We start from the raw sequence: 144,179 nt of genomic DNA, 5'->3' as shown, positions 1-144,179 counted from the left end.
GCTAAGTTCTAATGTAGTGGCATGTGATATTATACAAGGATTATTGATTCCTGCTATTGCTGTTTCCCCACACCAGCCCCTATTTGGGGAGGTTCAACATGAGTCACGTAGCCCTACCCTATCCCATCCACCTCGTCTCCTCTAACCCTCCTCAGAGTGAGTTTTCATGCTTTCAACACACACCTAGGACAGTAAAGAGCACTGATCCTGGAGTCATAGGAGCAGGGTTCCGATTCCCAGCTGACAGTGCCTACACGATGTTGGGTAACACACACAAGATCCCTAAGCCTCAGTTCCTTTCTCTGTAAAACAATGGGGTTGGACTAGATAGCTTCTGAGCCTTCTAGCACTGGATCTGATGACTTTGCCATAGACAATGAGAATTACAGAGGCATGAACTATTTGTAATCATCACAAATACCTAGAGTCCCCATTTTATGAACGGCTTGGGTTTCTAAAGCTAGATTATAATTCAGTTGTTTGGAATCATATTTTCTCTTAGGAACAATGCTATACATAGTGAGCTGGTTCCTAGGCCAGGCCATTTTGTAACCCAAAATGAAATATTTAGCCAACACAAAACATTTCCTTTTAACTGAGAAAATAAATTCTGAGTTCCAATTCACATTTCTGGGAACATGTTGCCCCTGCTGCAGTCCCAGCAAGAGCAAGCACTCCATCATCCCTCCTGCCCTGGAAGTAGGACTAAGGACTCCCCCAGTTCCTTTCCTGTGGAGGAGGTGAGGACAGTGATTCCTAAGATTCCAACAGTGATTCTGACAGGTAGAGGAGGGAGAAAGGATTGGGGCAGCTGGAATGGGATAGGGGATTCCCCTAATTTAGCAACTCCTGAGATAGATAGATAGATAGATAGATAGATAGATAGATAGATAGATAGACAGACAGACAGACAGATAGATGGATAGGAGATTCTTCAATTCCTTAATGGTCCCATAAGTCTTTGAGACCAGAGAGGTTCTGCCTATTGGAGGTGAGTGTAGGCAAATAGGCATATAGCTTAAAGTGAAGACTTCTGAGAGAGGGGTTATATAGGAAACCTGGAACTCTGGGATGAAGGAGAAGACAATGGGAAAATGGTGTGACATGCCCTATAGGAAACATTGAAATTTCTCCTCCCTTGGTGTCAATGTCAGATATTGGATATTGGTGTAATTGAAGGAGGTTAAATTGTTCTTGCTGACTCTTGGCTTGTGACCTGTTTTATTCATCTTCTGGTCCACTAGGATCTCAACCCATCAGCCACTGGGGCAGTAGAGGTAGACTTCTGATCTCTTAGCCAATTGGGAGGCCAATGGCATGCTTAGCCAAACATTAAAATATATGATTTTGGGGGGACGGATGAGAGATAAACTAGCAATCCACCTTGTCTTTTTTCCTTACAGTCTAGAGAAGAGTAAGTAGAAGAGCCAGGAATGGGCTGAACTTGAAACTGTTCATTTTTGGAAGTTTGGAGCAGGAAGTAGGGGAAGTGCTGGCGGCTTGGCTTGAGCTGCTGGCATTGAGAACATTTGCAGTTAATGTATTTTCCTGATCTTGTCTTGCTTTTATATTTCTTTCTTTTTAAAATTTTTTAACATTTTTATTTAAAGTTTTGAGTTCCAGATTCTATCCCTCCCTCCCCTTCTTCCAGTCATATATAGTTTATATATGTCCTGCTTTTATTTTTCAAGTAAATTATCCATTTTCAACACGGTGTGGTGTCATGTTGGCAACAAAATGGCTTGGTATTTTGAGAAAGGAATTAAGAAGGTTTAGGAACCTATGAGCATTAGTTTAAGGAGACTGAACCTAGACTGGGCAAGTTTGGAGGAAACCAGAGGGTACTAGATACAGCTCGTTAGGCACAGATCTGGCGTTTCTGTCTCAGGCACTGCCTTTACACAGGACAAATAGACTATATATGTATATTTATTGATAAGAGTATGTGATCCAAAAAACTTAGAGACCACTAATCTAGAGTATTTTTTTCTCCTCTATCAACAAGCCTACTTCTCTATCTAGGTATAATATTGTTAGCATATAAGGTCCCAAGAGGTATGGGTTCTTGGCTTTCTTCTACATAAAAAATTTTGCCGGGTTCCCTGAGGATCTCTTCCCATGCTCTAATTTTCATTTTTCCCAAATAAACCCTATTGTCTTTTTAATTCTTCTCTTGGCTACTCCTCCTTCCCTTCAGCCCCAGGAAGAGTCACCCACCTGCTCCTCTGTCCTGGTTTCCCAATCTGTCCTACACAAGAGCTAGGGACTGTTAAAGTCATTGAAGGCAGCCACATGTGAGTGGTAGGTCACCAAGCCCAGATGAATTTCTTTCAAGCACTTTTGAATGAAATTTCTTGGCCACTGTGAGTGATATTTAAGGAACTCCAGCAACTGGAAAAGATGTCACAGGGATAGAGACACACAGATTTGTCCTGGTTTCTTGATAAGGAAAAGAAGGTACATCCTTCATACTACAGGCCTGCAAGCTAGATGTTAATTCCTGGAAAAGTCCAAGAAGAGATCACTGAAAGGATGTTTTGTGCACATCTGAAAAAGGCCATTGAGAGATCAGTTTCTTTGGATTGTGGGATCACAAGCAAGGGGCTCAATGAATTAAGAGGAAGCAAAAGCAGTGAGTGTAGACTCTTTCAGAGTGACCTGCACACAACAAAAGTCTTTCCACCGCAACTACCACATAAAGACAAAGACAGGTAAGATATGTGGTCAGGTCAGAACCAGCTCACACAGTTTACTACATTTTCAGTATGATCATCTATATGGCAGAAATGGGCAAATACTACAAATTTAAGTCATTGTTTTGTTCATTGCCTACACTTTAAAAAGTAATGGAGAAAATGTTAATAATGCAAATTAAACTTTAAAGTGTGTCTCACATACCATTGTTTCTTCTGGAGAGCCAGTTGTTACACATTTACCAGCACATCCTAGGTAAGACCCTCAAATCTTGGGAACAGAAAATCAGAGATTCCTAGGTGCTAGATCTGAAAAGGGACACCTACTGTTTATCAACCCTCTATAGATGAGAAACTGATACTCCAAGAGGTAAAGGGAGTAGTCCTAGGTCACACAAGGGGAAGTGATGGAGCAAGGATTTGAATTAAGGTCTTCTGACTTCCAGTCCAGTGCTCTTAAAATCACTTTCTAGATCAGGGGTGGGGAACCTGCGGCCTGGAGGCCATGTATTGGCCTTTTAGGTTCTTGGGTGTGGTTTTTTTGACTGAGTCCAAGTTTTATGGAGCAAATCCTTTTATTAAGAGAATTTGTTCTGTCATGAGGACCTAGAGGGCCACATGTGGCCTCAAGGCCTCAGGTTCCCCACCCCTGTTCTAGACCACGACCTATTCAAATAGTTTTAAGAAAAAACTTGTTCTGGGGATTAGATGGTTTAGTCCCTGCTTTCTCATGGAAAAACTAAGAGGAGGTGAGTTTTTCAAGATTAAGTCTAACATAAAGACATCTATTATTGCTCCCCTCCACTTTTTTCTTCTGCTTCACCTTTTTTCCAAAGGTTCCCAAAAGGCTGATGAATGATTTTCCCAAAAATCACTTTTTAGGAATGAAATGTCTCCCTGCAGTGGCTGCTACCTAAGTCCTGATGCCCAGGGCTGAAGTGCAAGAACCAATAAAGGAAACTGAGCATAAGTCATATCACTTGTCCCAGGAAAGGGAATGAATGAAGACATGCAACATGCTCCCCACCGTCATCATTTCTCTACTGGAATTCAAGAACTTGTGGGTCTCAGCCCCCTTATCTCCTACACTTTCTTCCCAGGAAATTGCCACAGCAACAGATTAGCAAATTCTTCCAGAATGAAGCAAGCAAAAATTACTCATTACTCTAGGTATGAGGATAATTGGTGGTGTCTCTGGAGGACTGCTTGTCTAGTTTGTAAGGCATTCTTTTGAGTACTGTCTAGCAGCAACCCAAATTGTCCAGCCTCTGTGTGCTGGAGGCCAATTAATTCCTAAGCCAGAAGAATCATCACTACTTCCTTCATTCTCTCTCTAGGCCCTATACACTCCATGGTTTGGCAGAAAGAATTCTGGACTTGGAATCAAGAAGATCTGGGTTCAAATCCTACCTCTGACACTAGTTGTGGGACCATGTACAAATCACTTAACCTCTCTGAGCCTTAGTTTCCCCATTTGTAAAATGATATTAATTACAGTTTTGGTCCTTACTGCATAGGATCATTATGAGACTGAAAGACAATAATGTATATAAAGTGCCATGCAAATTATCAACAGTATTTTGTGAACTATTTATGTCACAGGTTTCTTGGAAGAAAAACACTTTTGAAATGATAAAGCATGAAATAAACATGAGTTTTTCCTAATACACAATTTTTCTGATGCTCCTTAGGCTTTTACTTGCTTTTGGGAACTTCTGGGATATTGGAAGACAAAAATTCACCACTCAAAGGTCTGATTTAATAAGCATCAATCAATTTACATTTCCTAGTCCATAGGCATCAAACGGATCAAGGTGTGATCTTAGCCTGATCCTGCCCCATCCTAGACTAATCTGGTCTGCTCAGCTCAGCTTCCCTCCTAATGGAGACTCCAGGTTCCCCTTCCTCATGGGGATGGTGAAGAAGCTCCCAGTTTCAGATACGGCTTCCATGGTGATTGTTGTTCAGTTGTTTCAGTCGTGTCTGACTCTTTGTGATCCCTTTTGGCCAGGGGTGTAGGGGTGTGGGTGAGGGTTGGCAGAGATCCTGGAGTGGTTTGCCATTTCCTTCTCCAGATCATTTTACAGATGAAGAAACTGAGGCAAACAAGGCTAAGTGACTTGCCCTGGGTCACACAGCCAGTAAGTGTCTGAGGCCAGATATGAATTCATGAAATGAGTCTTCCTGATGTCAAGCCCAGTGTTTTAGCCACTGAGTGGCTTCCGCATTACCTTTGTTATTTTGGATTCCTGAAAATCTTTGTTTTCTTTTTTTTTGGTCTCCCAGTAGTCTAACATACACAATCACAAAATTTTAGAGGTGGAAGAGAGCTGAGAGACCATCTAACCTTAAATGAACAAGAATGCCCTCTATTATTTCTTTATTAAGGCAGATAGGTGATGCAGTGGATAAAATATTGGACCTAGAGTCAAAAAGTACTGAGTTCAAATCCATCCTCAGATATTTATTAGCTGTGTGACCCTAGACAATTCACTTAACCTCTCTAAGCCTCAGTTCTTTCATTTGTAAAATGGGGATAATAACAGCACCTACCTCCCAAAGTTGTTGTGAGGATCAAATGAGATAATATTTGTCAAGTACTTTGTAACTATTAATATAAGTGCTATTATTTTACTCAGACTTGGCATGAAGACCTCCAGTAGGGTGAAACCCACAACCTTCAGAAGCAGGCCACTTTTTCCACAATTCTAATTATTATTAATTTTTTTTTCTTATATAACACTGGAATTTGCTTTTCTGACACTTTTGCCATTATTCCTAGTTCTGTCCTCTGGGACCAAGAAAAATAAGTCAAATCCTCATTCCATACAACAGTTCTTAATTACTTGGAGATATAATAATAATAACAACAACAATAGTAGCTAGCATGCATATGGAGGTTTAAGGTTTACCAAGTACTTTACAAATGTTACTTCAGTTTATCCTCACAACAACCCTGCAAGATAGCTGCTATTTTTATCATCCTCATTTTACAGATGAGGAAACTGAGGTAGACAGAGATTAAGTGACTTTCCCAGGGTTGGATAATTAATGTCTCCATTTGAACTCAGGTCTTTCTGACTCCAGGTCAGCCACTCTAACACCTAGCTGCCCAATTAGTAGTGTATTGTATATGATAAAGCTATAATATCAATAATATTATATTTTTAAAAAGAAAAAAAATCAGCAGACTGATCAATACACCAAAAACATCTAAAAATACGTGTAATTTGGAACCACTTTCAAATCTTCCTAACCATATCTTTCTCACATTACTCCATGTTGACTATACAGATATTAGAGAAATCACTGAAAATCTCTTGTCGTAATCCACTAAAGCATTCTCCTGATCTGCCAGTCCAGTAATGCTATCAGAAAAAGAAATGAAATGAGTCTGACATAACCTGTTGCTGATGAAACCATGCTGACTCTTTGCTATCAGAATTGCCCTTTCTAAATGCTCATGAACCATCCCTTTAAGAATATGGTTCAGTATTTTTCCAAAAATCGCATGATCTTAGAATGGAAAGATACCTCTCGGAGCCCATTTAGTCTAACCCATCCAACAATCCATTTATATCCTTCATTTTCCCTTTTTTTTTTTTTTTTGGAAAGTTGAGACATTTTTCCTTCTTCAGTACTAAGACACTACTTCTTCTCAATGATTTTTCAGAGTTCGTTGACAGCAGCTCACTACTCACATTTGTCAACTCAGGATACAGTTCACCCAGGCCTGCTGACTTCAACTCATTGAATAATTTTCTGGGTCATCAATAAATGGTAGGTATCTTAGGTTTCAATTGTTTACTATTTTTGTTTTATCTTTCCTATCCCAAAAATAATTATTCTAGAAAAAAGAACAGAAACAAAACAAGAGTTGAATGGTACTATTCTTTATCCCACCATCCCAAGAAGTAATTCTATCCTTTCTTTGATCTTCTTAATCCCAATATAGTTTAAAAAAAAAGAAAGAAAATCATTTGCTGTGCATAAAATTCGTCTCTAGCCTCAGTTCCTTCTGAAATTTAGCCTTCCTAATAGCATTTTTCAGAGGACCATTACATGATTTTAAAATTTTATCCTCATATATCTTGCCCTTGCTTCCATATTTTGTACATATCTCTTAAAATCTCCATTAACTGAGGCAGTCACTGCTTATTTCTTTTGTCAATTATACTTTTTCTTCATCTTTGACCTCTGGCCAGTTTTACCTGCAGAATTTTAATCCATGTTCCTACCTATCCTTTCTCTGAGTTCTTTGAAATCTGTCTTCCCCAAATCCGCCTAGTTTACCCCCACCTAATTTATCATAAATTCCATAGCATAGGCACAGTCATTCACTTTCAATGTTATCGTTCCTTTGCTTAGCAGTTGGAGAGCATGAAACATTTCATTAAGGAGCATAAATTTTTTAGAGGCAAACGTTTAATGAATACTCAATCATAAAAGGCATTATTTTTATTCATCAAGCTAAAAGAAACTAAAGAAACTTAAACATTTCCTAAATTAACAACTAAGCTCTCTTTCTAAAGTATAAATTTTGCAAGTAGCCCCTTTTAATCAAATTTTCCCCCATTACCCTGCCCCCCAAAAAAAAACCACAGAACAACCTTCTCTAGCCTCATCTTCTTGGCCAAAACCAAACATCTTTCTAATTAAACCCTGCTTCCCTAGCCCTAAATTTTTTTACCACGATAGGCCAGTAGCAGAGTTTAAGGACCAGTGACCAGAGGTACATTCTTTTGAAATTTAACCCTCTCTCTCTGGGTTGTTATAAAGATCAAACATGGTGACAGAAATGACTATTAACAACCAGTTATGGGGGAGACCCACGCTTTTTCTCCGTCCTATTTCTTTGTTCAAAAGCCAGCCTTTGAAGGATATTACTGACCTCTGCCAAAAATTTACCCACCTACACCATCTTATCTAAGGTGAATTCCTGCCAATTGTGTTTCACTCAAGTGAGTTTGGGTGGAGGTAGATCCTTTGGGGGAAAGTAGGTCTAGATCAGAGGTTACCAAACTTGTTTGGTGTACCACCCCTTTTTCAAAAAAAAAAAAATTACTCAGCACCCCCCTGGAAATCTACTTTCTTTAACCCTTTAACTGTTTTTTTTAAATGTTCATCATTTCAAAATATATATAATTTTTGAATGATGTACCTTAAATTTAATAATTTATGTAAATTTATGGGTTTTTTCCCTGCATTGAAATTTTGATGATGCAATATTGCGTCATGGAACCACATAGTATTGTATTGTAAACAAGTCATAACATGCACATAGTCCTGCCAATACATGCTGGACTTCCCAAAAATGCATGACATGCTAGCCTGCCAACACTTGCTTGTTAAGACCTGTGTGGACTCAACCACTGGATGGTTATAACTTGCATTTTGTGTGTTTATTTGAAAAATTATGTAATCACTATGACTTTAACTCTGTTACACAACAGATGAAACATGTATGAAGTTTTTCAAAAAAAGTGCTCTTCTCTTCTTTCCTTATGCTTCCACAGCCCCCTTATTTTTATTCAATGCCCCCAATTGCACCAAAGGCTACTACCACCCTCCCTGGATCATTCCCCCAGGCTCACCTGGGGGCCATATCACCCACTTTGAGAACCTATGGCTAGATTGCCCAAGGCTGAAGGTGGTTTGAGTGTAGAGGAAGTCCCTGCCCTAGAGTGACATGATGTCTCTCCTTCAGCTCCTCATTGAAGTGAGCCCACTTCTCAATGTAATATTCATTCTCTTGTTGATCATTAACCAATCAGGGTTAATTGCTACCTTCAGGAACACCCACTCTTCCAAGGGCATATAAACTATAAGCCCACCACCGTGAGGTGTCTTTGGCATTCAACAGTGCCACTGGCCTATTTTATTAATAAAATGGTAGTATTATTAATAAAATTATTAATTACCCATAAATTATTTCTCTCAAACTTTTTAAATGTCACAAGGGCCATATAATGTAAAGCACTTTGCAACCTTAAAGTGCTATATAAAATGAAGGCAAAAGGAAAGGATGAGATGGATAGATAGTATCATGGAAACAATGAACATGAACTTGGACAGACTTGGAGAGATAGTGGAAGAAGAAGGGCCTGGTATACTTTGATCTATGGGGTGATGAAGAGTTGGACACAACTGAACAACATAAATGCTTGCTAGCTCTTATAATTTGCTTCCTTCCCTGAATTTACCAGTGCCTGAGGGCTATGGCCTAAGTCATGAAAAACAAAGTGACAATAGGAGTCACAGAGAGAGAAAAAATGTCTTCCCCAAATCTGGGTTTAAAAAAAAATGAGGAATTCTTAATCTAGGGTCTGTGAACTTTTTTTAATTAAAAAAATATGTTGATAACTGTATTATAAAAGAATTGGTTTCCTTCACAATCCTATGTGTTTTACTTTAGATGCATTTAAAACATTATTCTTGTGAAAGATAGGCTTTACTAGATTGCCAGAGGGGTCCATGACACACACACAAAAATGTGAAGAACCTCTAATCTTGCTGATTTCCTGGCTGTAGGAAGGAGCAGGGGCCTCCTGCGAGTGGGAAGGAGAAGGACAGATGGCTCACCTGACCCCAACATGGTCTAGGCTCTGTCCCAAATGATGCCAGAGCAAGAGAGAGCAAGGCAAAGCGAGTTTGGAAGAGGGCTCTAGAAGGTCCCACCTGCAGGATGATCAAGAGACTGAACAGGCTTCCTTCTTCTTCCAGAGCCTGAGCCTGGGGGGAAACAGGAAAGCCAAGTTAATCTGAAGTAGAAGAAAGAAGCAGGAATCATGCTGGCAGCGGCGACAATGACCAAGGGCCACCAGGAAAGCTGCCCTTGCTGTAGCCCTTCCCTGGAGGCAGATCAGACACACCAGAGGAGCGAGAGGGCTGTGACTGAGTACTCCTGGCTATGCCAGTGTCCTTTCACCATAGATTTCACTCAGCTTGAGCTCTAAATCTGCTTGTGGTCCCCAGGGATAATCTTCTTTTCTTTTTTTTTTCTATGTGGGAACTACAAGAGAATTAAAAAAAATGCTGTTTCAGATAAAAAGACAAAAACCCAAAAGTGATTAGTGACTGAACATCATTGCCCCAGAAAACTGGTATGGCTATGGGGAACTGTGGTGGGGCTCAGGACCTGGAGTCCCCCAGGGGGCCATATCACCTACTTTGGAACCTATGGCTAGATTGCCCAAGGCTGAAGGTGGTTTGAGTGTAGAGGAAGTCTCTGTCCTAGAGTGACCTGATGTCACTCCTTCAGCTCCTCAGAGTCCCAAAGCACTCATTCTTGCACACAAGCTCTCTGCTACTCTAGGCTCACACATAAACCTGGGCCTCCCAAGCTCCCAACACGCACTCAGCTTCCAACACCAGATTGAGACCACACACACACACACACACACACACACACACACACACACACACACACTCCTCTCCTGTGCCCTGACTCCTTAAATATGCCGCTGCTGCCTTTCTCCCTCTCACTCTGCACCAGCTCCCATATTAAGAAGCTCCTGTCTACTGCCTAGAGAAGCCTCCTGACTTCTCTAACACCAGCATCAAGGATGCTTCCTAAATAGCCTGAAGGATAATTAGCAGCTTTGACTAACTGTGTGCAAACACTGCCTCCCACACACAGCTGTTTGTCTTTCACTGGCATTCCCAAGCTCAAGCACTCTAAGGTGGAATAGTCACTATATCTACACTTGCAACCAATGTCTCTGTATTGGTCAGCATCAGGTCCAGAAGAGTAGCTCCCCTGGTTGCTTCCTCCACCTTCTGAAGAATTCAGTCATCATTGAGGTAAGCCAAAAGTGTATCAGCTGTATCAGAGTCCCAAGAGACATCTGAATAGGTGAAGACCGCCATCACTACTCTCTCAAGACTTCATTTCAGGATTATGATCTGTTTCCCAACCTCACCATATACTTTTCCTTTCTGGAGTAGCAACTTTCTGCTATAATTGGCTTCTTTCTCTCTTCACTTATTTTTCACCCAAACTCGTTCACTGCTTCAGTTTCTGCATTTCCTCAAGTGCACATTTCTTCCTGAGGCCACTCTAACTTCCCATTTTTAAAAATCTGGTCTTTTTTAATAAGTATAGCTTTCCATAGTCATTATCTCATCTACCAAGTCTCAATAGTACCTTTGAGACTGAATTTACCCCTTGCATTAAGATCTCTGGTTACTTTGTTATTACCTCAGTTTTGCTTATTTGTGTATGAACACCAGAGGCTATATGTTTTTTTATTATCTTCTTAGATATTCTTTCTTCTTATTACTGGACTTCTCCACTGATAGATATTTTTCTTCCTGTATTTTACCTGTTGCTCTCTGGGGTATCTGGCTTGAAAGATATATGTGGGTATTTTCCCCCTTCCTCTATTATGAATTTCAAGTCCTCTTGATCATATCAGATAATTAGTAATAATTCATAATAAGTTCATAATATTCCCCAGTGTGATTTTTTTCTAAGCATTGCTCTATGTCCCTCAATCATCTCCAATGGTTCTCTGTTACCTCTAGAATAAAATAGAAACTCCTCTGGTATCTAAAGTCCTTCATAAACTAGCCCTTTTCTGCTTTTCCAGTCTTTTTTTTTTCCCATTATCCCCCTCCACATACTCTACAGTCTCCATGACTGTGCACTGGCTGTCCCCCATGCTGGACATCTTCTTCTTTCCTGGCATCCTCTAGGATCCTTGAATTCCTTTAAGATCCATGCTAATTCAATCATCAACAAGATTTTCTAGGTGCCCTCCACTGCACTAACCAAAGGTTACCTTCCATTAATTCTATAATAATCTTGCATTAATTTTATTGATCCATTTCTTTGTCCTGTTGTCCACCCCATTCATATACAAGGTCCTTGAAGGCAGGAATAGTTTTTCCTTTAACATAGTGTCTGGAACATAAGAATTAAATTGTTGTTGTTTGGCTTTCATTTTTTGAAAATCACTAACAACATCACCTGGTGATGTCTTGATTTGCACATGAATTGAGTTAAGGTGAGGCAGAGTCCTCTGAAGTCATTAACCTCACTCTTTTCCAGAATTATCAGAGTTTAGTGGCCAGACAAATGTCAGGACAACTGGCAATGGCCAGATGCAGTGGGTGGCATGGGTGTCTTCAACATCTCACCAAGCTCTAAGTGCTCTGAAGCTCCTGCTTCAGATGCCTTCCTTGCAATTGGACCAAATAGTCCTCATCCACCCATTTCACCATTTCATCTTTACATGCTTAGGGTAGGCACCCCCCTAACTCACCAACAGGTCTGAGGCCTGTGAATTATCCCAATATGGTTTAGCCCATCTGCCAAGACAGTTTTACCAGGGTCTGGCAGGTGTGTATGATACAGCTTCTTGGAGGCACAGATGAGAGTTGGGGGCAAGTAGACTCCAAAGGTGATCAGCAGCCATAAAAAGGGCTTGGCAAGCCCTAAAACCAGAAGTGCTAGGCTTCCCTGAACACCTCATGTACCCCACAAGAGCTTAATAAATGCTAAATGACGATAGCTTCTACTTCTGGGAGCCAAGACAGCAGAGTAAAAAGGTAGTCGCTCTCACCCTCCCCTATCAACCTCTGAAAACCAAGAAAATATCAACCTTGAAAAAAAAAAACCCTGGAACAGCTGAACTAGAAGAAAGATGGGGAACAGCAGTGCAGCAGCCCAGCAAATGAGTCTCCAAGTGCCTCAGCAAAAATAAGGGAAGCAGCACCTCAAAGGGACCCAGGCAGATAGGCACCCTGCAGCATTCATCTGAAAGGAGCTGAAGAAAACAACCTAGAGTCTTCCTAAAATCCCAGCCTTGCTGATTCCAACCCAACAGAAGGTAAGCTGTCAGAATCCTACAGCCTCCAACTGTCAACCAGGAGGAGATCCTGAAGCCTAGGTGGTAGAGCAGGCAAACACCAACACCTGGACCTCTGAGTGCCTCAGTGAGGGCAGGGGAACTGGTGGAAACCAGCTCAGAAAACAAAGAGGTCCCTCAGCACTCTACCACAAAAGAATCTCCCAGTGCATTAGCAGAAACAAGGGAGGCAGCACTGCAAGGGGGCCCAGGCAGATAAACACCCTGCAGCACCCATCTAAAAGGAGCTGAAGAAAGCTAAAGGAAAGGAAAAGCAGGCAACCTAGAATTGCCTGAAAGTTCCAGCCTTGCTGATTCTAGTCTAACATGGGGTAAGCTGCCAAAACCCTATAGCCTGCAATTGCCAACATAAGAGGCCCCAGTAAACAAAGTCAATGACCAAGACCTAGGCTCCCAACACAAGAAGCTTGAGTCATTGCCCTCTGTTCCCCAGCAGGAGAGCTCAATCTCTTTAATGGCCAGGTAATAAAGAAACCATGAGTAAAAAGAAAGGTGCCATAGATTCATATTATGAGAAGAGTGGAGATCAAAACAGAAATTCTGAAGAGGACAACATTGTCAACAAACCCACATCTGCAACATCAAAAGGGAATATGAACTGGTCTGAAGCCCAAAAAGCCTTCTTAAAAGAGCTCAAGAAGGATTTTCAAAGTCTGATGAGAGAAGTAGAAGAGTCCTTAAAAAATACAATTGGCCAACTGGAAAAAAAAGTGCATGGAAGAAATAAAGTCCCTAAAAAACACAATTGGCAAACTGGAAAAAAAGTAAACTGAAGAAAACAAATCCCTTAAAAATACAATTGGCCAATTGAAGAAGGAAGTACAAAAACTAACAGAAGAAAACAATCTGTTAAAAACTAGAATTGGACAAATGGAAACTAATGACTCTATGAGAGAGCAAGAATCAGTCAAACAGAAAAAAAATATGAAAAAATGGATGCAAACATAAAATACCTCATTGGTAAAACAACCGACCTGGAAAATTGATCCAGGAGAGACAATTTAAAAATCATTGGACTACCTGAAAATCATGATGAAAAAAGAGCCTGGACAGTATCTTTCAGGAAATCATAAAGGAAAACTGCCCTGAAGTCCTAGAACCAGAAGGTAAAATAACCATAGAAAGAATATACCGCTCACCACCTGAAAGAGATCCCAAATTGACAACACCAAGGAACATTATAGCAAAATTCCAAAATTACCAGATGAAAGAGAAGGTGCTTCAAGCAGCCAGAAAGAAACAATTTAAATATCATGGAACCGCAGTCAGGATTACATAGGACCTTGCAGCTTCTACATTAAAAGACAGCAGGTCGTGGAATATGATATTCCGTAAGGCAAAGGAGCTGGGATTGCAGCTAAGGATCAACTACTCAGCAAAAATGAGCATGATTTTTCAAGGGAGGAGATGGATATTCAACAAAATAGGGGACTTCCAGACCTTCCTGATAAAAAGGCCAGAGTTCAACAAAAAATTTGATCTTCAAGTACAAGATTCAAGAAAGATATAAAAAGGTAAATGGGACAGAAAGATACAAAATGTTGCTAATAAAGGCGCACTGTTTACATCCCTACAAGGGAAGATGACACTTGTAACTCTTGAGAACTGTATTGTTATTATACCATGTTAAAGGATATACATATATATACATATATACATAAATATACATATTAGTTGACTTTGATGTAATGATAAAAAAAAATCTAATCAAGTGGGTTAAATGCATCCAAGTAAGTGGATTAGTCTGATATTAGAAAATGTACTGAGAAAGGAGGAGGCAGACAATGGTAAATTACATTACAGGAAAAGACAGAAAATCCTATTACAGCAGAGGGAAAGAAGGGAGGGGGGTGAGCATTGTTTGAACCTTACTCTCATCAGATTTAGCTCAAGAAGGGAATAACATAATCAGTTAGGTATAGAAATCTAACTTGTCTTATAGGCAGTAGGAAGGAAAAGGGGAAAGAAAAGAGAGGGGCGATAGAACGGAGGGAAGAAGCAGTAACTGCAAAGGGGAAGAAAAGGGAAAGGGGTAATAGAAGGGAGGAGAAACTGAAGGAGGTGGTGGTGGTCAAAAGCAAAACACTAGTGGGGGGGGAAAGGAGAAAGAAAAGCATAAACGGGGGGAAAAAGGATGGAGAAAAAGACACAGATAGTAATCATAACTATGAATGTAAATTTTTTGTTTCTCTTCTGTTGAGTTTTGTTTCCTCTTTCTGATGGTTCCTCCTATTGGTTTTAATTTTTACTTACAATTTCACTAATGTGAAAATATGTTTAATAGGAATGTAAATGTATAGCCTATATTAGATTGTGCACTGTCTTGGGGAGGGTGGTGGGGAGGAAGGGGGAGAAAATTTTTAAACTCAAAAGCATATGGAAGTGATTGTTGATAAATCAAAATAAATTAATAAAATTTTTAAAAAAGAAAAGGAAAAAAATGCTAAATGACTAATGGTTCCTTTTTTGATCCCTTATCAGTTATATGGGATTATGCTTCCCATTCTTACTCCTGCTTTATTGCTCAAGGACCTATCCAGAGTATCAAAGAATAGAGATGGAAATGATCTTAGAGGTCACCCTAGTCCATCCTCCTACCCCAACATGGATCCTTTCTACAATAATGGTAATATTCAATAATAAGCATTCACATTTATGTCTCACTTTAATGTTACAAAGTGTTTTCCTCAAAGCAGCCCTGTAATGCAGTTTGTGTGAGTGTTATCATCTCCATTAGAAAGATGAGAGAGTTAAAGCACAGACATGCCTGTCAGATTGTCATTCCGTCTATTTGAGTAGTCCCAGTGATAGAGAGCTCATCTCCTCCTGAGTCAGTTCACTTTATTCTTGAACAGGTCTAATTGTTAGAAAATTCTTCCTTATTTTGTGCAGAAATCTGTCTCATAGCATCTTCTGTCCACTGGATAGAAGTTCTCATCTCTGAAGCAAAACAGAATAAATTTAATCCCACCCCCACATGACAGGTCTTCAAATATTTAAAGAGAGAGATTCTCTCCCCTAAGTCGTTTTTTCACCAGGCTAAACATAACCAGTTTCTTCAACTGGACCTACAGCAGCAGCAGCAGCAGCAGCAGTTTGTATATCTTCCTATATAAAGATAGAGCAAATAGATCTATAGACAGATAGATAGATAGATAGATAGATAGATAGATAGATAGATAGATGGATGGATGGATAGATAGATGGGTGGATAGATAGATAGATATTTCTTTAACATTTGTGAAGCATTTTTTACCAGTGATCAGACTTATACACATTTCAAAGGGCAAAACTAGGACCAATGTATGAAAGTTAAAAAGAGCAGAATTTAGGTTTAGTGAAAGGAAAGTTTTGCCTACAAGTAAAAGTATCCCAAAGTCCAGTGGGTTGCCTCAGGGTCTTCTGGTTTCCCCTTCCCAGAGATTTTCAAACAGAAGCTGGATGACCACTATAAAGTGCAGGCTTTAGAGAGAATTCTTGTTTGGGTAAAAAGAAGCCACCTTAGCCTCTGAAATCCCTTCCATCTCTGAGATTTGGTGATGTTAGACCTCTTTATTCTAATCCCTTTTATCCTGGATATTCCTTCATTTGTCAATGTGCCTCTTACAAATGATTTCTTGACACCTCTCTAGATTCTTTGCAGAAGTGGAGTGGGGAACAATGCAAATAATATCAGACTTTTTTTGATATGTTAATTAGTTTAGCTCCAACTGATTCTCTCTCCCTCTTCCCCTCCCCTTTATTCTTTATTATAAGGGGTGGCTCTCTGGTCAGTGAAAGGATGAAGGATGTTTTAGGAAATGTGGGTTATATAAAAACAGAAGATAAAAAAATAACATTTTTAAAAAGTATGCCTTCTATTGGACACAATATCCAGAGTAGCTTCATAGGAGAACAAATTTAGAACTGGAAATAATGATAGAAGTCATTGAGGTCAAACCCCTCAGCTAAGTGGTGCAGCAGATAGAGTGTTGGACCTGGAGTAAGGAAGACCTCAGTTCAAGTCTACTCTAAGGCTCTTACTAGCTGTATGACTCTCTCTAAACCTCAGTTTTGTCATCTGTAAAATGGGGATAATATTAGCACCTACCTCCCAAAGTTGTTGTGAGGATCAAATCAGATAATATTTGTAAAGTCCTTAGCATAGTGTCTAGCAACGTAGCATGTATTTCAGGAATGCTTGTTTTCCTTCCCCCCCACCCCCCTTTACAAATGAGGAAAACAAAGTACAAAGAAGTTAAGTGACCTGTCCGGGGTCATGCAGGGCAAGTCTGAGGCAGAATATGATCCCAGGTCTTTCTGACTCCAAATACAGTCAGGGCTTATCTATTGTACCAAGCTGGCTCTCACTATATCATGTTCCAAAAGAAAAAAAAAAGGCAAAGCACTCAGCTGCCATGGGATAGCTAACCCAGGAGACAACATTCCATGGTTGGGTTCTCATATTTGCAATGAAATCAAGCTTTCTGACTGCTCTCCAACTTCATTGAAGCTGGATTCTCCCGAGAGCCAACTTGTCAACTCTTCTAGATCACTTAGAATCTTCAGTGGTGTTTCTAACTCCCTGGTTTTCTTCCAGCTTGCTGGGGTCTTGAGTAGCCAAATTCAAAATCTGGGACAGGGGAGAGCTGGAAAATAGCTTGAGTACTCCATTTACCTTTCAAAGGTTGGAATGAAGCAAATACACTTCTTTGTCCCCTTCCATCTTTGACAAAACTAACTTGGAACCATTCTAAAAAAGTGGGATCTGCACACCCAGGAGGATCTCCATTATGGCAGCTATTTTTAGATTCATTGAATATTAGAATAAGATCTTTCAAGCTTAAGAGTCTGCTTCTGTGATATAATTTTACCCACAAGGAAACAGTACGGAAGAGATCAAATGACTTGCCTCAGTGTCACACAACTAGATCTCCTGACTCCTACTGCATAATTCTATTCCATATCTGGCAAATGTTATTTATAGTAGATTTTCTACTGAGGTTTATGGTATTTTATTTTCTTAAAATAGCACACATATTACAACCGATCAACTGGTGTAGCACAGAGCAAGTTACAGAGCTGGGTCCGTCTCTGAGCAAGATGACGTGGCCGATATTGTTCCGTGCTGGCAAGGGGCTGGCTACAAAATGATAGGAAACAGCAACTTTGGCTATGACTGGTGTTAGCCTCTCTCTCAGTCCTGGGACCTTTGGGAGGAAGGAGCTGTGCAGAGAATTGGCCCTTTGTTCCTTTATCTGTTATATGGGGAAAATAACATCAGATTTAGGACATTTAATTAAATGCTAAAAATTGGAGGCAAATTAATTAAACTGTAACTCAAAAACCCTTCTCCCACAAACATTTCCTAAAACAGGGTAGTCTAGGCAGCATTAATTGTTACAATTAATTAGGCATTAAACTGATAACGGATACAGCTGCTAACAATTAACAGCTAATTGCATCAAGCACTTTAACCATTTCGCAAAAGAAATGAAAATTGGAAGGAAAAAGGGAGGGGATAGGGGAAGAAGAAAAGAGGAAGAAAAGCATCTGCTTTATAAATGAATGGGGACAGCGAGGTGGCACTGTGGATAGGGCCCTGGGTCCTGGGTTTACGAAGCCTCCTCCTATGGAGTTCAAATCTGGCCTCTGACACTTAGCAGCTGTGTCACCCTGAGCAAGTCACTCAATGCTGTTTGCCTCATGTGTAAAATGAGCCAGAAAAGGAAATGTCAAACCACTCTAGTATCTTTGCCAAAAACAAACCCCAAAAGGGGTTGAGAAGAGTTAAACATGACTGAAAAATGACCAAACAACAACTATAAATGAGTGAGCTGCAGTTAACTCAGAATGAAGTCTTACTCCTCCAGAGCCCTGGAGGAAGTTTAATGTAATATATTGATCTAAGTACAGGCTGCCTTTTCCCACTATAGCCAACTTCTATAAAATCGGAATGCAGCCTATAATCTTCATTGTGTGTACACACACACACACACACACACACACACACACACACACACACACACACACATACACATTTCCTTTTCACATGGTCTCACTGAGGTGTACAATGAATGACCTAAAAGTAACCTCAGCCTCAGTCCCAGGGTTGAGCTGACTTGGACCCCATGAGTCTGGGTAAATGTTCTCCTTAGTGGTCTCAGAATAACACCAATATCTGCAATTTTACCTATGCTTTTATTTTTAAAGAGCTTTTAGCTATCGTGCCTTACTATATCCTCTGTAGGAGGAAAAGGAAAGATGATCCACCACCTTCTAGAGACAAATTTAGGTCCAGATTAGGCCTCCCAAACTATTTCTGATGTCTCCCTAACTGCTGGTCACATAAATCTCCAACTCCCTGACTTTGTATTCTAAATGCCACATCCTCAAACCTACTGTCTTCCCCCACCCCCCACCCCCCAATCCAGTTCCATCATCCCAGGGATAGTACAGTGTTATTAGGGTAGTTCTTCATCAGAAAAGAAGTTGATGGGAAATGTAGTTTTCCTAGTTTGAAGCAGGGACTGAAGGGATCATAGGAAGCAGAAGCCTTAAGGGAAAGAAAGGGATAACCTGGGGACTTTTGCTCTTCAGGGAAAGGAAAGAAGGCTAGTGTGCCAGTGGTAAGCTGACGGCAAGGAAAGATGCTAGTAATCCAAATGAATATAAACATGAGCCTTTAGAGCCTTGTCTGGATTCTTAACCCACTTAAGGAGAGATCTGCTTGCACATAATTAGCTGTTTGCCTTAATGTACCTGTTGGATATAGTGAAGTTATCCTCTCTCCACTCCCTCCTCTGCCTCATCACAAACTAGCCAACTTTCAATACTACCCTCAAGAGTTTTCTACTCTATTTAAACCTTGTTAATTTGCAGGCTTTATTTCCAGATAAAGATAAAGTGGTTTTTGTTTTATTCCGACTGTTTGCTATAGAGGCCCATACAAGGGAGGAAACCATCAAAGGGGAACCAGAGATGAATTGCCTTAGGCTTACCCACAAGCCTTTATTGAAGCTCTCCCTCTCCAGAGAGACAAAAGGAGCCTTCATTAGACATAGGTTTCAGGCAATGTAGCAACTAGTATAAAGCACTAGGGCTGGGCCTCAAAAACTAACTTTCCAGGTGATTCCATGAGGGCAGAGAGTGCCTCCACCGAACTCTCCCTCCTGGACCAGCTGTCTAACCTCCAGACACTTCACCCTCCATCTGTGTCCCATGACTCTCATGCCCCTCTTCCAGGAACACTTTTTACTTGGGTGAAAGAGGCTACATACACCCCTATCAAACCACCTGGCCTGGAGACCTATACCCTATGGAATGTCTGGGGTCAGCACAGGCTGGTAGCTTGCTGCTGGTAGCACTGGCCATTGCCTTCCCCCTCCCTGTAATAAACTCAGCTTTAACCCTCTACCCAGTCACTAATCTCTACCCTACATGTCCACTGTGGCTTTTGAGAAACTTCCTCTGTTGTAGTATAGAGAAAAGGTCACTTGGCTAAGAGTTAAAGGGGTACATGAGTTAGAATCCTGGCTCTGCCATGTATTTACCTTTGTGACCTGAAGCAAGTTGACTTACCTATCTGGACTTCACCACCTTTTTTGTAAAATGTGTGTGTGTGTGTGTGTGTGTGTGTGTGTGTGTGTGTGTGTGTGTGTGTGTGTACATGTGGGGGGAAGGCTGGACTACCTGAGGGAGGAAGGGAGGAAGGGTAGGAGAAAGCATTTATGTTGTGCCTATATGTGCTATGAACTGTGCACTTTACAATTATCATCTCATTTGATCCTCACAACAACCCTGGAAGACAGTGCTATTATTATCCCTGTTTTGTTGTTGTTATTGTTGTTGTTGAGTTGTTTCAGTTGTATCTGACTCTCTGTGGCCCCATTTGGGATTTTCTTGGCAAAGACAACTGGAGTGGTTTGCCATTTCCTTCTCCAGTTTATTTTACACATGCGGAAACTGAGGCAAACAGGGTTAAGTGATTTGCCCAGGGTCACAGATCTAGTCAATTTCTGAGGTCAGATTTGAACTCAGGTCCTCCTGACTCCCTGTCCAGAGCCATGATCTCCAAGGTATCTTCTGGTACTAACCCCATGGTCCCTATGATCTTGATCTCCTCGCTGATTCATTCAATCTTTTAACACACAAGGAAGTCTCAACATTCTTCTAAAGACACCACCTCTCTTAGCCCACAGTCTGAGGCTGGCTTCCCCTCTCATCCATCCCCCACCCTCCCCACATATATAGGACCAGCAGGAGAAAAGGGACAATCCGTATTCCCCACAGACACTTTCAAACCCTCTCTCCACTACACTCATTCCGCCGCCCTCTCTCCTCCTTTAAAAATGGCTCTCTCCCCTGCTGCTGTCATCTCTGGAAGCCCCGGTCATTTCCATTCTTCTCCCAGTAAATTCAATGTCCGACTCAAGGACTTCTTCTTCACCCAGACCCCTGCTACCTCTGAATACTTTGGCCTCCCAGTTGTGCAACCTCATGATGTACATGCACTGCATCGAATCTACCTCTACCACACCCAGGAGCAGTCATCTCTTAACACATCTTCACACACTCCGCCCCCACCACCTCCCAACACATACACTCAGCTGAAGTTATTTCAAAATATCTCCTTATGACCGAGTTGTAGTTGTAAAGGAAAAAGCCAGGGTGAAGGTTAACATATCCCCTGGGCTGCATGAGGTAATATCTTGAAGTGGGGGATGTTTGTCTACAATGCCTTTAAGTTTCTCCTTTCTTATTTTTCTCTTCTTTTGGGGATTTCCCAACCCAAGCACCAGGAACTGGCCCTCCCTTTTCTCAAGCTCATTTGTCAGAGAAAAGCTTCCCATCAAACAGTTTCATGCCAATGAGTCAGGGACTTACAAATAGTTCTGGGATATGCAACATTATTTTTTAAAGGACCATAGGGAGAAGTTAAAGGAATGAATTGCTAATGATGAAATTAGGGACACTATCAATGAGCCACAGGGTACAGAATTTAGGATGGGGAGGGGGTCTTCTCCTCACCCTGTAAAACTCAATCAGGGTAAAGCTGGCCCTGCACACAAATCCACATATAGTACATATGCATGAATACATACACATTCACATGTAGGAATACAGACATGCCATTACATGTGTGTAGCCTACAAGTTTACTACACAATATGCTTGCATGTTCCTCCTTTCCATCTCCTATTCCCTCTACTCATGATTTTCTCTTCAGAACATTTCCTAGCAGCCAAATACAGCTACTGCTAATGAATATTAATGACTTTAACATCTTGTGGTGATGAGACCCTGCACTTTTCCTTCTCTTCTGGTTGCTAGGGAACTGCAAGAGGCAGCCCCAGGCTCTGGGACCCAGACCCATTAACTGCAGGGCAGAGCTAAATCCCAAATCAGAAGGACTCAATTAATGGAAGGCGTGGATGTTGAGGATGTATGGGGGAGGGAAGGTTAAGATAAAGGAGGGGGGGGAATGGAAGTCTTGCCAAATACATGAGAATAGATTAAAGAGGCCATCCGGGCCCCTAGCAGTAGAGGGGGGCATGGTTATAGCACGGGCTGCACTGCCACCCCAATCCCACTTGGCTTTTGATGCCAGCATCCCCTCCTGACTGTCCCTTTCTTCCCCCAATCAGAGTGGAACAGCCGCCTGTTTGTCCCAGAGTCATAGAACAGGCCTGTCTACAGCTCCAGTGAAGAACTGACAGAGTGAGTGTGGTATTTAGATGTAATTGCCCATAAACTGTGAACATCATCTCCCATCATTCCGATTCTCATTTTGGATGCAAATAAGCTGGCGGATGAGCCTGGCACAGGCTCGATTTCCATGTTTCACCTAACTGTGCTAGTGACTTTGTCTCCTCTCCTTCCTTCTCTCACCTTCTCCTCACTCTTCTTTTCTTTTTTTCTATTTCTTCCCTTTTCTCCATTCTGCTCTCTTTTCTCTCCACCCCTCTCTACCCCTCTTCCTTACCTTCCCCTCTCCATCTTTACCCCCTCTTACCATTCTTACCCCCTTGCCTCCCTTCCTTCCCCCTTCACTCTTCCTTTCCTTCCTTTTCTTCCATTCTCCTCTTCATTGTCCCCACCCTCCCTTGTGTTCACCCTATTCTTTCCTTTCCCTGTCTTTCTATGCTCTCCTTTCTTCCCTCCTATTCTTCCCTTTCCTCCTGGTTTTTCTACCCAGAGCTAACCCAAAGTTGATGCTTTGAGCAAGCAGCCTCCCCCCAAAAGCTCTTCAGTCAACTTCATCATTAATGATGCAAAAATAATATAAGAAGTAATTAAGATAGAATTAGTTAAGCTCCTTGGACATTGGTCCAGTCGGGGAGACCCCAGGATGCAATGAGGTCACTGTTGGAGAGACCAACACCTAATGAAGGGAATCCAAGCTGGGGAGGACCTCACCTGTCTAAAGCTGTACCATATGGAAGCTTCCCAATTTAACTAATTATTCTTGTTAACTAGGTGCTAATCTCAGTTGTTTCACACTGCTGAAGGAGTGAAAGGGCTGTCAAAATGTAAATATAATAAGTTTTTAAATTGTACAGTCTTTTGAAATTATTTTAAATTGCCGTATTCTCTAGATTTCAGTACCCTGGGAAAAGCCCTGATTGCCCCCACCCTAGTTATAGCCATATTTCACCCACTGTTTTATTTACCCCTCTTTTTGTACCTCTGCTTCCTCTCCTTTATCCTCCTTTCTTCTCTTCTCCTCTTCTTCCTCGCTCACCTTCTTTTCCTTTCTTCTCCCTTCCCTTCAATTCTCTCCTTCATATCGCTTTTATTTTCTCCCCTTTTCCCTTATCTTCCTCCACTGCCATCCTCTGGGTCCTAGGATAGAAATATCTCGGTCATTTTGACTAAGCAGTTTCTAACCCCTGCAATGAAACCATGAGCAGGTGGGTCATCATTCATTACTTTTGGAGTAACTGTCAGAAGTTAAAGTAGGATCTCCCAAAATCTTCACTGCAGACATAGAGAAGGATCCCATAGCAAAAACCTGGGAGCTGACTTAGAAGAAGAGATTGCAGGATCTTGGACTCTCCCAGTGAATTCCGGAGTGGATAAACTAGAAATTCTTGGGACTCGACCCAGACACAAAGAAATGTAACAAGCTCATCTAAGTGACCCCCATGTATTTACACTCTGTCCTAAGTGTTATGGGGACACCAAAGTGCACATTGTGGTGGCCTGGAGGGTGCAGCCAAGTAAGTGTCCACTTAAAAGGCCTGACCCGGTGATGTCCAAAGAGCATCCCTGATTTGATAACAAATACTAGGCCAAATAAGTCGTCTGTGCTAACTGCAAACCGCACAGCATGAGACAGGCAGGCAGGGCCCAGATGAGATTAAAGGCTGCTCCAGCTCCCTCCCCTCACTTCCTTTTGATGTCTCAGAGATCAGAGATTAGAACTGAAGGTTGTCTGTCTGCTATGCCAGACAATTCAGTCAATTCAGGGAATCACAATTCAATGAATCATTCCAACATTGTGAAGAGAAAAATAGCCAGGTGACTGAATTTTTCCCTTTTCAAACCTTTGTTTGGGCTTTGTGGAGAAACAGCCATGATGTCAGACTATTCTTGGGCAAAAAAGGAACTTGAAGAGACTGTCTTACCTCTCCTCCCTGCCCTTCCCCCCACCCCCACCTTCATAAGCCACTTTAGCTAGGCAGGAAAACATTTGCTCTCTGTAGTCATATAAAAAGGCCATTCTGGGAGTCAGGAGGACTTTCTGATGCATGAATGATGAGCTCTAGACTTCCTTTCCCCAGGACTTTGTGTTAGTATATTGGAATTAGAAAGAAGTGGGTTCAAATTCTGCCTCAGACACTTACTAGCCACATGACCCTAGGCAAAGTCAAATAACCTCTCTTAGCCTCAGCTTCATCATCTGCGAAATGGGTATATTAACAGTACTTATCTCACAAAGTGATTCTGAGAATCAAATTAAATGCTGCTCGGCACAGTAGAATGAGTGCTTGGAGTCACAGGACAAAAAATCAAATCTCAGCCCTCTCACCTATTATCTTTGTGCCCTTTGATAAGTCATACCTAAGCCAACCAACCTTTTTTTTTCTTTTCTAGCTCCTTATATGAATCAGCACCCAGGCTTCCAGAGTCCATGACTTCAGTCCCTGAGGGAGTTAATCTGGGCTGCTTTGGTACTTCTACTCTAGGAACGAGCATCTCATCTACTGAGTGAGGCCGTACTCACCCAACCCAGTCTCCAATCAGAGAATGAATGGTTTGACCCCCTCCAACAGTACACTCCAACCACCTTACCATTCGACCTTGCTTTGGGGCAAATAAACCTCACCACCTCCACCTCCAGCTCTGGGCACAGTAACCAAATCAATATTACCATTACTTTTGGAAAGGGCATTTTTTTTTATATGGCTATACATTGTTTTGATTTCTTCATTGGAAAACTGCCTTGGGGAATGGCTGAACAAGTTACGATCTATGATTGTGATGGAATCCTACTGTGCTATAAGAAATGATGAGCTCAATGATCTTAGAAAAGCATGGAAAGACTTACACAAAATAATGAAGAGTAAAATGAGCAGAACCAAGAGAACATTGTATACAGTAACAGCAATATTGTTTTAAGAACAACTTTGAGTAAGTCATTTTGACTATCATAAATAATCCAAATTAACTATAAAGGACATATGAAGAAAGATGCTTTCTGCATCCAGAGGAGGAACTGATAAATAGAAGTATGTATGGAATAATATTACATATTTATACACCTATTTGTGTCTAATGACAGCCATCTCTAGGGCAGGAAGGGGGAAGGGAAGAAAAAAAGAAAAAAAGAACTTTACATGATAACTTTATTATATATTTAAAAGGAGTAGCAATTTGAACATAACAGATTTGTAGTTTCATGTGCAATCATCTTTTTTATTATACTATGTTATGTAAATGCTTGCTTTATTCCATAAATTAAAAATAAAATAAATAACGTGAACAAAAAATTTAAAAAAAAGGAAAGGTCAGGTCTGCTCTATGGATCAACTCATCATTCCTGAAATTTCCTAGAATGAAGTTCCCTTCCCTGGCTGTAGGTATTGCCTCCTCCCACTAGAATGTAAGCTTCTTTGAGATCAAAAACTGTCTCATTGTCTTTTCTATTTGTATCTGTAGTGTTCAGCATAGTACCTGGAACATAGTGAAGGCTTAATAATGTACTTTTTTTTAAAAAGTCACTTATTCATTCTTAATTTCTTTGAGCCTCAGTTTCCATTTCTGCAAAATGAAGGAGGTTGAATTATAGGGCATATAAAGTCTCTTTTAAGTCTAATATCTAAAAGAATGCAGAGGCAGTGTGGTCTAATATGTTGTGATTTTTTTTAAATTATCTCTCCTTTATTTTGGTTTTTTAATTTAAATTTATTTATTTTTAGTTTTCAACATTCACTTCCATAAAATTTTGAGTTTTAAATTTCCTTCCCCTCCCATTTCTTCCCTCTCCCCTTACCCTCCGATGACATACAATCTGATATAGGCTCTACATATACATATACATATACATATACATATACATATACATATACATATACATATACATATACATTCATGTTAAGCATATTTTCCCATTAGTCATGATGTAAAGAACAATTAGAACTAATGGGAGGAACCATGAGAATGGAGCAATAAAACAAAACAACGTAGGAAAAGGAGAGCAAATAGTATGATTCCATCTGTATTCAGATTCCATATTTCTTTCTCTGGGTGTGGATAGCAATTTCCATCATGAATCTTTTGGAGTTGTCTTAGATTCTTATGTTGCTGTGAAGAGCCAAGTCTATCAAAGTCAGTCATCCCAGAATGTGGCTATTACTGTATACAACGTTCTCCTGGTTATGCTCATTTTACTCTGAATCAGTTCATTTCAGTCTTGCCAAGTTTGTTTGTTTTTTTTAATTCTGCCTGCTCATCTTTTCTGGTAGCACAGTAGTTAATTCCATTACATTCATTCAGCCATTCCCCAATTGATAAGCATCCCCTCAATTTCCAATTCTTTGCCACCACAAAAAGAGCTGCTATGAATATTTTTGTACATGTGGGTCCTTTTCCCATTTGTATGATCTCTTTGGGATGTAGACCTAGAAGTGGTATTGCTGCTTCAAAAGGTATGCACATGTCATAGCCCTTTGGGCATAGCTCCAGATTGCTCTCCAAAATGGTTGGATCATTTCACAACTCCACCAACACCATTAGTGTTCCAATTTTCCCACATCTTCTCCAACATTTATCATTTTCCTGTTTTCTCATGTTGGCCATTCTGATAGGTGTGATGTGGTACCTCAGAGTTGTTTTAATTTACATTTCTCTAATCAATACTGATTTAGAACATTTTTTCATATGACTACAGATAGCTTTAGTTTCTTCCTCTGAAAACTGCCTGTTCATATCCTTTGACCATTTATCAATTATTTTGTATGTCCTTGTTCATGATTATGTTCTTTTCCCTTATAGAATATAAGCCCCCTGAAGACAGGGACTGTTTCATTCCTGTCTGTAGTTCTCAGATTACAGGACCTGAGTTCATATATCGGCTTTATCACTTACTGCTGCCTGTGTCTCTCTGGGCCACAGTTTCTTCATCTATTAAAAAGAGGCTCCTCAACTAGATGATTTCTAAGCTTCCTTCACATTCTAAATCTAGCCTATCTACAATCCTAGTATGTGCGAGACATTTTGCAAACCTCGAAGTGCTATACAAATGTTGGCAATTGTTATTATTGTATGGTGGGTGTGGCATTTCCAGGGCTCAGTTGGGATTCTATTAGGGTACCCCTACTGCTCATTCATTTTATGGTGGACCTTAATCTCACACCCCTGAATGCTGTGTGAATTTAATAAGGAACACTACTTTAATGTGTGTATAATATGCCATTTGTCACTGTTGTTTAATGCAATTTAACACAATATTTGTCTGATTGGCATATGTTATTTCACACAACTGAGAATTGGCTATACAGGGATCCTGTGCTTTGGAAATGAGAAGATTGATTACAGTTATTATACTAATGGCTAGAAAAAAATGAATTTCATGAGGAAATCTGTTTTAAAGCCACACACTGGCTTGCTTTATATATTTCCCAGTACTTAGGAAACAACGCACTGAGCACTTAGTGCCAGTCAGAGAGTAACAGATAGCTGGCAAGCAGCATCTGCACAGCCAAGCAGAGTATTGCCAGGAGAAGCCACAATTCAAAAAAAAAAAACTTTTACCCTGGATTGTCATTATCACAAGTGCATTTTCCCGGAAAGAAAATGTTTTCCTAGTTCTGTACCATCCTAGCAAATAGAATGTTTAGGGAAGCAGTTTCACATGCATCCACTAGGGGGTTGATCTCTCTTCATCAAAAAAACAAAAACAAAAACAAAAATAAAAATAAAAATAAAAAACCAAGTGTGGAAAGGCTCATGGAAACATAGAACAATGAGGGGTAGCTAGGTGGAGCAGTGGATAGAGCACTGGCCCTGGAGTCAGGAGGACTTGAGTTCAAATCTGTCCTCAGACACTTCACACTTACTAGCTGTGTGACCCTGGGCAAGTCACTTAACCCCATTGCCTATTGAAAAAACCCAAACAAACAAACATAGAACAATGCCAAGGACACAATGGTGGCAAAGAATGTGTCTGATTTAAAAATATCAATAATTCAAACATTTATATATGTAGAAGCAAACTTTTTTTTCTTGGCAGTTAAGATTAGATAATCTAAACTCTTTTGAAACCTCTTTCATCCATGGATTTTTATTAAGAAATCTGTCTCACAAGCCAAACAACAACTTCCCCACTCCCAACAGCAAATAGGTTTGCTTGACTTTGCCGTTTGATTGCCACTGTTTTCTACCTTATCTTTTTCAGTATGTTTTATGTTCACTATGTGCTTCTGCTTTTGAATACAGAATTACAGTATCTTGGAGTTGGAAGGGACCTTGGTGGCCTCCGGTCTAACCTACTCCTAAACAGTAATTCGCTCTACATCTCTCATGGCAAGCCTCCTAGCCTTCCCTTGGAGAACTCTAGTGAAGTGCAAGTCTCTACATCCCAACATAGCCCATTCCACTTCTGAAAATTCAAATTATTAAGAAGTTCTTACTTTTTGTAGAAGCTATGTTTACCTCTCTGAAACATCAACACACTCATTGTTCCTAGTCCTACTGCCTGGAACTGAGTAGAATAAGTCTAATTCCTCTTCCATATGACAATCCTTCAAATAGTTGAAAATACCTATCATGTCCCCCTGAGTTTATTCTTATTCAGGTTAATCATCCCCAATTTCTTGTATAAGTCCTTATATAGCATCATACCCAGACCTTTTGCCATTGTGGTCATCCCCATTTGACTCTGAACCTACCTATCCATGTTCTTTCTAAAATGAGGCACCTAGAAATGAATGGGGACCAGTGTTTTGAGCTCTTCCCTAGCCTAAAAAAGGTTGAAATAAAATCCCTTTCCCCTTCACTTAGCTCTCCTCGAGCTATCAGTTCCTTCACTGCCAAATTTTTCAAAAATTATTTTTTCTCTCGGTGTCTCTACTTCCTTACCACCGTTCAACCCCTTTCCCATATGGGTCCATTTATACCACCACACTGAAACTGCTTTCTCCAAGGACACCAACAGTGTCACAAATGCCAGATCCAATTGTCTTTTCTTAGTTCCCATAGTCCTTTCTTCAGCATTTGACGTAGTTGACCCCCACCTACCTCTATCTCTTTCCTCTTCTTTATTCCTTCTCTACTGGCTCTGATGGTCCTGTTCCAGGAGATCCTAGGCTCTAATTCCATCTCTGATGCTTACTACTTTCATGACCTTGGACAAGTTACATCTATAGACCTCAGTTTTCTTACCTATAAAATGGAAGAATTGGACTAGATAGTCTTTGAGATTCCCTATAACTCTACATTATCCTATGATACTCCTACTTCTCAATATCCCTGCTTGGTTCCTTTTTCTTCTTCCATTACATATAGGTATTCCCAAAAGCTCTGTTTGGCATCCTCCTCTTCTCCCTTTACAACCTCATCCACTTCCATGGCTTCAATTCAATTCAATTCAACTCGATCTCAACAGTAGAAAACTTACAAATTTAAATTATATCCCCCTGACCTAGCCCTCCCTCAAAAGCTACAATTCCACTTTTCCAAGTGCTTAAACTCAAAATGTCCAGAACTGAACTCCTCATCTTCTCCCCCCAAACCTTCCCTTTACCTCAACTTCCTTGTGTCTGTTGCTAATGCTACCATCATCCTAGTCACCCAGACTTGAAACCTCAGAGTCAGTCAATAACAGTCAACAAGCATTTATTAAGCACTTACTATTTGCCAAGCACTAAGTGCTAAAGATAAAAACAATCTCTCCCCTCAGAAAGTTTACATTCCAATGGAAGAGACAACGTGTTCAAAAAAAATTGGGTACATATAAGAGAATATTCACAATAAATGAAAGTTATCAGAGAAGGGAAAGTGTTAGCAGCTGTGGACATCAGGAAAGACCTCCTGAAGGAGGTAGCAGTCTCAAAGAAAGCTAGGGAAATTGAGAGGCAGAGATGAGAAGAGAGAATGTCTACTCATGGAGGAGAGCCAAGATGGAGGCATAGAGATAGGTGATAGAGTGTTATGTTCAAAGATTGCCAAATAGGCCAATGTACCTAAATTGTAGTGTATAAGAAAAAAGGAAAACCAAGAAGGGATTTTTCCTTCTCTCTTGAGATTGTCTCCCAGTCTATTGTCAAGTCCTCAATTTCCCCTCTGTGGTATTTCTGGTATCCACTCCCTTTTTGTCCGTCCTCATTGCCACCACTCAGAGCTACGACTAGGATTTTTTGTGTCCCCAGCCAATCAGCATAAAAGGCACACTCAGTCTGGGGAGAAGGAGGGGCGAGCACTCCTTTGGGATGATAGTGAGATCTCAAGACACTGGTTTGGGGCTGCTTCTGGGGATGCATCAGAGAGATGCGGGAGGAACCTAAAAGAGAGAGGAGAAAAGTCTCACCTTAATATGATAAAGGACTAGAAGTGCTATGAACACCTTCTAAGTTTAGCACCCTATACCACCCTAGTTATGGTTCTGACACATGACAATTCATCAAGACTCCTGGAATTGCCAACTAACAGGCTTATCCTGTTTCTGTACTTCTAACTGAAGCCCATGACTGCTCTTTTGACATGAGCAATAGCAACTATTCTGCCTTAGTACTAAATGGAAAACTTATTTCAAATTCCTTCAGGCAGTCAGCAGTGGAAATGTGTGGAATTGCTATTTTTTCCCTCTCTAGACCTTAACCAGCTTCTCCAAGGCCTCATTAGATGCTGAGAGACCTCCTTTTACCCCTACCACTGATGGAAGAAAATGAGATTTACCAGAGGGTCTTTGGCATGGACCAGAACTCCTGCACTAAGGCAGCTTTAATGAAATTCACCTTCAGAGTACTTTAATTGTTCCTAGTAGCACTTCGCTTACAATCAATGTTCACCAGACCCAGCTGCAATTTTCTTGTTTTGAAAAATAATAGTGTGACACACGCTTCAATTAGGAGACCCAGGACCAGCCACACTCTTCATTGCACAGGGTAGCTTTCCCACCTGAAATTACTCACCAGCTATTGGTAAATAAATGAGAGGGACATAAAAGCTGAGAGGGAGTCGCTGTAATTGAGCTGCATAATGAGAGGAAACGGAATAATAGCTTCTATTAATAACAGCGCTCTAATTGGAGGTCACTCAGAGAGTGCCCCAGCACACTCGACTTTTACATTAGCTTTGTGCAAAAGCCACTGTCGATTTCTCAAAGGACTAATGTGAAGGATGATTTGGTTGTTTATCAGATGTTTCAGGTTTAAGCCTGAATGCTCTCTCACCTTTGGGGGAAGTGGGAGGATAGTTTCAGGTAAGCCCATCACCATGTCTGTCAGCCATGCTACCAATGGAGAAAGTTTTAGATTGGGAGTAGGTAAGGAATGAATGTGTTCTTCTACTGCTCACCCAGATGGACATTTGGAGCTGCAAAGCCACGACTGGGCACAATGTCCTGTACAGCTCTTTCTTAAGGCCTGTAGTCTAACCAGGTTACAGTGACTGATGTAGATTTAGCTCTGGATACTTACCAGGGGGATGTTACAGAGCTGAAGGGCCCCAGTGGGAATGAGTCTCATCAGTGCCATTTGAAAAAAAAAAATCCCACTGCTCTTCTCTTCTCTCTCTGTAATGAGGGAAATTCATTATTGTTTAGTAAGTCAATATGAAATTCTAATAAGAGATAATTTAAAAAATCCCATTTTCTGGAGTGCTCATTATAACACCCCAATAACTCAAGGGTATATTAAAATTGTTCATTGCCATAAATCATATTGGTATCGAAATGGATTTCCTTTGGAAAGGGAGTAGATTAGCATGATTCATATAACAATCTGAAAATGAAATTTCCAAAAGGATAATATTGAGATGATATTATTGACAGCTTCTCTGGGGAAGGTCTAGAGACTAAGCAAATTCTCTGAAGAAAGGTAATAAACCATGACGGACCTTCTAGTTCCACTTTAGGCTCCTGGTTTGGTTTCCTGTTGTTTCCTCTACATCCTTGGTGATGGTCTCTGATTCTTTCTTGTGGTTCACAAAAGAACTATGAACAAAAAAGGCAAAGTAGTTCTCAAGACCACTTGAGTCTTCAGACCCCAAACCAAATTACATGTCCCAGGAATGCCTACCTTCTCACCACTAGACCAGTGGATGATGGGAAACTGGAGGCTAAGGACCCTTAATGAAAGATGCCTTTCTTGCTTCCTTTCAGTTTTTATGTGGTCCCATCATCTAGTGAAGCTGTCTTGGGGGAAGGGAAATATGGCCTTGAACTCAAGACAGTAATTGTGTGTAGTTCTTTAGAGGACCATTAAGACCTTGGGTTGTTGATAAAAGCAAATGCTCAACTAAAGCTGTTCTGGAGCTAAGTTCTCTTGCTAAGGAGATCTTTTGTCAGTACTTTAAAGGACAAAGAGATGCTGTGTAGTTTTATGTTTCAGAGAAATAACAATAACTCACATTTCTATTGGACTTAGTCTTAAAGGAAGAGAGAAACTCTATGAGGTGGATGTAAGAGAGGAGCGGGTTTCAGGCATGTAGGAGGGACAATTCAAAGGCATGGAGAAGGTGATGGAGTGTCACATGTGAGGAACAGAGAGATGGCCAGTTTGGCTGGATTTTTTTTTGGGGGGGGTTAGGCAGTTGGGGTTAGGTGACTTGCCCAGGGTCACACAGCTAGTAAGTGTCAAGTGTTTGGTCTGAGGCTGCATTTGAACTTAGGTCCTCCTGACTTCAAGGCTGGCGCTCTATCCACTGCGCCACCTAGCTGCCCCCAGTATGGCTAGATTGAAGGGTGTAGGAGGCTGAGCGGTGTCTAATAAGGCTTGAAAGGTACCTCAGACCTGGGTTGTATAGGTCATTAAAAGCTAAAGTTGCCTGTAGGTGCTTCTGAATGTAGCTCATGTCTAATTCTCAACAGCTAATGTAAACTTTGCCTTGGTTGTCCTTGGAGGTAAGAGTAACTACATATTGATGATATTACTAATAACCGTAACAAAGATAGCTAGCATGCTGCTATGTTTTAAGGCTTACAAAGGCTTTTACATATATTCTATCATTAGATCCTTGTAGCAAAATTGTGAGATAATTGCTGTTATTATCCCTATTGCACAGAAGAGGCTCTGGAAAGTTAATTGATTTGCCAGGGTTACACAGCTAGTAAGTGTCAGAGGCAGGATTCAAATTCAGATCTTCTTGTGTCCAAGTCTAGCACTCTATCCACTATGTCACCATAGATGATGAATTATGAGAAGTTCCATAAGCTAGGAAATGAGCATGTGATGCTTGGGGACTCAAGCTTTTTTCTCATAGAGCACCCTGCTTTGAGAGTGGGAGCAGGTGAAACTAGGCATATTCTTTGAGAGGAATAGACAGGGAAAGCAGCGCTGGGCAGATGAAAGCTGTCTTTCCTTTGTCTTGTCCTACTACGGGGACTTGAAGGTGTCCATTGTACAACTCCAGTGCTGGAAACCACTGGCTACAATCCAAGGAATTTTGAACTTGCGGCATGGCAAACTGGTCTACATTAGCTCTCTTGCTCTGAGGCCAGCAGTCTATACACATCTAGATTTACCTAGTCCTTGCTGCCACCACTAGGATAAGGCACATGATCTGGGACTCTGAGGTTGTCACGCACCAACTACTTCTTCAGATGACCTCTGAGACCTTTCATCTCTTTGAGGACAATCTTCCCCAATCTTTCTTAGAAAGTTTGGGAGTTACAGGGTTATTAAGATGGAATCTGTATATTGTTCCAAGTAGACACCTTGCATTCCACTCATGCAATGGAAAAACACCAGTCCTCATGTTGAGTTTCTTCTTCAAATGCATCCTCAATTCTTCAGGCACTAGAGAAATAGCAAAATCAATTTTTTTCTGGATCCACTTCATTGGTAGAGGGCCCAATAATGTTTTGATGCTCTCTTCTAATCTTGTCTTCCTATAAACTTCTACAGAGAAGGCATGGATTGTCAGGGAGTCCAGGTATTAAGCCCTATGCTCACTGCCTATCATATTTCATTAATAATTTTAATAGATTAGAGTTGGTCCTAATCAGTGCTGACATACCTGAGACATTCACTGAATCAGAGCACACCAGAGCCATCTTACTTATCTTTTTGCAGCTTGAGTAGTATAAGACTGGGGACGCTTAGGTAGACAGCAGTTGTTCTGAAAAAGATGGGACGGGAGGATGGTAGCAAACTGAAAACTCAATCCTGAGTTAATAATGTGTTATGGCAACCAAAAAAACTTATACAATCTCGGGCTACATTAAGAAAAGCCTAATTTCTTTTTTTTTTAATTACAAGTTCCAAATTTTCTCTCTCCCTCCTTCACCTCCTCCCTCCCTGAGATGCTAAGCAATTTGATAGAGGTTATAAATGTTCAATCATGCAAAACATATTACCATATTAGTCAGGCTGTGAAAGAAGACACAGATCCAGAGGCAGAAAAACATGAAAAAATACAGAAAGTGAAAAACCGTATGCTTTGGTCAGTGTTCAGACTCCATCAGTTGTTTCTCTGGAGGTGGATAGCATTTTTCATCCTAAGTCCTTCAGAACTATCTTGGATCATTATATTGCTGAGAATGCCTAAGTCATTCCTAGCTAATCATTGTACAGTATTGCTGTTACTGTGTACAGTGTTCTCCTGGTTATGTTCATATCACTTTATATCAGTTCATACAAGTATAAGAAAGGCCTCGCTTCTAGGAAGAGTACTTAGCATATGGTAGGCACTTAATACTTATGTATTGCTTGACTGAAAAGAGAAGAGATCATTTCACTGTATTTTGCTTATATCAAATCTCATCTGAGATATGGCATTCAGTTCTGACATCACCATTTCAGAAACTGATAAGCTGTAGAGTGTTTGAAGTAGGGCATCCAAGATGGTGGAAAGCCCTCAATCCATGCCTTAAAAAATGATTGATGTAACTGGAAATATGTAGTCCAGGAAGAAAAGACTCAGGGAAACACGAGCTATTTTCTTGAACTATTCACAAGTATTTGAAGGGCTGTTATTTGGAGGAGGGATTAAACAATTTGTCCCCACGGACAGAACCTGGAGCCATGCACTCAAGTTGCAAAGAGATAAATTTATACCCAATGTCAGGGATAATTTCTTAGCAATTAGAGCCATCTAAAGAGGGAATGTCCTGCTTTGAGGAGAGGTGGGTCCCTCCTCTGTAGAGATCTTCAGAGACTGGACAGCCACTTAAGTATGTTATGGCAGGGATGCCTTTTCTATATGGGTTGGATTACATGTTCACTGAAGTTGTCCCAGCTCTCAAATTCTGTGATTCTGTGAAGGTGGGGATGATAACTAGAGAATCTACCTGACAGGGCTGCTATGAAGTGCCAATAAGATGATGTATGGAAGGAATTTTAAGCCTTGATGCATATAAACAACTTGTAAACTTCAAAACATTATAGAAATGTCAGCTAGTATTATAAGCAGCCCTCTTCTCTTCCTACATTATCTCCCTTTGGAATTAGCATCTACTCAGCCCTTAACAACCATTTCTACGCAGATGATCTCCAATCTGCATTACCAGCTGTCTCCTAGTCATCTCTACCTGGATGTCCCACCAAACTCAACATGTCTCAAACCAAGTTCATCTTCCTCCCTTCAAAATCTACTTTTCTTCTTGCCTTTCTTATTTTTAACAATTATGTTAGCCTCAAATCCTTTCAATTGAGAATCTCTATACAGAGTTAGTCAAGGAGAAAGTTTTGAACTTTATAAGAAATATTTTTGTCACATATGACTAGGCTTTGTTATAAAAGCAAAGAGTGCCATATGCCCACAATTCTATCCAATCTCCTTGAAGCCACTCACAGCCTCCTTTCCTTCCTTCTCAGTGATACATGCAGGTATCAGGAATGAATTAATGAATTAAACAGCATTTATTAAGCTTACTACATGCCAAATTCTGTGTTAAGCACTGAGTATTCAAATACAAAAGAAAAAAAAAACCCTGTCTTCAAGGAGTTTGTATTCTAATAGGCATAGACAACACAAATGGGAGGGGTGTGCTGGAACCATGCAAACCAGCTTCTTCATGAGATGATTGTTACATTTGCAGAGTGAGTTTTATGCCTTGGAAATCAGCAAAGGCTTGACTAATTGTTTTATTGATTGTCTAGCCTTAAGAAAGTGATGGAGAAAATGGTAGTAAAATGTTAGCAAAATAAACTTAAAATTATGTCCTGAAGCACTTTGGGAGGGTGGGGGGTGGGGAAAGCCAGTTGTTAAACATTTACTATTGTACTCCTGCATACAAGGGAACAGTGGCTAGGGAGAGGTATTTTGATCTGGAAAATTAGAGGGACAGTCAGCAGAACTTCAGGGGATTAGATTGACATCCTATGCAACCCCTCTCTGCACCATCCTTCTCTGTCTCTCCATTTTGCTATAGTTCAATCAGTCCCGTCTGACTCTTCATGACCCCATTTGGGGTTTTCTTGGCAGAAATACTGGAGGGGTTGGCCATTTCCTTCTCCAGCCAATTTTATAGATGAGGAAACTGAGGCAAGCAAGGTTAAGTGATTTGCCCAGGGGCACAGAGCTAGGAAGTGTCTGAGGCCATATTTGAACTCAGAAAGATGAATCTTCCTGACTCCTGTCCTGGCACCCTATTCTCTGCACCACTTAGCTTTCCTGAAATGTGATACCCCAAATTTAACACAATACTCCAAATGTAGTCCAATTATAGCATTGTTCAATGGAATTATCACTTCTCTTTCTCTGGACATATACTTCATTATTTCAATAGGTCAGTGATCTTATCAATATGGGTGTTCCCTCCAAAAAGTAAGATTATAACCCATCTGCTTATATCCTGTGTGATTCTTGTCCGTACATAAAATCTTCCGTAAAGGATGGAGAGCTTCCTCAAGGCATTTTGACAGCCTTCAGATTGTAATGATTCATTTCCATTCATTTTCCTAGCTGCCCCTGTCTCTCCATCCCTATCTCCAAATCCCCTACCCTGCAGACCACTACCACAATGTGGGAAGACACCTCTTCCCCCTCTTTCCCCTCCCCCAGCCCTTACTTAAAATACATGCACAGTAAGCCTCAAGGTGATTGAAGCACATTTTGAATGTCATCTTTTACCAGTAGGATCAAATGAGGTTACGTGTAAAGCATACTGCAAACCTTAAAGCCCCACATAAATGCTAGCTATCACCATCATCATCATTAGCTGTAATTCTTCTTAATTATATAATGTTTATTTGCCTCACTTCAGTTCCCTGATAACCAGACCTCAACTCTTAGAATGTTGCTAAAGCCCCTATCAAGCAAGGAGCCAAGAAAGAATGGGGGGAGGGGGGGAACAGCTATCCTGGCTTCCCTTAAGTACTAGGTGCATTAGCAGACTCTACGTACTTGGACCTGAGTCGATTTTAGCTTAGGCCTAAGGCCTCACTCACCAGCATAAACCATATTTTACAAAGGGCGGCCAGTGCCTTCCAAGTCACTAGATTCCTTGATTCCTCTCTTCCCTGACCCTCACACCTGATCAGGCATTAACGTTTCACATATTGTGCTATTTCCTTCATTCACCTCCTTCTTCCTATTCTCATTGTCACCACTCCCATTCCAGTCCTTTCAAACCTCTCTGGTAAACCGTTGTCATAGAATCAATTGATTTCTCTACCCTTTCCTCTATTCTAGAACAAATTGCAGTCAGTTTTGAGCATCAACCCCTTGACAAAAAATCTTTAATATCTCCCTTTTAACTACCAAATAAAATCCAACTTTCATTATCTGGCATTAGAGGACCTCTACAATTTGTATTCAATCTACTTGTATTCAGTCTTATCTCTCTTTTTTCCTCTCCATATAACCTATGTCCCAGACACAATGAACTACACATTCTTCCCTCAAGAACAACGTGATTTAGTCCTGGACTTGGAATCAAAAAGACTGGAGTTTGAATCTCATATCAGACACTTACTAGGTGTGACCCTGGGAAATCATTTACCCTTACTGTCCCTCAAATATCTCATCTGAAAAATGAGGATCTTGGACTCAGTGACATCTATGGTCCTTTTCAGCTCTAAAACATATGATACTCTAATTCTGTATGCATATCAAGTTTTCTCACCTCCAAGTATTTGCTCACGATGAGCTGAAATACCTGAGCTCTGCCTATATAGTTTCTACCCATTCTTCAAGGCCTAGACCAAGAGTCATGTCCTCCCTATAGCCTTCTCTAATTTCCCCCACTATGTATTCAGTTATTCAGTCATTCTCTCACTTTCAACTCCCTTTCCATCTATCTTTTTGTCTCTCTCTCCTTCTCACTCTTTTTTCTCCTTCTCTCACTCTTTCCCTTCTCTCTCTCTGTCTCCCCACAGTTTCTGTATCTGTCTCTCTGTCTCTCTTCTTGTTTCTCTGTCTCTCTTTGTCTCTCTCTCTTTCCTTTCTGTTTCTTCTTCTCTGTCCCTGTCTCTCTCTGTTTCTCTCTTCCTCTATCTCTGTTTCTCTCTCTGTCTCTGTCTCCCTTTGTCCCTGTCTCACTATCTCTGTCTCTCTCTCATGAACTAAAAAAGAAGTTTGCCCTTCATTTTATTACATGTTCACATTTTACCTTGTGCTGAAGTTATTTATGTGCTTAGCTTATCTCTGTAATGAGACTAAAAGTCCATTAGAGCAGAAGCTGTCTAATACTTCCTGTTGTCTATCCTTCGTTCATAGCGCAGATATGCTTCACACATAGTAGGTGCTCAAAACATAGAATTTTTTAATGGAATTGAATTAGGAATGTAGAGGGTATGCCAAAAGTCTTAGATCAGTTATAAACTGCCAAATATTAAGACTCCTTAGTCCATTGGCCTCTGAAGTCCCTTCCCACACCAAGATTCTGCACTAACATTTTACTTACAAAGTACTAAGCTCTAGTAACTTGAAACTGCACTGAGACTTTGGGGACATGCTGTATTTCTTGCATTGTCTAAACACAGATGTTTCATTGTTTGTAAATATTCGCCTTAACCAAAATAATGATACCTGTGAATACCTAATTCCAAAAGCTATAGAAAATGGCACAGTTTTCCATTTCTGCCTACTCAATTGTTCTGGTTCTTACTCATTTGCCAAGATAGAGAGTACCACTTCTTAGATTAATACAAAGAGCCAACCTAAGGAGAGCTGTCCATTCTCTTCAATTTTGTTTAATGCTGGAATCATATATTCCTTAGCAAAGACAAGAGAGTTAAACAAGAAATTAAATGTTTTTAAAGGTAATTATGTATTTTTGTTGTCAAACCTCTTTGCTGTACAACTCCTACTGATGTGTAGGCTACAATTTGGAGTATGAGAAAACAGATGGGGATAATGTCACAAAGAAGTTGAACAAAGGAGTTAATTAGGCAGGGGAGGTAATAATGGTACAGAGAAACTTAAAGGATGGTTTAGAGTAGATTATGGGGATGAGCTGTCTGGGGCTAGTGGAGGGTTGACTACATTCTGCATTAGCTCTAATTATAATAATGTACATGGGAAAATGAAGATGGGCTATATAGTCACTCCATCTGCAGAAGCCCAAGTCTTGGGTGTAATGTTATCTTGCCTCCTAACATCCTTTCCAGTTCTATGATTCTCTATCAGTCAGTCAGTAAGAATTTGTTAAGCACCTATTATTTGTCAGGCACTGTGCTAAGTGCTAGGGATACAAAGAAAGGTAAAAGACAGTCCCTGCTCTCAGAGAGCTCACAATCTAAGGGGGAGAAAACATGCAGATTACTGTATGCAAACAGATCAAGTGGAGAGTCAACAGGGGGAAAGTACTGACATTAAGGGAGATGGGGTAAGGCTTCTTTCAGAAGGTAGAATTTGAGTGGAGACTTGAAGGAAGCCAAGAGGTGGAAATGTGTTAAGAGTATTCTGTGCCAGGGTAGGGGGGAGTGGGGAAAGTGAGGAAACAGCCAGTGAAAATGCCCAGAATCAGAAAATGGAGTGTCTTGTGTGAGGAATAGCAAGGAAGCCAGTGTCACTGGGTATGGCTGTGTGAGGGAGGAGGCGAGGTAAGGGAATGAAAAGGGAGTAAGGTGTAAGAAGACTGGAAAGTAGCAAGGGAGCCAGGTTATGAAAGGCTTTGAATATAAGACAGAGAAGTTTGTATTTGCTCCTGGAGGTGATAAGGAGCAACTGCAGTTTATTGAATGAAGGTGAGGGGTAGGGGAGAGGGGTTTACATAATTCAACCTATGCTTTAGAAAGGTCAATTTGATGACTGAGTGGAAAATAGGATGAGTGGAGAAAGACCTGAGGCAGGGAAACCAACCAGAAGACTATTGTTATAATATAAATGTAAGGTGATAAGGGCCTGTACCAGGGTGGTTACAGTATCAGAGCAAAGAAGGGAACATAAACAAGAAATGTTAAAAAGATAGAACCTAGTGCATACCCTTTGATCCAGCAATACCACTGCTAGGTCTGTATCCCAAAGAAATATAAAAAGAGGGGATATGTTTATTTATATAAATAAAAATATTTGTAGCAGCTCTTTTTGTGGTGGCTAAGAATTGAAAATTGAGGGGATACCCATCAATCGGGAAATAGCTGAACAAGTTGTGGTATATCATTGAGATGGAATATTATTGTGCTGTAAGAAATGACAAGCAGGATGACTTCAGAAAAACCTAGAAAGACTTACTTGAATTGATACAAATGAAGTGAGCAGAACCAGGAGAACATCGTAAACGGTAACAGCAACATCGCACAATGAAGAACTGTGAATGACCTGGCTATTCTCAGCAATACCATGATCCAAGGCAATCCCAAAGGACTTGTGATGCAAAATGCTATCCGCCTACAGAGAAAGAACTGATGTTGTCTGAATACAGGCTGAAGCATACTATTTTTCTTTTTCTCTTTTTCTTTCTTTCCTTCTTTCTTTTTCTTTTGTTTGAATCTTCTTGCACAAAATGACAAATATGGAAATGTTTTACATGACTGCACATGTATAACCTATATCAGATTGCTTACCATTTCAGGGAAGGCAAGAGGAGGGAGGGACGGATAAAATTTGGAACTCAAAACTTAAAAAAAAAAAAAAACAACAAAGATAGCACCTACAATAGAAATTGGTACCAGATTGGAAGGAGACAGGGAGGGTGTTGAAGTATGCAGGATTACACTTAGGTTGTGAGCTTGAGTGACTGATAATGGTGGTACCCTCAATAGTAATAGGGAAATTAGGACTAGGGCATCCCTTGAATTCTAAGTTTTTTATTTGTTTGGTTTTGTTTTTATTGATTAGTTGTATCCAACTCTTCATGACTCCTTCTGCAATTTCCTTGGTAAAGATATTGGAGTGTTTTGCCGTTTCCTTCTCCAGCTCATTCTAGAGATGAGGAAACTGAGGCAAACAGCATTAAGTGACTTGCCCAGGGTCACGCAGCTAGTAAGTATCTGAGGCCACTTTTGAACTCATGGAGCGGAGTCTTCTTGACTTCAGACCCAGTTCTCTATCCTCTGTGTCACCTAGCTACCCTAAGTAATTTTGAGCAAAGAAAAAACAAGTTTAATGGAGGCAGATCGTCTAGTACCCTCATTTTCCAGAGAGTAGAAGTGACTTGTTTGAGCTCATATACTAAGTTAGTATGACCTAGAACTTGAACTCAGCACCCCTGGCTCCTAATCCAGAACTCTCTGCTGCATAACTCCCCTGGCACAGAATCTAGCAGAACATTATAAGCAACAGGTACTCAGTAAATATTTTTTGATGATGAAGTTTATAATGAGAGCAGTTTCTGTACAGTTGTTTATAACCATACTTTTCTAATTAATTGCCTATTAAGCTCACTACTCATAATCATTAATGCTGTCTATATGACTCACTCAAGAATACATAACTGGTTTTGGATAATATTTAAGGGAATCGACTGTTCCTTACACTGCAAGATCATTTTCATAGCTTGGCCAGTACCTCCGTCCTCACAGCCTGAAATATTCAGGTCTTGGTTCCTTTGGGATGATGCTAGTGCTATTGTGTGGGTGGTCCAAGAGCTCGGTAAGCACCACCTCCACCTTATGCAACATTTCTGGGGGCCTTCAGAACAAGGAGATGATCCCAACATCCCAGCATCTCAGCATGGGAAGGGACCTCAGAAGCCAATTAGTCTAACCTGCACCTGAGTAAAACTCCCTTCACAGCATCCCCAACAAAGGTTGTTTACATTTAGCCTCCATTTGATGGAGGCTTCTAGGGGAGGAAAAGCCATTATATCCAGAGGTAGCTATTTCACTGTTGATCATCTTTCCGATGAGAAGGGGATTTTCTTTCACCATGGAGGGGCAATATGATCAGTCTGTGGATAATGGGACCATGGAAGGAAGGAAGGCAGGGAGGAAATAAAGAGGGAAAGAAGGAAGGAAGGAAAGGAAGAAGAAAATAAAGAAAGAAGAGAGAAGGAAAAAAGAAAGAAAACAAGATTTTAGTCATCACTTCCTGGCACTGTAGAAGATGCTTTACAAATATGATCTCATTTAATTCTCACAATAACCTTAGGAGGAAAATACTACTGTTATCCCCATTTTAGAGTTAAAGAAACTGAGGCAGACAGAGGTTAAGTGCCTTGCCCAGAGTCATACATCTAGTAAGTGTCTGAGGCCAGATTTGAACTCAGGTCTTCCTGATTCCAGGTCCGGTTCTCTATCTACTATACCACCTGCCTGGCTCTCTAGGGGTAGAAGGATGCAACAGAGGAGTCATAGTGGAAAGGAAGTAGAGGAGTAATGTTCACGGGCTTGGGGAAAGGAATACGGTGTCTCTAAAGATTCTCTTGCTAAGCAGAGGGTAAAAGCTGTGACATTCCCTGGCCCCAGCATCTTGTGTAACCTTATCTTCCCGTGAGGTAATGGGGGGATGAGGAGAGGGCCCCATTTTCCCCATGATTCATGGCATGGGACAGGCACTAGGGTTTTTCCTATTTTCATATGCAATGGGGTACACCACAGCTAGGTGTACAGTGGGTAGAGTGCTGGACTTGGAGTCAGGAAGACCTGAGTTCAAATCTGGCCTCAGACACTTACTAGCTGTATGATCCTGGACAATTCATTTGACCCTTTTCAGCCTCAGTTTCCTCTTCTATAAAATGGGGATAATAATGGCACCTACCTTACAAGGTTACCATGAGGTTCAGATAAGATAGCATATATAAAGCACTTTGCAAACTTTAAAGTGCTATATAAATGCTAGCTATTACTCAGTTGGGGAAATTTTATTTTACCACATTAGCTGTCTCTTTAAATAGAACAGATCACTCAGCCAGGAAGAAGGGAGAAAAGAAAATAGGGAAGATAAGTCTGCAACATAGGATATTGACTAGGAGAGGCCAAGTTTGGGTTGAAATCAAAACACCTACTAGGTGCCAGGTGATTAGGGCACGGCATGTGAGGTAAGTGATGGGCCAGCAATAATCAATAATGCCAAGAGAGGCAGAGAGGCAGAGGCAAAGGCAGAGAAGAGAGAAAGAGGACGGGGGAAATGTGAAGGCTACCTTGCTGTGGTTGATGCTGAGGTTAAAAGTAAGGCATTTTCAGTAATTGCATTTTCAAAATGGAATTTTCCCTTTAAATAGGGAGCTGGGGAGGGCCAGGACAGAGAAGAAGCTATTGCAAGGCTGCCTGCCGACAGCATTCCTGGCTTACTCCTCCATTCTGCCTAAGGCTGGCCCTGGGTGGAGAACAGAAAGTTAGAGCACTTTTACCAGCATTTAAAGCAGACCAACCATTTGCTCTCAATCAAAATGTCCACCAAGGCACAGTGGGAGTTTTCCCTGTCTCACAAATGCTTACCTGATGCAGAGAACAGCTGGGCCTGATTCCAGGACCTGAAGCTAAGCCCCAAGTTCTACACAAAGCTGGCCCTCTGAGGAATTGTCTTCCATGCTGGCGTCTCTTGAAAAAATCAAACTCTGATTTGGGCTGAGTAGGAGGAGTGTCTGGGTAGCTCTTTTACTATTGATTAGATGGAGCTGTTCAGAGAACTTGACTAAGGAGAGAGAGTCTTGAAAGGGTTGCTCTGCTAGTTCCAGCAGAGAAGGTTTTTGTTAAAGAATCAGGCCCTTCCCTGAACCCCTTACCAAAACCTTTGAGTCCAACAGTGCTGGAGCTTGGTAGGGAGGCCCTATGTGCCTTCTGATAGAATTCGCACACGGCCATATACCTCAGCTCAGTGAATCTTATCTACCTCTATACTTCTCAGTGAAAGCCAATTGTAGACGGCTTCCCAGACCACTTCCACCATATAACAGATCTTCCCCTAGGAAGACAGAGCCAACAATTCAATTGAACATTGCAGAAAGGTCAAACGCTGGCTCTGCCACTGCGGGGTGAGTCTGTGCAAATCACTTAACATTTCTTGGCCTTACTTTCTTTATTTGTAAAATTAGGGGGATGAAAAGAACCTTTCCAACACTCCTTAACACTTGAAATCTATGAGCCATGATCATCTAGTATCTCGCCTGACATATATCTGCTTATTAAAAGCCTGCTTACTGATTGATTGATCCTTACCATGCAGCTTATCCATAGACTGGAAATGCCATAGATGCTATCCTAAGAACATAAGGTTATTGTTACTGTTGCCCAGTCATTTCAGTTGTGTCCAACTCTTTGTGACCCCATTTGGGGTTTTCTTGGCAAGGACCATAAGTATGTCACAGAACTGCTCCCAGCTGCAGCTTCCTCTTGCTAACTAATAATAATATTAGCACAATCCAACTCACAGCATTGTTGTGGAGAAACACCTGGTAAATCTGATAGTGCTAGGTAAATGGAAGGGAACTGAGTTAGTATTATCCCAGAAATGACATTGAAGGACAAAACTGAATTCCCTTTTCCCAATTGATATGGATGTTGATTCCGCTTGTTACCATTTACCTTCCTGTCATTTTTCATTTGTCACAGGATATGAAAAGAGAATGTGTGGTAGACAAGTATGCAATGGAGCTTAATAAATGTTCTTTTAAATGTCACTTAAAGGTTTCTCTTTTTATAGATCTAACCTTAATTACTAAAGTTTGACATGTACAAAAGGCTTGTGAAGACCATGTATACGCCTAGTTTAATTTTTCATAATATTTCTAGCACAAAATTACTAATATAGAAATGTTTTACATGACCACACATTTGTAACCTATATCAGATTGCTTACCGTCTCAGGGACAGGGGAGGTTAGAAGAGAGAGAAGGATAGAATTTGGAACTCAAAACTTTAAAAAAAATGTTAAAAAATGTTTTATCATATAATTGGGAGAAAATGAAATATTGTTAAAAATGAAAATATATTTGTAGCATAACTAGTCCTATAACATATATAATATTTATCATATATAATGGAGACAGTCTAGTATAGTGCAGAGGTGTCACATGGCCTGATGTGGTCCTCAGCATACCTGAGTGCTGCTGAACCAGACTAAAATATGATTGGGAAATATTAAACAAAATAAAGAAAAATACTATAAATTAGGTAATGTGTACTTCGCTAAGTCAATATGCAACCAGCAGGGATCTTTATATACATTTTCTGTGGACTCCATTTCTACTTGAGCTTGACACCACTGGGGCGGTGGATAGCAAGCTATCACCTGAGTGAAAGACTTCTCTCTAAGATATACAGCCTGTATGACCTTGGGTATATGACTTAGCCTTTCAGTGCTCTGGGCAACTCTTGAGGACTATGGTTGTATTCCAATATTTGAAAGAAGGAGATAAATTAGATTTGTTCTATTCAATCCCAGAAGTTAAAACCAGGATTGATCAATGGCTGAAACTTACAAAGAAGGAAACTTAGGATCCATGTTAGGAAGACCACCTAACAATTAGAGCTATACAAAACTAGAATGGACAGCCTTGGGAGACATTGGGTTTCCTGTTCCGCAGGACTTCCGGCAAAGGCTGGGTGACAACTTTTTCCTAGAGTTGGGATAGGGATTCCCTGTAGGTGTTGTTGGACCTGATGGCCACTGAGGTATCTTCTAAAACTAAATTTCAGTGGGAAGGACAGTTACAGATCTGCATTGGTAAAGGGAGTTTCCTTACCAAGAAGTTTCCTATGAAATCACAGGTATGAACTACACACGTATACATACAAACACACACAGGCACATCCACACATATATGCATGGGCACACACACATGCATGAGTATATGTACAGATGTACACATATATATATATTTAGCATTATGTTTTATGCATATCACAAAATATATAACAAATCTTTATTAGGTATATAATACATAGCATTGTAAATATGAATATGTACTCATATACATTCATGTATACATAGGAAAGCATGGCATATCATTCATGGTAACAATATTTGATATTTATATAATTCTCTTAATTTCAAAAATTGTATAGATTACCTCATAACAACCCTGTGAAGTAGGTCCTACAAGTATCATTATCTCCATCTTATAGATGAGGAAATTGAAACTCTTGAGAGACTAAATAACTTGCCCATGATTATCCAACTATTAAGCACTAGAAGAGGGTCTACATCGAAGTCATCCTGCTTCCAAGTCCAATGCTCTTTCCACTATGTCATATTACCTCTAGGTCATGATATAGAACTATGTTTCTGTAGGAGGGACTATATTAGATTGTAAGTTCCTCAAGGCAGAAGCTGACTTTTGCTTCTACAGTTCGCCCTTCCACATCATGTCCTTCTCCATCACAGTTTCAATATATTGCGGGTCTGCAGAAGAAATTAAATGGGAATTGGGGGGAATTTTGCAGAAGCCACATATGACACAGGAAGGCCAGCAGATGACACAGAAAAATGTTTAGAAACTCAGAAATACACAAAATATATATAGTATTGTATAATATTAGCATATTTTATCTTTTGATAACCATGATAATTCAGACATCTTCTCTGGCGCAAAGGGAGGGCTAAACAATTTTTATACAGATTTTCCAGGCCCCTAACCTCTCCTAAGCCCTGCAATGTGGAAGGGATAATTGTATCTGTATTCCCAGTGCTTAGTACAATGCCTGGCACATAAATGTGGATGGATTGATTGACTGATTACACAGAGTAATATGCTTGTGACATACCTGGACATGAGAATACTCCAGCCTCGAAATAAGAAGATGCAGTCATTCTCAAGCATGCTGTATTTGAGGGGGAAATCTCTCAAGAGGCGGTTAATACTGCACTATGATCCTGATTTGGCACCCTTCCCGTTCCCCAACCTATGCTGCAGAACCATAATGGTTAAAGAGGGAGTCTTGAACTGAGAGTCACGAGACCTGAGTTCAAGCTTTAGCTTTGACACCTACTACCTGTAAGGGCAGTAAAACCCTTTTCCTCTCTGAGCTTCAGTTTCCTCATCAATAAAATGTGATGGTTACACTAGATGACCTCTAAGGTTCCTTCCATCTCTAAATCAGTGAGTCTATGAATTAGATTTTAACTCTCCTTGTAAACAGAGAAGATTTCATTCATTTGTGTCTGATTACAGAGTATGTTTTGACTACAATTCCCCTCCCTGCTATTTATGTTGTTTCATTCTTAATTAAATGCTTTTGCTATTAGATTTATGTGTCTTTTAGCATAGTCTAGCAATAAAGTAAATGACTGTATGGTGGTTTGGGCCATGAGTCAAATAGTTTCTTACTCCAGAACAGTCAAAAATGAAGTGACTTGCCCCCATGGGTCCTAGAGTAGAAAAAGTAGTGTCTAGTAGAAAGAGGAGTAGTAGTCAGAAGACCTACATGTGGTTTGGGGCAACGCAATTGCCTGAGTACCTGCCATGTGTTAGACACAGGGGATACAGAGATAGTCATGACATAGATTGTGAGCCCAAAAAGATGTTGTTGTTCTTATTCAGTCATGTCTGATTCTTCATGACTCTATTTGAGATTTTCTTGATAAATATACTGGAGTGGTTTGAATTTTCTTCTCCAACTCATTATGCACATAAGGAAACTGAAGCAAATGGGGTTAAGTGACTTACCCAGGGTCACACCCCTAGGAAGTGTTTGAGGCCACATTTGAACTTGAGAAGATGATATTTCCTGATTTCAGGCCCAGCACTCTATCCACTGTGCCACCTCGCTGCTCTGATCTCAAAAGTCCTATTCTATAATGGGGAAAGGGACAGAAATGGCAGGAGGGCAAAAGGCTATGATACAGGTTAGAATAAGATGAGAACAGAGGAGTCTGGAAAAATATTACAAGATATTTCAGAGAGAAGGGATCACTTAAATTATATAAACTCTCTGAGCTTCAATTTTCTCATGAGTAAAATAGGTACATAGAGAGTGCCCCCAGGAAGAGACTGAGTTTAACAAGGTTATAGGATCAGGTCTTTGTTCTGTCATTGAAGAAACATCACTAGAGGAGGTGGATATCCCTGTTGATGCCACATTTGAAGCCTTGTTCTATAAAATAAGTATAATAATACCTATAGTACCTATATCACAGAATTATCATAAGGCTGAAATTGTATGAAGAGATATTACTTGCAAGTACTCAAACATCATATAACTATTGGGCAGTTGGATGGCACAGTTGATAGGGCACTGGTCTTAGAATCAGGAGGACTCATCTCACTGAGTTCAAATACAGCCTCAGACACCTACTAGCTGTATGACCCTGGGCAAATCACTTAACTCTGTTTGCCTCAGTTTCCTCATCTGTAAAATGAGCTGGAGAAGGAAATTACAAACTCTAGTATCTCTGCCAATAAATCCCCAAAATGGGATCATGAAGAGTTGACGTGACTAAAACAACTGAACAGCAGCAGCAGCTTATAAATATTAGTTATTATTGTTGTTGCTTTGGTTGCCACTAATGTCTCCTTTGTGGGTTGTGGATAGTTACCATTGCCCTGAGTACTTTTTGACCCATTAAGGACAATTGATGCTGAGAATCACAGTATTTGTTGTTGATGGAATTATGGCCAGTCATGTGCCTGACCCACACACCCTTGGAAATGGTTTCTAAAAGAAAGGATCAGAGAGCTGAGAAATGTAAGTAAGAGAGGGGCTACAGAGAGTCAGTCACCTGAGGTAGAAACCTATGCCTACGTTTCAGGGCACATGGCACCTGGGGAAGAGGAACAGCATGGCCCCAGCAAGAGAAGAAACATGCTACCGCAAAAATGGTAGTGGCCTGAGGCAAGAGGTGAGCTCCTGGACAAGCAGAATAATTCTGGGACCAAGCTTCATCAGGGAAAGAGGAGTACCTGGACAATGTAAACCAAGTATAGGAACTCTGGGACAACAAGGATGTAAAGTTACAAAGCAGTCAGGGTCAGAACCACAATCAGAAGGAGTGATTCCGGACTGTTTCCTCCATTGATACTTCATTACATCAAAAGAGATAGATTTAGAATTGGAAGAGCACTCCAAAGTCCACCACATACATTTATTCTACAGATGAGGAAACTGAGCACAAAGAGGGGGAGTGACTTGTTGAAGGACACACAGGGAATAAATGGCAGAGCTAGGACTGAACTCAGGTCCTCTGATCTCAAATACAGCATTCTCACCACTAGATATCATGCAGCTGCTTCCTTTATTCTGAGTCACCGAAATGGCGCAAGTTGAGGGTGCAGATGAAGCAAAAATGATTGATTCTAGATAGACTCAAATTCCAGGGTAGTTGTATAATTATGGAGGGCTTTAGAAGACCTGGGAGAAGTGAGGCTCACTGAAGAGGGAAGCTGAGCTGTCTTATTGCTGTGGTCTGAGGTTCTACATAGACTCAGAGCCCAGAGATGCCTAATCAGACATAATCAGAAGCATCAGAATATATATACACAGGTGAGTTGTGGTGGCAACATGTAGGGAAGGAGCACTGCACCTCAAGACAGAAGACTGGGTTTGAGTTTCAGCCCTGATACCTATCTAATCCTGCTGTTAGAGCTTGTCTTCATGTCACGAGTACCCAGGTACAATTTTAGGGGTGCTTCATACAAAATCTCTATACCTGATACCTCACATCTTTGCCCATGGGAAATCCTGGGAACTTCATACATTATTCATTTTGCTCATTCTAAAAGGCTCTCCTGAAATCACTAAGGCTAAAAGTGGGCATTAAATATAGAGCAAGTTTAATTTAGCACAGTAAGAGGCATAGAAAGGACTCATATATATGACTTTAGAAAAACAAAAGAGTCTGATGAGATGATCATTCTCACCAGGATGACTGGCACCACCCCCCACACACACACACACCTCTTGCTGTACCACCCCGAGTGAGCTCTCAGAAGCAGGTAAGATTTTGGATTTCTATGTCAGTTCAGTAGATCTGTCTGTCTGGATCCAGCACTTCTCCCTTCTCCCTTCTTCTTCTACCTATCATCTCCATCACTCTACTGTGGTCCACCCAGCTCCACTGATAACTGAAAGTATCTCTACCCACAATGCTTCTCTAAAGACCCCCAACTTGACTGTTCAGTCTCTAGCTCTCTCACCCTAAAAACATGACCCATTGCTATGGGGATCCTCTACCAGCAGTCCCCCATGCAAACAAGGTGGGTATGGGGGCAGAGAAGAGCTGAATTGTCTCCTCTTGGATCATGCCTACTACATTCATTAAAGGTGTACCTTTGGCTAGGCCATTTATCCTCTCTAAGACTCAGTTTCCTAATCAAAAAATGGGAACCATTATATTTGCACTAAGTCCTGGGATTGTTTGGAAGAAAAACACTTTATGAAGCTCAAAGTACTATGTAAATATAAGTTGCAATTAGCCATGCAAGTCCTGGAATACACATAACCAGCACCAAGGTCAGCATAAAGTTCAGGACTTACAATGCTGATGTTATGTGGGTGGAGCCTCCTAGGCTCCACTCTTGACTGTCTATATTTCCCTTTCCATTTCACAGTAGCCTCTTCACCCTGGAAGTTCAGTCCACCCCTGGATTTCTCACACTGGAAGTACACTCCTCCTCTGTGGCCCTTATTCAAATAAAATGGCTCCTCCCAGAACCTCCACTTTAAGGAAGCAACCAGGCTAATAATATCTTCATTCCTCTCTAGATTCCACTCTTGGCTCTCTAGACTTTCTCTTCCATGCCCTGTGTGGGCTCATTCCTCCTTCTACCCTTTACAAACATCCTTCTGTATGCAGTATTGTCTGTCTCCTATTAGAAGGAAAGCTCCTTGAGGGCAGGGACCGTCTTTCTTTTCGCCTGTGTTTTTATTCTCAGTGCTTATCACAGCATCTGGCACATAATTAGCTGGTTAGATGTTGTCCTCCATTCTCAAAGAGAACCAAAATGACATCACTGTGTAACGGTAAAATTACAATGTGTCCAGCTGTGCCTGATCAGACCAGTACGAGCTTGGAATACTCTACTACAGTTTGGGCACAAATAGTCCATGTGAATATTTGGGATGGATACTCTAAATTTGTGCATGTCATGTTTCTTTTGAGCTACTGCAATTCTGCTTTGTTCATAGAGCACAGTGCCATCTTCAATGCAGGCATGCCGTGCTAGGCAGTCTTTTGCTACCATCTCCTATGTCACATAGCCAGCTCCAAGTTCTTCAGAGAGACCACTTAAGAAACCTTAAGACCTTGTTATCACTTTTTCTGACCACCATGTGAGTGTCTTCCTTGCATGAGTTCTCCCTAAAATAGTCTTTTAGGCAAGTGTACATTTGCCATTTGAACAATGTGGCTAGCCCATTGGAGTTGCACTTTCTGCAGTAGAGTTTCAATAAATGGCAGTTTAGCTCAAGAAAGGACCTCAGTGTCTGGTATCTTATCCTGCCAGGTGATGTTCTGAATTTTCCTAAGACAATTCAAATGGAAATGATTCAGTTTCTTGGCACAGCACTGGTAGACTGTCCAGGTTTCACAGGCATACAACAATGAGGTCAGCACAACAGCTCTGTAGACCCTCAGTTTGATAGGCAGTCTAATGCCTCTTTTCTCCCACACTTTACACACTGAGCTAGCTCTGGCAATGCATACATCCACCTCATCATCTACATGGACATCCCTAGAAAGTATACTGCCAAAGTAAGTTAACTTAACCACAGTATTTAAAACTCCTCCATTTGCTGTAACCAATGGTTCTCATGGATGGTGTGGTGTTGGCTGATGGAGAACCTGTTAATTTAATGTTAATTCTTAGGTCAAAATTAGCGCAAATAGCAGAGAAATGATCCATACTTTGCTGCATCTCAGCTTCAGAGGTTGCATTGAATACACAATCATCTGCAAACAAAAAAATCATGCACCAACTCTCCCTCCACTTTAGTCTTGGCCTGTAGCCTTGTCAAGTTAAATAACTTACCGATCAGTGTGATAGCTGACTTTGATGCTGTGCTCATCCACGTTGAAGGAATCAAACAACATTGCTGAAAAACCATGGGAGCAAGCACACAGCCTTGCTTCACTCCATTGGTGCCTGGGAAAGCTTGAGAGCATGCCGTCATGAAATTGACATACATACTGTTGACTTCTCTGTGCAATCAAATTTTGACATGATTTTCCACAAGTTCTCACAAATGACAGTATCAAAGGCCTTGGTCAGATCAACGAATGTGGTGTACAGACCTCTGTTCTACTTCTGGCATTCCTCCTGGAGTTATTGGACAGCAAACACCATACTGACTGTTCCTCAGCCCTTTCTGAAGCCACATTGGCTCTCAAGTAGATTTTTCTCAGTGTAAGAAAGAAAATTCCTTCAATGTGTCCATCACAGATGTTGATCAAGCTCTGGCTGGTCATCGCACCCCTGCTCTGACATTCTGACTCAGTGACTTTCAGAGTTGTGTTCTCCTTACTGGAACCACCTTTTACCCCACCCTCACCCCTTCTTCATAGCCCATTTAATTTCTCCTTTGGGGGTGGAGAGTAGCAGCAGTTCCCTGAAGTGTCACCAATAAATTCAGAGCCCTAGGAAGCAAGCCCAGAGGTATCCATCCCAGCAGAGGAAATGAGCTAAGAATGAAGTTGGAAGAAAAGAGAGGTAGGAAAAGCCAGGAAGGGAAGGGAAAGAAAATGAAAATATCTTTCCTTTTCCCTCTGTTTCTTCTGTCAAATTTCTTTCACTTTCCCATTTCTGCTTTTCCTTTTTCACTACTACCTTTCCCTTCCTTATGAAGATAGCAGAATTTTCAGATATATCCAAGGCTTGAAATGGAGATCTCAAATAGCCTTTTGTTGGACCTCTCAGTCTTTTTTGTATTTTGAGCTATTTTGTTGTTTTTTGCCTATATGTAATATCTACATACAATTACTAAACCATAAGGGGTTTTGTCTAAACTTTCTAACCTCCTGCTGTGCCAAGTGCAGTGTTCTGCCCAAAGTAAGTGTTTAATAAAGGAAGGCAGTGGGGTGTAAAGGAAAAAGCCCTAAATCTGGAGACAGACTTGGAATGGAGCTCTGGAATTCCATAATCTGCTTGTTACCTAAGTGAACTTGAGCAAATCATGTAACCCCTCTGGGTCTCAGTTTCCTTGAGCTCCTTGTACAATGAGAAGATTCACAGGATTGTATATTTAGAGCTGGAAGGGACCTCAGACATCACCTAGCAGAACCCCTTCAGCATACAGGTAATAGATAGCAGAGTCAGGAGGGAGAGAAGGAAGGGCCTCTCATTCCAGATCAAGCACACTGTTCACTGATCCCTCTGGTCCTTTTTATCTCTCAATCCTTGGAGCTTGTGTTTGTCAAATCCAATTGGATTGGGTTCAGAAGGAAGGGAAGCTGGAGATGTGCGAATTGTGCCTCAGTGAAAAGAATATTTGTTCTTGGAACAGAAGACCTGGACTCATATCCCACTCTTGATACTTAGCCAAATCATTTAAGTTTCCTGGGCTCTCGTTCCTTCATTTATAAAAATGAGATTATTGGATGAGATGGACTCTGACATCGCTCCCATCTCTAGATCCACGTCTATGATCTATGTCTAGATCTAGCTCTATATTCCTGGGAAGGAGATTAGCTGGGCTTTAAAAGTCCGAAAACACCTGTCATAAAAGTGTGGCCCCCACTCTGTCTTACAGGTACAGGGTACACACACAGTTCCCTGGCAGCATCTTGAGCCATCAGCCAGCCCTCTACCCCCGCTGCTCTGTCAGATTGCCCAAGTACCCCTGTTGCCTTGTACCTTCTCCCCCAATCTCCAGAAGACCCGGGTGGCTTCTCTCCCAGTGATTAAAGTGCCAGATGGGAATCCGATTCCTATACTAATTTCTCTTGGAAGTTTTCTTGCTCAAGCGCCCTTGGCTAAATTCTGAGCTGGGGGCCCCATTTCCCTGCAGGAAGAGTGGGGCCAGCTGTGGGGGCCTCCTACAGAGCTGGTATTAGCACGGTAGTTCACATTGTATCCCTGCCTTAACTCCTTTCTTCAACAGCCACTACAGCAGCAGTTTCTTAGCCTCTCTTTTCATCCTGGGCTTCAAGCCCCACACAATAGACTGCTTTTAATTTTCTACACAGACATGATTGCTCTGTAATTGCACTGCTCCCTGGGTAGCATGTCAGAGTCCTTCTGATTTGCTGACCTTTTTTTTTTTAACCCGAACTTCCCCCAAATGCTCTGTTCCTCACTTGCTATCTGTCTCTTTGGGGTTCATCCAGGGTCTTGCTGAATAAAGATCCGTTACATAATCACATGCTGATTTACCAACTTCCCCCAGCAAACCTCCCGGAGGCTTAACAAGCTGGACCTGAATATGGAGTCTCTCCAAAGCTGTGTCTACCGTAGGGCACAGTGCCTGGAAATGCCACGTGGGCTGCTCTCATTAGTGATGCCTCCTCCGCCAGGGTCAGAAGAACCCCTCAGAGCTGGCTAGATGCACTTGCAGGATGCCAAGTGACTACTGGGCTTGCTTTGAAGAGTGGGAGTCTTTCCAGTGGCCCCTTTCATAATAGACATTGTGAAATTTGCACTGGAGCCAGGTCTTCTTCTTCTGAAGACCCAAGCACCACCATTTCTAGGGTGGATGTTGGCGAGTTGGGGAGGTGGGCTACCATAGTCCTCCTGATCCACTGTTCCATTCCAATCTTCGGCTTCTTTCTCTACAATTTCATTGATTCCTTGATCTAGAATTGGAAGGGAGTTTAGAGGTCATCTAGTCCAAGTTCCTTATTTATTGGTGAGGAAACTGAGGTCCAGGAAGGCTAAGGATTGGCCCAAGGTCACAGTTAGTAAATGGTAGAGTTTATATTTAAACCCAGGTCATAGGATCACGGATTTAGAGCTGGAAAGGACCTTAGAGACCAGGTCATCTGGTCGATTCCTCTCATCTCACAGATGAGGAAGCTATAGTTTAGAAAAAGTCAATGATTTCTCCAGGCTCCCACGGAGAGTAGATGGCAAAGCTAGGATTCAGATTCAGGTCCTCTAACTCCAAGATCAGTGTACTTCTCACTACATCATGAGTGTTCCCCTTCCATATCCTTAGGTTGCCCACTATCCCACCCTAACCCACCAATCTCTGCTTGGCAGTTGTCATATTCAGGAAATTAAAAAGAACCTTGGAGATCCTCCTAACCCTCATTTTACAAAAGAAGAAACCAAGGCTGAGAAAGGGGAAATAGAAATATAGTTGGTGGCAGAGTTGGGACTAGTAGTCAGGTGTCCTAAATCCTCATTTCCTGCTCTTTCCACTATATCACCTTGCATCTTTTTAAATGTCTCCTTTTAAAATGTCTTATTGAGGCTTAACCTTGTTTTTTGGCTTTTACCTCATTGTCACTTCCTAACAATTGTTCCCACCCAAAAAAAAACCTTAGAACTCATAAACAAAGCCAAGCAAAAGAAATCAATACGTTGGCCATGTCTGAAAATATATGATTGGCTCCATACCTATTGTCCACCACTTTTTCTGCTGAGAGTCAAGAGGCAAGCTTCACCATCAAATCCTGTGGAGTCCCTGGTCCCTGCATTGATGAGAGCTCTGACCATCCTTCCATGTTGTTTTCCTTTACACTGTTTGTGGTCATTGTGTAAGTTGCTCTCTCAGACCTGCTTAATTCCCTCAAATCATACTTTACAGGCTTTCCCAAGTTTCTTGGAATTCCCTGTATTTGCCCTTCCTTACAATGAAATCACATTCCATTACATTAATGCAGCACAGTCCATTCAGTCCTTCCCCAAACAATGGGCACCCACTTTCCTTCCCAAAAGATATTCCTTCAAAGAATGCTGTATGGAGCGTCCTCTTGTATGGTTATTGATAGCCTGCATTTTAGCTTTGAAGACTGGCTGTTCACATCCTTTGACCTGCCTCCCTCTTCTCATCACAAACATAACCAATATCCCACTGATCATTAAAATTTCATTGCACTTGAGATGAGATAGGCTCAGGTCAGCATTTCAATAGAAGGCTCCCCCGGCATTCTAAAGTCAAGAGAATGTACACTGCCACCACCCACAGAAATAAAGGGAGTTTCCCCTTCAAACTGCACCCAGCTGCCCCCATCCCCAATCAGCATTTCAAAGTTTTACATCTCCATGGCACCCATCTTTCAAAGTGAATTTTTAGCATAGAACACACTCAGCCAGTCTTCCATTGAGGGTCCAAAACTCCTCCTGCCTTTTTTTTCAACCAAGTAGAAACCTCAAAGCAAAGCTGCAGAGTTGTTGTTGTTTTTTTACTTAAATTTGCTCAACTCATAAAGTTCAACTTCTCAGGCTTTTCATAGGCTGCTGCTCTGTATCTGACAGAATCACAGAATGTCAGAATTGGAAAGGACCTCACAGATCATCACTCTTTTATTTTATAGATGAAAAAGCAGGGGCTTAGAAGGGTCAGGTGACTTACTCAAAGTCACACAGCTAATTAGGAGCAGAGTGCCGACTGCTTTGGCTTCTAGGTTATTCAGACCACTCCTTTAGTTCAGTTCATTGAATAACTCGGTCATTCCTGGCTGACACCCATATCTATGCTTTGGTTCCAGGTGGAAACTAATATCTCTACAGTCATCCAAACCCAGGCTCAGTTGTTCTTTTTTCTCCTGGATCCTTCCCAGAATGCTTTGTCAAGTCTACCTATCTTCTTCAGACCCTGTCTGTTTGCCTTTTGAACAAAAATCCTCTAATGTGTATGTTTCTTTATTCCCAGCTTTTCTAGTCAATGTATCTCTAGTTACTGTTTGTAATGGATGGAGTTTGCTCAGACATCAAAGAGCCGAAGTCATCCACTGCATCCCATTGTCTTGACTTCTGTCCTGCCACTGGACATGACTCAGGAAGAGAGAGTGAGGCTGGTGACTTCGTGCAACTCTGCCTCACTTAAGTCCAATTCATAAGCAGGTCGAGACATCACACATAACGTCATTGGTCTTCTTCAAAAATGAAGGATGAATAACAACAATTACTGTTCATGTTTATTCCTGGCTGCCCCAAGTAATTTCTAATGAACATCAAATCATATTGTTCTCTGTAGTTTTTCTCATGTATTCTGCTCTCCCATTTTATTCCATATATAAGGATCCCTGAGAGCTACATTAGAAAACCATACAGTAACATCATCTATGTTTTATATTTTCACTTATTTTGATAAAGACTTCCAAATTGTTTATTAAATATTTCCTTAGTTTGTTAAATATTTCCCAATTTCAGTCTGGTTCCCACCACACTGGGGAGTGTTGTAGGTCATATGAGGCCTCTCGATTAGATGACCTTGAAGTATCCTCCAGCTTAAAGTGTGTTCTTATGATCACTGTTCTTCCCCTTTCTTCTCTAATCAGCTTCTTTATGCCATCATCTACTCATTCAACAAATATTTCATAAGTGCTTATTATATGCAAGAAACTATGCTTGGTGCTGTGGTACAAACATAAAACTGAGACAGCCCCTGCCCTCAAGGAGTTTACATGATGATGATGGTAGATAATAGAAGCAAGCCTTTATATAACATTTTCTATGTGCCAAGCACTTTACAAATATTATTTAATTTGATCATTTCAACAACCCTGGGAGATAGGTGCTGTTATTACCTCCATTTAACAGTTGGGGAAACTGAGGCAGAGAGGTTAAGTGATTTGCACAGGATCACACTACACCAAAAGTATATGTTTCTTTATTCCCAGCTTTTCTAATCTGATCCCAACTCAGGTCTTCCTGAATCCAAGATAAGAACTCAATCTACTCAGCCACCTAGCTGCCTCAATATTTGATCATCAACACCAGATGAAATAATGTATGCAAAGCACTTTGCAAAACTTGGAAGTGATATAAAAATGCAAATTATGCTTATCCCTAACTCTAGTGCCACTTGCCCCCTCAGGCCTCTCACAATGACTGCTCACAATGGATCTAATCCATCTTATGTTATTACAAAGGTTTGAATTTCTAGGGTTTAAGTTACATTGCAAATTGGTAAATATTTGTTGAGCTTCTGTGTGGGTCCTATCAAATTAAAAAGGCTTTGAGTACCCACCCAGTGATAGATGACTGTACTGCAAAGTTAACTTTTCTTTTCAAGAATCATGCTATGACTTCACGTGTACAATTGATATCACATTGCTTGCCTTGTCAATGGACGAAGAAGGAGCTGAAGAGAGGGAGAGAATTAGGAACTCATAATCTAAAAGAAAACAAATGTTAACAATATATACACATATACATATACATATACATATACATATACATATACATATACATATACATATACATATACATATACATATACATATACATATACATATACATATACATATACATACACACACACATATATATGTGTATGTATATATATATATATATATATATATATATATATATGTAAAAGAAAAAAAAAGAATCATGCTACCTAAATTCAGAGAAGCCAGGTTGACTATGAGGTGATGATTTTTTTTAGCCACAACTTTTGAAAACGATATCCTAAATTATAAAAGGTGTGATCTAGGTCACTGCAGATAATACCTACAGCCATAAAATTACAAATTCTTCAAGTACAGATTCATGAAGTAAACCTCAAAGCATTGTCCTAGGTACCAAGGACATATAAAGATGAATAAGAAACATAATAGTTTAGATAATAATAATTCTATCATAATTTAAAATAACATGAGAAATAATTAAAATAAGTATAGTTAATAGCAATTATCTACACTCAAGAAGCTTACACTCAAGTAGGGGTGATAAAATTTAAGAATCATAAAATTTAGCATTGAATAATTAGTCCAGCTCTGGTTTTATAGATGAGATTCAAGGGAGAAATTGGCATAGCTCTTGAGTGGAAAACCAGAACTTAAATTCAAGTCTTTTGACTTTATCCAGCATTCTTTCCTCCCCACCTTGTTTTCTTCATGTAGACAAATAATTGTAATAAAACGTAGAATGTGGCAAGTGCTAGAACAGAGTGTAAACAAAGTACTTTGAGAGTTCAACAGATGGAAAGCATGACTACATGCACATCTATGTCTACATGGACATATATGTCTGCACCTATGTCTATATGCACATATCTGTGTGTATATTAGAACAAATAGACCTTAACTCAACTGAACCTATTAATCTACTATGTAGAAGGATGGGTCATTGAACTAGACTGCATTTGTACTAATATATATATATATATATATATATATATGTGTGTGTGTGTGCATGTACATATGACAAATATTATCAACAGCAGACTTCAAGAATATAAATTGTTGAAGAAGAACAGCTAGAATTTATATGTTACTTGAAGGTTTGCAAAGCACTTTACAAATATCATGTCATTTTATCCCCACAACAAGCCAGGGGGGTAGGTGTTATCACTATTCCCATTTTACAGATGAGGAAACTGAGGTGGACAGAGGCTAAGTGATTTGTCCAAGATCACACAGCTAGTAAGTGTCTGAAGCTGGATTTGAACTCAGATCTTCCTGACTCCAGGTTCAACCCTCTGTCTACCATTCCACCTAGGTGCCAAGTATGGACTAGGAGAGTAGGCTGTATGTCACTTGGGAAATAGTACAATGCTTTCATTGATCACAACTTATTCACTAATTTTGTAAAAACCTTATTGTTAAAAAAATCAATATTTCTCTGGTGATACTCTATGGCTATGAATAATAGTATACCATGATCTCATAAGAATCAAAATTGCAGCTAACTTAGTGGTGCATGGAAAGACATAAGGTGGGTATAAGTATTCTGCATCAACTAACTTGCTGGCAAGAGATGGCATAAATGATGTCATTAAGGAAATGAATGATCAGAAAAGAAGGTAAGTCAGTCATGTAGTGAGAACAAAAGATAACACGTGGGCAGACTAAGTGCTGCACTGGTACCCACAAAATATGAAAAGAGCTAAATGAAGGCCCTAAGTGAACTGAATGGATTTTCTATAGAGGATTTATGGAACATGGAAAAGTAATTTTCTAGGATGAGAAGGAATGGAGATATTATAATCTGTGCTGGTGGAGGGAATACTCATACTTATGAGGATATCATGAACATTCAAAGTCTTGAAGTAAGTATAATATTTAACGAAAGAGTTATCTGTGCTTAATTAGGGAATAACATGGAAAAAGTTGTTTGAAAAAGAATAATTATTTCATCAGCTGAATATAGGTTATACTGGAAGGAAAAGAGACTGGAAAAAGAAGAGCCAAGGATTGCTACAGCATTGAAGTGATGATGACCTTGATTTTGGGTGAGAACTGAAATTGAAAGGAAGGGGCAAGGGAGGGTCTAAGAAACATCCCCAAGAAAGAAATGCTCAACATCAAACTGAATGGAGTAACAAAGGAGAGAGAAAAATGCAATGGGACCAAGTCCAGGAGACCAAGGAAAGACCGAAAGATAACTAATGATAAAAGAGAAGTCTTATGGACACCCCAGTAGAATACACTGTAGTAATATGAATATATGGAGCAGATGGAAGGATGAGAAGTCAGCACTGAGGACTGAAGATTTTCAAGGCATTGACTGACATACCAGTGATAGTTGATGCCATGTGACTCTTTCTTATAAGCGACTCTGATGATATTACTTCTCTGTGGGAAAAAAATGTTTCAGTGGCTTGCTACTTTCTACTAAAAAAAATTTCAGTTGCCTTTTTTTTGGCCCAAGGACCTACATGAGCCAATGCCACTGTTTTTTCAGTCTTATCTCATATGACTCTTTTCCCCATAGCTTCTGCCAAACTATGCTATTTTCTGGATTTCATATACAACCCATACTGTGGCTGTCTTTGCTAACACTGTTCCCATGTAGTAGAATCAGAACATTTCAGAATTGAAGGAGACCTCAAATGCTATCTAGTTCAATCCATATCTAAATAAGAATCTTCTCCACGACATCTTTAACAAGTGGTTAAAGTGGTTAATGATAGGAAACTCATTCCACTTTCTAACTGAGTTCAAGTCAGTAAATATTTATCAAGTTTCTCCTGTGCATGAAATCCTTGTCTTCTGAATGAAAGGGGGTAGCCCAAGTACTCTCTACCAAGTACTAACACCTAGGAGACCAGAAAAGGCTTTCTGTAGGAGATGGAACCTGAGATGAGGATTGAAGGACTCTAAGAGATCAGGGTGAGGCATTATCAATACTCAGGGACTGCCTATGACAAGTCATGGAGATGGGGGATGGAAGGCTGAGTTCAGGAACAGTTAATAGGCCAGTCTGGATGGAAAACAGAGTGTGTGAAGGGGATTAATATGAAATAACTCTGGGAATATAGGCTAGAATAAGATGATAAAGAGTTTTAAATGTTGGGCTGCTGATTTTGTGTTTTCTCTTGGGGCAACAGTGGGACACTGAAGATTTTTGATCAAAGCCAGACCTGTGCTATGGATAATTAAGGAATTTTTCCTTATCTCAAGCCTAAATTTGCCTCTCTGCAACATCTGCACTCTGGGACCAAACAGAGAAAATCGAATCCTTCTTAGGCACAACCCTCCATATGACTCTTTATCTGGTTTCTCTTTCATTTGAGGTGGATAATCAATAAACCATTGCACAAAAGTACCTTTGGGCAGCTAGGTGGCACAGTGAATAGAGTGGCTGCCCTGCAGTCAGGTAGACTCATCTTCCTGAGTTCAAATATGGCCTTGAATACAATTATCTTGGCCTTCCTAACTTTCATTTTATCCCAGCTAAAAATCCACAGTTCCTTTCATCACTCTTTATGGGGCATTGTCTTCAGGACTCTCAGTATCCCTGGTCTCCATCTCTTGAACATACTCCAGTTTGCCAATGTCTTTTCCTAAAATGTGATACCCCAAACTGAACACAATACTCCAGATATGGTCTGATTATCACATAATCCAATAGAATTATCACCTCTCTTTCTCTGGACATACACTTTATTATTTAAATGTGTATGTCATCTCATCAGTATGAGTACTTCCTCCAAAAGGTAAGATTATAATCCCTCTATTTACTCACGTCCTGTATGATTCTTGTCCATACAGAAAATCCTCCATGAAGGATCCATATAATGTACAGGAGGGCTTCCTCAAGGTATTGTAACAGTCATCATGCTGTAGTGATTCATTTTCATTCATTTTCCCTGACTCGTGACCTGACAGCCTACTTCATTTTCTAATCATACTTTTCCTGGGTAACATGTTTTATGCCACTTTTGGCATCGAAATGATCATGAGTAATGTGTTGCAGCCTAACCCTTTGTGCCCATCATACTTCTCTTTCTTGCCTTTAGAGTTACCCCAGACCTTGATTAAGACTCTGCTATTTCATGATTTTGAGCCAAAATAGCATTATTGGGAGAATGGTGGTGTCAAAAAGATGGATTTGTGTCACAGGGAGCATCTTGGGATCATTGAAAGTGCTGAGAAATTTTACAAATACAACCCAGCCCACTCTCTTCCTCTTATTCAAATTGCTGTCCAATTCTGTCTACCGCAAATACCTATCCAAGAAAGCAAGAAAATAAGCATTTATTAACTGCTTCTGTGTGCCAGGCACTGTGCTAAAGACTTTACAGTTATTACCTCATTTGATAATTACAACATCTCTGGGAAGCAGGTAATATTATCATCCCTATTTTACAGGTGAGGAAACTGAGGCAGGCAGAGGTTAAGTGACTTGACCAAGATCACCCAGCTAGTAAGTTTTTGAGGCTAGATTTGAACTCAGGTGTTCTTGATTCCAGGTCTGTTGTTCCATTTACTACACCACCTAGCTGCCTCCAAAAACATACAGGTAAATTTTGTGTATTAATGGATTAACTCATTGGGCTGTCTATTCAACTATATCATCATAGTCTGGATAATGTGCATTCTTCGCGCATTTAGTTTTCCATTTTGTTAGTGAGCCTGCTGTACCTCAGACAGGTTGGAGTGTAGAGCTCCTGATATCTCTAGTTGTTGTTGTTGTTATTGGTGGTGAGTCAGGTCTGATTCTTTATGACTCTGTGGACCATATCACACTAATACTGTCCATGGGATTTTCTTGGCAAAGATATTGGAGTGGTTTCACCATTTCCTTCTCCAGTAGATTAAGGTAAACAGAGTCTAAGTGACTTACCCAGGGTCACACAGCTAGTAAGTTTCTGAGGCTGGATTTTAATTCAGGTCTTCCTGACTCCAGGTCCAGTGCTCTATCCACTGAGCAATCTGGTTGCTGTAATCTTTAGTTAAGTCTTTCTGAAACTCCAGGCCATCATCATCAACCATGTACTGGACATTATAAATGAGATGTCCTATAAACACCTCAGACTTAGCATGTCCAAAACAAAATTCTTTCACTTTCCTATCAAAGACCTCTCATCTTCTGCATATTTCTGTCAAAGTCACCGTCATGCATCGTCACCCAGAATCACAGTTTCAATGCCATCTTTGACTCTTCATTCTTCTTTACCCTATGTACTCAATCAGTTGCTGAAAATGTCTACCTCCACAACAAGTGTCACCTATGTCCCTTCTCTCTGCTCTAACAGCCACTCTAGTTCAAGACTTCATCACCACTCGTCCAGGGTATTTCAAGAGATTCCTAATTGCTCTCCCTGATTCAGTTCTCCTCAGTCCAATCCACCTTTCAAATGAATGCCCAAGAGATTTTCTTAAAGTACAGGTCTAACCATGTCACCCCTCACCCCTACTCAGTTAACCCCTGTGATGCCTATTGTTTCCAGGATTAAATAAAAATTCCTCCATTTGGCATTTAAAGCTCTTCATATTGTGGCTGCATTCTGCCCTGCCTTATTGCACATTATTCCCCTCCACACACTCTACAATTCAGCCAAACTGATCTTATTGTTGTTACTAACACAAGACACTCCATTTTTCATCTATCTCCATCCCTTTGTGTCCGCTTCCCCCTTTTTCAGGAATGCACTCCTTCCTCATCTCTGCCTTTATCATCTCTGATTTCCTTTAAGACAGCTCCAATGTTTTAGTGCTCTGCCTCTTCTCCTTCCCCAACTGCTAGGACCCCTCCTTCCCTCCAAGGGGAAGCAGGTTGAAACAGGGATTATTACACTTTTATCTATCTTATTCACATTTTACATACGGCTGCATATGTGCATTGTCTCACCCATTAGAATGTAAGCTCCCTGAGGGCAAGAGCAATTTTGTTTTTGTACATCTAATACCTAGTATGGACCTGCGCACATAGTAAGCCTCTAATAATTGTGTGTTGATTGATTGGACATAAAATACTGCTAAAATTGAACTTTGCAAAACAAAGAAACAATTTAGCTCTAGAGAAATGAGCATTTAATGGGAAACATGAAGCTCATGGAATTCCTAAATCAATATCAAATATACTACCAGGCACACATCCAATAAAGGAAATTATCAAAACAATAAGAAACATACAAATCTAACATAAGTTTAACTACAAAACACATGGACTATTAGCTTACTAATGAACTTACAAATCTATGATAAATGAGTCCAATATCATGAAAATGAAATCCTCAACAGTATTCTAAAAACTATAAAACACATGGCTATGTCTGAAGAGAGGATGGTAATATATTATCACCCTTAGGCACAATTGCACATACCTGGACATAAGCCCATCTGGATTTCCCAATTCCTAGGGGGAAAAGAGAGACAGTAAAGAATGAGAAAAAGAGAAAGAGGGAGGAGACAGAGAAGAGGAGACAGTGAGAGACAGAGAGAGAGAGAGAGAGAGAGAGAGACAGAGACAGAGACAGAGACAGAGACACAGAGAGAGAGAGTGCACTATCAGCTCCAAATAGGAACATCTGGAAGACCTCACCATCTATGGGGAATCAATCTTCTGTCTATCCTTTCACAGCACATCCTGTATGACAATAGTGAACACCTTTAGCAAACACACCTCTGTTTTCTCCCTCATTTGAGGTGGATAATCAATCAGTAAACAATCAAACAAAAGTACCTTTGGGCAACTAGGTGGTACAGTGGATAGAGTGCCAGCCCTGAAGTCAGGAAGACTTCCTGAGTTCAAATATGGCCTCAGACACTTACTAGCTGTGTGACCCTGGGCAAGTCACTTAACCCTCTTTGCCTTGGTTTCCTCATCTGTAAAATGAGCTCGAGAAGGAAATGGCAAACCACTCCTTTGTCTTTGCCAAGAAAACCCCCAAAGAGGTCACAGAGAGTCGGACACACTTTTAAAAACAGACGGAACAACAAAACCTTTGTGGTTATATCCATCAAGGACTCTTACAGGATCCTTGCATATGCATGGGAGACAGTTTATTGGATGAAGGATCCTTTCAGGATTTTGTTTTGCTCTAGTGAGTCAAATACATTGTTTTGTTTTTTAAGTAAACAATAAGCATAATAAGATACTGTATTTTTGGCCCCTTTCTGTCAATTATGTGTCCACAGATGTGGTCTGCTATAAAAAGTAGGTTGCCAAAGCCCAACTATTCCTTCTCATAGTTCCACCAAGGACGTTTGTGATACATCTGTTGACTATTCTCATAAAATTTTACAGAGATGGGAAAAAGAGTTCCATCAATTGTTGTTCAAGTCCTCTTGGTTACCTCTTCCTATTTTTCCCCAGTTGTTTAATATCTTTCCTTTTGAGATATTTTAAGAATTTATCTCTCAGGGCTTTCAAAAAATGAATGCTGCTTAAGTTCAGATGAGCTCTTTGGACTGATCTATTTCCTAATAGAAGGACAGTGTGGAAAAACCATAGCTTGTCGCTCTGCCTTGCTTCAATCTCACTAGGGAAGCAACAGGAAGGAAGGCAAAACACATTCCCTCACTGAAAGCCCTGGATATTATCACATGCTTCCAATTAAAAAGTGAGTACCAGATCCAAGTCCCAGAATGCCCTCCACCTTTTTCCACCTGCTGAAATGCCACCCATTTCTTAAGGCCTCAAGTTCAAACGATTTATCATTGTTGCTGTTGTCGGGCAGCTAGGTGGCACAATGGACAGAATGTCAGCCCCCAAATCAGGAAGATCCATCTTGCCAAGTTCAAATCTAGTCTCAGATACTTACTAGCTGCATGACCCTGGACAAGTCACTTAACCCTGTTTGCCTCAGTTTCCTCATCTATCAAATGAACTGGAGAAGGAAATGGCCGACCCCTCCAGTATCTTGCCCAGAAAAACCCCCAAATGGGGTCATGGAGAGACAGATATGACTGAAAGGACTAAACACAATAACAACGACCCCCTAGATGAAGGAGTAATTATTTTCCCTTCCAATCTCACAAAGGATATGAATTGCATTTTTCTTATGGACTTATTCTGTATCATTCTGTATTGCAATTAACTGTATATTTGCTGTAACCTTTACTAGACTGTGAGTTCCATGAGGGTAGGAGCCTCTTTTGTCTGGATTTGCACCTCCTCAAATATCTCAAATAGTATGTAATATATGGTAAACATTTAATAACTCTCAGGGGCATGCCAAAGGATCATGCGATAATAGATGTAGAGTTGGAATGTACCTTAAAGATCACCAAATCCAACCCCCTCATTTTGCAGATGAGGAAACTGAAGCTGAGAAAGTTCAAGTGACTTGCGCATGATTGCATAGCTAATACAAGGCAGGATTCAAACTCGGCTCTTCCTGACTCAAAGTCTAGTATTCTGTCCACTATACCTACACTGTCTCTCCAGTTGTCGAGAGCTTTAGCAATAACTGAGATTTCCTGATTTGTCAGAAGAGGGTACAAACAGGAATGGGAAAGAGGATACCATCAGACAATCTAACTTAAGTTAGCCTCAAGTACGGACGACTCATAAGCTACACTCAGGGCCATCATTATCAGTGAGGAACTCACACTTCTAAAGTCGAAGTACATAAGTAGAGGGAGGCAGGGATAGAATTGGAATTGTAAATGGAAGACAATCTCAGTTTGAAAGAAACTCAAATCTAAAAAGTGCAGGGCTTGGAGCAGCAGCAAAAGCACTGGGCTTGTCATCAGAAAGACTTAGGTTCTAATCCCAACACTGAAATTTACTAGCTTTGTGACCACAGCTAAGTCACCTCCTCTCCAAGTCAGTTTCGTCATCTGTAGGATGGGAATGGTAAAGGCATCTATCTCAATCAGTTGTTGTGACTTGTCAGATGTCTGTAAAATGGATGTAAATAAGAATATGAATGAGGATATTGCCAACATATTTAAGCCATAAGTAAATTGAGTGCCTTAAGTGAACCATAAGTAAAGGTGGTTCCTAAGCAAGGCTTTATTGAGACTCAGAGCCATCACCAAAATGAGCAAGGAACAAACTGAAGAATACCAGGTGTCTCCGGGAAGGGAATGGTGGAAGCACAGAAAGAGGATATAATTTCCCAGAATCTCAGTTGGAAGGACCTCAAAATTCATATGGTCTGAAGATTGGAACAGCAACAAGAGCACAGAACTTGGAGTTAAGAGTTCAATTCCACCCCTGACACCTGCTAGCTATGTGACCATAGGCGATGAGCAATGTGTCAATAGACAATGGCTATGTGACCACGGGCAGGTCGTCTCTCCTCAATGGGCTGGTTTCTGCATCTGTAAAATGAAAATAGTCGTGGCACATCACCTCACAGAGTGGTTATGAGATTCCAATGGGATAACTTATCTAAAGTGCTTTGCAAACCTTAAAACTCCTGGCTCTACTTAAAGCCTCTAAGGAGGGGAACTCACTACCTCTCAAGGCAGATCGTTCCACTTTGGAATAGCCCTAGCAGTTAGGAAGTTTTTTCTCACATCAATCCTAGATCTGCCTCTCTGCACCTCCCACCCATTGCTCCTAATTGTGTTCTCTGAAGTCAAGCAGAATAACTCCAATCCCTCTTCCATAAGATATTCATACAGATACTTGAAGACAGCTATCAAGTCTTCCCTCCCACTAAGTTTTCTGTTCTCCATTACATCCATCCGCAGTTCCTTCAATCGCTTCTCAAGTAGTCTGTTCTGTAGTCACATCACACTCCTAGTCAACCTCCCCTGGATGAGCTCCAGTTTATCAAATGGTGTTTCTAAAATGTGGCACCAAGAAATGAATACAGCATCCCGGACGTGATCTGACTGAGGCTGAGTCTGGTATTACTATCATCTGCCTCATCCAGGATGCTATGTCTGTCTTAGTGCAGTCTCAGCCTACTTTAGCTTTTTTGGCTTTCATGTCACACCTATGACACATATTGATCTTTCTATCCACTAAAACCAACAGGTCTCTCTTTCACACAAACTGCTGTCTGGTCAACATCCCCATCATGTCCTTGTATAGTTATTTCCTTGAACATAAATGGCAGAGTGGAATGAGCACCAGCCATCGAAGTATAGAGATGGGCTTTGAATCTGAGTTCTACTTAGATACTGTGTGACCTTGGGAAAAAAATCATTTCATTTGCCTGGATTTCAGTGTTTTCATCTGTGGAATTAACATGTTGGACTAGAGATGATCTCTAAGATCCCTCCCAGTTCTAAATCTGTGAGCCCATGGATTTTATATCTATTGCCTTTTTATTTAAGCTCATTTGATTTGATCCATCACTGTCAAGCCTGCCAAGATCTCTTTAGCATCCAACATCAATAGCTTTTCTTCTCTTCTTGTCTTCTCCAAATTTGAGAATCGTGCCATGGATGTCTTAATCCAAGTCTTGATTAAAAATACTGGATAAAACAAATCCAGTGACAGATTCCTGAGGCACTCCTTTAGAGACTTTCCTCCAAGTTAACATCAGTAGGTTAATGATTACTTTTCAGGTTCTGAATTCACCTAATCAATTTCCAATCAGGAGCAACTAGGTGGCCCAGTGGAAAAAGCACTGAGCCTGGAGTCGTGAAGACCTGAGTTGAAATCTGGCCTCAGACGCCTATTAGCTGTGTGACCCTGGGCAAGTCACTTAGTCTTTGCCTCAGTTTCCTCAACTGTAAAATGGGAATAATAGTAGCACCTATCCTATAGGGTTTTTGTGATAATCAAATAAGATACCATCTGTAAAGCACTTAGCAAGATACCTGGTACATAGTAGGTGCTTTATAAGTGTTTGTTCCCTTTCCCTTTCTCTTCCTACCCTTCCCCAATCAATCAAAAAGTATTAATCAAGTATTATGTGCCAGACACTGTGTTTAGTCCTATTATTATAGATAATAAAATAGCAGTTACTCACGATGATTTTATCTGTCTACATTTTTTTGTAAGGATACCATGATAGAGATAATAATAATAATAATAATAATAAATAATAATAATAATAATAATAGATATTTGTATAGTGCTTTCAAATTTGCAAAGTACTTATATACATTAACTTATTTAAGTCTCACAAAAACCCTGGAAGGTATACATTATAAGAAACAATACCCCCATTATATAGGTGAGGAAACTGGGTTTCCAAGAGGTTACATGACTCCCCCCTACCTGAGCTGACTCATGCCCATAGTTAAATCAGAGGCAAGATTTTAACCCAGGTCTTATGGATTCTATGTCTAGCACTCTATTCTCTACAAAAGTGGAAAGTTGCATGTCCTGGTAGTCATAGTCACACCAGGAGGTGGTTCTGCTTAACTATTTAAGACTTTGCAGGAGGGGATGAATAGGTGTTTGTTGGGAAGTACCTGTTTATGCTATAATAAAATGTATAAATAAAAGTTTAAAGTCTCTTTCTTCAGATGTTTCTAGCTCTCTTGCACTGACTTCCCCTATGAAATATGAAGTCATGAAATATTACCTATCCTTTCTCTGGATTCTGAATTCTACTCTCCCAAAGTCTAGAGGGTACACTGCTCTTCTCCCCTCTACCACTAAGATGAGGGGTCATTCACTCCAACAATTCACATCATCTTCAGTTCAGCAGCCATTTCCATCCAACTTGTCAGAAGCAAATCCAGACTAGCAATTCATTTGTCCATTCTCCACTTCTGAGGCACACAAAGCTGTTCTACTTTAGACAGAGAGAACTCCAGCATATGTCCTGGTGGTTGAAATCTCCCCTCAACTTTATATGTTTCTCATATGTCAGATTCATGATCTGTACCCTCACTCATTATCTATTTCCTCTTTCTGTCCCGATGGTCTATATTTCCATAAGAATATCACATTTTTTCTCCTTCCACTCATTTGCACCCAAATTTCTCCATTGTGCTTCCCCTCCTCTGGATTTCCTAAAATAACATGTTCTTAATGTGCAATTCAACTCTACCATTCCTTTTAACCTATTTAAAGTTTTTTTTGAATAAGACATACCCTCCCAAGCTATATTCCAGTCTTGATTCCTATCCCAACAAGTCTCAGTGATAGCTATGAGGCCAAATTTATTTCCTTATATTTGTATCTCTAACTTGCCCACCTTATAACTGCATTTGTGTGGATAAGGCTATGTGTTTTTACCGTTTGCTCTCTTCTTAGATGATGTGTCCTGCAAATTAGTTGTCCTTTGTGTTGATAACCTTTGTATGCTGTACCTCTTAGTCTCTGTAGCAACTGCATTATTTTCCTCCTGTCCCCTCTAATTTGGGTTAAAAATCTCTTAATCAGATTATTAAGGCTCCAGACAAATGCATGCTTATCAGTCCTCATAAAATGTTCTCCATTCCTGGCTAAAAGCTCATAATTCTTATTTTTATAATCCATGGTCCAGTACACCAAATACCATCTTCAGACATCATCTTCTTAACAAGTCATATCTTTTGAATCCCCTGACTTTGATTACTAGCAGTGACTAAAATACCTGTGCCCCTAAATACTATTTCAAATAGTTCTATTGTGTAAACACATCCTGACTCATACCTGAAGTCACTATAAGCTTTACAAATAAGTTGCAAAAAGTGGCTTTGTGGTACTATTTCAGGAGGGGCAACTGTGTTTCCCCAAATATCCTTCCTTTACCCAAGCTGACTGATGCTTCTCCAATCAGATCTTTATAGCTCCATTCTTTCTGGAGTGAAGTTTTGCTGTTGTTCAGTTGCTTCAGTCATGTCCGACTCTTCATGACCTCATTTAGGGCTTTCTTGGCAAAGATACTAGAATGGTTTGCCATTTCCTTCTGCAGCTCATTTTACAGATGAGGAAACTGAAGTAAACAGGGTTGAGTGACTTGCCCAAGGTCCTACAGCTTGTAAGTGTCTGAGGTCAGATTTGAACTCAGGAAGATGGATCCACTGTGCCATCTAGCTATACAGTAGGTACTTAATAATTTAAACATTTATTAGATTGGATTGGAAAATGTCTGCTGGACATATAGTTGGAGAGGTATGAAAGGCAGTTGGAGATACAAAATTATAGGTCAGCAGAGAGTTTAAGACAGGATGGGTAGATTTGAGAATCATCAGCATAGAGATGGTAATTAACTCCATGGAAAGTGATGAGACCACCAAGTTAAGTAGCATAGAAGGAGGAGACAGGAGGGCTCAGGACAGAACCTTGGGGAATACCTACAGTTAGAGGGCATGAGAGGATCCAGCAAAGGAGACAGAGAAGGTGTGGTCAGATAATGAGGAGGAAAACCAGGAAAAAGTAGTGTTCTAAAAACCTAGAGATAAGACAGCATCAAGAAGGAAAGAGTGATGAACAGTGCCCCAGGCTGCAGAGAGGTCAAGGAGAATGAGAACTGAGAAAAGGCCATTGGATTTGGCAGCTAAGTGATCATTAATAACTTTAGACGGAGAAGTTTTGATGGAATGAAAACATTAGAAGCCAGATTGTAAGAGAATAAGAAGAGAGTGAGAGGAGAGAATGTGTAGGCACCTATTGTAGATGCTGAGCAGTTTTGCTACAAAGGGCAGAAGAGATACAGAACAATAATTATCAGGGATGGAAGGATCAAATGAGGGTTTCTTTAGGGTGGGAAAGTCATAAGCAGGTTTTTAGGCAGTAGCAAATGAGCTAGTAGAGAGGGAGAGATTGAAAATAAATGACAGAATGGAGTGATGGTGCAGGGGGAATCTACTGAAGGAGAAAGGATGGAATTAAAATGATTACTTAAACAAGTAGAGGAGTGAGACAGGGATGAAGGAGGAGAGAGAGGCAGAGGCATCTGAGTGATCGATGAGGAAGAGAGGAGAAGAGGGAGTTTATGGTGAGTGACTTCAATTTTTCCTGTAAAATATAAGGTGAGGCTCTCAGCTGAGAGAATGGGGTAAGGAGGAGCCATGGGAAGTTTGAGGAGGGATGAAAAGGTTTGGAAGAGCCACTGTGGAGAGTGGGTTCCAGACTTCCAGGATCTGGAGTTAGGCGATATCCCTTGTGTTCTCTATACATGCACCTCCCTATAATTGTAATTATTTTTTAACCCATTCTCCCCAGGGACATTGTTTATTCAAATAAATGATGTACTCCAATTTGGAAGGATTGTTTGGTAACTATTTTTCTTGGCATACTTTCTCAGTAAATCCCTTTTCTAAAAGCTTTGGAATTCAACTATTTCTGATAGATATTGGGATGTATACTGTATAGGGGCTCATAGTACAGTACTAGAAATCCCAGCTCCTCAGGATTACCACGAGAACCCTGATAAAAGTAAAAGTCAGTCACCTTCTGGGCACCCAATCTGCCAGCTCAACTGAGAGCCAGAAGAGTGAGCTTAGAGGTCATGCGACATAGGAATGCCAATTGTCTGATCTATTGGACAGCCTACTGTGGGTTCATCAGCACGTATATCAAAGACAGACACTACAAATGAACAAGGTCCAGAATTTAACAAAAAGAAGTAAACAGGCTGTTTCAGTTTAGGGGAAATTATACAGTTCTTTGACTAGCCCCAAGCTTCTCCCTGAAACCAAAGCCCATCTCTTTAAAACTAGTATTTTTCCAATGATGTTATATGGCTATATATTATGGAATACTGTTGACCCTAAAGAATTAAATTTGAAGGTCACAGAAATGGCAACACAGAACATATTATCAACAAAAAATTATACATTAGAAGTTAAATAAGATATGTCATCAAAAAGATATCACAAGGTGAAACTGAAGAATTATACGTAGTCTATGTACCTCACTGGTACTCCAAGAATGTAAAAAAAAATCTATAAGAAGGCCCCAGCAAATTAAGCAGACCCCTTGTAGAGGACTTACCATAGACTTTAAAGAAGAGTCATATGGGATAGAAAAGCAAGAATGGTTGCCAACTGCATCTTTGGAATGATTATCCACATTGATAGATTCCTATGGAGGAGAATAGTATTTTAACCACATGAGCTATTGGACCCTCAAGTGTGACTATTTACCTGATTCTTTCCTTCAATTAGGTTTTGATATAGAGAAACAGGAGGAAAAGAGAGAACAGGACAAAGGGGACAAAGGAACCTAAAAGTATAGACTGATGGTTAGGAAGTTAATGCCTAGTATTCTTCTATCTTCGGGGCCTTTGGAAGCCCAAAGGTATAATGTCAAATACATGATATTGATTTAAAATTTAACAATTACCTTCTGAACATGCCGGTGAAGTTTGGTGGAGTTGACTCATTCAAAGTTATGCACTTTTTTTGTTAATTTATGACCTTGACAAATGCAAATGTTAATCACTAGCGTTAATTCTAGAGCTTATTAAAATGCACGGTTTTTTGCTTAGCTCCAAATGTGCTTTTGTCTGCAAAGTTAAAATACTAATTTTATTCATTGGACAGCATGTTTGACATGATCTTAATTATTTTAGCAGCCACAGTCCCTGCCCAGAGATAGGCAGATTAAAATGCCATCAATATGGCCCAGAAAATAGGTCAGGAAAAGGGTCTTCTCCAAAGCTCTTCTCCTGATTGGACCTGGCTGTCACTCTAGATTAGGAAGTAGAGGAGCAAATGAAGTGGTAAAAAAAGGTGCCTTTGAAGTTGAAATGGAGGGAGGAGGCTTCCCAGGGAAGAAGTCTTTTTTGTGTACCTCTTCCCACTTTCCCCACCGTCACTACAACCTCCTCCTTTGGCTTCTGCCATGAATGATCCTCACCCAAAGTCATTCCTCTTAGCTATCTGTCATAGCAGCACCTAAACTGAGCAACACAGAGAAAAAAGCCCCAGAAGTCTGAGTACAGAAAAGGCCCTCCCTGGCTCTCCCCAAGATGGGGAAGTTGCTATTCTCCTTTCATAGACGATGCTTGTGAAGACAGAAGGTTAAGCAGGCAGCAAGCTCACTAGGAACCAAACTGGTTGCAGCCAGTATTAGGGAAACAGAATCAGCTTAACATAAGAAACAATTTTTGAACAATAGGAGTTGTCCAAAAATGGAAAGGAATGCCTTGGGGATAGTGAGTTCCATGTTACACGAGGTCTTTAAGCAAGTTAAATGCACTCTTCTTGGAATGTTGTACACACAAGATTCATGATTCAAACTGAGTTGGAAAAGAGAACTTCTAGGTTCCTTTGTATCACCACAATTAGGGAGCAGGACAGTTGAGCTGTGGGAGCAGGAAGGTAGGCTTCTAGTCCTAATTCTCTTGCTAACTTTCTGGATGATCTCAGGCAAGCCTCTCTGGCCCCTTACTTTCTTCATCTATAAAATCAGGCTGTTAGACTAGATAATCTATATAGTACATTACATTTCAGGGATAATAATTTATGTAAATATTCCTAATAAGAACAGAGCAGTGAATATTTTGGAGATCTGGTGTTTCTGGAGGCTAATATCTCTGTATAGTTTTCCCTCAATTTGTGTGTGTGTGTGTGTGTGTGTGTGTGTGTGTGTGTGTGTGTTTGCATTCCTTTACACAGTGCGTCCCTGGGAGAAGTGTTTTGCATTGGCTGTGCTACAAACTGCCCGACATTTTGGGAATAGAAAACAATGAAGGGTTGGGTGATAGTGACTGTGTCATAAATTCACTGACAGTTTTGTTGGGGACATCTTCCCTATTCTGTTGTCCAGGTAACCTGTCAGGTCTAATAGACATAACTATGTAGCTAAATGACTACCTAGAAGAAGAAAAGGCAGCTAGAGACTGAGAAGACCCGAAAGTACAACTAGACACACAAAAAAAAAGTTCTGAGTCTCTGCATTTAGTGGTCAGTTGGTAACGGCAGGCATCTCAGGGCTGACAATACCTGGAATATAATTATTATCTGTACTTCATCTGACCCAAAGTGTCGGTGTTCTTACAGTCAATATGGGAGCCCTTGTGAAATCAGGAGAAGACTAGGATTTAGCCAACAGAGAGATAAGCAAGAGACTGGAATCTCCCCAAGCTCACCCTCACTGGGCCCACTGGGCCCCCTGCTTTGGTTCAGTGGTCCTATCCATCTAACTCAATGGCTCAGGCAGCACTCACTATCTTATTTTGAGTGAAGGACATAGAAAGGCAGGCTCATTGGATCAGGCTTGCAAAAATGGGCTCAAGAACCTCTTCATGATTCCACTATTGAATTAGGAGTCCACTTTCAAGTATGCCTGGAGGGAAGGGTCAAAATGTGCCAAGACCCAGCTAGATGGTTAAAGTGAGGTAGAGCTGAATAGTACCATCCTGGTGATCATCAGGATAGGTGGAAAGACATTAAGTATAGAAGTGAGAAGTTCTCAGAAAACAACATTTTTTCATCGAGGCTGCCACCTCAGGGCAGAAAGCAATGGAAAAGAAGGTCTCAATTTTCAGAGTAGCCACTAACATGAACCACTACTTTTTGAAAAAGGTAGGAAGAAGGAGCTACAAGGAAGAGCATGACGGATGGGAGCACTAAAATACAGATGCAGTCCTGTAGTTTTTCCCAACAGCTGATACTAGGAAAGGGGACCAGCCAATAGCTGTGTGCCACAAGTACAGTAGTCATTGAACTGGATACCTTTCTCCTCTCAGGTGGGAACCAGTTCCCTCCAGGTATATACAAGGAAGCCAGATCATTCGGCCCCCATTACCCTTAAGTAGGAGATTGGAAGAGAAGCCTTATAAATGAGTATGCCAATATTATTTTCAGGGAGACAAAACAGTTGAGCTGAGGGAGCTTTAATAAGGGCACTGACTTCTTTCCCACTCTAAGGCTGTCTGTAAACAGTAAATAAAATCAGAGAAACCCAGAACCCAGAAGTTTAATGGTCCTATATTAGTCCTTATACCATCACTCCAGGGATGATTGTGTTTATAGGATGAAAAACAAAAGAGCCAGGTGATAGCTCTTCATGGAATAGCAGTCTGACCATAGGAAGTTTGACGTTTCTCGGTAATTTATTCCATGTTTCTTTTCCCCTGTCTTAAGTGTATCCTTGCGGAAGGTTGTGTCCATTGGACTAGGCTGCAAGCTACCTGAGTCCTTGGGCACAGAAAATGCCGATGGGTTTAAGTGATGCTGACTCTATGTCTCAAGGTAAAAAAGTGACAATTACAGCGACACCTGAACGCTTCCTTACTCCCTTGGATATGCCTGTGTCTCAAGTCATAGGACCCTGGCAATTAGCAGACCCTGATAAGCTTCTAGATCTAAGTCTATAATTTAAAAGGCATTAACACTTTGGGATACAATATTATCCAATTGCCTTTAGACATTTTACTTCTCTTTAGTCATGAAAGGAAAGCCATTAAAAGAACCAAAAAAGTAACAAGAAAAAAGAGGAGAGAGGGAAGCCTTACTTGATTAGTGTCCTGGAAGCATCTTTAAATTTCTCCTTCCAATAGCTGGCTCTCTGACAGCACAACTGTGATGAGGAGATGAACATCTATTTAGACCAAAACATAAAACATGTGAATAGTTATTTAGAGGACAAATGCATTGTGACAGGTATCTAATTTCATTCCACCTATAGGATGCACTTTGTCAGACATTTCATTCCAATCCAGACATGTTGGCGGCTGCTGGTTTCCAGTTCCTTGCCATGGTGGAAACGCATTTGTCAGTCTCCCCACCCTTTGCCTTCAGTCGGTTTAAATTGTGGCCATCACAGCTCTGCATAAAACAAGGAAGAGGAGTCACAAAGAGCTCCTATTATTGATTCGTGACCAAGAAAATGCCGCTGCCCAATAAATGGGAATAGCCAATGGGATCTCTCAGAAGACCCCACTTGTAAATTAGCAGCAGAGAGAGATCTGCCCATCCCTCCACATGAAATTACCAATCAGAGCATAAAGAAAACAGCTCAGCTCAAGCCTATTATTAATATTTTCTTCTGTCTATCCCAAGGTATGCTGAAGCTCCTAGGCTCCCTAACATTGCCCAAAATCTCCTGTGGCAGCTGGGCAATCAGCCCTCCCCTCACACAGCAGTATCCAACTAACAGGCTTTGTGCTGGGCTAAATTTATGGATGACTGAAAGGACCTGGGCTGGGGTTTCCTTTTTGAAAGTTTTGGGACAGTCAATGAGAACAATTTGGAGATCCTCTGACCACTGAGTACAGAGGAAATAGTATAAATTCCCAGCATGTCAGGCCCGAGAGGGACGTTGGAGTTCTTCTACTCTATAGCCCTCATTCAACAAATAACAGACATAACATGAGTTGTCCAAGGTCATGCAACTAGAAATTATTATAGCCAGGATTTGAACTCAAGTCTTGATTCCATGCTCTGCATTCATTTCATTATACAGTGTTGCGATAATATTAGCTGCTAAGACTCTAAGAGAGTCTTAGTTGAAATAGACAGCCGTACCCTGTCCCTTTTTGCTAAGTCTTTAGTAGGATACACAAGAATATTTTAGAGCTGTTTCCCTTCTCCTGCTTTCTATAAATGGAAGTGATACCAAAGAAGAAAGCAATTATTACTTTGGCAGTAATAAGTCTTTCCTTCCCACAGACACAACAATCCTCCATAGATGAACTACCATTCTCTTTCTGGATCAAGGAAAGTACTGTTTTTGTCCAGGGAAGGAATTTAAAAGATGTTGGCAGACTAGAACATTGGATTGAAGTCAATGAGATGACATACGAAAGGGATATTTGCAAAAATCTTATACTTGTGTTCAAAAATCAATTCTATAAGTAGAAGATCAAGAAAGTACAGCTAGATAGAAAGTCACATGGAAAAACTGAGTATTTTGGTCAATGGCAAGATCAATATTTGTCAATAGTAATACAGCTGCTAAAAAAGGTCCTGCAAGTTGGGCTGGGTTAGCACAGTGCTTGGCACATAGGAAGCACTTCATAAATGTTTATTGATTGATTGCCTAGGACTAGGCAGGTGATAATTCTATGACATGCTGCCCTGGTCAAACCACATCTAAGACACTGGATTCAGTTCTGAGGGCCATGTTTTAGGAAAGATGTTGATAACCTGGAGAAAGAGCATAACAGGGCAACTCAGAAGGCAAAGAGCAGCTAGGTGGTGCCCTGGAATCAGAAAGATCTGAGTTCAAATCTGGCCTCAGACACCTACTAGCTGTTCAATTAACCCTGTCTGCCTCAGTTTCTTCATCTGTAAAAAAAAATGAGCAGGTGAATGAAATGGCAAACCACTCCAGTATCTTTCCCAAGAAAATCCCAAATGGAGTCACAGAGTCAGATGTGACTGAAAATGACGAACAATAACGCAAAGGCAAAAGGACTCAAGTTCATGCCACATACAAATCAGTTGAAAGAACTGAAGTTGTCCAGCCTTGAGAAGAGAAGACTATGGCAACAGAGTGGAACATGATAACTGTCTTCAAGTATTTGAATGGCTATCACGTAGAAGAGAGATAAGATTCGTCCTGCTTGACCTCATAAGGCAAGACCAGGAGTAATGGTTGAACATTTGTGCTTGGTATAAAGAAAACTTTCTAATAATTAAGACATATCCTAGAATGGAATAAGCCATCATTGGAAATCTTCAAGCAAAGCCTGAATGTCCACTTGCCTGTTGAGTTGTAGCATAAATTTGTGCTCAGGATGGGTTGGACTAGATGGCATCTGAGATCCCCTGTTATTGTGTGACGGTCTTGCTATGGATGTATTATCAGGAGCACAAGAGCCCAAATTCAAATCAATCTGAGCTCAATTTCCATCTCCATTTAAAGTTGTTGGGCTGTGGTCATTTGGCAGATAATACACAGGAATTTCATGGCTTTTTAAGCAAGATGAGGTAGAATGGCTGGATATACTGTGGGTGAAATGTTGGCAGAAGAAACTTCAATTTAGCAACTGTTGTCATGGACTACTAATCGAGGGACTCCTCGGAAGAGTGATGCCACCGAAAACAGTTATTACTCAATGTTAATAAAAAAATTATGGATCTAATAAAAGTTAATGGCAAAGTATCGCATGTGATAAAAATTGCCATCAAAGCAAAGGATGCTCGACTGCGGGAGAAGACTCCAACCAATTCGAAATTGTCCACAGTCCAAAATCACCACTGTCCATAACACTGCCAGAGAGCAGTGGTTACCTGGATCAAATTGAATTGGGGAATACTTAGACACAAGACCAATCTCAGAATATAAAATTGAAAAGGGTCAGTAAGAAACTACCCTGGAAACAAAATTCATCAACAGATGAGTGAGATGCTCATCTATGGTTGTAAAGGCCCTTCTTTTTTGTATAGGCCCCAAGGCTACTTTTCATAAACTTCCTTCTAGTACCCAGTAAGGGCATACTTCCCCCAAAGCCCACATGTTCATGGTCTCTGGCCCAGAGGTGTAGACAAAAGAGCCCAGGACTTGCAAAAGTTCAGCACCAGGAAATACAGAATCCTGAATTTCAAAGAGAAAGGGACTTTAAAGGTCATCTACCCCCATACTCCCACCTTACGGAGGAGAAGACCGAGGAGCTAAGTGACTTGTTATTGTTGTTGAGTCATTTTCATTAGTGTATGACTCTTCGTGACCCCATTTGGGATTTTCTTCATAAAGGTACTGGAGTAGTTTGTCATTTCCTTCTCTAGCTCATTTTACAGCTGAGGAAACTGAGGCAAACAGAGTTAAGTGACCTGACCAGATCACATAGTTAGGAAGTGTTTGAGGCCCAGTGAGCTATCCACAGCACCCCCTAGCAAGCAATAATGATCAGAGATCAAAATCACACTCATCTCCTTTGACTCCAAATCTACAAATTCTTACCTGTGACTGCTCAAGAGACCTGGGTTTGAATCCTGATTCTGCCTCATCCTAGTTATATGTTCATAAACAAGTTATTTAAATTCTCTGAGGTACAGTTTCATCTATTAAAAGGGCGTAATATTAATTGCATTGCCTGTCTCACAGAGACATTTGTAAATTACCGCAGAAAGGTGAGTTCATATGGTTTCTATTATTATTCAGGCTCTGGTTCAGGCAACAGTGATTCCTGAGAGTGAATTCCTTGTGACATACAGGATTCCTATTTGCAGACAGAGAAGCAAGATAACCCAGTTTCCTACCAGCAGCAAACTGCTGTTGTACAATATAATCAAGAATTATAGTTCATAGCCTGCATAGGACAGGGATAGAAACAAAATCTTTAACCCAGTGATTTGTACCCAAGGATGGCTGCCAAAGATAAGGTCTTCGATATTCACACAATCCAGGGTTCCCTCCACTGCCTATGAGGAAGAAGAATGGGTGCTCTGGAAGCAGCACCAAATTAATCTCCCAGGGTCAGTAGTCTTCCTTCACTCCCTTACAGAGACCCTACTACACCTCTCCAAAAGGGGCTGTGAGAAGCTACCTCCACCTCTAAGAAAAGATCACCATGCCCAAGCAATGAGAAGAAACAAATAGCCTTTTAAAATTCACTCTCCCTTAAAGCCCAGCCTTGAGAGAGGACACACACTCCTTGAAGTCCAGTCTGGGAGAGAAGTTCTATTCCCACAATTCCCATTTCCTTACCTTTCCCTCAGCCCCACTAAAGTTTCTCACTTGCTACCTAGGAAAGGCTTTAGTACATACAAGACACTACACTATAGGTTAGAACCCTTTGGCAAGAGAATCTCTGTTGCTTAGCAACCCAGACATTTCTGCACCAGGGCAGGGAGGATGTTCTCGCTGGGTCTGGTCCGATTTAGTTCTCTAAGAGAGGCACCTTTTGGGGAGGTTCATGGGCATGCTCTCGACAATATCAGTCAGTCAATCAGTCAGCATCTTACCATAGGTTTAGGAAGGTTCAGAATGCCAATAGTTAAGTACCAGGGAATACAGAAAACATAAGAAGACATCCTATTTGACTGGGAAGACATACTTAAAATAAGGAAAGACATTCCTCTGGTACTCCCAATGGAATTAGGCACCTCTGTGGGACTCTAGATGGCATGAAGAATCCAACACCAATAGAGTCTTTAGGGGTTTAATAGAGTTCTTATCTGAGTCAAGTAGGACCATGGTTTGGGGAGGGAGTGAGGACTCCTGGACCTGGAAACCGGTGCTCATTTATGATAGTGGAAGGGGCTGGGGGGAAAGGGAAGACTCCAGGGGAATCATCATCTAGTTAAAATTCAAACTCCTCCCAGGCCAGAAAGAAGACTTTAGCCTGTCATTACCAGTGGTCTTACTCTGAAAGGGTTTTGAATTTCTCTGGGGCTGGGTGGGGAGGCTTTAAGGGCCATTACAATCAATCCATTATTAAGTACTTAGTATGGTACCAGATCCTATGCTAGCACTGGAAATACAAAGGAAGGCCAAGATACAGTCCCTTCCACATATTTTAATGGGGAAGACCATATGCAATTAACTCTGTATGTACTAGATATAGATATAGAGAGAATAGATGGAAATGCAGTGTGTGGAGGGAGAAGGGAGGAACGAGAAGAAGTACCAGAGTTAAGATTTAGACTACTACCCTGAAGCTCTAAGATGCTGCATGGCACAGTGGCTTGAGTGTTAGATATGGTACTAGGAAGACCTGGGTTCAAATCCCACCTCCAACACTTAACTCTGACCCTTGGAAAAATCACTTAACTTCTCTCAACCTCAGTGTCCTAATATGTAAGATGAGGAAGTTGTAGTAAATGGCCTCTAAGGTCCCTTCCAGGTTTATGTCTGTGATCCTACAGCCTTGAGTTCTTAGCCTTGGATCCAGAATATCTCTGTATATTCCAATATATGTATTTTACACACAGAAAGTATGGCTAGATAGGAAATCACATGAAAAAAAAACTGAGTATTTTAGTCAACTGCAAGATCTACGTGAATCAGTGGTAATATAACTGCCCAAAAAAGTCACGCAAATTGGGTTGTTTAGCACGGTGCTTGGCACATAGTAAGCACTTCAAAAATGTTTATTGATTGCCTAAGACTAGGCAGGTGATAGATAGTCCTATGACGCTCTGTCCTGGTCAGACCACATCTAAGGTACTGGGTTCAACTCTGAGGGCTACATATAATCCATAGCTCTCTACCCTGACCCCAACATTGGGATGTCTTTGGTCTTCTTCAAGGATAAAGGACTCTGTTCCAAATATATAACATATAAATATGTGTGTTTTCCAAATCCAAGGCTATATACGTGTATATGTATATACATATACATGTGTGTGAACATGTATGCACAGTATATATAGTACACATGCATATACATATATGTACATGTGTACATATATGTATACCTCATGCTTGGAATAGCGAGATAGAGATGCTGTATTTCAATATAATTGGCTTCCTTTTTAATCTTCTGTATTTTAATTCATTTTAAAATATTCTTCTGAAAGGGATCCACAAGCTTCATCAGACTGCCAAAGGAATCCCGTACACAAAAAAAGGTTATGACGCCCGCCTTTAATCAATGCACAAAGCCAAAGATCCAGAGAACATGGCATGCTTGACACATCACTGGCCCTGGGGCCTAGCCCTCACTTTGCCACTAATTATTGGTGTGACCTTACCAAGCAGTCATTTAATTTCTCCAAGTCCCGATTTTCTTGTCTGTAAAATAAGGAAGGAAGTGAGGGGGAGTTGGCCTAGGTAATAATAGTGGGCACTTATCTAGTGCTTTAAGATCAGCAAAGTGTTTAAATGCTTTATTTCATTTGAGCTTCACAACTCCCCAGTGAGGCTGGCACTAGAGGTATTATTGCTTCCATTTTGATTGATGAAGAAATGAAGACTGAGAGATTAAACGTCTTGCTCATGGTTACACAGCTGATGAATGTCAAAGGTAGGATATCTTCCTGACCCCAAGCCCAGTGTTTTTTCTAGGAGCCCTCATCTATCCAAGAATGATCTTTAAGGTATCTTACTTACAGCTTTAATACGGTATGATGCTATATTGACCTGAGTGTTGGGAGGAATTTCCCTTCTCCAATGGAATTCAAGGGTTCCTGACTACCTTCATTTAATGAACATTTATTAGGTTCCTACTGAGTACAAAGCACTGTGTTGGGCAGTAGGGAAGAATTTAGATGAGGAAAGGGTCCTTGCTCCTGTGGAATAGTTTTATATAATTCCTGACTCAGCAATGAGGCTCAAGAATGACTCCTTACACTTTCTCGGGGATCCATCCTCACTACATTTCAGGGGGTCCATAACTGACAATTTCTCAGAGCCTATAGTGTAGTCCTAGCTACCTAGACCAAAATTTTTTGTCATTTGACATTTACAAGTCCCCTCCAAAAAAGAGACACCCCCCCTTCCCCAGGAAGTCTTAGGCAAATTCTCTTTGATATATATATTTACATGCTGCAGTGGAGAAAACACTGAACTTGAGATGAGAAAGACGTGGGTGTAATGCTTCAAAAACCAGAAACATACTAACAATGTGACCCTAAGTAAGTCATTTAACTTCTCTCAGCCTCAGTTTCCTCATCTGTAAAATAGGGATAATAGCACCTATCTCACAAACTTATGTTGAAGATCAAAAAGAGATAATGAATATAAAGTGCTTTGCAAACCTTAAAGTGCTATATGTTGTTGTTATTATTATTATTAATCTAGATCTGGGAAGGACCTCAGAAGACATTTTACAGATGAAGATCCTGAGGCTAGGGGAAGTTAAATGACATATTCTTCTCACCTGACAAACTGTTGGAAGGCGGCACTATTTTACCTTTTTTTATCTCCACAGTGTCTGGCTCATAATAAACTCTTAATAAATGCTTTTTGAGTGATTGATTGATGGTTGATTGCTAGGTCTCTAGTGAAGACAGGGAGAGTTGGGGTGATTGGATTAAGGCTTGGGAACAGAAATCGGATATTCTTCTAGGGTCCTGGATTACACCCTCTCCCTGAGCCATGTGGGGAAGAGGGGGCTAGTGAGAGCAGGGCTCTTCTGGAGTCTTGGATGATGTTGCCATGGTAGCCAAAGAGCCACGACTTAGCAACCGGCGGAGCTGCAAGAAGTTGCTAAGGTATTTTTGCGTGTGTTAAACCAAATGGATGTTTATCTCTTTCCTGAGTGTAAACACACTGTGGGGGGACAATGGAGAAAACACACAAACACATACACATGCAAACTGCCTCCCTACTGATGCCAGAGCTCTGTATGTTACAGAATTCAGGTGTTTTCCTGTGTAAAGCAGAGATTTCAAGACTAAAACTGGAACCCTCTAAGAATTAACTTAGCATCTTCCCTATAAAACAAACTCCCTCTTCCCTGACAATCCCTACTTACAGCAGTGAGACTGTCATACTTCCAGTCACCTGGGCTTGGAAACCTGGAACGATCAGGCAGTCATTTTTTTATCTCTCTCCTTCCCTCTCCTCATCTCAATACAAGTAGTCACCAAATTATTTTGCTTTGTCCTTCCCAATGGCTCTCACACATTCCATCCCAACTGCCACTATCCTGGTCCAAATCTGGATCATCTCCTTGCAGCCTACAGTAATATATAGCTCCAATCTACCTTTCCAGGTTTCATCTGCCAAATGAGAGGTTGAGACAAGGTAATGAGTAGGGTCCTTTCCATCTCTATTCAGTGATTCTATGCTCCCACATACACACCTACACGTCAGTCATCTACACTGGTTAACTGCAGTCAAACACATCTTAATTATTCATGGCTCAGGACCTTTGCTGATCCCATTCCAGCCTTCTTTACTTCCCATCTCAGCAGCCCTTTTACACATCACATTCTCAGTTATTTGAGGGCATGTATAGAATTGTAAACTCCTTGGGAAGAAACTCATCTAAGTAACCCCGGATTCTAAAATAGCACCTTGTTCATAACAGGCATCCTCAGGCCATGCCCCTTTCCCATGCCTAGAATGTGCCCTTCTCTTCTCCCCCATTGGAAACACTTCTATTCCTTCAAGGCCCATCTCACATACTACTCTTCCTTGAAGCCTTCAATGATCCTCTAACCTTGAAATGAGCTTTCTCTCCTCAGTTTTCCTTCTAGAATTTTGTTTGCCTCTCTGCCTTTGTCATTTTCTTTCTTGTGTCATCTTTTTTCTACACATGCTGTATCTTCCTATTACACCATTAGTTTCTCATGGTCAGGGACTATCACTTGAAAGGCAGTGTGACCCGGTGGAAAGAAAACTAAATTGCAAGTAGAAGTCCTGGGTTCAGATTTTGGCTTTTCTTTTTTTTTTCTTCCTACCTATGCTACCCTGGGAAAAAATATTTAACCTCTCTGTATATCAGTTTCCACATCCCTAAAATGGAGGGTTTAGACTAACTAGTCTCTAAGGTGTCCTTCAACTCAAAATCTATAAATTTTCCTTTCTGTGTCCCTAGCTATAATAAGCACATAATAAATGTTTGTTGAATTAAATTGAAAATTCAACTTAACTTTTCTATTTATCTTCCTTGAATTAAAGTCTTCTTTGATTAAGCTAAGCCAGTACTAACCTTGTCCTCCTTTAAATTTGTATAGTATTTAGGAAACACTGCTACATATTACTAGTTCTCTCCCTTAAAAAAAAAAAAGTCCTTCCCTATCCTTGGATTTCTGATTGGTGTCTCTAGACCAACCTCCATTCATCTATTAAAATGATAGTCCTAAATTTCCAGTCTGCATGTGTCTCTCTCCATACTCTTCCATTCAATTTAATCCAATGACTCCCTATTACCTCTAGCACCAAATATAATATTCTCTACTTGGCTTTTAAAGCCTTTCATAATCCCCCTCCTAAATTTCTAGTCTTCTCACACCTTCCTTCCTTCCACATAGTCTACTATACAGAAAAACTAGGATCCTTTCTGTTCCTCAAACATGACACTTCATCTACTGACACTGAGCTCCATCTTTTCTCTCCATTTTCTGGCTTCTCTGGCTTCCTTCAAGTCTCAACTAATGTAAGAAGTCTTTCTTAGTCTTCCTTAATGCTAGTGCCCTCCCTCTGTTGATTATCTCCAATTTATCCTGCAAACATCTTGTTTGTAGATAACTGTTTGCATTATTTTTCACCATTAAATTGTGAGCTCCCTGAGGGTATAGACTGTTTTTCCCTTTCTTTGTATACTCAGCATTTAGCACAATGCTTGGCACACAGGTTAAGTGTTTAAAAGTGCTTGTAACCTAGCCTCACCTGGCACAAAAAAGAAAATGATGACTTGAAGACCATGTCAATGTCTTTGCTTTGAACTGATTTTGTCTTCTGGCTAGAAAATGCAAATATATCAGTAGAGGCTCTTGGCTAAGGCCCTCCTAATACATTAAATTCGGGGAAGCCTTGTTTGAGGAATCCTTCGTTTGAGTGGAAAGATTGTTCAACATGCATGTACTCTGCCCAAATGTGTTCTCTATTGCAAATTCCTCTATGTATTTGTCCTAGCCTCATGCCTTAACCTACATGAACAATTTCACAGGAGGCAAGGTGATCAAAAAAGATACCATTATAGAAATGAAGGATGGGGAAAATAAAATGGGTCAGCTAACAATGAAAGCAAGGAATAATCAATAGATAGCTCATGTGCTTCCTTAGTTTCTGTGCAGTATAAACATCTGAGGAAAACTCCTTAGTATGTTGGGTGGATCTCCTATGGCAGATTTGCAGGGGGTGGGGCTGGACTAAAATCTCATAAGATGGGGATCACAGATGGCTTGTGATCTGCATCTCCATAGGGAATGACCACATTGATGAGAATACAGAGCCAAAGTTTCCAAATGAATATATACATATGTCCGTGGGAGTAATCGAAGAGATTGTTATTTTAAGTATGCAGACTATATTTAGGACTAGTCTAAATGTAGGAGTAACCTATATTCAGATCAGTAGGCTAAACGTTGATTGACAGTTTGACTACTTTTCAGGCAATTGCTACAGCCTCCATCTATTGATTACTTTTTATCTTTCCAGATTCAGCGTGTTGCTTCTGTTACCTGAACTTCAGTGCCATCATTAGGTAAACAGTTTAATCAAATTGGATAGAAGCATGATAAAATCTGAGTATATTTGACCTATGCATGGAGGAGTAGGACATTCCACTTATTTCCCAGGTTCAATTCCCCAATGTGAAGATTTCCTTCTGAATCTAGAGTCTTGTTCCTCCCTGTCAAGTGTCCTAGGCACAGCATGGGAGCCATAAACAGGAATTTTAAAGTCACAATAGATTGCAGCATAGAGACTGGGCGATTGCTGTAAGAACACTCATTGTCTTGGTATCAGCAGCATCAAGAAACAGGAAAGCAAGATTACTGGCTCCAGGGTTCCTTGGTTTCACTAGGCATTGCTCAGGATCAGCAGGGTAGGAGTGAGCCAACTTTTTGCCTGCTCCAGCCTGGTCTTATGGAGGTTTCTAGAGTACAAGAAAAGGGAAGAGAAAACACTCCAATTTTTATTCTAGCTGCGGTGAGAAGAAACTATAGGAGATAGTCAAGCTTCTGCAGTAATCCCAATCACCATTTTTATTTTTTTCTCATCTTCAATGCCTTCTTCATTCTCTATCACCACCTCCCTATAAGTCCATGCATGCAATCTGCCTCCACCTTGAAGTTCCTTCATTACTGGCCACCTCACACTTCTTCCTCCAGTCCTTTCTCTGTTCTCAGTTAAACAGGCAAAGCAAAGTTGTATCAGAATAACATGCACCTAATGCCAGTAAATTATCTTCTCTGTAAGTAAACATAAGGCAGAATGATGAAAGCAGAATTTTAACAACTGGGTGTGTTAGGGATGGAGGGGGATGGACTCCAAGGTCTGCTGAAAGAGATGGCATCTAAAGTGACCCTTCAGGGATGGCAAGTAATTTTTTTTGGGGGGGGTGAGGCAATTGGGGTTAAGTGATTTGCCTCAGGGTCACACAGCTAATAAGTGTCAAGTGGCTGGTCTGAGGCCGGATTTGAACTCAGGTTCTCCTGATTCCAGGCCCAGTGCTCTATCCACTGCACCACCTAGCTGCCCCAAAGGCAAGTATTCTAAAAGATAGATGTGAGGAGGGACTATATATTCAAGAGATAACCTGTGTGTGACATGGAACAGAGGGGAGATGGAATGCTGAGTTTGGAACACAGTTATAGTGTAGTTTGACTAGTTCACAAAGTGTATATAAAACTATTGGAAAAGTGGGTTGGAGTCAGATTATGGAGGGCTCTAAATGCTAGCCTCCTAAGTCTGTAATTATCCTAGAGGTAATAGTGAGCTGTAGAAGGCTGTTGAGAAGAGGAGTAAAATTGTCAGACCCATGCTTTATGAAGATCATTTTGGAAACCATTGCCAAATGGATTATAGAAGAGAGAGAATGTCAGAAGTGAGACTAATTAAGGGTCTTAAATGTAAAATACAAAGTTCTAGTCCAAACTGTCACTAAAAGGCTGTGAAACTTGGTCAAACTAGGGGGTAGCCCTCTGAATTTTTTGTCATCTTCAAATCTGATAAGATTCCATCTAGGCCCTTAAGACACTGATGAAAAGTAGAAGATATTAATGTCATTTGATTATTCTAGTTGTATTAGTGACAATGATCATCTTGGTAGGAATATGTTGAAAAACATTTTTTTTAAAAATCCACAAAATTTAGATGATTTGTGCCCATCACAAACTGCAAGATAATAGATTCCCTTTTGCCATACAGAATTTTCTTTCTTTAAAAACTTGAAACTATTTAAAACCGATTTGAGGCTGATCCCTTCAAGGTCAGTTAGCACTATCCTCCCTCTGGAGACAGAAGGCTAGGCTGGCTGACCTCTGAAGAGCATCGCTTGTCTAAGGAGTTAGAGATTCTATACTGGGGAGACAGTAAGACAGGAGGTACTTTACTATGGGAGAAGAGCAACTGTGGAGGAATTACTGTCATTTTGTGTAAGTGTGACAAGTGGATATATAATTTTCTATACATATGCTGAATGCAGAAAACTGGTGGTCTGTGCCTCTTTCTTCCAAATTTAACATAAAATCACAGGTTCTGGAACTCACCGGAGAGTGTATCTCAGACATTCTATAAATTGATTCCAGGTTCCAGCTAATTCACAAAAGCTCTTATTATTTTTCAGGTTTGCTGGGAAGGTGCTACAAAGGAAAACCAAGCCAGCATGTTTAAAGGAAGTCATCTCCTTAGCCAGAGCAAGAGGAGGCTGTCTGCCTGAATTAAAGGTATAATTAGGAATTTTTTTAGTTGAGACAAAAACAGGGAATGTCAACAGGTCAAAAATATGTCCTCATAGGGAAGAAGAATGCCTTCTGGGACTGAACTTCATTTGCTTTGTGCTAGTCATAGCGTGGACCTGAGTCAGTAGCTAGACCTGAATGTGCAATCAGCAAACTTGTGTCTAGTGTCTACCCCACTTCATGTAGGTCCCTTGTGCTGTGCAGCTCAGGTTCAGCCAACAGCTGTCTCAGCGGGAACATCTCCACCCAGGGCCTTCAGAAAGTGCTCACCTGCCCTAGGTGAGAATACCTCAAGTACAGGGAAGATAAGAACAGAAGTGCTCCCCAAGGAGAATCGTGCCCTTGGGCAGAGCAGCCAAGCGCACTAATCTCTAATAATGAGGCCACAAGAAGGTGTTTGTCTCCAAAATGGGCTTATTCATGAAGAGTAAATATGTCAACTAATTCACTAAGCATGCTAAATTTCCATTGTCTCCTCAAGTTCAGGATTCACCAGGCTCCATAAAAACGTGATGCATTCCTTCAATGTGTGCGGTGAAATCTGTGAGATTGCAGAGTGCTACATTAAACTCAGAGCTTCTGGGCTAATGAGGGTAAGTCCATTTTGCCGTAATGAATTGTTGGTTATAGCCCATCGGGAGCAGATGTCTCATCAGTCACTGCACCAGAGCTCTGACACTTCCAAGCATTCAAATCATACTAGGGAGGGTGCAGCCAGAGTCACCTCAGCAGACTCCCAAGCTAGGCCAACCTTACACATCAGCAGACATGGTGGATTCCTACAGAGTACAACTTGAGCTAACACCAAAAGGCACCTAAATGAAACCATTTCCCCCACAGGCTTCCTACAATTCCCCCAACTGAGTCTCAACTTTGGGTTGGGTATGAACTCCAGTGAAAATGCAAATATGTTTCCTGGAAGGAATACATGAGGGGGATCCAGTGTATCTCATTTTCTTATTAAGGGAGAGCAGAGGCCTGAGGGAATGGGACAAAGACTGGTAAATGTTAATGGACAGTTCCATTCAGCTCAACAAACATGCATTATACACCTCATGACCAAGGCACTGGGTTTGGTGCTAAGGATTCAAAGGTAAAAATGGCTCCATCCACGCTGCACTAAAGGGATTTTATATTCCACAAAGGAAGGTATGACATGAGCACAAATAAATATAATAGAGAAGTGTGCAAATGGCAAAGCAGAAACATATACACAGAGAGAGAGACCACTTCAGGAAAGTGTGAAGAGAGAGAAAAAACTTTCTGTTAGGACTAGGGAGATCCAAGAAGTTTTCATAGAAAAGGCTCCTGGGCTGAGCTCTGAAGGAAGACAAGGTTCCTAACAAGCAAAAACCAGGAAAGAACACAGTCAAGGGATTGCTGGGGAGGGAGGGAGGAATCAATCTGGACAAATGGGAATGGCATGATAAATTCGGGAAAACGCTAGTTGTCTACTTCAACTACAACTTATAATTCTTGATGACAAGTAATGTGAAATAAGACTAGAAAAATAATTTGGAGTCAGAGTATACAAGACTTTAAATGGAGGGATGAAGGAGGAGAAAGAAGTGGGAAAGGAAGGCTGGAGAAGGGAGCAGGTATCAGGGAAGGCAGAGTGTACTAGTGAAGCCATGTCACTGGAGGAGTGAGAAAGTATGAGCACAAGGGATCTTTATTTCCCAATTTTGCCTACAAGTGTCCAACTCCGAAAACCTTTTCCACCCGTCTTCTACTCTTTCTTTGATAGTCAAAGGAACAACAACGATTAGTTCCTATTAGTAGTGAAGGTAGTTTTTAACAAATAATTTCTACTTTTCTTAGTCTTTTTACCTCCTGACATGGCTACTTATTAGAAAATAGCAGAGAGTTAGGGGAGCATTTTAGCTTGGCGCTTTTACTACTGCGGGCTGACATGAGTCTGATGCTGGGCAGAGCACCAAATGCTTTTTACTCTATAAGGGAAAAAAAAAGGCCAGAGACACTAGACCTTGCCAAGAATAGTCTCAAGTTCCCTGAACTTTGAGTGAAAAACAGGGCCTTGCCCAGTAACTTTTCTACTAACTTGTTATGTGACCTTGGGCCAGCTACCTCCTTTCTCTAAGGTTTCCTCAGTTGTCAAATGGGAATTTTAACACCATACAGAGATATAGTGAAAAATTAGATAAGATCAGGTATATGAAGTACTTTGTAATCAGAGGCCCTAAATGTGAAAAGTATCATTATTATAAGAGGTTAGGATGGGGGGTAAGATATCAGCAATCTGTGTTAGGGTCTTATAGGTAATAAGTCTCTCTCCTAGAGAGTAAGGCTGACAACTTTGGACAACTTGGCCTCACTTAAATCCAGTTCACACACAAGTCATGACATCCCCCTGATGTCATTGGTCCTTTTTGAAAATGAAGAACGAGCAACATTTTCAGAGGGGGTCATCTGTCTAGGGCGTAAACATGAGAGAGAATGCTGGGGTGATGGTTCAAATCCTGCCTCATTCATTTACTGACTGTGTGCAAGTCACATGAGCTCTTTTATTCCCAATGTCCACACCTACAAAATGGGGAGGTAAGATCTCTGGCTTGATGGCTTCAAAGGTCTCTTCCAGATTTAAATTTAGCAGCATCCTATGATCCCAATGGATTTGGGGATAATAATAAACACACTCCCTCACAAGATTGTTCTGGGGATAAAATGAGAAAACATCATGTAAAATCTTCAGTCCTTTATAAAAGTCATCTGTTATTACTGTTGTTATTATCATGATTGCTATTGTTATCATTGCTGTTGGTGTTAAGTGTAAGAGGAGCTGGTAACATGATAATGGTCCAGAAACCTGACAGGGAGAGGTGAGTCAAGGCTGAATTTATGATAAAGTTTCTTCTACTTCATGAAACAGGAACATTTTTGCTTTGAAACAAAAGCAAAAAAATATTCTATATGCAAAGATCCTGGAAGAAGCTGAGTCTGAGAAGTCTGAGGCCACTGCTGCTTCCAATATTTTCAGCCACTTGACTCACTCTTAGATCTGGAACTAACTTGGGGTTACCAAGGCTGTGCCCCAAGTGCCAACATCCCAGGAGCCCAGTTTCACTCCCCAGAGAGAACAACTCTTGCCTATCCACTTCCAATTTCCATTGGCTACCAGAAAGGCTGTGCTCTCAACTGACCCTGGAATGCCACAACCCCCAGGTCCAGTTGCCAAGCCTCTCCCTCAGACCCCTGTCCACCAAGGTGAGATAAATTATTCTCTTCTTGTCTCCTCCCCACAAGTTGCTTGGCCTGGGGATTCATTCCATGAAAAACAACAGAGATCAATGTGTTATTATCATGTAGAGCTGGCAATTAGCCCCCAAAGTAATTCCCACTGGTTGTACCAGCCACCATTATGACCCCTGACACTGTTTTCCCCACCACTACCCATCATAACAGCTCATCTTCTTCTAGACCCTATGTACTACTTCCTCCCTGTCCATTTTGTGCTTACTGAAATATATCTCTGCTGTGATGCAATGGAAAGACTGATGGATTGAAAGTCAAAGAACTTGAGTTCACATAATCCTGCTACTTCCTGCCTTATAACTTTGGGAAAGTCACTTCATCTCCCATGGTCTCATTTTCCTTATCTGTAAAATAGGGGAGATGGACTAGATGACATCCAAGACCTTTGCCATCCCTAAGTCCAGGATCCCAGATTCCTTCCATTTTTTCTAAACTGTACTTTCTCTTCCACAGAAATTAGGTTTAGACCCACCAGTTACAGTATATTCCACAATAAGCTCAAAATGGACATATAAGCTGAATATAAAAGGCCACACAACTAAAAAAATTAGGAAGGAATAAAATCAGGTACCTTTCACAGCTATCATGGTAGAGGGGTAGCACATTCTTAACTAGACAAGGGCTAGAGTCACAAAAGTTAAAATGCATTTTTCCACTTACATGAACTTGACAATCATTTACATTACTATAACTAGGATAAGAAGGGAAAATGGAAATTAAAGGGGGGGGAGTGTTTGCATCAAATATCTCTGGCAAGGGCCTGATATCCAAGATAAATGGGAAATCAACACAAATGTATAAGGCCAGACTGATTTCCCAATGGATAAGTGGCCAAATTATATAATCAGTTCTTAAAAGAATAATTGTAAGCTATTAACAGCTATATGAAAGACTGCTCTAATTCACTAATAAGAAGAAAAATGCAATTCAAAACAACTCTGAAGTTTTGCCCCATGCCAAAAAAATTGGAAATGATTACAAAAGAAATAATTGATGTTCTAGATGCTCTGAAAAGTTGGGAGCTGTGAATTGATCCAAACATTCTGGAAGGCAGCTTGGAATTTTTAAAGTGATGAAAATGTCCATTCTCTTTGAATCAGAGATTGCATTGCTAGGCACACACCTCCAACAAGGTCAAACACGTAAAGAAAGATCCTACACAAACTAAAATATTCACTTTTTGTGGTACCAAAGAGCTGATAACAAAGTAGATGTTCATTGATTTGGAGATAGGTAAACAAATTGTAGTATATGAATATAATGTAATATTACTGTGAAGGGCTTTACAATGCCAAAATGAGGATATTGAATTTTAATCTTGAAGCATTATAATTCACTGAAGAACTTGAGGAGAGAAATGATACCTCATCAGACCTACACTGTCATCATCATCATCATTATTATCATCAATTGCAACAAGTATTTATTGAGTGCGTACTATGCGTGGAGCTCTGTATCAGGCCTTGCCAAGAATACAGAGATGCACAAAGCATGCTCCCTTCACTGCAGGGGTTTTCAGTCTTGTCTTGAGTTGGTCCTTGAAAAAAAGGGTAGAGCTTAAATGGAGAGGTGGAGAAAGGCAATACAGACAAGGGCAACATCAGGTAAGCGGTCCAGAGACCGTTAATAATCTAGCCCGACTAAAAGGATCTCCATAAGAAATAGTAGAAGGTAAGTTAGAAAGAGGTAAGATTGTGAAGGGAGAGGTATGATAGGCCAAGGAATCTATCCTATAGTCCAGGGGTAGAGAACCTAAGGCCTCAAGGCCACATGTGGCCTTCTAGGTCCTTGGGTGTGGCCCTCTGACTGAGTCCAAGTTTTACAAAACAAATTCTTTTATTAAAGGGATTTGTTCTGTGAAGTTTGGATTCAGTCAGAGGGTCACACTTGAGGACCTAGAGGGCCACATGTGGCCTCTAGGCCACAGGTTCCCCACCCTTGCTAGACCTTTGGGAAGAATTAAATGTTTTTTACTAGGGATATGTTTTGCACAATTGGTATTTTAATTAGGCTGAGGTGGTAGTGGTATTTAGGATATGTTAAAATAAGTGTGGTACAATAGGAAGAGATCTGGACTTATAGAGGATCAAAGTTCAAATCCCAAGACTGTCATTTTCTACCTGTGTAACCCTGGACACATCACTTAATCTCTCTATAAAATGAGAAGAAAGGAATAGATGGTCTCTAAGGTCCTTTCTAGCTCTAAATCTGTGACTTGTGTAGAGAATAAGGGCAGGAAGACAAGTCAGGAAATCAATGTGATGGTTCAGGGGAGAGGCAGTGAGGCCTAGATTCATATGGCAGCATGAAAAGATGGTAGCAATGGAAAAGAAGGAATGTGTACACAGATATGGAAAATATTATAGAGTAAAAGGAGACAGAATCTGATGACTGATGGGATGTGACTGGTGAAGGGAATCAGAGAAAGGGGATTTCAAGGCTGGATTATTGAATGATAGAGGAATAGGCAAGAACAGAAACACGCAGGCCCAGAGGGAGCTGGATTTGGCTGAAAAATAATTTTGTTTTAGACATGTTGAATCTAAGGTCACTATGGGTCACTCAGCTGAAGGTGACCAGAAGGCAAAGAGAGGTCCTGAACAGAATCTCAGAAAAGAAGTCAAGGCAGGAGATGTAATAATGATAGTAAAATAACAGCTCATGTTTTTATAATGCCTTAGCAGTCACAAAATACCTTTTATACAGCAAAAATCTTGTTATCCTCATTTTATAGCTGAGGAAAATGAGGCTAAGAGGAATTAAGTAATATGTCCAGGGTTACACAGCTTATAAATACATGAGGTGAAATTCAGACCCAGATCTTTCCGACTTCAAATCCAATTCTCTATTCCCTATGCTACATTGCTTCCTTTAAGTATCAAATGCTACAGTGGTTAAGATAGACAAAGAAAAAAAGGTCATGGGTTTTAATGATCAGGAAATCAAGGAAAAACTTGTATCTATTCCATGTGCCAATGTTACCAACCTATGAATAAATATATATAGATAGATAGGTATACAGATATAGCTTATGCCAACATCATCTCCACTCCCATAGTAAAATTATTAATAGTTGCCTGCAAAAAGATACCTCTGACCTCTTACTCTGAAGAGGCATGAAAAATAGAGGCAGAGAGAAATGGGACTCTTGCATTTCTAAGCCCACATGGAGAGAAGTGAGGGAATAAGCATTAATATAGCACAGGAGAGAGCCAGGGGACCTCAGGTGGTGGAAGGAAAATGTAGAACTAGCGACCAACCAACAATCCTAGGTAGAGAAGAAAAAGTCTGACTCGGGAAGATATCTGACAAGCTGGAATACATCTAAAGGTGGGTGACTAGAATAGTCAATTAGTCAATCAGTCAATAAACATCTATTAAGCACCTCTATGTGCCTGCACTGTGCTAAGCACTGGGGATACAAAGAAAGGCAAAAGATAGTCCTTTCTCTCAAGGAGCTTATATTCTAATGGGGGGAAACAACACACAACAGGAAACTAAAAGGGGTGGGCCAGGAAAGGGAAGGTATTGAGCACAGAAAATGATAGAAAAGTCCATAGGAGTACAAGAAGGTAGGAAATGAAGTCCTAGGTGACCTCCTTAAATGGAGGTTCTCCATTTAAAGAGAGGGGCCACAAGGGCATAGGATACTGAAAGGTGTGAGTTCCAAGGATGAAATGATCTTCCAGGATGAGGAGGTTTCTGGGGTACAATGGAGAAGTCAAGAGGAGTGCAACCAAAAGGCTAGTGAGAAGAGTGGAGAGTATGTCACAAAAAAGAACAGTTGAAGAGATTGGAAATGTTTAAATGGAAAAAGACTTGAAGTGGGTAGATAGAGACATGATAGTTGTCTTAGAGTATTTGATTGGCTGACGTATGGCTGGCACAACAATACGGCGGCTACTAGCCAACCTATACTTAACTCTGGCACCCTGTTAGTTCAAGTTCAATGTTGGGATGAATGAAGCACTTGTAAGTCATTAAATAGTTAATAAAAGGAGGTTTACTTAGCTCTAACAGAACAAGGACATCCAAACAAGAATACAGTTAACATGTAACAGCTATAAAAGCAACTCACTCTTGTCTCCATATGAAAACACGTCTAGTACAGGGTGTGATGACCTGAATGGTCTTCTGGCATCCACAAAGTCAGAGAAGCCTCAGCCCCATGCAAGTGAGTGGGATGTTTTGTACCCCTAGGTAACCAAGGTGAAGCCACATCAGCACAGCCAGAGGTCATCAGGAAGCTTGTGCCTTGCTCTGTACCCAACCAAATCAATTCCTGGCTTTATTGACTCTTCCTAACCAATGTGGGATGGAGAGGGGGAAGGCAAAAACCCTGGGAGATACTGGAACCATTATATCCCCACATGACAATCATGGCAGAACCTGTGTGACCACCAAGGCAACACCAAGGAGAACATTCTACTAAGCGGCCGACCTCAACAATATTGTTCTCACCTACACAGTACTCTGCCTGACTCTTCTGTGACTGCAAACTCTCAATCCTTCTTACTCTCCCATTCTCAGGAAATTTGAATCTCTGATGGACTAAGAGTAAATATTCCCCATCCCCAATTCCCATTGCCCATTCTTTCATACCTATCCAACCCAGTTCTCACCCCTCTCACCTCTTCTGTGTCCTTTGGCATATCTGTTCCATAATTAACAGACTGCTTAATTTTAGGTCTCCTATCTCTTGGCACTCACTGAGACTGTCCCCAGGTAATAATGCATTCTTGGCCATCTTTCCTAGTCCTGCTTGTGCCTTCTCTCATACTCCTCAACATTATGTTCCTAGAGGGAGAACTAGCATAGCCCATGTTTGCACTTTTTTTTCCCCCAGACTCTCCTTCTGTCATTAACACTCAGCAACTTTTCCCTCTTTAAGGCTTACTCTCTACATATTTATCACTGACTTCAGACACTGTTGAATATTATATATTGAATTTCAGAACACTCTCAACCAGGTGGTGCAGTGGATACATGGACTCAGGAAGACCTGAGTTCAAATTCAGTCTCAGACATTTAATATAATTGTGTGATCTTGGACAAGTCACTTAACCTCTGTCTGCCCCAATTTCCTCAACTGTAAAATGAGGATATTAATAATACTACCTCCCAGGGTTGTTGTGAGGATCAAATGAGATAATATTTGTAAAAGTGCTTAGAACAGTACCTGGCACTTGCTCTTATTCCCCTTCCCTTTCCTCTTTTTCTCTTTTCTCAAGAAGTTCAACATTTGGCTCCATGTCTACCTTTCCACCTCAACTTTTGCCCTTGTATTAGAGAACTGAAAATATATTTTTATATTCCTTGAAATATTCTACAATATACTCAACTCTTATGACCTGCTTCTTCACTCTACCTAATCTATACATAAGGATGGTCATACCCATCTCTGGATCTTGCCATCATCCACAATTGTTCTACTCCCAAGATACAGACTCTGAAATTTCCTTTATCTGATCCTTACCTCCTATCATTCCATCTCTCCCTATCCCTTACTCCTCCTAAACCTTCATCCTCCCATGACTTCTAATTCCTCCACTTGTCAGTACTTCCCAGACCATCATGCCCACTCTGGCTTCACTTTTCTCCCTCCACAAACTTGACCCTTTAATTCAGTCAACTACACTGTCTTCTACTTTTGAATCCTTGTTCTCTGTCATATTGCCTTTCTGTCTTGCCAACTCTAGTCTGAATTTTTCTCACTATTGCCTCTTCTCCTATTCATGTGCTTCTAAATGATTCTGAAAGAATGCATAAAAACATGTTAACTGAGTCTACTACAAACTTGTTATATAATTTCAAATGGGTCCTCTCAGTAGCAAATCAACCCTTTGACTCCTCCCTAATTGATTCTCCACCCCATTCCCCACAGTGGTCATGCCAAACCTTCTCTTTTTTCATGGAGCCTCCCTCACCACCCCTCCCCCCACTTTCACAGTGGAAGAACTTGCTTCATACTCTACTGAGAAGACAAAGAGCATTCATTATGAATTCCCTCTTCTTCTCTTCTTTACATCCTACAATCCCATCATCCTCCCATCTCTCCTTCATGATTCCAGTCAAATGAAGTGGTAGTCCTTCTTTTCACTAAGGTCAACCCTCTACATTCACCCTCGATGACACCACCTCCTGTCTTCTCCAGAAGACTGCCCCACAAAAATCCCCTCTCTCTATTTAATCTTCAATATCTATCAACTGACTCCTTCCCTGCTCCCCAAATTACTGAATCTTCCTCATCAAGAAAAAGACTCTCATTAGACCCTTCTATCCCCTCATCAAGTTATTATGAAATATCTCTCCTCCCTTTTACAGACAAAATCCAAACTCTCCAATGTTATCAATGAACTCTTAATTACAAAATCCAATAACTTTTTCAGGCAGTTAGGTAGTACAGCGGATAGAGCATCAGGCCTGGAGTCAGGAAGACTCATCTTCCAGAGTTCAAATACAGCCCTAGACACTTACTAACAGTGTGAAGCTGGGCAAGTCACTTAACCTTATTTGCCTCCATTTCCTCATCTGTAAAATGAGCTGGGGAAGGAAATGGCAAACCACTCCAGTATCTTTTCAAAAACCCCAAATGGGGTCATGAAAAGTTGGACCCAACTGAAAACAAAACAACAACAAACAACAGTGATTTTTTTCAAACTGACTCTGTTTGACTTCTATACAGCATTTGAGACATTTAATGACCGCCTCCTCTTAGATACTCCCTCCTCTATGGGTTTTTGTGATACTGCTCTCCCTTAGCTCCCTACCTACTTGTCTGCCCAGTCCTCAGGCACTATTGCTCAGTCATCCCACGCAGCATCTCTCCAGGTGTACCTCAAGGCTCTGTCTGTAGCCTTCTTGGGTTTCTATGCTGATGATTTCCAGAGCTATACATTCCAGTGCCATTTCTTTTCTGAACTACAGTACCATATTGCTGTTGTTTAGTCATTCAGTTGTGTTCAACTCTTTGAGACCCTCAGACTTGCCCATGAGGTTTTCTTGGCAAAGATGCTGGAGTTATTTATCATTTCTTTCTCCAGTGTGTCCACACTTTACAGATGAGGAACTAAGACAAACATGGGTTAAGTAACTTGCCCAGGATCATGTAGCTAGTAAGAGTCTGAAGCCAGATTTGAACTCGGATCTTCCTGACTCCATCCGGACTCTATCCACTGCACCTCCTAGCTGCCCCAACACAGTCCTACACTACCAGCTGCTTACTGGGCATTTCAAAATAGATATTCCATGAGCATCTCAAACTCAACAGATCCAATTCAGAATTCTTTATTCTACCCAGAAAATCCATCCCCGTTCTAACTCTTCTTATCTCTTGACGAAACTATTATCCTTCTAGCATGTTTGTAAGGTCTGTGTCGTCCTTAGCTCCTTGGTCATTTGTAGTGGGCATAGCCAATGCCAGACTTTGTTGTTTGTACCTCAGCATTTCTCGTATAGGTCCCCGTCTTTTCTTTGACATGGCCACCAGCCTTACCCAGGCCCTCATCCCTTCTTGCTTGGACTTTTGCAATGGCCTTCAAGTTGGTCTCCCTGCCTCAAATCTCTGCCCACTCCAGTGCATCCTCCACAGAGCTGCCAAAGTGAGTTCCCTAAAGCACAGGTCTAGCCACGCCACTTTCTCCTCAATAAACTCTAGTTCCTTCCTATTACCTAGAGGATCAATTATAAACAACTTTGTTTTGGCATTTGAAGCATTTCATGACCTTATCCTGACCTACCTTTCCAGTCTGAAAACATATTATTCTCTATCATGCAAACTATAGTTCAGCCAAGCTGACCTTTTGACTATCCCTCATAAATGGCACTCCATTGCCTGTCTACATAATTTTGTACTAGTTGGCCCCAATGTCCTGAATATACTCCCCACCTCCTCCTCTTAGAATTGTTTTTTTTTTTCCCAAGGCTCAACTCATATGCTACCTTATACATGAGGCCCTTGTTCTCCTAGTTCCTAGTGCTTTTTCAAAAAAAAAAATCTTTTAACTATTTTTTTGTATCTTTTAAATATACCTCTGTATGTTCAGTCAGTCCCTCTTAACCAAATCGTAAACTCTCTGGGAGCAAGGACTATTTTGCTCTTACCTTTGTATCCCTAGGACCTAGCATATTGCCTGGGACATAGAAGGCAAATAATTGGTTGATTGGTGATTGATGGAAGATTGATTAAACTTATTCTACATGGCATCAGAAAGTAGTAATCATAATTAGAAGTCATAAGGGTAGGAGGTGGAGCCAAGATGGCAGAATAAGGGCAGGGACTCACCTGAGCTCTCCCCCAAACTCCTCCAATTACCTTTAAATGATGACTCTTACAAAATTCTAGAGTGGCAAAACCCACAAAAAGATGGAATAAAACAATTTTCCAGTCTAAGATTACTGAGAAGGTCAGCAGGAAAGGTCTGTTGCACTAGGGTAAGAGAGGAGGACAATCCGATGCAGACCACACCAGTGTAGACTGGGTCCCAGAAAGCCAGAAGCAGAACTCAGGGTGCATGAATTTGTGGCAGCAGAGGCAGTTTCCAGACATCTCTGCCCACAGATGTCAAAGACAACTTAGAAGGTCAGCAGGAAAGGTCTATTGCACCTGGGTGACAATGGAACACAGTTGAGCGCAAGCTACACCAGCACAGCCCTGGCCCCAGAAAACTGGGAGCAGGCCTTGGGAAAAAATGAATCAGCAGTGACAGTGGAGTTCTTAGCCCACAGATGATAAAGAGCTCAAACAACTGGTCAGAAGGAGATTCCAGGGGGCTCTTTGCTGCCACTTTATTGATTTGCCCATACTCGGATCCAGGTCTCAGTCCTGGGTGGCAGTCTCAGGGTGAGGAGGAGCACTAGCACACCAGAGCTTATAGCCACAGTGGAGCAAGGACCCTCCTCACAGTTCCAGGACAGAAAAGAGTACTTGTGGTCACTCACAGACCAGAGCACAGGCCAGGAGAGGAGTAAACACCTCTCCTTAGATCATACCACCTTGGAAGAAGTTAAAAATTATAGGTCCCTAGAAATATCTTTGAAAACAGCTACACAAAATCTCTGAGGTTTGGGACAGTGCACCATCCACCCTGGAAGTAGAGCCCTACTTTAGCAAAGAGGTAAAAGTCAAGTAATAGTCTGGGGAAATGAGTAAACAACAGAAAAATATCTGACTAGAGAAAGTTACTACGGTGACAAAGAAGATCAAAATACACACTCAGAAGAAGATAACAAAGTCAAAGCTCCTACATCCAAAGCCTCCAAGAAAAATGTGAATTGGTCTCAGGCAACGGAAAACCTCAAAAAGGATTTTGAAAATCAAATAAGAGAGATAGAGGAAAAATTGGGAAGAAAAATGAGTGGTACAAGAAAATCATGAAAAAGAGTCAACAGCTTGCTAAAGGAGACACAAAAAATACTGAAGAAAATGACACCTTAAAAAACAGAATAGGCCAAATGGTAAAAAGAGGTACAAAAAGCCATTGATGAGAAGAATGCCTTAAAAAGCAGAATAGACCAAATGGGAAAAGAGACACAAAAATTCACTGAAGAAAAAAAACTTCTTTAAAAAGTAGAATTGACCAAATGGATAAGAAGGTCCAAAAGGTCACTGAAGGAAATAATGCCTTAAAAATTAGGATTGAGCAAATGGAAACTAATGACTTTATGAGAAATCAAGAAATAATAAAACAAAACCAAAAGAATGAAAAAATAGAAGACACTGAAATATCTCATTTGAAAAACAACTGACCTGGAAAATAGATCCAGGAGAGATAATTTAAAAATTATTGGACTACCTAAAAGCCATGATAAAAAAGAGCCTAGACATCATCTTTCAAGAAATTATCAGGGAAAACTGCACTGATATTCTTGAACCAGAGGGTAAAATAGAAATTGAAAGAATCCACCAATCACCTCCTAAAAAAGATCCCAAAATGAAAACTCTTAGGAACATCATAGCCAAATTCCAGAGCTCCCAGGTCAAGGAGAAAATATTGCAAGCAGCCAGAAAGAAAAAAAATTCATGGCACCACAATCAGGATAACACAAGATTTAGCAGCTTCAACATTGAAGGATCAGAGGGCTTGGAATATGATTTCAAGAGGGCAAAGGAACTAGGATTACAACCCAGAATTACCCACCTAGAAAAACTGAGTATAATCCCTTTGGGGAAAAATGGATATTCAATGAAATAGAGGACTTTTAAGCATTCTTGATGAAAAGACTAAAGCTGAATAGAAAATTTGACTTTCAAATACAAGACTGAAAAGAAGCATATAAAAGTAAATAGGAAAGAGAAATCATAAGGGACTTAATAAGGTTAAACTATTTGCATTCCTACATGGGAAAATGATACTTGTAACTCATAATAACTTTCTCATTATTAGGACAGTTAGAAGGAGTATAAATAGACAGAGGACACAGGTGTTAGTTGAATATGAAGGGATGATATCTAAAAAAAGAAAATTAGGTAAGAGAGGAATGTACTGGGAGAAAGGGAAATGGAAGAATAGAATGGGGTAAATTATCTCACATAAAAGAGGCAAGAAAAAACTTTTTTAATGGAGGGGAAGATGGGGAGATGAGGGGAAGTGAGTAAACCTTACTCTCATCAGAACTGGCTCAAAGAGAGTATAACATACACACTCAGTTGGGTATAGAAATCTTTTTTACCCTACAGAAAAGTAGGAGCAGAAGGGGATAATAGAAGGGCAGGAGGTGATAGAAGAGAAGGCACATTGCGGTAGGGATAGTCAGAAAGAAAACACTTCTGAGGAAAGACAGGGTGAAAGGAGAGAGAATAGAATAAATGGGTGGAGGAATAAGCTAGAGGGAAATAAAGTTAGCAATAGTAACTGTGAAAAAAATTTTGAAGCAAGTTTCTCTGCTAAAAGCCTCATTTCTCTTCCCATTTTTTTTTCCTTTTTTAGGCAATTGGGGTTAAGTGACTTGCCCAGGGTCACACAGCTAGTAAGTATCTGAGGCCAGATTTGAACTCAGGTCCTCCTGAGTCCAGGGCTGGTGTTCTATCCACTTTACCACCTAGCTGCCCTTTCATTTCTCAAACATATAGAGAATTGAGTCAAATTAAAAAATTAGAGCCATTCCCCAATTGATAAATGATCAAAAGATATGATCAGTTTTCAGATGAAGCAATCAAAGCTATCTATTGCCATGTGAAAAAAAAATGCTCTAACTCATTATCAATTGGAGAAATCCAAATTAAAACAAATCTGCAGTACTACCTCATACCTATTAGGTTGGCTAGTAGGGCAGAAAAGGAAAATAACAAATGGTAGAGGGGATGTGGGAAAAAATGAGACATTAACACACTATTGGTGGAGTTGTGAACTGATTCAACTATTCTGTAGAACAATTTGGAACTATGCCCAAAGGGCTATAAAACCATGCTTACTTTGACCTAGCAATACAATTACTAGGTCTGTATCCCAAAAGAGACAAAAAACAAAAAGGAAAAGGACATAGGCAAAAACCAGAAAAGCAGGGGTTTTATGCACTATACACATAGACCAGAACAGTAAAATTAGGAAAATATTATGATGTAATTAAACGGCACAGATCCTTTGGAAACTTTTAAGTATTAAATAATTACTGTGGGAAAGAAGAAATTGTAAATAATAATAATAGTAGACTACATTAAATATAATGACAGGACAGATATCATAGGCCCAATCTACAACAAATAACAAATTAGTGCACAAAAGGCAAAAGGATAGCCATGAATGCCTATATCAACAAAAAGGTAGAAGAAAAAAATGAACATTTTGAATTCATACCTAAAACACCTTCAAAAATAACCAACCAATGATACACACACATGCAAAAAGATATCACTAAGATCAGAACAGAAATCAATAGAACAAAATATATTTTGAAAAGTTGAACTGATAAATCTAAGAACTATTTTTGGAAGGCTTTAACAAAATTGATAAATTATTTGCAAGAAAATCTAATTTTAAAAAAAGCAAACTCTAATTGCCGAAATTAAAAATGAGAAAAGAAAGATAAGGAGAAAAGAAATCAAAAAAGTTACATCAAAGATTAGTACACACAGCTCTATTTAGAAAATATGGATATATAGAAGTGTAAAGTACTCAAATTAACAAAATAAGTTGTTGTGATCAATAATATGCCAATAGCAGGAAAGAGTAGATCATTAAAGAGCTGCCCTGCAAAATGACACTGGGCCTGAAGAGGTTCCATCAAATATAATTCCTATACTCTAAAAACTGCTTTAAAACATAAAGAATTATGGTGACTGCCCAAATCTTTTGATTGGGCAAATACGCAAAGTTAAACTGAGAGAGAGAAAAATACCATAGACCAATATGTTTAATGTATATTGGTACAAAAATTCAAAACAAAATATTTGCAAATATATTTTTAAAATATCCATCATGACTAAGCAACATAGCTAAACGGGAATGAAAAGCTAACAATACCAGGAAAATAATCAACATAAGACATCCTATTAAGATAAAAATAAAGATCACATGACCATGCTATTAAATTCAGAGAAGGCTTTTGATTAAAATTCAAGCTTCTTTTAAGTTTAAATACCAGTATAGAAAGATCTTTTCATAGTGATAAAAACACATCTCTAAAGTTATGAGCTAATATCATATACAGTTGAGAACCACTAGAGGCAATCTCATTAAATACACTTATTAGGCAAGGGTGTCCATTTTCATCACTCCTATTTAACAGTTTTAGGAACCTTTAAAATAGCAATAGCTGACAAATCAACAAGCATTTGTTAAGCACCTACTTTGTGCCAGGCATTTGTACTAAGCACAAGAGGTATCCAAAGAGAGGCAAAAAAGAGTTTCTGCTGCCAAGGAGCTCTTATTCTAATGGGGTAGACTATATTCAAATAATTAAGTGCAAGCAAGATGTGTACAGTAGAAACTGGAGAGAGGGTCAAAGGAAACCTCCAGCATTAAGAAGGTCTTAGGAGACGGTGGGGTTTTCGCTAAGCCTTATGGAAAGCCAAGGAACATCAAGAGGCAGAGATGAGGAGAGAAAGAATACCAGGCATGGGGGACAGCCAGTGAAAATTCATTGTCAAGAAGTAGAGTGGTTTGGGGTGCTTTTGGAGAGGAAATAAAAGGAAACTAGTGTCACTGTATTGAGGGGGGAAAGAGTTTAAGAGAATAGCAAAGTTGAAAAAGGGGAAGGTTACGGAGGATTTAAAAGCCCAAAAGAATTTCCTATTTGATCCTGGTGATAATAGGGGGGCATTGGAGTTTAGTGAATGGGGGAAGAGTGTGACACAGTCAAATCTGTGCTTTAGGAAAATCAATTTGACAGCTAAATGGAGGTAGACTGGAGTGGACAGAGACTTGAGTCAGAGAGACCAACCAGCTAGTTATTGTAATAGTCTAGGCATGAGGTGATAAAGGATTGCACCAGGGTGTTGGCAATGTCAGAGCAGCGAAGGAGACATATAATAGAGACGTTATAAAAATAAGATCAACAGAAGTTGGCAACTGATTGCACATGGAGGGGGGGGTGAAAGAGTAAGAAGCCAAGAATAACACCTAGGTAGTGAGCCTGAGTGACTGGGGCAGTGGTGGAGGGAAGCTAGCAAGAGCGGAGAGTTTAGGGGAAATGATGACGAGTTCAGTTTTGGATATGCTGAGTTTAATGTGTACATGACATTCAGTTTGAGATGTCAAATGGGCAGCTGGAGATGAGAGAATAGAGATCAGGGCTAGATAAACAGACCTGAGTATCATTGGCATAGAGATGATAATAAAATGCAAGGAAGCTGATTAGATCACCAAGTAAAACAGATAGAGGGACAAGGGAAGAGGTCCCAAGCAGAGCCTTGAAGGACACATATGGTTAGCAGGTGCAACCAGGATGAAGATAAGGAAAGGAAACAGAAAAGGAGTGGGTCAGACCAAGAGAAGGAGAACCAGGAGAAAACACAAAAACCAAAGAAAAGAAAATGTTAAGATGAGGGTAATCAAAAATGGTCAACAGTATGAAAGGCTGCAGAAAGGTCAAGGGTGAGGACTTGAAAAAAAGGCTTTTGCCAATTAAGAGATCATTGTATACATAAGAGTAATCAAGTGGCTAAGCACTGGCAATTTAAAAGTTAAAATGTCTATTTGCCAGTAGCATGATAGAAAATGTTAGTCAGCTAAAAAAAAATAGCTGCATGTAATGGTTGACTGTGGATAGAGAGTCAGGAAGACTTGGGTTCAAGTCTTCCTCTGGACATATGCTTGCCCTGTGACTCTAAGTCAATCACAACTTCTTAGTATCCTAAGCAACTTTCTAAGACCACAGGTTACAGAGCAGTTACTCATCTGCACTGATAGAGATAATTTACTCAGAGGGAATTCCCTATGCCAGTGAAAAGGCAGGTACTAGCAAACAAACAAATAAACAAAGAGATTAGATAGCTCGATAGATGAACAAATAAACATTTAAATAAATAAATGCCTTTAGTAAAATAGTATGATAAAAGCCAGTTCCCCCCAATTTTTTTTTCTTTATACCACCAAGAATCAAGGCAAACTAATGGAAAGAAAAGGTGGAGTTTAAAATTGTCCAACCTACAATAAAAGAAACTGAGGCAGAGCTCTGAGCCAAAGGCACTTTATTAAAGGGCCCGTGGTCCCCTCTAATGAAGTGGACCCCGATCTCCTCACAATCTAAGATGTCTCCTTATTTTTATAAAGTTTGACACCAGATTTGATACTTGAACACTCTAGAGTGGCTACACAACATACAGAATCCTATTAGTTGATAGACCTTGCTTCAAAAGCTAAAAATTAAAATGGGCAAGGCAAGAGTCGTCTCAAGTGACTGAGTGGTCATAAGATGCTCATGTTGAGCAAGAAAGGGTGGTCTGAAGGTACAAAAATAAGTTGAGGGACTTTGGGGGACTTTCCAAAGAATCAAGGCATCCCACCCATGCTGGGTTTGGATGCAGAATTGTGAGAAAACAGGGGGCAGCTAGGTGGTACGGGGGATAGAGCACTGGCCCTGAAGTCAGGAGGACCTGAGTTCAAATCCGGCCTCAGACACATAATACCCACTAGCTGTGTGACTCTGGGCAAGTCACTTAACCCCAATTGCCTCACAAAAAAAAAAAAAACACATTTCTCCACACAGAGAGAAAGAAGTATGGAGTCTGAATGCAGATAGAAGCATACCATTTGTTCTCCTTTTCCTTTGTTTTGATTTATTACTTCATCCTCATGGTTTCTCTCATTAGTTCTAATTGTTCTTTATATCATGACTAATGTGAAAATATGCTTAACAAGAATGTATACGTAGAAGCTATATTAGATTGTATATCTGGGGCGGAGAAGTAGGAGGAAGAGAAAATTTAAAACTCAAAATCTTATGGAAGTGAATATTGAAAACAAAAAACAAATTAATTAATTATCAAAAAAGAGAATTGTGAGTAAAACAGGATAGAGATATCTTTGTCAGCATTCTTGTGGTTACACAACTGAGCTTCATAACTGGTAAACAAATAGTGAACACTACATTAAAGTTTGAGGCTGGCTATAAAGGCCTACTAAAAGAATCTATCTTATCTAATTATCCCTATATGATTTATGTAAAATATCAAATTGATTAATACTGATTGGAATAGAGTAGGGATCCAAATGAATCATTTCTCACAAGAAATAAAATGTCAAATATTGCCATATTAACTTATCAGGCATACAAGAGATTTATACAAAGACAACTTCAAAAATATTTTGAGAACAATCAAGGAAGAACTGAACAGGAGTAGATACCTCCACTGTTCATGATTGGGTTGAGCAAATATAATAAAAATGGCAATAATACATATTTAATGCAATACCAATAAGTTATTTTATAGAATTATGAATTCTAAATGGATAAATTATTTTAATATCTTTTTAAAATAATAAAACTAGAAAGACAAGGAATTATTCATTTGCCTTATTTATGGAGAGGAAGGAAATTTTTTCTATCAAACAGAGAAATAACTGGAAACAAAATTGATAGACTATATTATATAAAGATAAAATGATTTTGTGCAACAAAAAAATTCTATTCCTAAAATGAAAAGAAATAGACTCTGGAAAATGAGCACTAAATATGTCAGATAAAAATCTGATATCCAGCATACATAAGGAATTAATACATGTCTATGCTTCTAGTAAATCATATTCTCTGATGAAGCAATAGGCATAACAATACATATATATAGTCATACATATATGGACGTAGGGCAGCTGGGTGGCAGGTAGTTGATAGAGTTGATAGAGTGCCAGGCTTGGGGTCAAGAAGATTCATCTTCCTGAATTCAAAGCCAGCCTCAGACACTTACTTGCTGTGTGACCATGAGCAAGTCACTTAACCCTGTTTGCCTGTTTCCTCATTTGTAAAATGAACTGAGCTGGAGAAGGAAATGGCAAACTCCTCTAGTATCTCTGCCAAGAAAACCCCCAATGGGGTCAGGAAGAGTCAAACACGACTGAAACAACTGAACAACAACAACTTCTGGCTTGTAAGGCCAGCTTCCTATCCACTACATTACATTGCCTTGTGCATATACATATGTGTGTGTTGTGTATATATGCATAAATAGGCACGCACAGCTAGCTATATCCAAGGCATGATACTCATCTGGTGGCAGCATATCCAAATTACAAAGTATCTAAGAGGTAAGAAGCATGCTCTTGGTGCCGACTTTGCAAGCGTAGATAAACAAAGGTCTATGGGTCCAGATAAAGAAGAATGTCCTAACAATTCAAACTTTCTACCAATTGAACAGATTTCTTCACAATCTAGTGATTTCTCTATCACTGAAAGGGTTCAAGCTGAGGCTAGAAGGATGATAGCTTTAGATCTGGTAGAAACCTTGAAGATCATTTAATACAATCCCCTTGTTTTACCTATGAGGAAACTGAGGCCCAGAAAAGTTAAGTAATTGACTCTACATCTAGCCCTCCTATCACTATAGTGCTTTCCTGGAAAACTATTTGTTAGAGATTTTATGGAATGATCTTTTCATATGTCATAAGGAGTTGAACTAGAACACTGCAGGGGTCCCTTCCAACTCTGAAAGCCCATGATTCTTTGAGGAAACATCACAGGCACAGCCTGAAAGGTTTGGTTAATGGTGATATATGGGAGAGACACAGAGCAAATAGGGGTCATGAAACCACCAGCCACATTCAAGGAGCCAGGAAAAAAAAAAGGAAAAAAAAAGTAAGCTATGTTTCCCTGCAAATGATGTGCTGTGACAACTTCGGCTCCTTAATAACCCAGAAACACATACATACGCACATAGTACCAGGGTTTAATTAACACACTAGAGAAAACAAATGCTAATAATTGATTACTGCATGAGAATGAGGCATGAGAGAATTACGGAGCTGAGTTTTCTCCTGGCAAGCTTCCTTTGCAGCAGTGATTAGAACATCATAGTTTCCCCAAAAGAATCATGCACAAAAATGCTCCCAATCCAAATTGATTCTTACCTTTAATTCACTGGTGATGTAAATAGACTGTCTATTAAAAGAACAATCGAATCTCTGAGTTAAAACGTACTTTGGAGGTCACTGAGCCCATCTTTTACATGATACATGGATCTGCTTCTATGGTTTCTCCAATCAGCAGTTGTCTAGGTTCTGCTTGCACAGACAGCAACCCATTGTATTTAGTGACATTTTTTCTTACTGTTGCAATACTCCTAATTCTCTGTTTATCTAGTATATCCTAGTTGTTCATCCCTTGATTACTTAATTCTTATTTCTTCGTGATTTATTTAATTATATCCCCTTTCAGCAGCCATTACTGAAATAAGCATTGGTCTATGTCTTGTCACCACTAACTTAATATTGATTGATAATGATCAATAATAGCATTGATATAGTGCTTTAAGTTTTGCAAAGTGTTTTACAAATATCATCTCATTTTATCTTTACAACAGCTCTGGGAGGTAAGTGCTATTATTAACCTCATTTTATAGATGAGGAAACCAAGACAAAAGAGTTAAGGGGCATATTTCCCAAGATCACAGAGCTAGTAAGTGTCTGAAGCCAATCTGAACTTGGGTCTTCTTGACTTCAGGTATAGCACTACAGCAACCTACTCTTGGTTGCTATAATCTTAAGATCAGAATTCTGGAATCTCAGAGATAGAAGGGAATAGAGTTCTCATCTAGTCCAGTTTGCCCATGAATAGAAATCTCTCTAACATAAAGTAACCACTTAGCCTCCCCGTGAAGGCTACCAATGCCCAAGTCTTCACTGACTCCTAAGATTGCCTATCCCATTTTGGAATAGATGTAATCATCAGAAAATCCCACCTGGCATCACAGCCCAAATCTTGGCAACTTTATTCATTTTTTCCAATTCTATTCTAGAGGCTCAAGGAGAACCAAATGAGTCTAGAGAGAGAGTGCTAAGCCTGGAGTCAGAAAGACTCATCTTCCTGAGTTCAAATCTGGCCTCAGATGCTAACTTCGTGACCCGGACAAGTCACTTCACCCTGATTGCCTTGGTCCCTCATCTGTAAAATGAGCTGGAGAAGGAAATGACAAACTACTCCAGTATCTCTGCCAAGAAAACCCCAAATGTGGTCATGAAGAGTCAGACACAACTGAAACAACACAAATACATCATCCTCTCCCTTGCCCTTTCCCACTTACATATCAAGTCCAAATTCAACTTCTTCAGTGCCTTCCAATAACATATTCACCACCTTGTCACTCTCCTCTGAATACATTCTAGCTTGAGTTGGAATGGACCCTAGCAGTGGTCTAGTTCAACTTTCAACGTCATGAAAAACTCCTCCATAATATCCCTAACCAATAATTATGAAGCAGAACACTGTAGTGGAAGGAGGACTGGCTATGAAATCAGAGAACTTCTCCAAATGGACTCCACCCCACACTTCCTTGAATGTAATACCAAGAATGGGACCTAATACTCCTCCACATGTGATCTAATCAGGGCAGAGTATGGTGTGATCACCACCTCCCTCATTCTGAACATTATGGCAGTCATCCTCACATTTTTTGGCTGCCATTTTACAGGATTGACTCAGTGAGTTTGAATCCAACTCTTACTCTAAGTGCTAATAACTCTCTCCTCCTGAAGCCCCACAAAGTTAACAGCGTAAGCACTCTCCCAACCCCATCCACATCATTGCCCCAACTTCACCCTAACTTTAGAATCTTAGAGTAAAGAAACTCCTTGGAAGAGAAAAAGCATGGGATAGAGGACCTCCTGGGAGTGTTGCTTCTACCTTCAATAGCCTTGTTCAAGTTTCTGGGAGAGGAATCTTCCTGTGCCACTATTCATTGTAAGCCTTAGAAACACAACTTTATGATTTTGGTCCACATCTCTGTTGTCTTCCTAAGATAATAGCCTCCTAAAGGGAAACGACCATATCTATGCAATTCTGCTTGGGACAAACCTAGCCTAGGTAGCTAGGTGGTGCAATAGATACAGGGCTCAACCTGGAGTCAAGAAGACCTGAGTTAAAAATCCAGCCTCAGACATTTCCTAGCTGTGTGTCCCTGGGCAAGTCACTTAATCTCTATTTGCCTCAGTGTCCTCATCTATAAAATAGGGATAATAATAACACTTACCTCCCAGGGTTGTTGTGAGGATCAAATAAGATAGTAATTCTAAAGCACTTAGCACAGTGCCAGGCACATAGTAAACACTATATAAATGGTTAGCTATCATTATTATTATTATTATTAACTCCAAGTAATGTAAACCTTCAATGAATGTGTTATATGGCCACAAGATGAAACATTCCATTGTTAAGTTCAAGTACCTAAAAAGGTTGAGGGAGGAGAGCTGATGTTTCCTGAGGAATATGAGAATCCTATACTACTTGCATCTGAAATCAGATTGCATCAGAAAGCAAAAACTTGGAAAGGAAACAGGGGTGGTTAGAGGGAGTGAAAGCAGATTTTCATTAATGGAAAAAATAAAATATTGTTTGTTGTATACAAAGGGCGAGTAAACTAGGATGAACTACCTTGAATAGAGAAATGAATTGGAATAGAATAATGTCAAGTTAGAATCGAATGCAAATCTTGACTTTGTCATTTACTACCTATTGTAACATTGGGAACATTATTTGATTTCTCTGGTCCTCATTTTCCTCCTAAAGTCCCTTCCAATTTCAAATCTATGATGTTATAATATAAGTTATTCTCCTGGTTCTGCTCACTTCATTCTTCATCAGTTCATATATGGTCTTTCCATATCTCTCTGAACCCATCACTTTATTTCTTACAGTAAAATAGTATTCTATTACATTCCTATAACAGATTTGTTCAACCATTCCCCAACTGATGGGTATCCCTTTAGCTTCCAATTATTTGCAACTACCAAAAAGAGCTGCTATAGATACATATAGGATCTTGGAGGGTCAAATTTTTCTAGATTAGAGTCAGAAAATTGTTTTCTGAGATGGAAGACCACTTGAATGAAATGTTGGTCAAAGGCACTATTACCAAATTCCAGTCTATATGCTTCAACTACAATGATAGCATGGAAGAATACTGAAAAGACCTAGATTTGCATGGACTAATTAACATTGAACAACAACAAAAAAAATTTAGATAAGGTGAACAATTGCATCATACCATAAGGTAAAAATGCCCTGAACACTACCCTGGAAAGCCAGTGGTTTTTAGTGTTAGCTTTGCACATTAGGATCTATCAGACACCCATAGCAGAGGAAGAGAATGTGAAAAAGAACTTTTAGCTTCCCAGTGGGATCATACCACTGTGGCTGAATGTCTACAGGGATTTCTGGGACCCTCAACATTTTAAGATAACTCACAGGAAAAAATGGTCAGTCATACAAACTCCCTTGTAGTGTTGGTAAATCTGGATGGTCTTAATGTACTTGGAAAAATTCTGGGAGAGCATAAAGAAAGGCTAATGATAGATAGATAGATAGATAGATAGATAGATAGATAGATAGATAGATAGATCAGATGGAAGATGCTTATCTAAAGGCGTCAATCAATAAGGGCCATTTCTACAGAGCTTCCACCAATTCCCAAAAGGTAGAAATGTTTCATTTGGTCTCATCCAAAGAATTGTAAAAAGTTCATCATTTTTGGCTTCTATGACACTATACTTCCTTAGTTCTCTTCCTACAAAAATAGCTCTACCTTCACAGGAACATAGAATCATTGGTATCCTACTGCCCATTAATTGTGGGCCTCCTCCAAGACTTGACACACACCATCCACCTCCATGACTCCCTGGCATTCTGGGCCCTCTTCTCTATCTACATTTTATCCCTTGGCCATATCATCAGTTCCCATTTATCATACCTATGCAGGTAGCTACCAAATCTATATATCTAGCCCTAATCTTTATTTTCATTGCAAGTTTCATATTCTTAACTACCTGCTAGACATCTCCACCTGGATATCCCATAGTTATTTCAAATATAATGTCCCTCAAAAAGCACGTACTATATTTTTGCCAAAATTTATCCCTACTCCAAACTTCTTCATTTATATTGATGATATGGCCATTTTTCGGTCACCCTGTTTCACAACCTGACCGTAATACTTGACTCTTCCCTTTCTCTCAGTGTCCAAATCCAATAAGTTGATAGTTCTTGTTGATTCCGACTTGACAATATCTCTCCCATCCATCCCCATCTCTCTACTCATACAACCTCTCCCCTCTTTGGAGCCCTCATTCTCTCTTATGTTGGATTTTCTGATCATATTTCACATTATTTCCTTTCATACAGTTTCCATTTCAATGAAATTGGCCTGCTCTATGTGGTCCCAGCACATGGCATTCCATCTCCCGCGTCTTCCCATAAGTTGTCTTCGAAATGTAGAACACACACCTGCCTCTCCTCTACCTTGTAGAAGCCCTAACCTCCTTTACTGATCTCATCAGTTATTGGCACTGGATCGCTCTTAAAATTGTGTTATAAAATTTCAGAGTTTGAAGAAACTTAGGACTATTTAGTCACACCTATACCTGAAAAGGAATCTCTTCAATAACAAACCCAATAAGTATGCATCTAGCTGCTTCCTGAAGACCTCCAGCGAGCAAGAGCCTACTACCTCCTAGCATAAGCCATTTCATTTTTGAATAGATCAAATTGTTAGGAAGTTTTCCAATGTTAAACATAAATTCATCTCTGCAATCTCAACCAATTCCTCCTAGTACTGATCCCTGATGCTATACAGAATAAGACTAATCTTCTTCTGGGTATCAGACCTTTAAATACATGAAGACCATTTTCATGTCCCCCCTGAGTATTCTCATCTCCAAACTAAATATTACCATTTCCTTTAAATAATGCTCATATGGCATGGATTAGAGGCCTTAACTATTCTAGGGGTCTTCCTGTGGATGCTCTCCAGCTTAACATCATCCTAACATCATTCTAAAATGTGGCCTCTAGAATTGACCACAATATTTCAAATGAGGTCTAACCAGGGCATTATTACTTTTCTATTCCTAGAATAAACGCTTCTTTTAATGCAATCCAAAATCATCTTATCTCTTTTTTGATTGTCACATCACTTTGTCAACTCATGCTAAGTTTGTGGTCCACTAAAACCTATAGATTGTTGTCAAACAAACTTCTTTCTAACCAGGCTTCCCCTGTGTCATATTTGTAGAGTTGGGGTATCTAAGGAGGACTATCATGGTATGAGAGCTTGCCAAGCCCTTTTCAGACCTGCTTGTTCACCTTTGGTGACCACCTGGCATTCAATTGTCACCTGTGGCTCCAAAAAGCTATAATATTCCCAAGGCTTCAACCCAGTAAACTATCTTGGCAGACAGACTAAACCAGACTGAGGTAACTTACTTGCCTCAAACCTGTCGATGAGTAAGGGGGTATCTACCCCAAGCATGTGAAGACTTCTCCTAGCAGAATGGGCAAAAGAGAACAATTTGTTTCAACACCCACGAAGGCAGCTGAAACATGCATGCACTATGGAGCATTTAGAGCTTGATCAGACATCAAAGATGCCAAGGGTCCTGGACCGTATATGGCCAGTCATCTTGATTTTTGTCTTGACACTGGGCTTCCATGACTCTATAAGAGAGAGAAAGGCTGATGACTCTGTCTCCTTAAATCCAATTCACATGTGAGTCAAGACATTGCCTCAATCACCAGTGGTAGCATTGGTCCTCTTTGAAAATGAAGGCTGAACAACACTGGCAATATTGCTTTCCTCTTCCTAGAAGATATGCATCTCTTAATGCAATCCAAGCTCACCTTATCCTTTCTTGACTGTTACATCACATTATCAACTCATGCTGAGGTTATGATCCACTAACAACTACAGATTGTTTTCAAACTTCTTTCTAACCAGGCTCCCCAACATTATATTTGTGGAGCCTCTTTTTAAACCCAAAATTACATTTCTTTTATTAAATTTTAATTCATTAATTTTAACCTAAAACTCCAGACTGTCTAGATCTTAAGGGTTCCTATTATCCAGTCTGGTACTACATATTAATTTATGCATGATCTTCATATACTTACTAATATATGAATTGTACTCCCCTACCACACCCCCTGCAATAGAATATAAGCCCCTTGTGAGCAAGGATGGTTTCATTTCTGTCATTGTATCCTGAGAGACTTGCATTTGGGAGCTGGGGGTGGAGAACAGATGATTTCATTAGTGTAAGGAACTCTAGACAAGGAAACCTCTTCTACTGATGCAGAGAAAATGCTGGTCTTGACCTTGTACAAGTATCAAGTTGTATGTGATACTGGGAAGTTAAGTGACTCGTTTAGCATAATATATCTAGTATATGTCAGGATTTGAATCCAGGCCCTATCGACATCTGGGCCTGCTTTGTTCATTGTAGCCCACTGCCTTCCATATTGTTTAGTCGTTTTAGTTGTGTCTGACTCTTTGTGACCCCATTTGGGATTTTCTTGGCAAAGATACTGGAGTGGTTTGTCATTTCCTTCTCATTTGACAGATGAGGAAACTGAGGTAATCAGGGTTAAGTGACTTGCCCAGAATCACACAGCTAGTAAGTGTCTGAGGCTGCATTTGAACTCAGATCTTCCTGACTCAAGGCCCTGTGACCCATCCACAGAGCCAACTAGCTGCCCATGTAGTACTACCATATGCTTTGCGTATAACAGGTGCTTAACATTTCTTGAATTGAATTGATTTGATGGCTACTGTTAGATTTTGTGAAGAATGGTCATTTCTATACATCTCAATGAACTTACTTGTGGATATATGGTCAAGAAGAACTGAAAGTAGAAAAGAAAAGGGGGTGATCTAGCTTAACCACCCAGCACCACCACAGCTACCATTTGGAGGTCAATGTGACAAGAAATGGGAGTAGACCATTAAAGACTCAGCTAACTGACTTACACATGCATTAGGACTGGCTTTTCCAGATCCAAATAAGTCCTTTGTGTTATAGATTGCCACCAGCCTGAAGAGTTTGGAAGCAGTTTTATACCAGGGGAGCATTGAATGCCAGATGTCTAATTTCATTTGCCAGTAGAGGACTCAATGACAGTGAGACTAGTCATCCCATCCATAAACTGGACTATTTGGCATAGAAGAGTAGATTTTCACTGATAGAGTCCAAGGCTATGTGTACAGAGCTTACTCTCAAGTTTGGACAGACAACAATTTGCTGCTGTATTTTGACAAGCACTAAGATGCATACTGTCCAATCAAAGTGGTCCTGGCTACCTAAGCTGGACATGCATTATGAGCCAAAGAACAGCAATGTGGATGCAGATGCCCTATCCCATGGGCCCTGGACATTGGAAACCTTAGAGATCTCCATATGTACACCATGAAACAAACCAGGATGCCAATCCACAAAGTGTGCAGCTAAGAGGCTCTGATTTCCTTTGGAGAGTGAGCCATCTATCTATCAACATAAAAATCACAGAGCTGGATCAATCCCACGTGCCCCTTTAGTCTTCGGATGTTTGTCAGTGAAAGTAGCTTTGATATAAAGATCTATGAAAACAGACACAGGCCAAGAAAAGGAAATGCTATCCTTGGAGACTTAAGCTTCACTCCTTAGACAGCAGCGAGCTATAATGAAGTTTTGTGTGTGTGTGTGTGTGTGTGTGTGTGTGTGTGTGTGTGTGTGTAGAACCATACTAGACCATAACTAATTTGAGATGAGGTATAAAAAGGTCATTGATGCTACTCAAGACCTATTGAAGCATGGCCATGAAAATACTCTATAATCATTTTAGACACTCAGGCCAAGAGGGTGATGGGGTGCTTGGGTGCTTATGTTTGGATGCTTGTACTTAGACCCTAATTTCTTGGGTGTTTATGTTTGGGTGCTTGTGCTTGGATCCCAATTTCTTCTCGGTCTCAGAAACACTGTCTTTGACAATTTCTCCCCAGCCCAAGATCACTGTGCCTAGCAATTACTCATGAGTGGGCCCCAGCAAGACCCTTATCTCTCTCCTTGGTGCAGTAACAAACAGCACCTGAAGGAATTATTAATTTGAACTGGCTTTGCACTGGATCATAAAGATATCTTACCCACTGGACTATCTATACTACCGCCCTACCTCATTATCTATATCCCGGACTCCTCATTATCTGTATTCTAGCCCTAAGACATATGTATACTCCCTACCTCTATCTTGTCAAACAAGACATTGACTGGTGGCAGACTGGACACCTCTCAGTTACTCCTGACCACTACATAACCTAGTGACATAGCAGGCCTAAAACTACACCTCCGTGTGGCCCCCTTGTGGGCTTTTCCCAGCGAACTCTGGGTAACACGCCTGTATAGTACTTACAAGAAGTGCATGTTCCTTTAAAAACTGACCACTCCTTAAACACTCTCTAATCCTGCCCTGAATCACCTAGTTAGCATATTTGGCACGTGTTTTATTATATTTTATACTATAAAACTTTAACTGTACTTCTTTAAGATTGCAAGTTCCTTAAGAATCCTTGCCTGCTGCAAAGCATAACAGTAAACTTTTTGCCAACTTGACTTAAAGATTGCTTGAGTTTGTGAATTTATTCCAGATGACCCCATCCTGTACTTCGGTCTTTGAGGGGTCTCAATCTCTCAGACCTCAACAAGGGGACTCTGCATCTGGTAAAAAACAGGACCCATTGGCCCATGATGGCAGCAAATGTATATTAAAAGTGTGAGGCTTATATTTGTATGTACTCAGAAAAAAGTGCTACCAGATCACACTGTTAATCTGGAGAGAATAAGCCCCAGTAAACCTCAAAACCTAGGGTATATAGCCTTTTTAATCTCTGGAAGGTGATAGACAAAATACAAGCAACATCTAGTGTTATCAGACCATTACTCACAGGCCTAACCTACCTAGAACCAGAAGGCAGCTACACTATAGCTAAAGTGTTGTGGGAGAAGTATTTTTCAGTGTGTGACTTCCTTGTCATTCAAGACTTTGAGGAACAGGGGGCAGCTAGGTGGCACAGTGGATAGAGCACCAGCCCTGAAGTCAGGAGGACCTGAGTTCAAATCCAGTCTCAGACCAAACACTTGACACTTACTAGCTGTGTGACCCTGGGCAAGTCACTTAACCCCAATTGCCTTTAAAAAAAGAAAAAAGAAAAGAAAAGAAAAGATTTTGAGGAATAGGGCCTAGAAGTACCAAAAATATTTACAGCAGCTCTTTTTGTTGCAGCAAAAAATTGAAAACTAAGGGATTATTCTTCTATTGGAGATTGGCTAAACAAATTGTGGCATGCAAATATAATATTATCATGCCATAAAATATAATGAAATGAACAACTTCAAAGGAAAATGAAAAGACTTCTATGAATTGATGCAGAGTGAAATGAGTAGAATGAGAAGAACAAGTTATACAATAATAACAACATTATATAGAAAAATAACTTTGAAAGACTTCAGAACTCTAATCAAAAGAATGATAAACCACAAGTCCAGAAGAATGAAAATTAAACATGCCGTTTACCTCCTGCCAGACATAAAGGGAATGGATTTAAAACACAGAGAAAGATACAGCTTTGGGCACGGCCAGCGTGGGGATTTGTTTTACTGGACTATGCATGTTTATCCCGTAGGTTTTATTTTGGGGAGTATTTTGTCATCATTGTTTAACCAGTAGGAATCTAGATGTCTACAACTGAGGAAAACTGCAACGAAATCATTTTAATTCATACTACTGAACATGCTATCGACCCTAAGGCCTAAACAGAAGGTTCAGTGTGGTCAGGGCAAACGTGTGTATGTATACAGACAGTTCTCACTCTGTGAAAGTGGACCATTCTACAGACCTCTGGGGTAGGGAGGAGGGAAGTAGGATGGAGCCTGAAAGCCGGTGCAGGGAAGGGGCAGGCCCATAGTTCAAGGACACATGGAGTGGAGGACAGAGAAGCAAGAACAGGAGTGGTACGCAAAGGACAGAAGATAGAGGGGCCAGGGAGCCAACAAGTGGGTGGGTGAGCTAAGCAGGACAAAAATCTCTCTCAGCCTGTTATTCTGCTTTCATTGGAAGGGCTTTTTTTAGTTAGTTTTTTTTTTTTAGGGGAAGGGGTGAGGCCACGGAGTGCCAAGCTCAAGGGCAAGAGGAGAAAGAGAGTGAGAGAGAGAGGGCATGCACATGCACAAAACTATACAGTAAAATTAACATACGTGATTTTTTGAAGTGCAGATTTCTTTCAGACTTCTTTATGTAAAGTCAAATTGCATAATGTGAATTTTTTAAAATGAGAACTGTCTGTATACAGATGATAGATAGATAGATAGATAGATAGATAGATAGATAGATAGATAGATAGAGACAGAAATATATGGACTATTTTACACAACTGGTGATAAAGCCTTGTCAGCTTGTATTGGTCTGATCAGCCACAGTTGGACACATTGTACACTGACCCAACATAGTGATATCATTTTCAAGTATAAAGAACAACAACCATATAGAGAGAGAATTGTATCTTTCATGTACAATAAATACACATATAAATTTATTATCTGTGTGTGTGTATAATGCCATCAAAAGTGTTGCCACAAAATTTACTCTGTACCTGTTGATATCTAGGGGGGGAAATCATGTCATTCTATGAATCTGCACTTTGGAGTCTTAGGAAACAGAGGTAATGTGGAGATACAAACCAAACATCCCCTGAACTCCAGGACAGCATTTCTAAAAACTTACTGGACATTTCAAACTTGATGGCCTGTAGGTATCTCAAACTCAACACGTCCAAAACAGGACTCATGCTCTTTCCCCAAAGACCCACCCCACTTCTGAAATTCCCTCTCTTGGTTTTGGATACCACTAGACTTTCAATCACCTGGGTTCACAACCTTGGACTTATTCTCCACTCCTCACCTCACCTATCTAATTAGTTGATAAGTCTTGTCCATTGTACATCCAATACCTCTATTACACGCTTCCCTTTATTTCCACTTGTGGCTGTAATATCAGTCCAGACCCCGCCCCCATCACCTCCTATTTCCACTGTTGCAATAGCCTCCTAATTGTTCCCTCTGCCTTAAAGCTCTCTGCTTTTCAGAGCATCTGCCACTCAGCTGACAAAGTAATATTCCTAAAGCCCAGACTGACCATGTCATTCTTCATTCAATAAATTCCCATCATTCCCAATCACCTCTAGAATTAAATACTTACTCCTTTGTTTGGCTTTTAAAGCTCTTCCCAATAGTATCTCAACCTATCTTTCTGGCCTTATATTATCCCTCTTCACACATTCTGTGGTTCAGCCAAATTGGCCTTTTTGCTGTAATCACAGACAATATCATTTCCTCATGCCGTCGTCCCTGCCTGGATACACTGAGAGACATGATTGTTAATAACCAATTACTAATATATCAAGCGGATGCAGGTTTTCTTCCTTTCTATTTCCTCATTCAAAGTCCAGCCTCTCAAGGGCATTTCTGACCCTGCCCAAAGAATTCACCCTACCCAGACCATCATATCTAGGTAGAATTCTTACTCACCATTGTTCATTGCTCATTGACTGGGTATAGGCCAGATCCTTTTGTATAGATTGCCTGAGGCAGGAGCAGTTTGGCTTGAGATGAGGGAGTCTCTCTTTGTAGAAGAGTGTCAAGATCAAAGTTGCTTTCCCCAGACCCTCATTAGAATAAGCCCACATCTCATTATAATATTAATTTTCTCATTAATTGTTAACCAATCAGAGTTGATTTCTGCCTGTCAAAAATACCCACTCTTCCAAAGGTATGTAAGTGTTGAGCAGCCTCCATGATTACTCTTTGGTTTAGGGGAGAAAGCTAAATGACCATCATCTTATTATGTGCTAGCCATAATTAACAAAATTTATTATTAACTACCCAGAAATTATATCTCTTGGACTTTTCATTTGTCACAACACTTTTGTCTTTCAGAATCCCTAATTTCCTTCAAAGTACAACTTAAGTACCACCTCTTACACATTACCTCTCTTGATGCCCCAAATTACTTTGTATTTAATAAGTATACATATGTATGCATGTGTATGTATACACATATGTATATGTAGTATAGATTCTTTATGCTTATTTGGCATGTACTTAAATACACACACTCTGTACACGTCTCCCCCTAGAAAATAGAAGCTTCATGAGGGTAGGAGCAGTTTCACTTTAGTCTTGGTATCTCCAACACCCAGCACCATGCCCAGCACCTAAATGCTTAGTAAAGGCTTGTTGAGTGATCCACTGAAGAGGCCTACCCCCATCACAGAGGCCACAAATACAGTCTGACCAATTAGAGACTGGAGGTAGCAATAGTCATCTTGCGTTATCCATGAGCTTAGAATTGCAACTGAAGCCAAAGGGTTTGAGGATACTGGGTGTCCAAAATGGATAGTGGACCCCTGCAGAAGTGCTGTGACTGTTCACTTAGTGAGCTACATGGCTATGGGTAAATGGTGTCTCAGGGTAAATAGTGAATGGAATTAATCATGCAAATAATGGCCTGAGCCCTACCCAAGACAACACTCGGTCTTTAGAGCCCATGAGAGCACAAATCCAATAGTAAAACATTTAATTCAGCAAACAAACAAACAAACAAAAAAGCCACCTGGACTATAGACTAGCCAGCACAGATGTACACAAGTTACCCACCCATGGGAATAAATAGCAGACCCTATAGCCTATGTGTGACAGCTAGGTAGCGTAGTAGATAGAATGCTGGGCCTAGGCTCAGGAAATTCTGAGGTCAAATACAGCCTCAGATACTTACCAGCTGTGTGACCTTGGGAAAGTCACTTAACTCTGTCTCAGTTTTATCATCTGTAAAATGAGCTGGAGAAGGAAATGGCAAACTACTCCAGTATCTTTGCCAAGAAAACCCCAAATGGGGTCATGAAAAGTCAGACATAACTGCAAATGACTAAATAAAAATATAATTTATGTACTTCTAGATACCTGACACATTTCCATCTGGCCCTTGCTAGAAAGCTGCCAATGATGAGGAATTCACTACTTACCATGGTGACCCATTCCACTTTTGGTGATCTCCAAGTGTCAGCAAGCTCTGCCTAAAACTATGTTTAAGTGTACATCCCTGTAGCTTCTACTTTTTGTTTCTGCTTCCACTCTCTGGGAACCAGGAGGACATGTTTCATTCCTCTTCTGCAAGGAAATCCTTTAAATATTTGCAGTCATGCTCATGTTCTCCATAGGTTTTCTCTTCCCTAGACTAAATATCCCAGCTCGTCCAACTGTTTCTCATCTCATCTTGAAGTTTCTCTCTTGTACCCACAGGGCAGCCTGAAGTTATCCACAGGAAGCCTGGATTGTTCATTTAAAATGAATTCAATATAACAGTCGGCCATTCTACTATTTAATAAAAGAAACCAATAAGACAGTGGGCTTTGTTAAGCTGTTAGGCTGAAAAGAAACATCCCAGGAAGAACATATGCAGTGGATGATAAATAAGTCTATGGTTCTGACAGGGGAGCTGAAACATATGTGGATAATTAAGAATATCAAAGCAATGACCACCTCAGAGACTGGGGTGGCTTAATGTCTCTATTCTGTTACCCACCGTGATAAATCTTCACCAGGGTGGAGGAAGGGTAAGGAAGGGGTTATGAATGGATATGCAGGAAATTAGAATGGAAAATCGAGCAGGTAACTAGTCAGACAAGCCCTTGGTCACTACCCAGAAATCTGAACCAAAGATGGAGGGGGAAAAGAGTGGAAATGAGTGGTTTTGTTATTTTTTTTTAAAGAATAGGAGACAACCTCAGCAGTAGGTGTTAAAGGAAGGAGCCAACAGATAAAAAGAGAATTAAGGGGAGAAAGGGAAAGTTTCAGTCCTTGTTTTGTGTCTTGCTGTTGTTCAGTCATTTCAGTCGTGTTATACTCTTCATGACCCAATTTGGGGATTTCCTGGCAAAAATACTGAAGTGGTTTGCCATTTCCTTCTCCATCTCATTTTTACAGATGAGAAACTGAAACAACCAGGGTTTAGCGACTTGCCTAGGGTCACATAGCTAGTAACTGTCTGAGGCCAGATTTGAACTCCTATGCTTTCACTACATCTTGTTACTTCTAACACAAAGCCTTTTTCAGCCATTCATTCCCTTGACACCGCTCTCTGAAATGATGTGGAGCCTACCTCCAGAACACCCACCTCCAGAGGAAAAAAGTCATGGCATACAAGTTATAAATATGAGCTAAGCACTCCCTCCCTCAAAATCTCAGGGACCCAAAGATTGAGACAGGCTCAAGAGACAGACCTGGAAGTCATGATATTAGGCTGGGGCAGCAGCCTCTTAGCTAATGAGAGATATGCTTTGGAATAGAAGATGCTTACAGAAGACAACAGGAACGTCTCAATGTTTCATGAAAAAAGTCCTACGTGTACTCAAGTTAAACCTGCTTACTTTGGTCAAGATCACTCTTCATGTTGAATTGTTGTTTCATGAGTCCTTAGTCTGTGAGGGCAATGGAAAACAAGCTAGACTCAGAACAAGGAAAATGGCAGCTACCAGTTTCGTATCTCTCTGTTTCTTTTCTGTGTGTAAATGTGTTTCTCTGTGCATGTCTACATGTTTCTATCTCTTTTGATCTTCCTAAAATGGAGGTCTGACCATACTGCAATCCTATTCAGTAAACTTCCAATGGCTCCCTATTATGTCCAAGGTCAAATATAAAATCCTATTTCATTTTTAAGTCCTTCATGACCTGGCCCCTTCCTAACTTTCTAGTCTTCTTATACATCGCTACCCTGAACATACTCCTAAATCCAATGACACAGTCCCCTTGTCATTTCTTACATCTGACACTCAATCTCCACACTTGGAACATTTTCATTGGCTGTCCCCCATGCCCTGAACGATTTCACACTTTATATCTTCCTCCTGGTTTTGCTAGCTTCCTTCAAACCTCAGCTAAAGCCTTTCATAATCCTCAGAAACAATTCTGCCTGGTGACTTTACTCTGAAACTACCTCTGATTTATCCAGCATATATCTTGTTTATACATAGCTGTTTGTACATTGCCTTCCTCATTAGACCTGAGTTCATTTAGAGCAAGGACTGTTTTTGTTTGTTTGTTTGACTAATTGATTTATTTTTGCCTTTCTTTGTATCTCCAGCATATGGTTGGCCCTTAAGAAATACTAGTTGACTAAATGAGTATGCATGTGTGCCTCCTTCTATGACTGCATTTCTTCTCCATCTCTATTACACATACCATCTAGGAAAGCTAGTACTTTGCAGTAAGAGAGCTTTGTATTAAGAGAGCTGTTTCTTTTATAATTAACAGATTACTTATAATCTAGGGGTTTTTTTTCCAAACTCTTTCAGGGGCCCAGGATATCTAGCTGAAAATGTCTCTGAGAAAAGGTCCAAACCTCTGAGAAAAGGTAGACTCTATGTAGCTCTAAGCAATGGCTTATCTGTAAGGAGCAATCAGGCAGCCCCCCAGCAGCAAGACACTGCTGCTTTCCAAGGCTGGGATGCTACAACTCCCCTCCTTAACAGATTGGGGCATTATTATTACTATGAGAAAAAGGGTTTTCATTGGGGATTAACACAGAGCTCTGCCTCTTCCAGCCTAGGACAAAGAAAAGAGTTGTTAGGCAATATTGTAGGAGCTCTGATTTCTATTCAGTGAAGGGGAGGTACAGTATAGCTAATAGCCAACACTCCCTCTATTACTGACCCGGCTGCCCAGGCTACCACGTTCCTTCTGTAAACATAATACATGCCACTGGAGTTAATCTCCCACTAAATGTCTCCATGCTTCCAGCACTTCAATTATATCCCCCTTCCCCTTCAAATACATGCTTCAGATGAAATTTAAATCATTATATTTCTTTATCCTTTTTGGACTCACAGACTATGGGAGTTTGAAAGCATCTCAGACATCCTCTAGTCCAGAAGTTAGGATTCAGTCCTAACTTGAGGACCTAGAGGGCCATATGTGCCCTCCAGGCTGCAGGTTCCCCACCCTTTCGTTCCAACCCCTATAATTAACTTGTGGGGAAACTAAGGCTCAGGGAGGAGTGACTTGTCCAAGGGGACACAACAAGTTATTGACAGATATGGGATTAGAAACTAGGGCTACTGTATCCCAGCCCAGTATTCTCATCTTGGCTCCAAGCTGCCCCTTAACTATTTTTGTGCTTTAACTCCAACTTTAACTTTCTTTTTTCTTTTAACTAATTTAACAATCAACAAGAAACACAAACATTTCCATATGCACCCACTATCCCTTTCTCAGAAGACCTAATTCACCCAGAACTCTCTTCCCTTTCTCACCTGAAAAGAAAGCCATCAAGGGTCCTCCTGGGTTTTTTTCCCTCCATCTCTCTGGAACTAGAAAAATTATTAAATTGACTTCTGATGGACAGACCGGAAACTCTCCAGACAGCTAATTCCCCCAGTCCCCCTGAGAAGCAGCATTTACTGTGCCACTGTCTCAAGCCATCAATCTTTTCCTTTCTCAAAAGCCGACCAGTCCTTCCTTTATCCTTGAGGCAGTGAGGATCAATAAGCTTAATAAACAGTAGGTAATTTAGTGCTGAGCAGGTTGTATCAGCATAATGGCCCAACACTGTCTCCTTCCTATCCTCTGCATAGTCAATCCATGCTAAACAAAGAGTTAGGGAAGAAGGCTCAGAGAAGGGCAGAGGAGCTCATGGGATTCTAGAATCTCAGGTCTGGAATAGAACCACAAGGTCATCTTGTCCAAACCCTCCTTGAAGGGTGAATCCTTTCTGAAATATCCCCAACAATGCAAACTGTGCATCAGGTCTCCATTTGGATACCTCCAGTGACAGAGTATCCGCAGCTCATCCACAAGGTAACCTATTCCAGAAGGGGGCGCTGTCTTCCACATACTCTAAGGCCCAATCCCAATGGCCTATTTGTGGTTCCTCATACATAATAAAACATCACCCATCTCAATGCATCTCAGTGCACTTTGCCTTGGCTGCCCCCCATCCTGTGCCTGGAATCCTCTCCCTCCTCACTTTCGTGTCTTGGAAACACCAGTTCCTCTCAAGGTTCAGCTTAAGCGCCACCACCTAATTTCTCTAGTTGCTAATCCCATGCATCGTTGCGTATTTTCTTTTGGCATGTATTAATCTGCAAAGCTGTTGTATTTCTCTAGTAGAATGTAAGCTCCTTGAGGTTAGGGACTTTATTTAGTGTTTGTATTTGCCAGCACTAGGCACATAGCCGGCAATCATCAAATATCTGTTGATTTGGGGGATCTAACACATTCCTCTGAATGGCCTCAAAATGATCTTTTTTTAAAAAGTTATGTTCTTTAGAGCATGTCAACATTATCATATTAAATTTGCTAACTCCTCAAGGATAGAGAAGGCTGTTTGGTAGAATCACAGACTAGTAGAGCTGGAAGATACTTTAAAGATCACCTTTATCCAATCCCCTAAATTCAAAGAGGAAAAAAAAAATGAGATCCACAGAAGAAAAGAGTTTTGAGCATTAGTTCCTACACACAATGAATATTAAATATGCTTTTTACATAGGGGCAGCTAGGTGGCACAGTGGATAGAGCACTGGCCCTGGAGTCAGGAGGACCTCAGTTCAAATCCAGCCTTAGACCAGACACTTGACATTTACTAGCTGTGTGACCCTGGGTAAGTCACTTAACCTCAGTTGCCATAGACAAAAAGGCTGTCATGAGGCAAGCAACAAGGCTTCACTACCTATTCCAATGGGATTCAAAGACTTGGAAACCTCAGGTGAAGTCTGGTAAATGATGACAGACAGGACTGTTATTGTCCTTGTCATAAAGGGCCTTGGAGAGTTAAATGATCCTGGCTTGAAATCAACTTCTAAACTGTTTGCCCTGTTGATTCAGGCTACTAACCAAGTTTGGGACAGGATCCCAGCATCTTTGAAGTCAACTTCTAAACTGTTTGCCCTGTTGATTCAGGCTACTAACCAAGTTTGGGACAAGATCCCAGCATCTTTCAGGATATCCCTGGAGGAATTTACTTCATCATTGCCCCAGGTAGTAAATATCTCTATGTGGTCACTGATTGGACTGCTTATGTAGCTCCCATACTGCTTAGCTCTCATACTGCTTCCTAAATGAAGCCTCCCCTGATCCCCAATTAGTAGTGTTCTCCTTGTCCAAGAGAAATTACTTTGTATATACTGAATTGTGTGTCCATTCCCCACACTAGCAGAGTGTAAACTTCTTGAGGACAGACCTTTCCATTTTCATCTTGTATCCCCAGCACTTAAACATTACCTGGAATTCATTTATTGATGCATTCACTCACTCAACAGGTACTTTTTTTTTGCAAGTTAGAGTTAAATTTTATTTTTTTTTAAGACATATCAGTATGAAGGCTGTTGTTGCTTAGCTTGAATGAGAACGTTAAATTGTGGGCTGGTCTTTAATAGACAGCACACATGTCATGTTAGACATCCATTTGATTTAATTTTTTTTCCATTTTTTAAACATTTTTATTTAAGGTTTTGAATTTCAAATTCTATCCCTTCCTCCCCACGCCACCCCTCCCCCATGAGATGGTAAGCAATCAGATATAGGTTATACATGGGGAATTATGTAAAACATTTCCATATTAGTCATTTTGTACAAGAAGCCTCAAATAAAAGGAAAAAATGAAAGAAAGTGAAAAAAGCATGTTTCAGACTGTATTCAGACAATATCAGTTCTTTGTCTGGAGGCAGATAGTATGCTTCATCATTAGTCCTTTGGGATTGATTTAGATCATTGTATTGCTGAGAATAGCTAAGTCTGTGAAAGTTGGTCGTAACACAATGCTGCTGTTACTATTTTTGCTGTTCTCCTGGTTCTGCTCACTTCACTCAGGATCAGTTCATGTAAGTCTTTCCAGGTTTTTCTGAAATCATCCTGCCTGTCATTTCTTATAGCTCAATAATATACCATTACAATCATAAACCACGGCTTGTTTAGCCATTCCCCAAATGATGGGCGTCCCTTTGATTTCCAATTCTTAGCCACCACAAAAGTAGCTGCTATAAATATTTTTGTGCAAATAGATCTTTTTCCCTTCTTTTGGATGTCTTTCAGATATGGACCTGGCAGTGGTATTGCTGCATCAAAGGGCATGCACACTTTTACAGCCATTTGGGCATAGCTCCAAATTGCTCTCAAGAATGGTTGGATCACCAACAAGCACTTATTAAGCATCTATTATTCTATACATGATGAGATAACATTTGTAAACTATTTGGTATAGTGCCTGGCATGTGGTAAGTGCAATATAAATTTGGTTATTTCCTACCCCTTCCCTATACCTGGGGGGGAAACAAAACATTTTTTTAAAATTGTTTTAACATGTAATTGAGGGGGAAATAAAATATATTAAAAGAAAAAGTAATGGATTGGGAGGCAGAGGAACTGGATTCAAACCATATCTTTCTGACTTTGGGCAAGTCACTCAACCCTCTGGATCTCAGTTTCCTCATCTATATGGAAGGGAGTTGTTCTTTCCAACTTGGCAAAGTCCCTTACATATAAAAGAGGTTGTTGGACCAGATGGCTTTAAGATACCTCCTAGCTCCAAATATAAGAACCCATGTTCTGGACACCATGCCAGACACTAGAAATACAAACACCAAAAAAAAAATTGCTGACCTGTTCTATCGAGGGAACACAACATGTTCACACACACACACACACACACACACACAATAAATAAATAGATACATAAATGCAAAATTGATACAAAGAAGGAACAAATTCATTTCTGGGGGCAGAGGTCACCAACATCTGCAAGGTCTGGGATAGGCTTTCTATAGCAACTACCCAGAAAGAATACTAGGTATATGAAGTATTTACTTTCCTACAGCATCACTCCCCAAAATGGCTTAACTAATTATCCTTTGAGAGGTGCCAGGTCAAAATTTTCTTTTCTACTTACAAGCTCTCCTGAGCCAGCAGGATCAACTCAAGTGATGAGTAACTGACTGATCAGACACAGGCTCAGCTAATTAGTCTCATTTCATCATGAAGAGTATAAATGAGTTATTATGTGGAGGTTGTTTTCTCTACCACCATCCCAAGAAGCTGGCATGATTTCCTTTGCTGTAACTTTCCAAAGAATTTCTGCCAGGATCTTCCCCCTGAGTCCCTCTATCTCCCTCAATGTCCTCCTAGTGGAAAATGTACAGAAGTTAAATGACCCATTAAAAAGAGAAAGCCTCATCGCTAATGAGAAACTGTCCCACTAGAGTTGAATGCCCACCTCCCACAATACACATGATCATTGTCATCATCATTGTCATCCCATACTTAACACATTACTGTTAATGACACAACCAAGCATTTTAAGCTCTGAGTTGGATGCCTAAGACCTTAGATCCTTTATTAAAATTAAAATTAAATGAGAGGGGTGGAGCTAGGATGGCAGAGGAGAGGCAGCAACCCAGTTGGGCTTTCTCAAACTCCAAATGACTTTAAAATAATGCCTCAAATCAAATTTCGGAGCAGCAGAGCCAACAAAAGGTCAAGGAGAGACATTTTTCCAGCCTCAGATAACGTAGGGGGTTGACACGAAAGGTCTATGACACTGGGATAGGGGCCTACCTGGAACCCACCTGATGGCAGCACCAGTTGAAGGTCTTGGAGGCACCCTAAGAGCACTGGCAGCCCCAGTTTGGGGAGCTTTCAGCCCAGGGACAGTAAGACAGTGGGACGAGTGGTCAGAAAAAGAATATAGAGGACCCTTTGCCGGCACTTGGTAGAGTTGATACTGATTGGTAACTCTATTGTCCATACACAGTTCTGAGTCAAAGTTCTAGGGAGGTCACAAGGGAGCAGGGGCCCAGCCAGTTTCAGAGAGAAGCACTAGTGCTTGAGGCTTGAGGCTACAGGAGAGAAGGCAACCTGGTCACGGTTCCAGGGTCAAGAGCAGCACTAGTGCTTGCTGCTACAGGGAATCAGGGTCACTTCCTGGGTAAAGATCAGAGCATAGATCAGGAGAGCAGTGACCACACCTCTCCCTGGATCATACCACCTTGGAAGTACCAAAAACTTGCAGACCCCAAGAACTAGCTCTGAAAACAGCAGTATGAAAAAACTTGAAGCTTGGGATAGTGCCTCCCCACCCCCAGGTGAGCAGAGTCCAACTTTAATATAAAGTTCAAAGTTAAAAAAAAAAGTAGATTGTAAAAATAAGCAAATAAATTTAAAAAAAATTGACCATAAAAAGCTATTACAGTGGCAGGGAGGACCATAAACTCAGAGGAAGACAACAATGTGAAAACAGCTATAACAAAAGCCTCAAAGAAAAATGATAATTGGACCCAAGCCCAACAAAAATTCTTGGAAGAGCTAAAGAAAGGGATATGAGTAGTGAGAAAAAAGAAATAACAGTGATACCAGAAAAATATGAAATAAGCATTAATAGCTTGGTAAAAGAGGCATGCGTGCACACACACACACACACACAATACTAAAGAAAATAACACCTTAAAAAACAGAATTGACTAATGGTAAAAGTGGCACAAGAATTCACTGAACAAAAGAACTCCTTAAAAAGCAGAATTAGCCAAACAAAAAAAGAGGAACAAAAATTCATTGAGGAAAATAATTTCTTAAAAATTAGAATTGGGCAAGTGAAGACTAATGATTTGATGAGAAATCAAGAAACAATAAAACAAAGTCAAAAGAATAAGAAAATAGAAGAAAAGGTGAAATATCTCATTGGAAAAACACCGGGCCTGGAAACTAAATCAAGGAGAGATAATTTAAGAATTAAAAATAGAAAACAAAATAGAAATTGAAAGAATCCACTGATTACCCCTGGCCAGAGAGATCCCAAAATAAAAAATCCCAGGAATATTATAGCAAATTCCAGGACTCTCAAGTCAAGGGGAAACTATTGCAAACATCCAGAAAGTAATAATTTAAATATGATGGAACTACAGTCAGGATTACACAAGATTTAGCAGCTTCCACCTTGAAGGAGCAAAGAGCCTAAAGAATTATATTCAGGAAGACAAAGGAGCTAGGATTATAACCAAGAATGACGTACCCAACAAAACTGAGTATAATCCTTCAGAAGAAAAAAAAGGGGGGGATATTTAATGAAATAGAAGACTCCAAACATCCCTGATGAAAAAACCAGAGCTGAATAGAAAATCTGACCTGCAAACACAAGACTCATAAAAAGAGAAATATGAAAGAGAAAATATAAGAGATTAATACAGTTAACTTGTTTACATTCCTATATGGAAAGAAGATACATGTAACTAACTCCTAAGAACATTACCATAATCAGGGCAATTTGAGTCTACATAGACAGAGGGTATGGGTATGAGTTAATTATGTTGGGATGATTTTTTTTTAAATAGAGAGGTGAGAAAGAGGGATGCACTGAAAGAAGGAGGAAGGAAGAGGTAGAAAGGGGAAATTTTTCTCACATGTAGAGACACACAACAAAGAGTTTTCAAAGTGGAGGGAAAATAGGGCGACTGGAAATGCTTGAACCTCATTATCATGGGAATTGATTCAAAGAGAGAAGAATATATATACACATTCAGTTTGGTACAGAAATCTATCTTACCCAATAGGGAAATAAAAGGAGAAAGGGAATAACAGAAGGTGGAAGGGATTATAAAAAGGAGGACAGAATAAGGGACTTAAAAAGCTGTGTGACCCTGAGAAAGTCAATTAACCCTATTTGCCTCAGTTTCCTCATCTGTAAAATAAGCTGGATAAGAAAATGGCAAACCATTCCAGCATCCCTGCCAAGAAAACCCCAAATGGGATCACAAAGAGTTGGACATGATGGAAACAACTGAAGAAGAAGAACCTCAATGGGCCAATTCTAGTTCAATGTTTACATGAAAGGAGTGCCTGCTATAACATACTAAACATGTTGTCATCCAGTCTCTGCCTGAAGACATCCAAGGAGGGGGAACCCATGACTTCTCAAGACAGCCTGTTCTACTTTTGGACAGCTCAGATTATTAGGGTTGGGTGTGTTTTTTTTTTCCAGATATGAAGCCCAAATTTGCTTCCTTGCAATTCTCCCCCTGTTCGTGGTTCTGTCCTCTGAGGCCAAATGAAAGAATTTGATCCCTCCTCTACGTAACAGTGCTTCAGATACCTGAATTCAGCTGTCATCTAACCCCTGAATCTCCTTTCCTCCAAGCTAAACATGACAAGTCTAACTCATCTTCATGTGCCATGGACTCAAGGCCCTTCATCATCCTAGACGTCTTCCTCTGGACATTTACCAGCCTATCAACATCCTTTTTAAACCACAGTACCACAGAAGTAAACACAGATGAGATCTAGAGTATAGTGGGAGTGTCCTGCTCCTATTCCTGGAAGGTCTGTCTTTCCTGATGCTGCCCAAGATCAAATTAGCTTTTTTTTTTTTTACTGCCTTGTCATACTACTAATTCATATTGAACAATCAGATAGAATCCTTAGATCCTTTTAAGAACAACTGCTATCTAGGCATGCACGCATATCTCCCCCGTCTGATACTTGTGACATTATACTTTTTGGACTCAAGTGAAAGACTTTACATTTATCCTTACTGAATTTCTTGTTAGAGTTGGCCTAGTGCTCTAGGGTGTTAACATCCTTTTGTATCTTGACCCTGGCATCCAGTATATTTGCTATTCATCTCAGCTTGATGTCATCTATAATATATGTTGCATCCTTTTGATATTCCCTCACAATCACCTTAATACAACCATCATTATTACTCTCTGGATAATTACAATAGCCTCCTAACAGGCTTTGTTGACTGTAGTCCCTAACCAAACACCCACCATTATTAATTCATCCTTCCTATTACTGCACAAAAAGTCTAGCTTAATACTTAAATGTGACCATTTCATACCTTTGCTAGCACATCTTCATTGATTCCTTGTTCCCTAACTAGAAAAGTTCAAACCCCTTTCCCTAGAATTCAAAGTCATCCACAATCTGACACCCCCCCATCTTTTGAGCTTAGCTCATACTATTCTTCTCCATGTACTCTACCATTCAGTTACATGGGGTGTTCAGGAAGGATAAGGACCTCTAGTGTGAGGGCTAGCTGAGCCCTTTTCAGGCTACTCATTCACCTTGGTGTCTAGCTGTCACCCAACTCTCACCTGTGGCTCCAAAAAGCTATAGCAAAAAGCTAAAGCAGCCACACCCTGGTAAAACCACCTTGGCAGATGAACTAAACCAGGTTGAGGGTAACTTTCAGGCCTCAAACCTGTTGGTAAGTTGGGGGGGGGGAGTGTTTAGTCCAAGCATGTGAAGACTTCCTCCAGTAGAATGAATGGATGAGAATAATTTGTTCCAATGGCTATGAAGGTAACTAAAGCAGATGCTATGGAGTGCTTAGAGCTGGTCAGACATCAAAGATGCCAAGGTCATCCACCGCATCCTGGCCCATCGCCAGTTCCCTTCATTTTTATCATGACACTAGACTTCGATGACTCTAGAAGAGAGTAAGACTGACAACCTTGAGTGACTCTGTCTCACTTAAATCCAATTTGCTTGCAAGTCAAAACATCACCCTGTGATGTCATTGGTCCTGTTTGAAAATGAAGAACGAAAAACAAAAATGTCATCTCTGTATTTGCTAAGCATACCATCTATACTTGTGTTCAAGTGATTGATAAAAATGTTAAACAGCTGGAAGATAAGTACAAATACCTAGAGTCCTTCACTAAAGAGCTCTTGCCACATTGACATCAAATCATTAACAACCAGTCATTGAGTCTGGCCATTCAACCATTTCTGAATCCATCTGATTGTTTTATCATTTAATCCATATGTCTCCATCTTCTCCAAAAAATAGTACATGATCCTTTTTCAAAAGTTTTTAGCGTTGTTAAGTAGGCAAACTCTATCCATGACATCCTCCCTCAGTTTAGTAATCTGGTTAAAAAAGAAAATGAGCTTAATCTGGCAGGACCTTTTCTTGATGAAACCATGCTGGCTCTTTTTAATCACTACTTCCCCTTTTGAGATCTTTGCCAACCATATGTGGAATTATCTGTCTTAGAATTCTCCCAGAAATTGAAGCCAAGGTCATTGACCTTTTGTATGCAGATTTTTTTTCTTCCCCCTTTTAAATTCAGTTGTTTTTCAATTGTGTCTGACTCTTTATGACCCCATTTTGGGGTTTTCTTGGCAAAGATACTGGAGTTGCCATCTCCTCCAGCTCATTTGACAGATGAGGACACTGAGGCGAACAGGGTTAAGTAGCTTTCCCAGAGTCACATAGCTAGTAAGTGTCTCAGGCCAGATTAGAATGCATATCTTCCTGATTCCAGGCTCAGCACTCTATCCACTGCACCATATAGCTGCTAAAAATAAAGATACTTACCCTTCTCCAATTTTGCAGTATCTCCCCTGTCTCCTATGATAGCTCAAATATCACTAACAGTGGTTCAGCAATCACATCTGTCAGTCCTTTCAAGACCCAGGATGATGTTCATCTGTGCCAGGTGACTGGGAAACCTCAAGACTTGCATCCTATTGGGGGCAGCTAGGTGGTGCAGTGGATACAGCACTGGCCCTGGATTCAGAAGGACCTGAGTTCAAATCTGGCCTCAGACACATAACACTCACTAGCTGTGTGACTCTGAGCAAGTCACTTAACCCTAACTGCCTTAAAAAAAAAAGAGAGAGAGACCTGCATCCTATCTCCTTTATTTTCTCGGGTATCAGCTCTCTGTTAGTCATTTTTGTTCTATTATTTCCAGTGCAGAGGCCATTCTCCTTAGCAGAGAAAACAGAGACAAAGTGAAAATTAAGAAGCTCTGCCTTCTCTCCATCATCAGTCATCATCGTCCCATCTACCCTGAAGCTATAATCCTAGCCTCCTTTTTTCTCCCAACATAGGTAAGAAAAAAATTATTTTTTGTCATCTTCAGCTTCCCTTACCAGCCTCAGCTCATTCTGAGCTTTAATATTCCTCACACTACTTTTGCAGGACTGTGCCACACTCACATTCACCTTCATTTATGTGGCCTCGCTTCCACCTTGTGCACATTTCTTTTTTAAATCTAAGTGTGTTAGTGTCTTTCCAGCCTTATCTGTTGCTCTGGTGTAAACAGGATGGGACAAATAATTGCCTGAGAGAAACATGGAGAGAACTTTGGATTGAGTGTGTAAGGGCATGGGTTTGAATCTTGCCTCTGCCATTTAGTATTGTTATTATTTAATTACTTATTCACTATTTGATATTATTATTATTATTATCTTTGTGACCTTGGGCAAGTCATGGAAGGAAGGAAGTAAGGAAGAAAGGAAGGAAGGAAGGAAGGAAGGAAGGAAGGAAGGAAGGAAGGAAGGAAGGAAGGAAGAGAAAGAAAGAGAGAGAAAGAGAGAAAGAGAGAGAAAGAGAGAGAAAGAAAGAAAGAAAGAAAGAAAAAGAAAGAAAGAAAGGAAGGAAGAAAGAAAGAAAGAAAGAAAGAAAGAAAGAAAGAAAGAAAGAAAGAAAGAAAGAAAGAAAGAAGAAAAAAGAAAAAGAAAGAAAGAAAGAAAGAAAGAAAGAAAGAAAGAAAGAAAGAAAGGCATTTATTATGTGCCTTTGATTTGCCAGGCACTATGCTAGATGCTTTGCAAATATTATCTCATTTGACTCTCAGAACAATCCTGTGAGGTAGGTGCTATTGTTACCTTATTTTACAGTTGAGGAAACTGAGGCAAGCATATATTAAGTGACTTGTTTAAGGTCACACAGCTAGTGTCTGAATCCAGATTTGAATTCAGGTCTTCCTGATTTCAGGTCCAGTGCTCCCTTCTCCACCCTACTAGCTACCTTTGGCATAAACAGCATTCTCATCAGTTTTGTAGATGGCATAAAACTTTGAAAGACAACTAATAGATTATAGAAGTATGACTTAAAATTATCTCAGCAGGTCGAAAATATGGGCCTTAGCTAACAAAATAAAATCCAAGAAAGAGAAAATTTAGGTTTTAAAAGATTCATTGTATAAGTAAAAGATGGCAGAGACCTAACTTGGCAATAATTCATATATGAACAAGATCTAGAAATTTGAGTAGACTGGCTACAAGCTTCATATTTGCTGATAATGTGATATGATTACTTAAGACATATTAACCCAATAATAGAAATACAAAATCATGGTAAAGAATAGTTCCCTGTACTCTGTGCTGGCACGAGGACACACCTCAGAGAGTCTTATTACACCAGAAAGTTATAACTTAAAGAGCAGATAATACATATGGGTCTTCCCTGGAATTGGGATAGCTCTCACTCGAAGCTTCAATGTCCTCAAAGAGCCCCCCATGAGCGGAAGTGAAGAGGATGGGGTAACCTCAGAAACAAAGTGTAATTCAGTAGAAATAACATCTGATTTGGAGTCAAAAGTACATTGGTTTGCACGTTGGCTCTGTAACTTATTGTGTGATGGTGGAGTAGCCCCTTCTCCTTCCTGGGCCTCAGTTTCCTCATATGTAAAGTGAGGGGATTAGGCTAGATGATCTCTAAGATCCCTCCCAGCACTATGTATATAATCCTATGACAAGCCTCCCTGAGGGGAAATGAAAATCTAGGAACATCAGCCCTGGGGTCATTAGGTATAGAAAAGTTTAGGAATACTCTGAAGAATGGAGAAGTTGATTGTGGAATAAAGGACTTAAATCCAGTTCTTGGATTGCAAGTCCTGGCATCACCTTCCTGACATCATTGGTCCTCTGCTAGAATGACGGATAAACAACAATAACAACAACAACAAGGAAAGTCTATTTGTAATACATCAAAACTACATTCCTTCACATCTAGAAAGAATTTTTGGTACTACAGATAAGCTTGTTGTTTGATTGTGTCTGACTCTCTGTGTCCCCATTTGGGGTTTTCTTGGCATTGGTACTGGAGTGGTTTGCCATTTCCTTCTCCAGCTCATTTTACTGATGAGGAAACTGAGGCAAACAGGGTTAAGTGACTTGCCCAGGGTCACACAGCTAGTAAGAGTCTGAGGCCAGATTTGAACTCAGGAAGATGAATCTTTCTGACTTTAGGCCTGGCACTCTATCTATTGTGCCACCTACCCGCTCCACACATAGGCTGCTATCTCAGTAAACTCCTGCTCTTAAGCACTGTGTCCGGTCCTGTTTGTGTGGTTGAAAAGAAGAGTTTTTGTCCCCAGGTCACAGGTGTGCTAATAAATGTTTAACTGACTCTCTGAGGGGAAGAAAAAGTTATAAGGATACACTTTAAGTTTAATTTGCATTATTGACATTTTCCTACTACTTTCTTAAGTCTAGACAATCAACAAAACAGTAAATCAGTCCCTGATTTATAGCGTTCATAAATTTCTGAGTTGTGAATGTGCTCGCAATGGAAATTTAACAATTGTCTCTATTGAGCCAGTAGGAGCTGGCTCCAGCACACCTCTGCCCCAGGATAATCACTAATTTGCTAGTATTGGTGAGTAAAATTGATTCTGGACCTTCTTTTCCTCGCTTCTAAAATTAGGAGATAAGATGAATTTATTTGCATCTCTAAGCAACCTTAACTCCAAGGGACTGTGGGATATTTGGCAAGATGCAGTTCTATGCACAGCCACAAGGTGAAGCAGTACCCTTGAACAGAGTTGTTCCATGGCCATCTAGAAGGGGGGGGGGGAGGCACGGGGAGTTTCCCTGCAAATCCTGGAAGTAAAACCTAGCAATTGGCTGGAAGTGACCAACTCCCTCCACAGTTTAGCTCTGGACACCATCATTTAGGAAAAACAAAAAACAAAACACATTGAAAACCTAGAATGCTTCCAAAGGAAGACAATCAGAATGTTGAAAAACCTCTAGTGTTAGGAGGACCAGTTCATGGAATTGGTGCTTTTTAGCCTAGGAAGAGAACCTGGTGTGGTAGTTGTGGGTAACAAGATCAATTGTCTTCAAGTACTTGAAAGTGCTTCAAAGGGCTGGCCTGTAGAAGAGTCATTAGACTTTTTCTGTTTGACTCCACAGAGCAAAAATCAGAGCAATGCGTAGAAGCAAATTTTGTCTTGATATAAAGGAAACTTCCTAACAATTAGAGCTGCCCGAAAGTGGAATGAACTCCCTCAGGAGGTCACGAGCTCTTCCTTCTTCACCAGAAGTTGTTACACAAAAGCTGGGTGGCCCCTTGGGAGGAACGCTATAGTGCGGATTCTTTTCTTCAGGTATGGGTTGGACTACGCAGCTTCTGAAGTCCCTTGTGATTCTATGATCAACAAGCTTATGACAATATCACAGATTTAAAACTGGAGGGAACCTTAGGTCTATTCTAGTCCAGTTCTCTTTTTGGCTAAATGAAGAAACTAAAACCCAGTGAGATTAAATGAGATGCCCAAGGTCATGCAGAGACTAAGTAGCAGAATACGGATCCAAACCCAGGTCTTCTGGCTCCCTGGCTTACATTCTTTATACTACATCACATCAAGAGGCATAATTGTTCACAACTATCCAGTAATAGCTACAGAATTCAGGGGTGTCTTCTCCGGGCTTTCTCTTGGAAGGGTTCATCCCAAACACGAGAGTTCCCAACGGTCTTTCTAAACCAGGATACGCTGGGAATGATAAAAACCAGTTTCCAAAGTGATCAGTGTGATCTCCAGAATATTCCTTGTCATTTTTCTGACTTTTTGCATTTGCTCTGAAAGCTAGGGGGCACAATGGATAAAGCACTGGGCCTGGAGTCAGGAAGACTTATCTTCATGAGTTCAAATCCAGCCTCAGATACTTACTAGCTATGTGACCCTGGGCAAGTCACTTAACCCTGTTTGCCTCAGTCTCCTCATCTGTCAAATGAGCTGGAGAAGGAAATGGCAAACATTCCAGTATCTTTGCCAAGAAAATCCCAAATGAAGTCATAAAGAGTCAGACATGACTGAAACTACTGAACAACAACAAAAATACAATCTCTATCTGCTTCCCAAGACTGTTGCCTAAAAATTTACTTTTCAGTACTTAAACTGCTGAATACATTTGAATTATTATTACTACTGAGGTGATTATAAGCCTATACCAGTGGATGACATTTCCTGAGTCCATATCTATATATATGCACAAACATATGCATTAGACAGGTGTCACAGATGGCCAATGAGCTGAGCTGAGAATTGAGTAGGAGGAGGAAAGCGATCTTGATCCCATTTTGGAAATTGTGCAGTGCTTTGAATGATGCCGAACTGCTTGATGCTGCAAAAGCCCAGCTCTTTAGGACCAGTATTCTCCTTGTGGTGCCATATGGCTGTAAATCATGATTCTTCTAGAATCAATCTAGCAAGTAACCGAAAGGGCAAAAGAAATATGTAGTGGGCATGAGAAGTCCCCAGCATGTCACCAATGATGACCTGGTTGAGGGAAGTATCATAAGAGGCATTACCAAGGATGTCTGTGAGCAAAAAAGGAGGTAGGTAAGTCACGGGGGAAGAGACACAACAGATAGACAGCCTAAGGTGATCCATTTGGTTCTCCCTCCCTTCCCAGAGAAATTAAATGTACCAGAAGAAGAGATCTGCCTGGTTGGGTAGAATCTCTATAGAAGATATAAGAGTGAATGAGAAGGCATGAAGTCATTCTGATTTGTATAAATGGTCAGAGAACCCACACTGATAAAAACACATGGTCATCACTATACCTATGAATGCTACAAATGTATTCCCCCAGGGTGCAAAGTAGTTTTGTTCATCAACAATTTGCTTCATTTCAATTTTACAACAACTATAGTTTTTAAAATCAACTTGGAGTAGAAACAAGATGAATGAGAGTAATCATAAGAACAAGACATTGAGGAAGGAGAGACTTCCCACCCAACAATAACATAAACCACTGTAACCAGATAGCAACTATGTGTGCATCAGGGCTCCCCAAGGAGACACAGGAAGGCAGAAATGTTCCCAACATCCAGAGAATTCCTTTCTCAAGATTCTAAGGACATCACCTTACTCACAGGAAACATCCACATTGAGGACATTCTTCAAAGGCAGTCCCTCCCCCTTTTCTCTCTCATTCACCACTGATTTTTCCCATCACCTCATCTCCTCACCCTCACCTTGTCTCCTACTTATCATTCTGAGGAAGGGGAGAATTCACAATGGCAAGTGTGACAAAAAGCCAACCTGGTACATGTCTTCTGACTAGAATGAAATGAAATGCAGCATTCCTTAAAAAGCCAATTATTTCCAACCTGTTCCATTAGACTTAGACATGCTAAATGAGCAGGCAACATATTGACTTTCATGCCCCGTGGCATCTGGGGCCATAAATGTCCTGCTTATCATACTACTCATCTCAATAGCTCTTGCAAATCAGAATCTTTTCCTTGGAGAATGTGTACCACTAGTCAATAATTCAAGATGGCAATGGCATGGCTGCCAAATGTAACGGAGCTGCCCCACAGAAGTAGCTGCCCTGCCAGCCCCTCGCTCCACCTCCAATCAGCAATAGCAACCTAACCAAAAGTCAATACCCTTCTCACTTTGTGCCTGAGTGGCATGAAATTCCATCCCACATGGCGCTTCCTTTGAGGAAGGAGTTGGATTGCTAAGGTGGGCATGGGAGATAATTGGGTGTAGTCAATCCTTTCCTCAAAGGCTGGCTCAAATGCCACCTCTTCTATGCAGTTTTCCCTGATTCATGCAACAGAAAATGATCCTTCCTGCTTTGATATTTTCATAACCCCTTTGTACCCCTGCTACATGTTTTTCATATTCTGTTTTATATTTTAGTTATTTGGGTGCCTGGCATTCCTATTATCACAGCAAAAGCTGGAGGACAGAGACTGTATGTGATTTTTCCTTTGTATCTCCCCTCCCCCAGTGCCTAACATAGTACTTTGTGCATATTTATACTTACTTCAAGAATCTATGGTTTCTTGTGTCCCTGCGTTACAGGCATGCTACTATTCTTCTGTACCCTACTACAGTCCCTGGCACATAATAGATACTTGCCAATTGATTAGTAGAAGGTCTTTATGAGTTACTGTGAGTAAAAAATCCATCAACCTATTGCCACCTTGGTGGCGAACATCTCCAGGCTTTGGAGTATTTTCCCATATCTCTTATCTGGGGCCAAATGGTGTCATTTATAATTTCACAACCTTATATTTCAATTGTTTTCTAGTGGTGGTTCTTCCCATTTGCATCATTGTAGCCATCGTTTCTGGGGGCAGCTAGGTGGCACAGTGGATAGAGTGCCAGCCCTGGAGTCAGAAATTCAAATCCAGCCTCAGATACTTTATGTGACCCTGGGCAAGTCACTTGCTTGCCTCAGTTTTGTTTCAGAAGGAAATGGCAAACTACTCTAGTACTTTGGCCAAGAAAACCGCAAATGGGGTCACAGAGAGTCAGACAGAACTAATCAACCAAACAAGAGTCATTGTTTCTCTTGTTTTCCTTTCTCTGCTTACTTCTATTTGTTCATCTAAGTCTTTCCATGCTTCTTTGTATTTATCATGTTCATCATTTCCTACAGCACAATGACATTTCATTATATTCAGGTGCTACAAGTTGTTTGGCCATTCTCTAGTCAATGGACATCTATTTTGTTTCCAGTTCTTTGCTACCACAAAATGTTCTGCTGTAAATATTTTGCTGTATATCGAGTCTTTCTTTTCATCAGTAACCTCCTGGGGGTATATTCCTAGCAGCAAAATCTCAAGATCAAATAGTATGGACACTTTAGTTACTTTATTTGCAAAATTCCAGATTGCCTTCCACAATCGTTGTACTAATTCACAGCTCTAACAATGGACTCATATGTCTCTCATTCCATAATGACTCTAACATTGAATATCCCCCTCTTTTGTTATCTTTGCCTCTTTTTCAGCTGTGAAGTGAGGAACAATAATAGTTAGCATTTATATGCTACTTTAAGGTTGGCAAAACACTTTACAAATACCTCATTTTATTCGCACAATAACCTTAGGAAGTAGGTGCTGTTATTGTCAATTTTACAGAGAAGGAAACTGAGAGAGAAGTTAAGTGACTTGGCCAGTGTCATGCATCTGAGGCTGGATTTGAACACAGGTCTTCCTAACTCCAGGTCCAGTGCTCTAGCCACTGTGCTACTTAGATGCCTAATCAAACATTCAGGGCTGTCTTGATCAGCATTTCTCTTATTATTAAAAATGTGGAGCATTCTTTCATATGGTTGTATATAGTTTGCAATTCTTCTTTCGAGAAGTATTTCATCATCTTCTTGGACCACTCATGTATTGGAAACTATGCCCCCATTCTATCACTCACACCCTTATCCCCTGGCTCCTGGAAATCCAATTACTCTTGGGAAATGAGCTGCCATAGTTTTTACCAATATGTCCCAGCTCAATTTGCCACAACTTTCCTCTATTATCTACTAACTATTGAGGCAAATCGTAATGGGCCTGCTCCTAATGATCTGCTCCTAACAGAGGTTCTGTCTTTTCACAGTCTAGCAGAGAACGCCACAGTCAGCTTGGAAGGGGCACCTACAATAATTCTCGAACTTTCACCCAGGTGCTGCATTTGAGATTCTCCTGGGAGGGTGCATAATTACCAGCAAAGAGCACAGGCTGATTGTTCCATTCTCTACAAGTGAGGTCTCTCCTCAGAAACATCAGGACACTGAATGCTTCCTAATTCTCAGAATGCATTTTAATTATCACTGCTTCTTCTGGTGCTGAGCTGTCTCTGAGTTTTTGATTTGCAGTTGAAAACAGGGCTGCCATAAAGCATTCCGGTGACAGCTCACTGATTAGGCAGTGTTGCA

General features: G+C 40.4%; 1 long non-coding RNA gene across 4 annotated transcripts; it reads right to left on the bottom strand.

The window, feature by feature from the left end:
- Nucleotides 1-28,314: 28,314 nt before the first annotated feature.
- On the bottom strand, nt 28,315-111,845 carry LOC144458202 (uncharacterized). Of its 4 annotated transcripts, XR_013487766.1 has the most exons (7): nt 111,677-111,845; nt 77,001-77,086; nt 73,532-73,621; nt 34,225-34,326; nt 32,104-32,200; nt 31,686-31,780; nt 28,315-30,547 (listed from the first exon to the last, which is right to left on the bottom strand). It is a non-coding gene; the product is annotated as an uncharacterized LOC144458202 (long non-coding RNA). The 4 variants fall into 4 exon arrangements; XR_013487765.1 differs by lacking the exon at nt 34,225-34,326; XR_013487768.1 differs by lacking the exons at nt 34,225-34,326; nt 111,677-111,845 and adding an exon at nt 110,505-110,604.
- Nucleotides 111,846-144,179: the final 32,334 nt, after the last annotated feature.

Source organism: Phascolarctos cinereus, unplaced genomic scaffold, assembly GCF_003287225.1.
Source record: "Phascolarctos cinereus isolate Bilbo 61053 unplaced genomic scaffold, phaCin_HiC Scaffold_726;HRSCAF=1367, whole genome shotgun sequence".
Lineage (NCBI taxonomy): Eukaryota > Metazoa > Chordata > Mammalia > Diprotodontia > Phascolarctidae > Phascolarctos > Phascolarctos cinereus.
Note: the sequence above shows the minus strand (reverse complement) of the source record. Positions and strands in the feature narration are given on the sequence as shown.